This window comes from Temnothorax nylanderi, unplaced genomic scaffold (genome assembly GCF_030848795.1).
Source record: "Temnothorax nylanderi isolate EJ_2023f unplaced genomic scaffold, tnyl_v1.0 TNYL_tig0338_pilon, whole genome shotgun sequence".
Classification (NCBI taxonomy): domain Eukaryota; kingdom Metazoa; phylum Arthropoda; class Insecta; order Hymenoptera; family Formicidae; genus Temnothorax; species Temnothorax nylanderi.
The window spans coordinates 512-144,690 of NW_027249400.1; the positions used below are offsets into that span (position 1 = coordinate 512).

At 37.4% G+C, this 144,179-nt stretch overlaps 12 protein-coding genes, 4 long non-coding RNA genes and 1 pseudogene across 28 annotated transcripts in view; 9 read left to right on the forward strand and 8 right to left on the reverse strand.

The window, feature by feature from the left end:
- Positions 1–7,561: 7,561 nt before the first annotated feature.
- Positions 7,562–52,253, forward strand: LOC139781440 (bifunctional polynucleotide phosphatase/kinase-like). 2 transcript variants are annotated; one of them, XM_071720299.1, is made up of 6 exons: positions 7,562–7,713; positions 7,833–7,991; positions 49,798–50,081; positions 50,175–50,236; positions 50,327–50,460; positions 50,542–52,253. In XM_071720299.1, exons 3-5 carry the CDS (start codon positions 49,809–49,811, stop codon positions 50,328–50,330), a joined length of 339 nt encoding a protein of 112 aa, XP_071576400.1. In that variant the 5' UTR covers positions 7,562–7,713; positions 7,833–7,991; positions 49,798–49,808; the 3' UTR covers positions 50,331–50,460; positions 50,542–52,253. The 2 variants fall into 2 exon arrangements, with proteins under 2 accessions (XP_071576400.1, XP_071576401.1); XM_071720300.1 differs by lacking the exons at positions 7,562–7,713; positions 7,833–7,991 and adding an exon at positions 46,928–47,167.
- Positions 10,342–11,174, reverse strand: LOC139781454 (uncharacterized). The gene is made up of 2 exons (XM_071720310.1): positions 11,123–11,174; positions 10,342–11,044 (listed from the first exon to the last, which is right to left on the reverse strand). Exons 1-2 carry the CDS (start codon positions 11,172–11,174, stop codon positions 10,401–10,403), a joined length of 696 nt encoding a protein of 231 aa, XP_071576411.1. The 3' UTR covers positions 10,342–10,400.
- Positions 12,234–13,435, reverse strand: LOC139781441 (uncharacterized). Its single transcript, XM_071720301.1, has 2 exons — positions 13,342–13,435; positions 12,234–13,255 (listed from the first exon to the last, which is right to left on the reverse strand). Exons 1-2 carry the CDS (start codon positions 13,433–13,435, stop codon positions 12,234–12,236), a joined length of 1,116 nt encoding a protein of 371 aa, XP_071576402.1.
- LOC139781442 (sentrin-specific protease 1 pseudogene) lies at positions 20,140–20,751 on the forward strand (annotated as a pseudogene).
- On the reverse strand, positions 21,149–22,393 carry LOC139781453 (uncharacterized). Its single transcript, XM_071720309.1, has one exon. It carries the CDS (start codon positions 22,375–22,377, stop codon positions 21,151–21,153), a length of 1,227 nt encoding a protein of 408 aa, XP_071576410.1. The 5' UTR covers positions 22,378–22,393; the 3' UTR covers positions 21,149–21,150.
- On the reverse strand, positions 22,394–24,948 carry LOC139781443 (uncharacterized; the record flags this gene model as incomplete). Its single annotated transcript, XM_071720302.1, has 2 exons — positions 23,872–24,948; positions 22,394–23,788 (listed from the first exon to the last, which is right to left on the reverse strand). Coding segments are annotated over exons 1-2 (2,472 nt in total), but the record flags the coding sequence as incomplete, so codon positions are not given.
- On the reverse strand, positions 34,167–35,273 carry LOC139781450 (uncharacterized protein F21D5.5-like). The gene is made up of 4 exons (XM_071720306.1): positions 34,985–35,273; positions 34,830–34,891; positions 34,608–34,741; positions 34,167–34,527 (listed from the first exon to the last, which is right to left on the reverse strand). Exons 1-3 carry the CDS (start codon positions 35,255–35,257, stop codon positions 34,738–34,740), a joined length of 339 nt encoding a protein of 112 aa, XP_071576407.1. The 5' UTR covers positions 35,258–35,273; the 3' UTR covers positions 34,167–34,527; positions 34,608–34,737.
- On the forward strand, positions 38,055–43,114 carry LOC139781448 (uncharacterized). Of its 3 annotated transcripts, XR_011720538.1 has the most exons (7): positions 38,057–38,615; positions 38,744–38,882; positions 38,987–39,109; positions 39,381–39,595; positions 39,688–39,891; positions 40,017–40,174; positions 40,265–43,114. It is a non-coding gene; the product is annotated as an uncharacterized lncRNA (long non-coding RNA). The 3 variants fall into 3 exon arrangements; XR_011720539.1 differs by having other exon boundaries at positions 38,055–38,615; positions 38,744–39,109; positions 40,017–40,178; XR_011720537.1 differs by having other exon boundaries at positions 38,744–39,109.
- A 2,752-nt stretch (positions 52,254–55,005) lies between the features above and the next one.
- Positions 55,006–58,094, reverse strand: LOC139781439 (uncharacterized). The gene has a single exon (XM_071720297.1). The coding sequence runs from the start codon at positions 58,090–58,092 to the stop codon at positions 55,612–55,614; it is 2,481 nt and encodes an 826-aa protein (XP_071576398.1). The 5' UTR covers positions 58,093–58,094; the 3' UTR covers positions 55,006–55,611.
- Positions 58,095–62,037: 3,943 nt separating this feature from the next.
- On the forward strand, positions 62,038–62,613 carry LOC139781444 (uncharacterized). Its single transcript, XM_071720303.1, has one exon. The coding sequence runs from the start codon at positions 62,038–62,040 to the stop codon at positions 62,611–62,613; it is 576 nt and encodes a 191-aa protein (XP_071576404.1).
- A 9,312-nt stretch (positions 62,614–71,925) lies between these two features.
- On the reverse strand, positions 71,926–74,930 carry Tango9 (transport and golgi organization 9). 2 transcript variants are annotated; one of them, XM_071720296.1, is made up of 7 exons: positions 74,562–74,930; positions 74,251–74,398; positions 73,830–74,180; positions 73,003–73,087; positions 72,730–72,888; positions 72,492–72,562; positions 71,926–72,348 (listed from the first exon to the last, which is right to left on the reverse strand). In XM_071720296.1, exons 1-7 carry the CDS (start codon positions 74,636–74,638, stop codon positions 72,184–72,186), a joined length of 1,056 nt encoding a protein of 351 aa, XP_071576397.1. In that variant the 5' UTR covers positions 74,639–74,930; the 3' UTR covers positions 71,926–72,183. The 2 variants fall into 2 exon arrangements, with proteins under 2 accessions (XP_071576397.1, XP_071576396.1); XM_071720295.1 differs by having other exon boundaries at positions 72,492–72,646; positions 74,562–74,924.
- Positions 74,931–78,162: 3,232 nt separating this feature from the next.
- LOC139781447 (uncharacterized) lies at positions 78,163–79,422 on the forward strand. Its single transcript, XR_011720536.1, has 3 exons — positions 78,163–78,496; positions 78,576–78,708; positions 78,825–79,422. It is a non-coding gene; the product is annotated as an uncharacterized lncRNA (long non-coding RNA).
- A 483-nt stretch (positions 79,423–79,905) lies between these two features.
- Positions 79,906–82,777, forward strand: LOC139781446 (uncharacterized). 7 transcript variants are annotated; one of them, XR_011720532.1, is made up of 5 exons: positions 79,913–80,065; positions 80,195–80,316; positions 80,403–80,726; positions 80,850–81,017; positions 81,317–82,364. It is a non-coding gene; the product is annotated as an uncharacterized lncRNA (long non-coding RNA). The 7 variants fall into 7 exon arrangements; XR_011720535.1 differs by lacking the exon at positions 79,913–80,065 and having other exon boundaries at positions 80,072–80,316; positions 80,403–80,505; positions 80,622–80,726; XR_011720530.1 differs by having other exon boundaries at positions 79,906–80,065; positions 80,195–80,726.
- A 3,270-nt stretch (positions 82,778–86,047) lies between these two features.
- LOC139781445 (uncharacterized) lies at positions 86,048–87,425 on the forward strand. Its single transcript, XM_071720305.1, has one exon. It carries the CDS (start codon positions 86,195–86,197, stop codon positions 86,885–86,887), a length of 693 nt encoding a protein of 230 aa, XP_071576406.1. The 5' UTR covers positions 86,048–86,194; the 3' UTR covers positions 86,888–87,425.
- A 9,342-nt stretch (positions 87,426–96,767) lies between these two features.
- Positions 96,768–99,619, forward strand: LOC139781452 (uncharacterized). Of its 2 annotated transcripts, XR_011720541.1 has the most exons (3): positions 96,768–98,435; positions 98,790–98,975; positions 99,081–99,619. It is a non-coding gene; the product is annotated as an uncharacterized lncRNA (long non-coding RNA). The 2 variants fall into 2 exon arrangements; XR_011720540.1 differs by lacking the exon at positions 96,768–98,435 and having other exon boundaries at positions 98,514–98,975.
- Positions 99,620–118,681: 19,062 nt separating this feature from the next.
- On the reverse strand, positions 118,682–121,126 carry LOC139781451 (bifunctional polynucleotide phosphatase/kinase-like). The gene is made up of 4 exons (XM_071720307.1): positions 120,854–121,126; positions 120,699–120,760; positions 120,475–120,608; positions 118,682–120,393 (listed from the first exon to the last, which is right to left on the reverse strand). The coding sequence occupies exons 1-3, from the start codon at positions 121,124–121,126 to the stop codon at positions 120,605–120,607; spliced, it is 339 nt and encodes a 112-aa protein (XP_071576408.1). The 3' UTR covers positions 118,682–120,393; positions 120,475–120,604.
- A 4,249-nt stretch (positions 121,127–125,375) lies between these two features.
- Positions 125,376–144,179, forward strand: part of LOC139781434 (probable cytochrome P450 6a14) — a 72,381-nt gene continuing 53,577 nt past the window's right edge. Inside the window, exons 1-2 of one of the 2 annotated variants that reach the window (XM_071720290.1) lie at positions 125,376–125,480; positions 133,844–134,027. In XM_071720290.1, coding sequence (XP_071576391.1) covers positions 133,859–134,027 — 169 coding nt within the window. In that variant the 5' untranslated portion in view covers positions 125,376–125,480; positions 133,844–133,858. Of the gene's footprint in view, positions 125,481–133,544; positions 133,724–133,843; positions 134,028–144,179 lie in introns of those variants that run through there. The other variant, XM_071720289.1, reaches the window with a different exon arrangement.

Consider the following 144,179-nt stretch of genomic DNA (forward strand, 5'->3'; position numbering starts at 1 on the left):
ATAATTTACTCCGCGTAAACGAGGAATTATCGTAAGTTACTACAGAAGTAACGCTCGCGTAAACGTAGTATGTGACGCTAAGCATCTAAATAACTGTAAAGAATTTATTGTGAAAAATTTTATGTAGTGCACAAAAAATATTATTAGGCTACTAACAATAAGATCCAACTCGGACCGTAAATGGCATTTTATTCTATTTGATTATGCTGTCATTTCCTCGCCACCTTGCGGTATACAGCACGGCGCATTTTTTTTAAGTGGTATCCCCAGTAGGTCTAATCCACTCTCATAAATTTAATGTACCAATTGTTCGAATGCCTGCCTCCCTCGTCTTGTAACAAAGTTGACCCTTCGAGTAATGTTGCGCGTCGCGCGATACGCCAATTCTGGCGTGATGGTATTAAAGCTGCGCGAGAAGTGCTTTCTCGCATTTCAGCTTCTGTACCATCACGCCTGTGCTCGACTACGGCTTTAATGTGTCCCCACACGAAATAATCGAGCACATTAAGATCTGGCGATCGCGGCGGTCAAATGATTGGGCCACCTCACCCACCCATCTGTCCGGATAATGCGCGTTTAAAAATTCGCGTACCTGCCGAGAGAAAATGTGCAGGAGCTCCGTCATGCTGAAAAATGATTTCTCTTCTTGCATGGAGAGGAATATCTTCGATGGAGGCAGGCAACTCATTTTGAAGAAACTTCCTGTATATCTCTCCATTTAAACGGGGCGGTAGGAAGTAAGGACCGATCTAAAAATTGCCCAAAAAAAAAAGATTTTTAATCTGCGAAAGAATTCCTTAAATAATTTTAAATGGCTTCGATGACTAAAATTCAATATGAAGAAAGGGCAAGGAAAGCCGTAACGGGATGTTCGTGTTAAATTATTTTTAATAAACAAATATTTTTCCAACCATAGTAAACTGCGCGTCGACAAATCGTCAGACTTGAAACACAATTTTTGGTTGGTGCAGTAAAATTCCCTCCCACCTCCTTAATTAAATCGTTACGATTTAATTTTTGTTGCTAAGCATCTAAAAATTGTAAAGAGATTTAGTGGGAGAGAATTTTACTACGCCAACCAAAATTGTGTTTCAAGTTTGACGATTTGTCGGCGCGCAGTTACTATGGTTGGAAAAATATTTGTTTATTAAAAATAATTTAACACGAACATCCCGTTACGGCTTTTCTTACCTTATTCTTTATAATAAAATTCCTTAACTTATACTAAGTAAAACTACTTACGATTCGGTTCGCTATTATTCCCGCCCCTACATTAATCGCCCAGCGATATTGAAATGCGCGTTCTCGAACGACGTGCGGATTTTCCTCTGCCCAATACACATAATTACGTGTATTAAACACGCCATTCGGGGTGAACGTAGCTTCGTCCGACCATAAAATACAGTCGGGGAAAAAATCATTCCGCCGACTGCGCGAGAAATCCTGCATGTGTTTCGCTGACTGTTAATATTTTAACAAATGCTTGATGAGCAGCGTTGGCTTTCTTAGAAGCGTTGGAACAAATGAACTCAGGAACAAATGAAGCATTTGTTATCGCCGCGGTTTTCCTTCGATCTCGTCGCTCCACAACAGTAGGTGCCCAGCATTCGATCTGTGTGTCTTATAAAAATTATAAAGAAATGGCGGAATATACTGCAAGAGAATACACCGATATGATTATCGCGTACGGAATAGCCGGAGAAAACGCTGTTGGCGCGGCTCGTGTTTACGCGGAACGATTCCCCGGGCGTGAAAGATATCCCGACGACAAAGTAATTTCGAGGTGTGTACAACGCGCCAGAGAAACGGGAAGTGTCGTCTTAAATCGACGAAACGCTGGTGCACCGATGCAAATTCGTGTAAACGAAGAGGAAAGAATTCTGCAGGTGTTTGAAGAACACCCCAGGTACAGCGTACGCAAGGTGTCTCGGATGCTTGGTTTCTCGCGAGACATAGTGCACCGTGTTTTACGTCGAAACCGAAAGCATCCGTATCATCATCAGGGAGTACAGCAACTCTTTCCGAGAGATCAAGAACAGCGCATCTATTTTTGTGAAGGTATTTTTATTATCTTTATTTAATGTTTTTGCGTTATTTTTTATAAATATTAACAGTCAGCGAAACACATGCAGGATTTCTCGCGCAGTGTCGGCGGAATGATTTTTCCCCGACTGTATTTTATGGTCGGACGAAGCTACGTTCACCCCGAATGGCGTGTTTAATACACGTAATTATGTGTATTGGGCAGAGGAAAATCCGCACGTCGTTCGAGAACGCGCATTTCAATATCGCTGGGCGATTAATGTATGGGCGGGAATAATAGCGAACCGAATCGTAAGTAGTTTTACTTAGTATAAGTTAAGGATTTTATTATAAAGAATAGGTAAGAAAAGCCGTAACGGGATGTTCGTGTTAAATTATTTTTAATAAACAAATATTTTTCCAACCATAGTAAACTGCGCGCCGACAAATCGTCAAACTTGAAACACAATTTTGGTTGGCGTAGTAAAATTCTCTCCCACTAAATCTCTTTACAATTTTTAGATGCTTAGCATCAAAAATTAAATCGTAACGATTTAATTAAGGAGGTGGGAGGGAATTTTACTGCACCAACCAAAAATTGTGTTTCAAGTCTGACGATTTGTCGACGCGCAGTTTACTATGGTTGGAAAAATATTTGTTTATTAAAAATAATTTAACACGAACATCCCGTTACGGCTTTCCTTGCCCTATTCTTCATATTGAATTTTAGTCATCGAAGCCATTTAAAATTATTTAAGGAATTTTCTTTCGCAGATTTAAAAATCTTTTTTTTTTTTGGGCAATTTTTAGATCGGTCCTTACTTCCTACCGCCCCGTTTAAATGGAGAGATATACAGGAATTTTCTTCAAAATGAGTTGCCTGCTCTCCTCGAAGATATTCCTCTCCATGCAAGAAGAGAAATCATTTTTCAGCATGACGGAGCTCCTGCACATTTCTCTCGGCAGGTACGCGAATTTTTAAACGCGCATTATCCGGACAGATGGGTGGGTCGAGGTGGCCCAATCATTTGGCCGCCGCGATCGCCAGATCTTAATGTGCTCGATTATTTCGTGTGGGGACACATTAAAGCCGTAGTCGAGCACAGGCGTGATGGTACAGAAGCTGAAATGCGAGAAGCAATTCTCGCAGCTTTTAATACCATCACGCCAGAATTGGCGTATCGCGCGACGCGCAACATTACTCGAAGGGTCGAACTTTGTTTACAAGAACGAGGGAGGCACTTCGAACAATTGTTACATTAAATTTTATGAGAGTGGATTAGACCTACTGGGGATACCACTTAAAAAAAAATGCGCCGTGCTGTATACCGCAAGGTGGCGAGGAAATGACAGCATAATCAAATTAGAATAAAATGCCATTTACGGTCCGAGTTTGGATCTTATTGTTAGTAGCCTAATAATATTTTTTGTGCACTACATAAAATTTTTCACAATAAATTCTTTACAGTTATTTAGATGCTTAGCGTCACATACTACGTTTACGCGAGCGTTACTTCTGTAGTAACTTACGATAATTCACTCGTTTACCGCGGAGTAAATTATCGTAAGTTACTACAAACTCCCGTTTACGCGAAGGAATTATCGTAAGTTACTACAGAAGTAACGCTCGCGTAAACGTAATAATAGTTAAATCAAATCAATTTAATTACGGGGAGGGAGAGGATTTTACTACTCGATCTAACGGGAGCTGTGTTGCAAGTCTGCAGACAATTTAAATTGTTGGAGAAAAAATTATGTGTAATACACAAAAAATATTATTATTAGGCTACTAATTGCAAGATCCAAACTCGAACCGTAAATGGCGTTTTATTCTGACAGCATATTTTTTATTTTGTGCACGCGCGCGCGCGCGCGCGAGAGAGAGAGAGAGAGAGAGAGAGAGAGAGAGAGAGAGAGAGAGAGAGAGAGAGAGAGAGAGAGAGAGAGAGAATAATTTGACGCGGAGCTTTAGCGTTACGCGTTGGCGGCCAGCCAGCGGCAGCGCCCCTTCCACTGCTGGCTCGCGAGCGGCAGGGCCCCTCCCACCGCTTCGCCGCGCGGCTAGTAGGTGGGCGTGCGGGACGTCTCTTCTGGCCGCGCGGCTTCTACTCGCGTGGATTGGCCGATCTTTTTCAATTAATTTCTCAATAAGTATTGCGAATTTCGCAAAATGATAGATAACTTTTCCACTCGGTTTAACTCACTCTACCTGCATACAAGAGGTCCGGCGATTATTACACGACACCCTGTATATTCTCTCTTTGTAATTGGCGCAGTATTAAAAGATTTCACATATTTTTTTTAAATAGATACCACTTGTTATTTAAGTTTTTTTGAGGTAGATATCACTTGGATTGAATAAAGTAACAATTTTGTAATATAATAATTTTGTTAAGAAAAATTAAAGCTACTACCACCTAGGTTAGAATAGATTTTATTTATTTTTTAATTTAAAATTAATGTACTACCACTTGGTTTTTTTCGAGGTAACAACCACGCGTGTACTTGGCGCCTTTTTTTTACCTTTTTTGAAAAAGGTAATTTTGTACTGATATCATGCATTTTGTAGTGTTACGCATCCTCTTCTAACTAGTCTTATAAAGAGTATATCTTACAAACAGTATGTACAGATTGTAAAGCTAAAGGTGTTACAGACTATTATTTCTAAGAAAATAGATTTTTTTAAATAACATGTAGACATGATACAAATAAAACAAATTTATTCTTTATGTTTTTTTGTACTTTTAAGTGCTCTGCATTTAAAATAATTTACATTATTTTCATCCATTTGTATCATGTCTATTTGTTATTTTAAAAATTTTGGCAATTATACCGTTTAATAAAGCAAAGTTTCAGCTTTAAGAATCTGTTTTTTGAATTGCAATACGATAATTTTTAAGGAAGTTATGAGCAATCAAAGTTAAAATGTTTATTTCTTATTCAATCCACGATAAAAACTTTCAAAAGTAGAGATTTCAAGCTTTAAAATCCTTTTTTTAAATTTAAATTTTGTTCATTTTTAACAAAGTTACAGCTGCTTGAATTTTGCCTATTTTTAAAGATAAATTTAGTGTTCTTTTAAAATACCTGACACATTGAAGATAATGAAAGTGCTTCTAGCATGCTCGGATTTTAGATTTCGAATATGCAACAAAATCAATATGCAAGTATTTCTTCAGAAAAATGCATCAACATTGGTTAGCGCTTAAACGTTAAATTTTCTTTTCCTGCGTTAAAAACTAAAGCTACGATTTATTTAAACATTATTGGTGCAATAACTAGGTAAAACATCAATTTAAACATACATGTGTAGTTTAGACAGGATATAAATCCAGGTCAGAATTACAAATTTCTTGAATGTACCAGCATTTAATTATACAGTAAATAATATATTTATCAAGAGACACGGTAGTGTCTCGCGCCAAGTACACGCGGAGCGAGACCGACCGTGACTCTTTTACGCGACGCGACGAGTTGCGAGTACTCGAGATGTTGAGATCTCGATAACGAGTGAACGGATCAAGTTCTAAGTAGGCTTGATCGATAGCTTGGGGTCGAATTAGGGGGGGGGGGGGGTTTCTCTTATAATATTTCCGCTACGTGCTCTACAAGCGGAGATATAGCGACGCAAAGTCCAAATGTGAAAATTTATTTTTAAGATACTTCTACTTCTACGTCGACCGTCTCTCATGCCATGCCATCATTTCATTGGCTGGAGTCGCGTCACTTTCACTTTTTCGACACTGGCGGTGCTGCTAGTATCGCCAGTTTCGATGTATACGTGTGTGTACTGCGCGCAGTGCAGATAGTGCGTTTAGCGCGCTGTCACACAGTCAGTTAACCTATAACACGGTAGTGTCCCACGTCAAATACGCGCGGAGCGAGACCGATCGTGACTCTTTACGCGACGCGACGTTAATATTTTTTCTGATTCAAGGTAATTGTTTTATTTACATGTAATTATCCTATTATTATACAATGCGAAGCGAAACCGCACCGTGACTCTTTTACGCGACTAAGTGCATGTGACAGGAATTATAATAGTTTACGTTTACGTGAGTATTTACTTCTGTAGTAACTTATACGAACGATATCTCATCGTAGTTACTATAAAATCTCCCGTTTATGCGGAGGAATTATCGTATCGTTCGTAAGTTACTACAGAATTAAGTAACGTTCGCGTAAACGTAGTATAGGTTAGATTACCGATTTTTTACAAAATTTTACATAAAACGCGAGATTCACTTATGGGAGCTTTCCAGCAAGCGACACAAGTCGACACAGGTATCGTTTTGTCTTTGTTACTCATTGCCAAAAAAGAAAGATAGAACGACGTTTGTGTCGGCTTGTGTCACTTGCTGGAAAGCTCCCTATGTATGCAAGTTTAACGCCTATTGAGTTAATATGAAATAATTTTCCTAAATGTAATAAAAATAACACGATGTTATATATGTTGTTTGCCGTGAATATATATATATATATATATATATATATATATATATATATATGTGATTTCTGCCCAGTGCTCTGAATGTTATGTGATTTTCGCCCAGTGCTCTGAATGTCATCTAGTCATACATATCATGCTTTGATACAAGGAACGTGAAAAAGAGCAGGAAAAGAAAAGAACAAACAGAAGAAACAGATTCAAGCTTTGTCTTTTAATCTGGACGAAGACAATGCCGAAAAATCCCCGCAGTCAGAAAATGAGCAATCTGATGGCCTCGCGATTAAGAAGATTGTTTCGGGTTCGGCCGAGGAAGCCTCGGGACACGAAGGTTTGCCGGAGTTCGCCCTAACAAGGGCGCGAAGCGTGCTTCAGAGATCGGCGAGGAGTGTTGGCGAATTTATTGCAGTCGTTTCGTTGTTGGTATAATATTTAATTACAGCAGAGATACAGAGTTGTCCTTTATAGACACTGTGAGAGTCGTGATCTCACCGCGCGGAAGGCTGAGAGAGTCCCGTGCACAAACTCGCGGGGTCTCGCGGCGCGTGGCCCCGTTCGGAGACGAGCGCTTGATTCGACAGGTCGGTGAGGAGAATCACGTTCTCGCTCACTGAGGTCGTTCACTTCCCCGTTGAAGACGGCTGGTGGAGCGTATGACCTCCGTTTCGCGCGGCGATCGATCGAGGATGCTGGTCGCGGCGAACGGTTTGTCGATCTTTCGGCTCGAGTTCTGTGACAATTCTGTCTCTTCGCGGAGACAATCATTGTCAGTACAGGATTGCTTGGCGGGGACGCCGTGTGCGTTACAGAGGGGGACGAATCGTATCGATCCGTGATTGAACCGCGTTGCGGATTACATGAACGCGTGCGCATGACTCGCATGAGTTCGCATAAATTGAACGGGAGCGAAGAGTTATTGGGCGACGCTTCGTGGCAGGGCCGTTGGCTCAGATCGAGATCTCAGCCTCTGCGATCAGGGCCGTAGAGAGAGATACGGCACCCAACAACTCCTCTCTCGCGAACGGAATTTCGATTTCTATCCTCAACAAAGATTAAGAAAAATCCAGATGTAGATACAAGTTTATTGCCAGATAGGGAAAGAGAGAAGGAGGAAAATAAACTTAAGAAAGAATTGAGGCAAGAATGGGCTAGAAAGCAGAACGCGTTGAAGGAAGAAGAAATTGAGATCACATTCAGTTATTGGGATGGATCTGGCTATCGTCGGAGTGTTATAATGAAAAAAGGTGAATGTCTCAGTAATTTAGAGAATTTTTAAGTTATTAAAATACTCCAGTGTCACTTTTGGAGTAACATTGGCGTGATATATAATGTTCTACTGCATAAATTAAATTTTCACATACAGGTAATTCTATCTATCAGCTTCTTCAGAGATGTTTAGAAGTTCTGAAGCGTGAATTCAGCGAGCTTAAAACAGTAATGGCAGATCAGTTAATGTATGTCAAGAAGGATCTTTCTTATATTACCGCACCATTATACGTTTTACGATTTTATTGTAACTAAGGTAAAGATACTAAATGATAAAACTTATGAAGCAATATCACAATGTTGGCATGTTATTTTAATGTATGTAATATTGCAATTAGGCACGAGGAAAAAGCGAACCTTGTTCACATTTGACGTTCACGATGATATTCGTGTTATGCACGATGCTTCTGTCGAAACCGAGGAATCACATGCCGGAAAAATTGTACTTAGGTATTTATCATTAAAAGAATACTTTGTATAATTCTCTTTTATGTTATTTCTCATTAGATCATGGTACGAGAGGAACAAACACATTTTTCCAGCGAGTAGATGGGAACCTTTTGATCCAACGAAAAGTTTTGACAAGTATACAGTGTCGGATAAAAATAGGAAGAAAGATAAAATCTGATAAACTTAGATTCAACGAATTGTCCAATTTCGTTTAAAGGATTCAGATTCAAAGGACTGTAATTTAGTAGAGCTACATAATCGAGTAAATGAATTAAATATTATCACATAACTGAATGAATTAAAATCACAGTCCTTAAAAATACAATGTAGCTACAATATATATAAGTAGGTATAGAAGGCCGCTTCCACCCCGGGGGCAATGAGGGGGGGTGAGGGGAGGGGGAGTATCGGGTTACGCGGGGGGGGGGGTGAGGGGGAGGGGGAGTTGGCGGGGTATCGGGTTACACAAGGGTATCGGATTTCGCGGGGGTGAGGGGGAGGGGGAGTGGAGGGGTATCGGATTTCGCGGGGGTGAGGGGGAGGGGGGGTATCGGGTTACACAAGGGTATCGGATTACGAGGGGGTGAGGGGGAGGGGGGGTATCGGGTTACACAAGGGTATCGGATTACGAGGGGGTGAGGGGGAGGGGGGTGACCTTGGCATACCACAGGGATGACTCACCGGAATGACTCACCGGGGGATGACTCACCGGGATGACTCACCGGGGGATGACTCACCGGGATGACTCACCGGGGGATGACTCACCGGGATGACTCACCCGCGTTCGCGTTCGAGTTCGCGGTCGCGCCGCGGGTCCGCGCGGGTGGTCCGCGCCGCGCCGCGCGGGGGGGGGGTGTCCGCGCCGCGCCTTGGATCCGCGCGGGGAGGTCCGCGAGGGGGGTTCGGCGTCGCGCCGCGGGTCCGCGTAGGGTCTGCGTGACGGTCGCGTTAGCGATCTTACCTTTTAATTTTGGCGAGGAGGGGTCCCATGGCCGCGACCCTCTATTTGTCGCAACATAGCCAGTAAATCCTCCAGCGGATTCTGGGCACCAGGGCGGCGGTTAGCGGGAGGAGGAGGAGGAGGACCCGCGATATGCAGGACTCGATCCACGTCGAACAAAAGTTCATCAGCTAATCTATTGTCCTCCTCCGTCGGAACATACGCGCGACCCTGCGCGAGGGCCGCGGCGTAAAACTGTGCCCGCCCGCGTCCGAGGGCCGCGCGGTGATCCACGTAAACTTGCACCCGCCCGCGTCCGAGGGCCGCGCGGTGATCCACGTAAACTTGCACCCGCCCGCGTCCGATACCAAGTGGTCGGATAGGGTTCAGCAGCACCCGCCCGCGTCCTATGGCGGGTGGCTGACGCGGGGGTTCGGGAGCAGGCGAAGCAGCGAGCCACTCACCCTGATCCTGATCACTATCAGAGTCGTTTAATTCGTTATAATCACTCACTTTTACACGGCCTCGCACAATTTCTAGAGGAGGCATCACACACACAAACAAACAAACAAACAAACTAACAAATACTTAATATAATTATAAAAAAATGTATATAAATGAAACACGTTGCACGCTCACGTACGGCCACGACGAGACTGAATTCAATGACGCTTCAGACGGTTGTAGAACGGAGAAGTCGCCATAGAAAAATATAATGGCGGTATATAAAACTGATAGTCGCTTCCAGCGAAGTCTCGCGCTACAAAGGCGAGCGACGACGTCCGCTAGAATTTCGGCTGCTTGAATTTACAAACAAGTATCGCATATCATAATATAGAAGCAAGGCGCCGATGCTCCGGCCGACGTCGCATATACGACTCGAATATAAATGCGCGCGAAGAAATTATAGTATGATTTATACTTAAAAAACAATCTATCTACGCAGTACGTAAAAGACAAAGGAAGAAATGACGTCATCGGGACGATGATCGACTCGATAACGCGTCGAACCTGTCGGAACATGTTCGTCGTAAACAACATTTTTATGGGAAAAGGGGGTGTTATCGCGTAGACTAAACAATTTCGCGTTATTTTTTTACGACGCAGTACGCGAGACAAAGAAAGAAATGACGGATCGACGATGATCGACCGCATCAAAGCGATGATAAAAATTAAGGTAGGGATGGACATACATGCAAAGAAATTACATCGTTCATTTAAGTGTAAAAAAAGCCTGTTTATTTAACTCTTCTTTTACATGATATATCTTACGTACTAAAAAACTAAAGCTGCGAGCTCACAATCGATGAGCTGATTCGTATTGAACGCATCGCTAGCGTATATTACATTCGACGCTTCCTTGGGATCCGTCACGGTGGACGCGATATCGGAGAACTGCGCAAACTTTGCATCGACCGTCGCAAGTATTCTGACCAAACGATCGAATCTCGCCTCGATGCACCGATCGAGATCGAACATACGACGCAACGTCGATTCGGTCATCATTAAGCGTACGTTTGCAGATTCAAGACGTATGAGTTTGACGTTATTAACCGACGTACAAACTCTCACCGTTAGCGGTCCAACATTTATAAAACTATGGACATCTTTGTAGTCGTTGCGAAAGAAATTCTGAATGTTTCGCCGTTGCTCGTAGAGTGCCTTCCACGTTTCGAGAGACAACAGCAGTTCTTTTCCTCGATGATCTCCAACTGCGATCTCCACGTAGCTCGGTGGGCCCACGTTGATACCAATTTCGAGGAATTTATATCCCGTAGCTGTCAGCGCGTATCGTCTGCCGAGTATGCGTACCGCGCGACGTTCTCGCGAAATGCTGTATAAAAGAAATGAAATTAGTTTATTTTCGTAAGTAATACAATTTGTAAAGATATAAAAACTGGGAGAGGCTCTATTTTTTTCTTAAAAGAAACTTACCTATTACATCTGGCCTCATACGTTTGAGTTTCAACGTCGTGAATCGGCACGTAATAATTCACGGCATTCGCGCGTTTTGCACCGTTGTTGCTGTTGCTGCTGCTGCTGCTGCATCCTTCAAAGGAGAACATTTTCGCTCTCTAGGCTCTGAGAAGTTGACCGTCAGTACAAGCGATCGCGACAAGACTGATCGTGTAAAATTAATCTAGTATACGCAACAATTCCAAAAGTAATGATGTGGTGGGGGAAAGGGAGAGGGGGAATTAATGTTTATATATAGAACTGCGCAGTGGATTTTTTTTATTAGGAGAGGGGGAAGTAAAGCCTACTCTAACGGTGATGATGGGGAAGGGGGAGTAAGAAATAAAAACATTATAAAAAGTTATATATAATTTATTTTAAAAAAAAGATCGCAAGTTCTTATGGCGTCGCGCGCGACCACCAGTTAAATAGTTTTATTACATTTTGTAACGCGCAATTCTTTTCATGTTTTCCGCATCGCATAGTATTGGTGTCATCTAGTTTATTCAAAGATTCGATATCTTCGTAATGCGCATCCAGAGTCTCGACGATTAGGTTTTTTTGCGCATAATTCTCCAGCAGATCCACCAGCCATTCTCGTTTCTGACATCCCTTGACATACACGAGAGTCGGCATCTCGTCGTCGTCGTCATCGTCTTCTTTCTCATCATCGTCTTCTTCTTCTACACCAAGCACGGCCGATGTAATCAGGCGTTTCACCATGCTGTACGGCACGTTTCCGTCTTCCCATCGTAATCCATGGTGATTGCGAATCAACCAGGTAGCACACGATTTATCGGATTTTGTGAGGAGATTCCACGGCATGGGGTAATTAAAGATGTGATGCGACAGAACGCAGCCTTTTCTCAGCACAGCCACCTCCTTCACGACAAATTTCATCCCAACGAGGAATCCTTGCAGGTCCACGAATGTTGGTACGGACATGACGAGATTTCTTTATATATATCTCTCTCTCGTCAATGCGTCAATCGAGAGGAATGACGCGCAACTCTGCAAACCGTCTCGCGACACTCTGATTTATACTTTCCCCCTCCCTTACCCCTCTCAATAATTGTATTGAAGACTGATGGAAAGAGAGAGAGAGAGAGAGAGAGAGAGAGAAAATATTCACGTCGACGTTGCCGCGAACGCTCAGACTATTCTGCGCACCACGTTCGTCAACGGGTTGTACTCAATCACGCGGTCGTGTATGATGAGACAGTAAGCGGAGGTATTCGGCGGTACGTTCTCCATGCAATCGAATTCTATTCTGACATCCACGGTGGCGTTTTTGACGGATTCGTTTTGGCGAGAGCAATCGATGATCACAAACGGGCCGTTACGTAGAAAAGTCGAAACGGTGAGACTCGGCTCGAGATATTCGTATCCGTAGTAGCCCTTGCAGAAACGCGCGTACATATCGTACAGAATCGCCCATCTGTGTTTACCAAAATCCAAATTCAAGTCGTCATACGGATAAACTTCTGAGTTTAGATAGAGTTTTACGTTGGTCAAGTTGCAATCGTCGAATCGACTTGTGTCGGCGGACATGACGTTCTTCCGACCCGTCTGCAGAGCGAAGACGACGTATCGCGGTTTCTCGAGCTGAGTCGCGGTCTTAATGGCCCACGAGTGCTTGGTCGTGTTCTGCAACAGGGGATACTCGTACAGATCCCACGAACGGAAACCCATACTTAGATATCGTCCGTTTTCCAAGGTGCGCAACATCGACAGCTTGTTGATCTCGTTCAATACCACGTGAGGCATTCGCCATTGTATCTTATGTATTTTGATGGTGGGCTCCAACGCGAGACTTCCCACCAGGGAATTGTTGTCGTTGCGCGATCGTATCAAGATCAATTCGTGACGAGCATTGATCACCACGCGTTTGTAATCCTCGCAAAATCCCAGTAACGTGTTGAGCGGTACGCAGAAATTGAAATATCCATTCGGGTTATTCTGTGGCTCCCAGCCAGCGTTTCTCAGGATCACGCTTCTGTCGGACGATACCGTAACGTAGTTCTTGAGCGTGCTGGTTATTCCTACGTTTCTGCAGCGATCAATCTCCATACCGTCGAGCTCGTATCGAATCTCGTCGAACATGAATGCAACGCAATTAGTCCCCAGTACCACGTTATCGACTTGGCCGGCTGCTCTGGTCACCGCCAATGTTCCTTCGACGTAGAGAAAACTTTCGCACGGCAACGTATACAGATCCTGCTGTTGTATAGGTATTCGTATCTCGTCGCTATAGTCAAACGTTGGTTGGCGTACGGGTTGTACGTGTGAGTCTCGATCTTGACGATGCGATCGTCGAAGACCGGCTCGCCTCCGATGTTGAGAATTTCAGTCATCGTTCAGATGTTTCGCACCGCGAATCCCAGAGATTGTAAAAATTTAACGTTTAACGCGTTGAGCTTCTTTCTCGTCGCTTGTTTAACATCACCGAATGTCGACTTGACGATATCGTCGATCGGCGCAACCGTAAAGATATTATTGTTGTTATCTGTCGCGTGCTCCGAGTCGTTCAACACTAGCATCTCATATGTCGCGCGCACACTCACGCTCACGCACACGGCTGCCGCGTTATCGCTCTCGCCGTCGTACGTGCAATCTGACGGTGATCTCTTCTCCGCGAAAATCGAGCAATCGTCCGTCTTGATCAGCGACGCGAATCGTTAGATCAGTAACGCTCCGCGCGATGATCGGCAGGTAAATGATCTGCGCCGGCGTTTCCGATATCTTATATCCCGGTGGTACGCTCGGTGAAAACTCGTGTATCGTTTGAACGCGTTTGCCGTTGCTGTACGCACCCGCGGTCACGTTACACTCCACGCGGATAATGTTTACGTTGATAATATTAATCGGTGCGTCCGATTCATGCCACTGTCCCGGCTGCAATACACGCGTCGACGAGAATCCCAGTAGCGATCCGACGTTGTTCGGTTTGTTAAAGTTCACTCTGAACTCGATCTCGCTTTTCATCGTATTGTAATTTGCGCGGAGCACTATCGGGTACTCCGCGACCTCGTCTTCGTAGCCGTTCGCGCGAACGGTCTCCTCTCGCGCGATATTCGCGACCGACATACGATCGTCGTCGTCGTTGGAACGAACCACGCGTCGCGGACGTTTCCGTGAAATTTCACGTTTCAAAAACTCGTGTATGGCCCGTATCTTGTACGATCCCTCGGGAATCGTAATTTCCGTGTCATCCTCGTCGAAATAAAATTTATTATTCAAAGAATTCACGTTCGGAATCGTATGATAAGTCTCAAAACACGTTAGACCGAGCTCGTAGTCACCGTCGCTCAGATCCACGGCGGGAAAATAGTGCTCCGCGAGGATGCTGCTCTTCCCGGTCAGCGTGAACGTTATAGACATGTCGACGGGAGCTGTTCGACGAACACTGAGTCTCCGCAAGGCGCGTCGTCAGGTTTTAAATTAGCGTCGATCGTCGTCCATCGTCCGGAGAAATTGCAAGCACAATTGTCCACAGATGCTCTGATCGTATCGCTGATAAGACGTGTGATTGTACTCGATCTTCGTCACGCTCGGTCCGAAATATCGCACCAGTTTTTTCGGTGGCCGAAGATTGCCGAAACTGTCGAAATATACGACTCGATCTCCCCTCTTGGCGTACGCTACCCAATGGGTGCCGGGGCCAGCTGCATCGTCCAAATTCACGATACCGCTCTCGTTTCGACGTACGCCATCGACGATCGGTAACGAATCACGCATGAAAACACCTCTGAAGAACGGTACGCGCATTCGCCTTGCCAGTCGACTCAATTGTACGTTAGTCGTAATACCTGTGGGCATATTTAACGTCTTTTTGACGTTTTTTTTTCTTTCTAATCTTCAACGCTACTCCTCGCCCGCGTTTGTGCGGGCCGAGATACAGTCCTTGTCCATATTTGTATGGAGCGAGATAAAGTCCGCGACCTTCCATGGCGCGATTGTGACGTTGCGTCTCTTCCAGCTGACGCCGCGCGGCTTTGCTAGCGTTCATCGCCGTTGTAATTCCAGCCGCTCCGCCGGCCAGAGAACCGAGAACTCCCAACAACGGTAGAATCGGCAATACGCCACCTCGTTTCGCTGTCGGAAGTATCCGTTTCTTCGTCGACCTTTTCCTCGTTCGTGTTTTTCGTGTTTTCAAACCCATTCCGAGCTTCGTCTTAGCCTTCATAACCGCCCAGACGGCTGTAGCGGCAGCCCTCTCTCCGAGAGTCGAATCTCTCGCGATGACGCGTCCCAGCGCTCTCTCGGCGAGTATCTTGTCAGCCACGTGTCTCTCGGTGAGCTCTTTGCTACGCGAATAGTCTATGTCGTGCTCGCGACACGCCGCGTCCAATGGATTTACACCCGGATCACTTCTAGCCAATCGTTCTTGCAAACGAGTACCCGGACCGCAAAACTGGTAGCCGGGAATGTGCAATTCGAACGGAAGTGCACCAATCGCGCGATTAAACAGACCTCCACCTGTTTTTTTGTTTTCATTGACATTTGCCGCATTCGGCGCTAAAATCGCGAATGTTCAAAGGTCTCGACAGCAGGACGAACATCTGTGCGACTGAGCGATTCGCGGTACCGCGCATCTATAAATAGACGTTCAAACGAGAAAGTTCGATTCAGTCGTACAAAGTGTGAGAAAAAAAATGAGATTTGTGCGGCAACCGTGGGCGATTCGCGTGACGAATTGCGACGACAGATCACGACCGATGGAGGGCAACGCGGAGAAGCGCAGACACGGTACGATGCTGCCGACTACTATACGCGCGATCATTTGCGGTCCCTCGAATTGCGGTAAAACCAACGTTCTGATAAGTTTACTGGAAAGTCCGCACGGTGTACGTTTCGAGAATGTGTACGTGTACTCGAAATCGCTGCGACAACCGAAATACCGATATCTAGAGAATTTATTGACATCGATCGACGAAATCGGCTACTACACCTTCTCCAATAACAGTGACGTCATTCCACCGAGCGACGCGTGCCCAAACTCGATATTCGTCTTCGACGACGTGGCGTGCGATAAGCAAGACACTGTGAGAGAGTATTTCTCAATGGGCAGGCACTCGAGCGTCGACTGCTTTTATCTCTGTCAGACGTACGCGAGAATACCTAAACATCTGATACGCGACAACGCGAATCTGCTGATCCTATTCAAACAAGATGGTACTAATTTGAAACACGTGTACAACGATCACGTAAATACCGACATGTCGTACGATGAATTTTGCTCGTTGTGCCACGATTGTTGGCAATGCAAGTACGGATTCGTAGTGATAGATAAGGACAGCGCGCTTTCGAACGGCCGATACAGAAAAGGGTTTAACGTGTTCGCGATACCGCAAAAGCGGTCAGTCGTCGCCGATACGTCGTCGAAGGTGAAACGTTAGCGTTACAGAGAGAGAGATCGACGCTCTGCTTTGTTTTTTTTCCCCCGCGATGGCTGCGATCGACGGGAGCGAGACGATTCGTGAACGCGAGAAGATCGTTAAAGATATTGCGAAAACGAGTAATTCGATTCGTAAGAAACTTCGCACTTTGAAGACCGGTAAGATCGAGAAGGACATTGAGTTGGACACGCACTTTAAACCTCTCATCGGGCCGCTGAAAAAGATCGTCGACAACTCGAGCTTGACCGCGGTGAAGAAGGAGAAGCCGGAAAGCGTCGCTGGTGAGGAGGAGGAGGATGCTACACCGAAGATAAAGAGGGAACGATTAGACTCCTGGTCGGATCTCTCATCGTCGACACCGCGTAAATCTAATCAATCGAAACGCTCGATAGTACTACCAATAACCTCTACACCGATAACCACTACACCGACGCGAACCGTGCAACGTACAAGTCCCGAATTTCTCGAAAACGAGTATGTTTTCGAAACCACGGATGACTCGATCGGGACGACCGTTCAAAAGCAGTTGCAAACGTCGGAGGGGCGAGAATTGTTTATAGAAACGTTGGAAGATCGCTTCGGTCTACTGAGCCGAGTGTATATCTCGTCTGTTTTGGGCGCCGATCCAACGATAGACGACGTGTACGGCGTTTATCTCGACAAGAATGAAATGATGCTCGGTAATAAACGTTTTTACGTGGACAAAGCGGATAACATTCATATCGGCGACGTACGATACGCCGGTACACCCGGTATTTACGAGTTAATCTTCAAAAAAATACCCGATGATAAGCTCTACACGGAGGTCGATAGGCAAAAGTACAGAAGCATACTGTTGGCGACGAGTGCTCATAAATACAAGCACGAACCTCGCGAGCGAGTAAAGGGTAACAGGGGATACAAGTATCTATGGGTAATCTCACCGTTGATATCGATCGAATCCAAGAAGAAAAAATCCGGAAAGGGATTATCCATGCCTCGCGCGATGACGCTAACCGACAATAAGATCGACTACGTGCACTGGGACGATCCCAACGAGCTGGTGGTTCGTCTGCGATTGCTCGACGCTTCGCGTCAAGCTGGCAACAATGCCCACGACAACGAGATCATGTCGATCATCGAGGAACTTCGCGAAGCCGGGCTTATTATAAATTAAACGGCGCGACAGCGATCCGTTCAATCAGCGTCGAAATGCCGATCAACAAATTTGGATTGTTCCGCACAGCGGAGACGCGACAAACTCCATTTCGTACCATCGGTGGAGCGGATTAATGAGAAATTTCGTGCGCAATAACGCTCTGTGTCGCAGCGCCACGGACTTTGACGCAAGGTCGCGCAAGATTCGTCGCGTAGCGCAACCTGAGACTGTCGGTGACGCGGTTAACAAACTATACGTGGATCGGTGCGTTAAAAGTTTGACAGATCAACGAAAAGAGTCAGACGAGAAGCTTACCTCGTTCGAGAAGGACGTGCGAGCGTTACAGACTGCGGTAAACGCGCTTCGGCGTACGAACATTGTTAGATTGGAAACGGCTAATGAACGATGAAGAAACGGTTCAGCAGAAACGACTATCGAAAGGCGACGAGTGAAGAGAAGCAACGGTTAATTGACGACGGCGACGAACAGCAACGAACGATTCGAGAACGGTTGTCGGACGGCTGTCTAACGGTTCAAGAACGGTTGTTGGACGGTTATCGAACGATTCAAAAACAACTCAGAAACGATTACGAGCGATTCAGAAACAGCTGCGAACTACGCGGTGACAGGAAAGGCTACAAACGGCTAAAGAACGTCGACGACGACGACGACGACGATGAATGATAAACAACGGTTAACTGACGACGACGAACGACAACGAACGATTCAGGAACGGTTGTCGGACGGCCGTCAAACGGTTCAGGAACGGCTCGAAATCGTATCTGAGCGGTTCAGAAACAGCGACGAACGACGCAGAAACATAAACAGAAACGGCTACGTACAGTTAAAGAACGACGACGAACAACCAACGAAACGTTAACCGAACATGAGACCGTTAAAATCGACCGATGTGGATAAAAATATCGAAAAGCGACGGCTGGTGGACGAATTGCACGCACCGGCGAGAAGAAATTTTCCCCGCAGACACGTCATAGTGCGAGGATACGACGATCTGTGGCAGGCTGATATCGTCGAGATGCGTCCGTACTCGCGTTTCAACGGAGGCCACCACTACATACTCACCGTCATCGATGTGTTGAGCAAGTACGCGTGGGCCGTGCCGCTCAAGGGTAAAGGCGGCAGCGAGACAGCTGACGCTATCGCTGAGATAATTCGAGATAGCGGGAGGTGCCCTAGTAATCTACAAACCGACATGGGGAAGGAATTTTACAACACCGACGTGCAACGTCTCGTGAGAAAACACGGCATCAATCATTATTCCACGTATTCGGTGATGAAGGCATCGGTCGTCGAGCGATTCAATCGCACGTTAAAAAACAATATGTGGAAGATGTTTACGCTCAATGGAAATTACAAGTGGGTCGACGCCTTGCCGCGACTCGTGTCGGATTACAACGCGCGCAAGCATCGAACGATCGGCATGCGACCCGTCGACGTTACCCCCGCGATCGCCGAAAGACTCTTGGCTACAGGTGTACAGCGCGATAAAGATCGCGGGCCCGGCAAAGTTCAAAACGGGCGACTCGGTACGCGTCAGCAAATACAAGACGATTTTCGAGAAGGGTTACACGCCGAATTGGACCACCGAGGTGTTTAAGATCGTTAAAGTGCAGCATACCAATCCCGTAACCTATCTACTCGAGGACTATCGTGGAAAATCCGTCGCTGGAGCGTTCTACGAGTACGAGTTGCATCGCGCGACGTATCCTGACGTGTATCTCGTGGAGAAAGTACTGCGCAGGAAGGGTGACGAGGTTTACGTGAAATGGCTGGGATTCGATGGATCGCACAACTCTTGGATACACAAGAATAATGTTATTTAATTCGTACAGATTGTATTTTTTTAAAACATATGAAAAAATAAACTATGTAAAAAATATTAAATACAAAATATCCAATATATAAAAAATATGTAACGACGTATGCAACATATAAAATGTTTGAAATATATATAAAATGTTTGAAATACATATACGGTATCTTTATTAATATCCTTTCTAATATAATATGTTATCTACTATTGCGGGTTTCGTGTTCATCGTGGCGCTATAAACAAATATTTTTCTTGAAGAAGGGGGCTGTTATTGCGTATACGTATCTATTTCACACTATTTTTTTACGACGCAGTACGCGAGACAAAGGAAGAAATGCAAAACAAAGAAAAAAATGATCTTTCAAGATTCAGTTGGAGCGAGAGAGAGAGCAAAGGGTATATAACGAGGGATGCATCAAGCTACAGTAGTATGATTTGAGAGCTTAAACACCTCGGTGATACATCTGTGCATTGATTGAGACATTTAAAATCTGTGTACAGTGATCGAAACAGTTAAAATCTGTGCGGAGCGATCGAAACAGTTAACAATCTATGGTGCAGCAATTCATCTGTGCAACAGTTCATCTGGTAAATTTGCAAATTATTATTATTTAAAATTATTGGAATGTGATGTGGTATAATTTTTATGACATATTTTTTGTCAAAGGTTTTTGACAAAATCGCAGTATGGAGATGGTGGTGGAAGGCTTCGGTCTGAAGCTCACCCAAAAGGATCTTCACACGCTGGTCGATTTAAATTGGCTCAACGACGAAGTGATTAACTTTTATATGAATCTACTGATCGCCAGAGGTACATCTTCGAACAAATATCCGAAAGTACATGCGATGAACACGTTCTTTTACCCAAAACTTCTGTCGAGCGGTCACTCGTCTCTGAAGCGATGGACCAAGAAGGTGGACATCTTTGCGCAGGATCTCATTATTATCCCAATACATTTGAATGTGCACTGGTGTATGTCAATAGTAGATTTCCGCGATAAAACAATTGTTTATTACGACAGTATGGGCAGTGATAATCCGAAATGTCTGGCTGCGCTAAAACTATATTTACAAGATGAGAGTCTTGACAAAAAGAAACAACTTTATGATATGAGTGATTGGATATTTTATTCCGCCAAGAATATTCCGCAACAGACGAACGGCAGCGATTGTGGTGTATTCTCTTGCATGTTCGCCGAATACGTCTGTGCAAGCAGGAAGATAACGTTCACGCACGATGACATGCCGTACTTTAGGAACAAAATGTTTAGGGAAGTAATAAATGGAAATATTATATAAAAAAATTTTTTATTGAATAAATGTTTATAATATAAAATATAAAAATATATGTGATTAATATTGTATAAAAATTTTTTTATTGAATAAATGTTTTATAATATAAAATATAAAATATATACGTGATTAATATTCCTTCCATTATACATATACGTACATACATATATACATACATACATTCATACTAGTACATTACATTACATTACATTACATTACATTACATTACATTACATTACATTACATTACATTACATTACATATTATATTACGTTACATACATATATTCATATGTATATACGTACATACATTTTATTACATATATTGCATACATTACATACATACATACATACATACATACATATATACATATTATACATACATATATACATACATACATGAATCTTCACTGTTCCTTATCATATAAAGGTATGCGATAATGTCCCCAAGGCAATGTATCTGTCGAATCCGGCACGATATATCGCTTATCGTCGTAAGGACTCAGAGCGATTTTCGTCTCACTGATAGTGTACACTTCGTGCATTTTCGATCGTATGCACGACTGCGGTCGAGTCATTTCGATCTCATCGTTCAGACACCGCGTGTAGTCGTCGAACGTAATGGTGCGCGCGATAACGTTGCTTTTGACACCTTTAGCTTTTTTACAATCTTTTTTGCCATCGACTCGCAAGGCATACATTTTCGCCCTAAGTCCAACGAATTCGGTCATGATCGCGCCGTTGTTTTCGTCCTTCATCAGGCCCGGCACTTTTTTATTCACGAGAGGTATACCGTAAGCGTTATCTACCGCGTAATCACTCGTGTCGAACCTGGCTATATCACGTTTCATCGTCTCGTACGCGTCGTCGCACTCGATATGATAAATCAAACTGTCCGTGTCGGTATACATGATTCTACACGAGTCGCGGTACAGGGGAGACATGTACTCGTGGTGAAATTCGTATAGGCATACCTTCGACAAGTCGAGGATGCACATGCCGACGTAGATCGGTTTGTCGAATTTCACCTCGAGTTTGCGCATTTCGACGGCTACCAGATTTTCCGAAAACACGCTCCTGCTGTGGAAATTCGGTCGCGCGATCATTGCCTCCGCGCCGTATCGTCCGTCCCACTTCGTCAGTAACTTTACATCGACGTGATTGCGTACATTCTCCATCGTTTTCCCGAAAACTGCGTTATTCATTAATTTATATAAATTTTTTTCGAACTCATTTTTGGCCTGTGTTCTAAATTCTGTATTGAGTTCGATGTAAGCGCGGAGCCACGCAGATTGAACGAATTGTAATACGCGATGTATTTTTGTGACGCGAAGACCGTGGCGCGTGCACTGCTGTAGATTGCGATAATGAATAACGTAACGCTCCTTATCGTTCACCGTGGCGAGAAGTTTGTCCTGCCGTTTGCCGGGCGGTTTATCGCGCGTTGGACAGAACGGTAGGTCAGTGTGCGCGTTGTGTTTATCCTGCGGATACTCTAGGTCGACCTCGAGAATATAGCCCGTAGGCGAATCCAAAGCGATCGCGTTATAGTCGAAATTCGACGTCTTCGACCCATCGAAACTCCGCGTAGGGCAATGGTTGACACATCGCCCAGCCGTACAAATTGTTGACATCGAAGTACATTAGATACGATGACGGTTTCGATGAATTGTACGACTGCATGTACTTATTGTTGGCCTGCGCGTATCTGCCGGAACATTGACTCAGGCCGCCGCGAATACCACGTTCGATAAACATAACCATGTCAATGTCGGTCAGCAGTTCGAAATTGACACACGTATGTTTCAACATGGCATCCCACGTAAAGCCTGGTAAAGTGTAGTAGTACGCGGGATCGAGTCCGTAACTCGCGACGCAGCTGTCGCGGAAATTTTCAAACACGTCGGCCAACAGCAAGACATCGGTTTTCAGGTATAGATCGCTGTATTCGCCCAGGGTTTGAACGGAGAATCGCTGCCATACGTTCGCGGCGTGCGAGTAATCGCTCTCGGATACGGTTTCACCGGTCAAGGAACTGTAAAATGAATCGCGCGGCGGTAAACACGTATCCTCCAGCTTTTTGACGCTGTCCACGTATTCGTATGGAAAGACACCTTTTCGCGTCAATAATTTGAAATCGTCGTCGGATAACGCGGAAAATTTGGAACGTATAATTTTTAATTTATCCTTGTCGAGGAAGGATGCCAATTTTGCGAGACTCGCGCTCAGAAATTTATACGAGTCGATAAATCTTAATTTTATGTCGCTGCGCGAATCTGATCTTTCCGCTGTGTCTTTCACATGCTTCGTGAATGAGATGTACTTTTCCTTTGTTATAGGCAGTACATCGATCGAGCCTTCGAACGCGGCAGCTATCTCCTTGATAATAAAGTGTGCGTCATAGCCCGACAGATTGTGGAATATTACTGGGATGAAGTGAGAATCCTTATAATTCAGATTGCACGTCGAGTGTGCCGGACCTCTGTAACGCCCGGTCAGGTGGCAATGATCGCGTTCACGATTATCATCCGGCGCGAACGGTTTTTCACATATGTGACATTGCGTCGCGCTGCGAAATGTCTCCCACTCCTCTCGCGTTAGGTCTACCATGCATACATTGTCTGACAAGATATTCTTTACGCGATGCGCCAATCCTTTGAGTTCCTCGACGAACCACGCGACGCAGTCATTATCGCGACGAAATCGATACCCTGATAACGTTTTGTCGTACGAGCACTGTATGTAGTATGCTATACTACATACCCGATGATGTTGATAGACGTATGACGCGTGTTCCGTCTCCGGTTGTGTCTTCTGCAGCACGCACTCCAGATCGGCATATACCACGAAGGGAAGTCGCTCTTTCCTGCTGTGGTTCTTGAAGCTCAGCCACTTGTTGTCCTCGCTCGGCAGTCGGATTGCGCATTTGTTTACCTCTCGGCAGTCCACAGTGTGAGACTGCAACTTGTCGCTCGAACTAAAATAGTGAAGACATCTGCAAAAAAGAAACACAAATATTATAAATTTTTTTATATACAAAATATTCTATATATTATTTAAAAAAGTATAGACACTTACCGATCACAAATGTACTTTGTGTGTCTATGTTTGTTAATTTGTGAGCTCACGAGGCGGGATAGATGCTTAATCCACGCAAAATGTCCAACATTGTTGTCTCGTGGATCCTGCACGTACAGCAGATTCACATGTTTATCACTCGTGCGGTCGGTAAGCCGTATTGGAAGAACGGTTGACGTCTTCTGTCCCTCGATGGTATAGACATTGACGGATATATTGTTGAGCCGTTCAAACTTTTTAATTTGACTCAACGTCATTGGAAACTCAATGTCTCGTACATTCAATACCGTTGAATAATGCGGGTATGATGATTCCCGTTCTGAATGTCTTTCGGCTGGATGCAAGGCGGCTACCACTGACCATGCAAAACACGCATTGTCCATAGACAGTACATTGATTACCGCATTCTTCGTTTTAATGTCTTGAGGCAATTTCAAGTGACACCCCGCGCGCAAAGGATTGTATCTGTTGACGTTCACCGTCAAATTGAGGATTCGCGTCAACGCCCACCCACTGTCGCGTTCCTGGAACTCCTCGAGTTTCGCTAATGTGGGCTCGATAACGTGCCGCTCGTACCACTCGCGCAAGTGCGATGTACGACAGAGTTCTTTGTTATTTGTATTAAAACTCTTATTGGCACGTTTATCGCCCGCCACAAACTCTCCGTTGAACAAGGTGTTCACTTTGACACAGTTATGTTTTTTTATAATGTCTCGCACTCGCTTGCACACTACGCTGCAGGCGTCTTCCAAAAACTGCCGCGGTTCTACATGGTCTGTATTAATTACCGCACCGGTCATTATCCGCGATTCGAACGCGGCGTCGATTTCTCGCCATACGAGTTCTGTCGCGCGCGTGTCGCCACTGTTACCGGCATTCGCATAATCACCACCGCTACGGATAAATTGTCTTTCCAATCGCGTCTTCGCACCCTCGAGTCGCGCGATTCTGGCAACTAACTTTTGCCTCTGCCCGATTGAGAGCCGCGGACGTTTGGCACGACAACCTTCTTCGAGCTGCTCGACGAATTCCGTGCATTGCAGCGCCCATGTAAAATATTCACCCAAGGTAGCGACTTGGTCGGACAGCTCCAATAGATCGCGTTCGGTTTGCTCGAATTGATCCATGTTTGATCTATTTCGCACAAACTCAGTTCAAACTCGCTATCATCATTATTGTTCTTTCTCTTCGAGTTGTTCGCTCGAATCTTCATTCATTTCGCGCAATGCAGCTCGTGCTTGTAGAGTATTCAAGCGATAGTATTCCGACCATACGGCGTAATCACCTTCACTGTTCCTAGGTACTTCGAATTTAACTCTATCCCACCGATTCCAAAGTTTATCGCAAAACGCCTCTTCGTCTTCAGCGCTCATGTAACGGAATCTCTTTGGAATTTTCATCGCAACTCCACTCATATACCGTTCCGATCTATTACCAAAAGCTATTATTGTTCGTATCCACAGTTCTTCCCGCACACATGGATTTCCGATCGCCCTTCGCAGAGAGTACGTCGTCAGATTCCAGCGAGCGTCCTCCTTCATCTCCTGACTCCAGCGATTCCGCTCCCCCGCCATTTCACCATATAAGTTCGGTGATGGAGTCGCTCTGTTTTGCAGCGAGTCATCGGAATCGGAATCGGACGCATACATAGTCATTTTATTCATTATTTCTTCCATTTCAATTGTCCCCGTTTACAATGTAAACTTGATCCATGTTTGATCTATTTCACACAAATATAAGCACCGTTTCTTCTTGTTCACTGTTATTAAAAAATGTTCACGTCGCGAAAAAGCTAATGTTTTTATTTTCGCTGACATTCGCCGCAATCCTTAATCATTGGAGCGGGACCGTCGATGTGCGTTTCCTGCCACGGTTGATTCCAATGTTCGTCACAGCGACGATAGGTCTGAACCTCCAAATCCACCTTTATGTGCTCCGGAAGTTTGTCCCACACGTAGTGGATGTGATCGCCGCACATTTGCAACAGAACGGCTTTCGGCACGAATTGCAGCTGTTCGGCGCTAAAATCGCGAATGTCCGACGGTCTCGACAGCAGGACGAACATCTTTGCGACTGAGCGATAAAAGAATCTCTTTTACAGAGCACTTGCACATGATAATGTTCAACCATAAGTTTTTTAATCGCAATTACTTTGAATATGCCTAAGCATATTTTATTCGCCTATGTGCAGTAAAAGGAAACTCAGTAAAAATAGTTGAGAATCATAAAGTGTGGGATATGTTAATCATATATATCAGGCCATAGGGGCTTTCAAAGAATAAATGTTACATTCTCATATTACAAAACAAATTTATTACCGCTATTGCATATGTCTGATTCACATATATGCAACTAAAAGGAAACTTAATAGAAAAATTATAAATCATAAATATGATATATTAAATCTTGTATATCAGGCCATAAGGGCTTTCAGAAAGTAAGTAATACATATCTATATTGCAGAGTAAGTCTAATTACTGCTATTGTATATATCTAAACGTATTCCATCCACATATATGCAGTCAAAGAAGATTTAGTAAAAAATAGTTGAAAGTCATAAGATATGACATATAAGTCATGTATGTTATGCCATAAGGGCTTTCAGAAGATAAATATAACATTTACATGTTACAAACAAGTTCATTTATTGCTGTTGCATATGCCTAAACATATTTATCCACACATGTGTAGTCAAAAGAGACTTGATAGAAGCGGTTTTCAATTACAATAGTGATATGTAGATCATGCATATAAGGCCATATGGGCTCACATAGTAGTTATTACGTATTTATGTAATAAAATGAAATTATATACTGCGGTTATGCGTGCCTGAGCCTGTATAATTTTCATATGTACAATCTGAAGAGGAGTCAAATATATAGCAGCCTATAATCAGTAACGACTGCTCCTACGGGCCAGTCTCAGAGAGATATTAATTGTATATCATTACACAACATTGCATCACTTACCAGAAATTGGTTCAACACTATGGTCTCACAAAAGCGATGTAGAACCTGTTTCATGTAAAAAAAATAGTGTCGACTGGCCAGCGTAACAGATTATATAAATGCAAGGCATAACCTCAAAGGAGATATGTAAGTTATATGTCATATCCATATCCATCATTAGAAGTATGCATAATACAAAATCATGCAATTAGACACAAGTTTATTTATTTGCAACGTACATAAAGTAACATTACAAGATAATACAGTAAGACGAAAGTTAATAACACTGAACAATATGACAAAGGCAATATTTGAGAGCGGAAAGAAACTCGCAAAGCATATTAACTTCGAGTAATAATACTATCGATTCGCTAATATATATACAATTCCATGTGGATCGCAGATCAATTAATAGTTAATATCAGTTAACGACATGCGACTGTCAAATAAGAACACACTTGTGGTTTGGTCCACAAGTGAGACTATATGATATAATATAATCCAACGACGGTTCAGATTACAGTCCATAATTTCAATGACAATTAGAAACGCAAATCATTAAATCGCATAAATCCGTAATAGCGCAAAACTAAGATGATGTCAACGCGAGAAAGTATCCCGGCACATAACCTATGTGCACTATGTATTATCTCCAGAGATCCGGGGTGTACTTATCCAAACCACACACCCGGGAAGCACAATTAATACGCTAATCCAAAGCGTTTGCACAAAAATAACAACGTTATCATTAGAATTACTATCGCAAAAATCGTAAGCGCAATTACGGCGCGTGACACGGTGTCTCCGGCGACATCCTAAGGTATATGTTCATATGGACCACGATCGCACCGGGAGGTCCGTACGACGAGGACGGCGCACGAGTACTCATAGTCATATTTGCGTTCAAAGCACAGCCAATATTAACGTTTTAGCACGTAATACGAATTATATTACGGCCATATATATTCTCCACTAGCCGTTTGGACCGCGATCCCGATTATTAGCGACCATAAAACTCCGTTATCACATGAAGCCGATCCACCTCGATCTTTCCAGTATTGCCGTATGACGGATCGTACAGAAAACGAAAAGTTAGACGTTCATATCACACACGAGAACAGTCAAACTCACCAGAAATCATTGTAAAAGTATAAAAACGTCCTGCTTGTATTGTAATAACGTCCATGTATTCTTATATATAAGCCCATCAGATTCATATCAAGACCATCGTAAATTTGCCGTGTGCGATATGCGTGCGTGGTATTCTCCCAGAATGAATGTAGATTTCTGTCAATAATTATGAGAGATCAATAATAATATAATCTAAAATTACAATGAGTAATTATTAAATTAATTATAATAAAATTATAGAATAGTCTTTCGAAAGACTTCGAGGAAATTGTCTTTCGAAAGATTTCTCAATTTACGCCGACGCGGACGTGGAAGTCCATCAAGCTTCCGCGTCAATCGAACTATTGCAATATGCATAGGAATGTGCGACAACGCAGTTCGGCAATCGCGGAACCGCGGGATCACAGCGAGATTGCGAATGCGCTCGGTCACTGACCGACCTCATTCGGGGGGCCGTCGAACCCGGCGGAAAAGCGCTGACAGGACATAAGTCAAAATAATATAAGGGACCGCCGAAGAAGTCGGGACGGAGAGTAGTACAACCGACACTCTGCCCGTGCCCGTTCCCGTAAGCCGTGTCGCGTAGCCAAAGTATACATTATAACGAAGTACGGACGAGTAGTAGTAAGTGCAGAAGGCAAAGCCAAGTGTAAACTAGTAAATGTAAAGAGGCGTTGAAATAAAGCTCCAACGTAAGGTAAAACGAAGTGAAGTTAATTTAACGACGCCTACTCTCCGTTCCACCTGCGAACCCGAACCCTTCCTAGTCTGCCCGCCTGTGCCTGCCGAGTTCCAACTCGTAAGGTCAAGAGATCCCAGAAATAATAAACGTTTTGCCGTAAGCCGTCACCAACCGGCGACGCGGCATAACATAATTTTGGTGGCAGCGGTGGGATTGACCGGAGCACCAGGACAACTAGGAAAGATAAATATCTAACAGCAAGCCTGCCTAAGGTACGCAAATAAAGTCTATCAGTCAACACTAAGTACGACTAACGAGGAAGAATCCTGAAAAAAAAATAAGTACGGTGTAACGTCTGTGGAGTAATCAAGAACCAGATCGACCGGCGGAAATAACCAAGATACAGAGCGACCAAGGTATCAACCACGGTACTGAGCCAAAAGGAATCGATCAAGGCACCTTCTAGGACACCAAAGGGCGAAAAAAAAATAAAAGGCCAACACTCAAGGCCAAGTGCAAACATCCAGAGGACCGGCAGGACGCGCCAATCGGGAACGTCAACCGATCCGGATCCAACGCAGAAGCAGCGGACAACGCCAAAGCAGCGGACAACGCCAAAGCAGCGGACGACGCCGACACAACGAACAACGCAGAAGCAGCAGCCACGTTCGACAACCAGCATCCTACTTCATGCCAGGGCCAGCCGCAAACAACGGAGCCTGCAAGCGACTATGCGAGCTGTACTCAGTGATGTGATACCGGCCCGGTTTTTCGCGCATGCGCCCCCCTCCACTACGCACACAGAGTGACGCTCGGTCTATCGGTGTGTCGGCAGCGCTCGGCAGTGCCGAGCGAGAGGGAGAATATTACTCCCTCCTTGTCGCTCTCACTTAGCTCGCGCGATCGACGATGTTTTTACGCTGGAAATGCTTCCTCGGTATCTCGGCGTGAATCTGAGTTGCCGTTGCACAATAATCAAAGAACGATCTTTGGAATAATGTAGAGATGTAAAAATAATTAATAAACAAAAAAAATTGTAGTAAAAAATTATGTTGATCCCTCTTGCAGAAATTTTCATGCTTTGACCTATACGATCCTATTATTTTGACAATTCCTTTCCGAAAAAAATTCCGTAAAAGAGAAAACACGTATTTTTTTGTTTGGCCTACAATTAATATTTCCGAGTGTAATATTTGTAAGAAATTGCATTTGTCGGTAACTGTTACTTTTAAGTTAATTAATATCTTGCAAATATTTAATTTTATATATACGTATGGGGTATTTTCGTTAACAAATATATTTATATAAAAACTATATTTTATATATTTATTTATGTCGAATAACCTGATATATATGTATATATAAAATTAAATATTTGCAAGATATTAATTAACTTAAAAGTAACAGTTACCGACAAATGCAATTACTAGACTCTAGTAAGTACCCACATATAAAAATAAGTGAATGTGTTAACAAATAACGATCATTATAAATTCAAATCAAAACTTAAGCAACGATTTTTTCTGCAAGCACCTTACATTGTAAACTAAACAGTCTTGGTAACTCTTAACACACAGTTATCGTTATACCTATTGTCTATGAATTACAAAAACAACTTTAAAATTTTATCAGTCTCCAAAATTCAATCAGTTTCAAAATTTCAACTTTGGGCGCGAAATTATCAAACTCAATCATTTCACTTTACAACCTTAAAATATATAGAAAAGAAACGTGTGTTTCTAAAATCATTTTGCAATCTAATTTTATAGTGTTTTAGCCTATCAAATGCGTCAAATTTAATTATGTAATGTAAATATTATATTCGTACAAAATTACCTTTTTTAAAAAAAAGGTAAAAAAAGGCGCCAAGTACACGCATAGTAGTGTATATGTATTATGTTGTTACCTCGAAAAAAACAAAGTGGTAGTATAATACCTCCAAATAGCTTTACCCTGTACATACTGTTTATAAAATGCGTAATACTACAAAAAGGCGTGATATCCGTACAAAATTACCTTTCTTAAAAAAAAGGTAAAGAAAGGCGCCAAGTACACGTATAGTAGTGTATATGTTGTTACCTCGAAAAAAAAGAAAGTGGTAGTATTATACCTCGAAAAAACCTAAGTAACAAGTGGTAGACGTACTCTTTGTATCTCGAAAAATCTCGAAAAAATCTAAGCAGTAGTATCTTTATTTCCAAAAAATTATAACCCAAGTGATACACATCACAAAATTATGTTACCTTATCAAAGAAGAGTTGCGTTTCAAGTGATCTATTACAATTACAAAAAAGAAATAATATCTCTTTAAATTACAGCGCCAATTACAGAGAGAACATATATATTGCCTCAAAAAATAATTGTTGCACTACTTTGAAAAATCTTTACATGGTGTCAATTAGAAAAAGAATGTATGATAACAATTTTATAAGATTAAAAAATTTTATTTAAATTTAACAAGGGAGTACAAGATATTTAAATACAAAGTTTACATGTGTATTTTTTAGTGGTCACAAAGAATTACAGAGGAACAGTACAAAATAAAAATATTTTATTAAAATATTTAATCCAACGAGGGAATACAAGGTATTTAAATACAAAGTTTATATATGTATTTTTCAATAGAATAAAAGATTTAATCACAAAGAATTACAGAGATAGTACAAAATAAAAATATTTTATTAAAATACATAAATTTTTCTTGTAAAAAAACTTGGCGCTGCTAGACCTGGAAATTTTAAATAAATAAATAAACTTATCCTATACTTAATTATAAGCCGCATTATTCGCCGTCGTCACGCACACCCATATCACTCGCTCGCACATACATACGCACCACGCTGATAATCATTTTGTTACTCCCGTCGCATTCTTCTATGAATTATTTTTATTTATTGTTATCCTTATTTATTTAAAATTTCGAGGTCTAGCAACGCCAAGTTTTTTTACAAGAAAAATTTATGTATTTTAATAAAATATTTTTATTTTGTACTATCTCTGTAATTCTTTGTGATTAAATCTTTTATTCTATTGAAAAATACATATATAAACTTTGTATTTAAATACCTTGTATTCCCTCGTTGGATTAAATATTTTAATAAAATATTTTTATTTTGTACTGTTCCTCTGTAATTCTTTGTGACCACTAAAAAATACACATGTAAACTTTGTATTTAAATATCTTGTACTCCCTTGTTAAATTTAAATAAAATTTTTTAATCTTATAAAATTGTTATCATACATTCTTTTTCTAATTGACACCATGTAAAGATTTTTCAAAGTAGTGCAACAATTATTTTTTGAGGCAATATATATGTTCTCTCTGTAATTGGCGCTGTAATTTAAAGAGATATTACTTCTTTTTTGTAATTGTAATAGATCACTTGAAACGCAACTCTTCTTTGATAAGGTAACATAATTTTGTGATGTGTATCACTTGGGTTATAATTTTTTGGAAATAAAGATACTACTGCTTAGATTTTTTCGAGATTTTTCGAGATACAAAGAGTACGTCTACCACTTGTTACTTAGGTTTTTTTCGAGGTATAATACTACCACTTTCTTTTTTTTCGAGGTAACAACATATACACTACTATACGTGTACTTGGCGCCTTTCTTTACCTTTTTTTTAAGAAAGGTAATTTTGTACGGATATCACGCCTTTTTGTAGTATTACGCATTTTATAAACAGTATGTACAGGGTAAAGCTATTTGGAGGTATTATACTACCACTTTGTTTTTTCGAGGTAACAACATAATACATATACACTACTATGCGTGTACTTGGCGCCTTTTTTTACCTTTTTTTTAAAAAAGGTAATTATGTACGAATATCACGCCTTTTTGTAGTGTTACGCATCTTAATCTTATAAACAATATATCTTATAATCTTATAAACAGTATGTACAAGGTGTGAAGCTAAAGGTGTTACGGACTATTATTTCTAAAGAAAACAACAATTTAATATTTTGCTTAGTTTTTTAAAAATAATAATCTGTAACGTTTTTAGTTGTACACCTTGTTAATGCTATACATATGTATACCACAGAAAAAAATTACTACTTAAAAATAAAAATGTAATGTGTCTGAAGTTGTTAATAATAGTTAAAACGTTTGACACACACACACACACACACACACACACACACACACACACACACACACACACACACGCGCGCGCGCGCGCCTTAGGGTAGCAGAAGAGAGAACAAGAGAAAAGTATCTTCGCGAACAATGGAGCTAGTCTCATGACGATGAGTCAAGTATGTACAAGAGCGAGATCGCAATGACCGATATGCAAGTGGATTAACCTAGTCGCGAAACGTTCACCCGTTATACTGTTGAAGAACCGACCGCATAACATTCCGTCTTTTTCTAATCCCGCTGTGAATCGATTTTCCAGCTAACGTATATCTTATGTCTTCGCAAAGCGTAACTTTTAAATCCTTTAGGGAGATCAATCACTTCAAGACGACACATTTTTTTTAGAGTGATTGAAGAGAAAGACAGAGAGCTTGTAAATGTCGCAAATAACGTCTTGGACGAGTATAGTAGCGTATACGTCAAGTCGGGAGGCGAATAGAAGTTAAGCAATGGAGAAAAAAAAGACAGACCAAGATATGCGAGTTAATTCAGTTATGATATATTTTTATATATTTTACAGAAGACGTATAAAAGATGTAAGAGGACTTGCGGTAAAAATTCATGCAAGTCTTAATAACTTCAAGGATTAAACTGACGAATATACAAAAGCTACTAAATGTACTCAAAGCTACTTAATGATTAATACAATGCTAAATGAAGTGTTGTACAAAATTTGAATAGAGTCAAAGATTGCGGTCAGCTACATATATACACGAAAATTATTATATACACGAAAATGAATTACGAATGATTATTACGTAACGATGTTCATTGCGCTATATTTTCGCTTTAGTTAAAAAATTATAATAAATTATAATAAATTGAGTTAATCGCAGCGCGCGACAAAGTTATGTACGTGAGCACTGTGAGCGAGTTAATGATTGTAACCTTACTTGTATACATTTCCTAGAAAAATATTTCTATATTATGTTTAACAACAATATTAAATATTAACATTTCATAACTGCCTAAACGTTTCCAGTTGAGCGCAATTGCACGAGTTACGAATCATTTATAGACTCTTTTTCTCAGTTAACTAGTTTCTACTGCATTGAAATGTTGCATAGAAAAAAAATGTATTAGCATATCGCGCTAAGAATCATAGATATCTAAGTAAACAATTAATCAAATATATACAGTATATATGCGTACATCTGGATTAATCCGAAAGCTTAGTCTCCATCTTTTGAAACATAAAATAATTTTATGCCACAACAGTGAAATGCGGAATATTAAATAAAATACGCCATTTAACAATAACTTCTAAGGTAACAAGTTTAATCTACGGTGACCTAAATTTAAACGTGAAAAGAAATTAAATTATTTCAATGAGTTCTCGAATCGTCCCCAATCAGAAATAGACATGAGTCACGTAAAAACGAATTTCCTAATTCGTCTGAGTTATTCGATACAATGTTCTAGTTTAAATGTGACACTACTCTGTAAAATGTTAAGTTTTATTGTTTTCTCTACTCTACGATCAATATAACAATCTTTATAAATTTCTTTCTAAATAAAAATATTCTACACAATCGGAAAACTATTTTACAACATGAGTAAAGAACGAAGTCAAAAAGCGAAATAATCAATTTTGACGCGATTAAAGGGGATCATCAATAGCGATTGTATTAAACTCTAGTCCATACTGACTAAGAATCGCGGATTATGCGTGAAAATTGTAGAGTTTCTTGACAACTCTTATGTACAGATGGATTCAAGTGTTTCTGGCTTCATTCATCTGGTCCCATGCCTACTTGTTCAGCATGTCCGTTCATTACCAGTTCTTCAGTAAGGGAAATTAGCTTTAAAAATCAATTAATTTCAATTAATTTGCGCATCTGCAAAGAGATTCTCGAAAGATTGGATAATAATAACTACTTACCTCATAATTTTGTATCATAAAATAAATATTTGCATAAATATTAGTTTGAATGCGACCTTCAATCTGAGTTTGGGCAGCAACTCCCTTTGAGGAACAATTTTGTACCACATTGTAAGCTTCTGTCGACCATTTACCTGCAAAAGAGTAACATCAAAGTATAATTACATATCCAAAGATAAATAATTTTGAGTGTAGAGATGTATATATCTAAAATCTGCTTACACGTAGGAGTTGATAATAATCTCGTTGATTGAAATGTGGCTTGGATCAGTCAACTCGCGAAACTGTAATATAATAATAAATCGATTAGAATTTTCGGAAACATTACTTCATACGATTCTTTCACACGATGACGGTTAATGTTAATTTCCGATTACCTTATTATTACGTTTCGCGTGTTCTATACTTGTCGTCATGACGAAACATCTGACCGAGACATTGCGCTTCTTGGCTATCTCAATATCTCTCTTTCTCGAAGCTGGATCAGGATTGGTATTGTCTATAACTATACTTTTTCCTTGATTCAAGTATTGTTGGACTGCAGCAATGCACTTCTGCCAGCTGCCTAAAGTGTCTTTGTTGACGTATCCGTATTCCTTCAGATAATTCTTTGCAAAATGCGATTTTCCGGAGTCTGGACTGCCGACCATAAGGTACCACCTGTTAATGGATATCTATAAGCACGAGGAAAGAGCGGGCCTCTGTTCACATTTGACGTTCACGATGATATTCGTGTTATGCACGGTGCTTCTGTCGAAACCGACACGGAGAAAAAGTTACGGTTGCTACAACAGAATAATAATGTTAATTTCTCGCCCATCCATACAAAAGGGTTATGGAAACCATGGTACTCTGGAAGTGACCTATATGGTTGCCCTAACCTTAGGTGAGGGTAGCTACTATATGGATGTTGCAACCATAATATATGGATGTTACAACCATAATGATTATGTGTAGGTACTAATGCTAAATATAAAAAAATTATTTATTTCGAAATTTTATTACTATTTTTCAACTAAATTTGTTTCTTAAGATGCAGTCTATGATTATAAATATTTTCTCGTATTTGAAAAAATACACTTACCTTGGTGGGATTCGAACTCGGGACCTCTGGATCGTGAGCCAACTGCCTTACGTGGTAGACTACTTCTTAATTTAATGTAAGTGTTATATATAGTCTACATATGTCATAATCAGCGCAAATATATAATTTTTCAAAAATCATCTTAAGAAACGAATTCAGTTTAAAAAGAGTAATAAAATTTTAAATTGGATATATGATATAATATTTCTTAATGTCGGGTGAATGTCAGAAACCAGTGTCGGCTCATTACGAAATTTTGTGTTCGTAAATATATTTATGAAAAAAGTATATTTATAAAGTTAAACATCCTTATCAAATCCTTATCAAATCTACTTTATTCTATGCAGAAATTCTTTTGCGCGCGCAATGGAACTAAACTCTCAATCAGTGATTCAGTGCTGTACCGTGCAGCTATATCTTATGGATCTCTCAACCATAATATTTGTGCTGCAGACCACATAAGAGAGATAGCAATAATCCTTTGGTTGAGGCAACCATATACGAGGGTATTGTAACCGAATGTCACGTATCGTAAGAACTACGGTTATTAAAACTGTATAAATGAGTATATCTTAACAGCTACATTCAATGTAATATCAATTTAACTTGAATTCACATACATTTCTTTTTCAATCATAGAGAATGTTGTTGTAACAACCGTAGCAATTTTCTCCGTGGAGGAATCACATGCCGGAAAAATTTAACTTAGGTATTTATCATTAAAAGAATACTTTGTATAATTCTCTTTTATGTTATTTCTCATTAGATCATGGTACGAGAGGAACAAACACATTTTTCTAGCGAGTAGATGGGAACCTTTTGATCCAACGAAAAGTTATGACAAGTATACAGTGTCGGATAAAAATAGGAAGAAAGATAAAATCTGATAAACTTAGATTCAACGAATTGTCCAATTTCGTTTAAAGGATTCAGATTCAAAGGACTGTAATTTAGTAGAGCTACATAATCGAGTAAATGAATTAAATATTATCACATAACTGAATGAATTTGAATCTGAATCGCCAAATTTTATACTTAATATTTCAACATATATTTTTGCTTCTCTCTTTCTGTATGCATTTCTCTGTTTATGTATATGTGCATGCGTGCGTGCGTCGTGTACATGCACATGTATATAAGAATACACATATACACGCACACACGTGGCGTCTCCCGCGACTGCTCTTTTAAAATATGCAATTAATAAATTATAGCGTAAATAAAAGAGTATTTTTCATTATAAAATTTGTCTTTAATTCACTTCTTTTTCATTAATGTTCTACTTCCATTTCTAAAAAAGGCATGTTAAATCAATATTCGAATTTATCGAAATTTATTAATTGTTGTCGCTTTTCCGCGATGCCGATTGGTTCTCAGGCTACGCTTACTTCGTGAGCGGCTGTCATTGTATATTTTGACAGTTATGTGTATAAAAGAGTTAATAGTACACGGAGAAAAAGTTACGGTTACTACAACAGAATAATAATGTTAATTTTCGCCCATCCATACAAAAGGGTTATGGAAACCATAGTACTCTGGAAGTGACCTATTGGTTGCCCTAACCTTAGTGAGGGTAGCTACTATATGGATGTTGCAACCATAATATATGGATGTTACAACCATAATGATTATGTGTAGGTACTAATGCTAAATATAAAAAAATTATTTATTTCGAAATTTTATTACTATTTTTTAACTAAATTTGTTTCTTAAGATGCAGTCTATGATTATAAATATTTTCTCGTATTTGAAAAAATACATTTACCTTGGTGGGATTCGAACTCGGGACCTCTGGATCGTGAGCCAACTGCCTTACGTGGTAGACTACTTCTTAATTTAATGTAAGTGTTATATATAGTCTACATATGTCATAATCAGCGCAAATATATAATTTTTCAAAATCATCTTAAGAAACAAATTAAGTTTAAAAAGAGTAATAAAATTTTGAATTGGATATATGATATAATATTTCTTAATGTCGGGTGAATGTCAGAAACCAGTGTCGGCTCATTACGAAATTTTGTGTTCGTAAATATATTTATGAAAAAAGTATATTTATAAAGTTAAAACATCCTTATCAAATCCTTATCAAATCCATTTTATTCTATGCAGAAATTCTTTTGCGCGCGCAATGGAATTAAACTCTCAATCAGAGATTCAGTGCAGCTATATCTTATGGATCTCTCAACCATAATATTTGTGCTGCAGACCACATAAGAGAGATAGCAATAATCCTTTGGTTGAGGCAACCATATACGAGGGTATTGTAACCGAATGTCACGTATCGTAAGAACTACGGTTATGAAAACTGTATAAATGAGCATATCTTAACAGCTACATTCAATGTAATATCAAGAGACACGGCAGTGTCTCGCGCCAAGTATACGCGGAGCGAGACCGACCGTGACTCTTTTACGCGACGCGACGGGTTGCGAGTATACGAGATGTTGAGATCTCGATAACGAGTAAACGGATCAAGTTCTAAGTAGGCTTGATCGATAGCTTGGGGTCGAATTAGGGGGGGGTTTCTGTTATAATATTCCGCTACGTGCCCTACGAGCGGAGATATTGCGACGCAAAGTCCAAATGTTGAAAATTTTATTTTAAGATACTTTCTTCTACGTCGACCGCTCTCATCTCAATATAACATATATATAACAGAAAAATGTCACTTTCACTTTTTCGACACTGGCGGCTAACGGCGTTAGTATCGCAGCGCAGTGCAGTGCAGTGCAGACAGTGCGTTTAGCGCGCTGTCAGTCAGTTCATCAATTATATCGCAGCGCAGTGCAGTACAGTGCAGACAGTGCGTTTAGCGCGCTGTCAGTCAGTTCATCAGTTAACCTATCTCGTCGAGAGACACGGTAGTACGCGCGGAGCGAGACCGACCGTGACTCTTTACGCGACGCGACGATTAATTCAAGGTAATTGTTTTATTATGTAATTATCTCCTATTCTATATATTACTGTTACTTATTTTACTGTTTACTACGTTTACGCGAGTGTTTACATACAGGTTAACCTATACTATATTATTATATATTGACGGCAGGGAACTGATACTGAGATCAATCAATCAAGGAGTTGACGGCAGGGAGCAGGGAGCTGATACTGAGATCAAGGAGCCTGTTCACACGAGGCGCGATTGCGGCCGCACGTTAACGTTTGCACGAGCCGCACGCTGTCGCGAGGTAAGGTGCGACAACGCGCGCATACGCGCGTACGCGAAACGGTAGTAACACCGTAATCGTGCCGGCGATATACTGAATTTGAATTGCTTCGTGCTTATCTGGAGATTTCGTATCCCTACATCGTGTTACCACCGCTGCCGGAAAAGAAGGTTCTCTACGCTTGGCAGAAAGTGACGACTGACACGTTCGATCCCGACTTCGTTGATCGCAGAAGAGCTGGACTCGAGGTACGTTTCCGATTTGCAATTATAACAGTATCGTGCGATGAATGTTGTACTAACCTCAAAGTCGGAGCATCCTTGCTCACCGCTACGGGATCGACGTAAAGTTTTAGCGGATTTTAATCTTCCGAATTAGCGTCGGAACAATATTAGTCTTCCATTATCTATCTATTGCCTCACAACTTTTCGATTTTAATATTCTGTAGCTGTATAGTTATTTGTACACAATCGTGATATTAATATACATCAGATTGTTCATGTTTTTGTGCTGTTACAGTTCTATGATTTAGAGGAACTGTTTCGTAACGGTGGCCCCGTGCCAGATACAAATTACATATTCCTGGGAGATTTTGTCGATCGGGGCTAGCTTAGAAACGTTTACTCGTCTGCTCACACTTAAAGCTAAATGGTCCGACAGGATCCGACAGGATAACGTTACTACGCGGTAATCACGAAACTAGACAAATCACGCACGTTTATTTGGATTTTACGGTAAGTGCGCAACGATACTTTCTTTTCTGGGCTTTTTTTATTTGTGTATAATAAAGCTTTGATTTCATTGGTTTCTTCATTTTCTGTTCTAGATGAATGCCAAAACAAGTACGGCAATGCTAATGCGTGGAAGTACTGTTGTAGGGTATAACTCCACTTTTGATTACGCTCGAATAAAATTCTGTTTTAGTTAATTGATGAACAGGTTCTTTGTGTACACGGTGGATTGTCTCCAGCTATTAGAACACTAGATCAAATTAGAACGATTGAAAGAAATCAAGAGATTCCACACAAAGGTATTAATTGTATAAAGTGATATGTCATTGCAAAAGTTACATAATAATTAAAAGTTACATGACTGGATATTTACTGTTATTGTACAATAATAATAAAATATCGTTGCTTAATTGCCATATTACAGGTGCTTTCTGTGATTTGGTCTGGTCCGATCCAGAAGATGTAGAAACATGGACAGTAAGTCCGCGTGGTGCAGGCTGGCTGTTTGGCAGCAAAGTGACTTACATGTTCATGGAAGTGAATGATCTTAAACTCATCTGTAGGGCGCACCAATTAGTTCAGGTAGGTATGTCTTTGCTCAAATATTTCTGTCGCAGATTTTTTTAAATATCTCGGAAGTATGTATTGATGACGCATATTTTTATCATGCAGGTTATAGGTACATGTTTAATGACAAACTCGTCACAGTGTGGTCGGTCCCAAATTATTGTTATTGATGTGGTAACATAGCTAGTATCATGCAGTTCACGACAGTGGATCAGAGATCACCAGTGCTGTTCCAGGCAGTGCCTGATTCCGAGAGAGTAATCCCACCTCTAATGCCCACTCCGTACTTTTTGTGATCTATCTTAAGTGGCTCATCTGTACGAATGCGGAAGAGAAATGTCTGTGTCTAGACTCTACGGAATCACATGATTTGATTGGCCGGATCCAGGCTGGTACCATGACGGACCCACACATTCATGAGAATATATCATTGATTATATACATATTACTTTAGAAAATTTTGATTCCCTTAAAAGAAATTATTTGATGCGTTCTACGATCAAAGTACGATACTTAGAGAGGACTGAATTGTCGTGTGATTGATCTTATTCAGGGAATGTTCTTTAGATTTTTTAAGAACTTTATCAGGTTTTACATGTTGTAAAGTTAATTACATGTTGTAAAGCTAACTTTTATATATCTACATAGTATCTGCCATTGCATCAGCCTGATTTTTGTAGCTCGAGAAAAAAAAAAGAAAACGATATTTTGCATCAGAGCAAATGTGAACATCCTGTGGTATAGACGCTTTTGCTGTCTACTATGTACATTCTGTAGAGCATTCATATCTCAGAGCAGCATTCTGGACTTTAATGTTCAAAAGACTAAGAGCTTTTAAATAATTTATGAGCGCGAATAACGCAAATAGTCCAGTGCTGTGTGTGAATATAAAAAGAAAAGAAAAGAAAAGAAATATCACGTTTAAACATTCCGGCAAAAAGTACACTCTCTGAGTACAGTAAATGCTTCTCTGACATTACAATCGTTGTGCGTAGAATTCAGATTTATTAAAGCGTGAGCATATATAGTACTGTTAAGGTCTTCCTGAACATATAAATGATCTGTTGCTGGTTTAGGTACTGTGTGTGCTGCGTACCGTTCTTTTTTCTTCTAAATGCGCAATCGGTGTTCTTAGCAAGAATCGTAAATTCGGCTCTTTTTCGCCGAAGTACAAATAGCGTGTAGCAGTAGCCAAAGTTTTCCTGCTTAGGTAAGGAAATCCGATAGCGGGATCGTTATAGCATCTGTAGAGAGTTGTCTTATTATTTTTATGCACATGGCATTTTTTACGCTTAATTTTAAGAAATTCCGAGCTCAAATATTGTCTTTAAACTACCTTGACACACATTAATGTTCTTTTCAAGAAAGATATCCACCGTTCGTTCGTCACACACACTTCTCTCTTCTATATATATATATATATATACATATATGCCAAATCGCTGACGTATTCAATAATCGTAATTAGCTAATTGTCATAAGTTCATTAATGTAGGGAGCAACTTGAAAAGAAAAAAAACCGAGACCCTTAGCAATGTGCCTCTAAATTAATAAGCGTTTGTGTAATATAATGATACGATATTGATATGACATAATTAATGGAAATGCACCGGCCATTGCGTATCATAAGCCTGAATTCTGACCATCGATTTTTGCTAGCTCACGATAATTCCTAAGCGATCACAGACCCGACAAATATGGCATTGACATTGTGGCACAGGCTGTCAAGTTGAGACTACTCTATTTTGAATTTTGTGATATAGACCGAAGGAGGCGTGTGCAATGGTCATGTCGATGTTTATAACGACTCTCCTTGTCGCACCATTCGAAGAGGTGTTTTGCGAAGACCCGTTATTCCAAGAAATGTAATAAACTTTTGAACAGTGCCTTCAGAACTATAACACGACGGTCTACTAGAAGTATAAATGCTTTCTTATTCTATTTCATAAGCCTTCCGCTATTGTTTTGGAACGAGCCTTTGCTTTTTCGCGAAACTTTTCTACGATATTTACGTTTTACGATTTTACTACCTTTTAGGTCTACTCTTACAATTTTACATCACGCGCGCGCGGTATATTCTCTATTTGTACTACATATTATAACGTACAATTACAATTGCGCGATACTTTACGCGAGTAATGTATTACATAAGGTAGAGAGGAGCGCATCTAGAACGAATTGGGACACGGAGCTTGCGTTACAAACTCGACTCGCTACATTTGCAGCCTCCGAGTCGTGAAACGGTTTTGCAACGACGGGAACGCCCTACGTGCGGTACGGACCCTGGTGGAAATCTTCTCATGGGTAGGCAAAAAGGGTAGGCAAAATTATAATTCTTTATATTTTAATTAGTAACTTCACTATCAATTTATTTTGTAATTACGCATTATAAAGATATTAATTACAAAACAGACACATTAAAATAAACTACAGCGATAAACAATATTACACATTGATCTTTCATTACTCTGGTGGAAATCTTCTCATAAGTAGGCAAAAAAGGGAAGATACTCATGGGGAGAATTGGGACTTTTTTGCCTACCCATGAGAAGATTTCCACCAGGGGATATCATTAGAAATCCTTAAAAAAAAGAAAAGAAGTATTAGCCTCTGTATCTATTGGGGTGTTCGCGGCGTTTCGTTTACCGGAATGCCTCTGTCTGTGATCGCTTTAATCTTATCGAAGTGTCCAAGCGCTTGCGGCGACTCGATATTAATAATCGGTAAGCTCGCGAGAGAGAGAACAAATAAAGACAATTTGCAAGATAAAAATAAATAACGAAGACTAATTTAGCTTAATGTGCTCCGTGCGGGAGCTTGAACACTGCGCATAATCCTTAAAGATCTCACAGGTAGACACCATTTTAAAACGATCATCATGTACCTTGAAAGTATAGACTTTGTTATGTTAATGTAATGAAGAACGTCTGTAATAAAAATGCGCAAAAAATCGCACTTGATCGCATTGTCAATAATAGAGAAGAACACGATCGCATAGTGCAGACCAAACGCTTTGGACCAAACGCTATGGTACATGAGCATATTTACAGTTCGAAGACCTAAGAGGCAGAGCCGCGGGGATACGACGACAAGAAGAAAGATGTCGTCAGCTAACTACCATTGGGGTAGACGAGGCAGAAGACCGAGACAGTAACATAATTATTTTTAAGCCGTATTTTTAAGCAGTAATATAACCCGTCAGTATTATATATTCGTACCTCTGACCATACACATATGAACACACACATACAAAGTGAATATGTGAATATGCTACGTTTCTTATACATACATGAAAACATAATTGCTAAATAAACATTTAATAAAACTATTATATTGTTATTTACTTCATACTTACCAAATCAAGTTTTATTTAATATGTATAATCTATTGTAACTGTAAATAAATTTATTATTTACTGTATAATTAAATGCTGGTACATTCAAGAAATTTGTAATTCTGACCTGGATTTATATCCTGTCTAAACTACACATGTATGTTTAAATTGATGTTTTACCTAGTTATTGCACCAATAATGTTTTAAATAAATCGTAGCTTTAGTTTTTAACGCAGGAAAAGAAAATTTAACGTTTAAGCGCTAACCAATGTTGATGCATTTTTCTGAAGAAATACTTACATATTGATTTGTTGCATATTCGAAATCTAAAATCCGAGCATGCTAGAAGCACTTTCATTATCTTCAATGTGTCAGGTATTTAAAAGAACACTAAATTTATCTTTAAAAATAGGCAAAATTCAAGCAGCTGTAACTTTGTTAAAAACGAATAAAATTTAAATTTAAAAAAAGGATTTTAAAGCTTGAAATCTCTACTTTTGAAAGTTTTTATCGTGGATTGAATAAGAAATGAGCATTTTGACTTTGATTGCTCATAACTTCCTTAAAAATCATCGTATTGCAATTCAAAAAACAGATTCTTAAAGCTGAAACTTTGCTTTATTGAACGGTATAATTGCCAAATTTTTTAAAATAACAAATAGACATGATACAAATGGATGAAAATAATGTAAATTATTTTTAAATGCAGAGTACTTAAAAGTACAAAAAAACATAAAGAATAAATTTGTTTTATTTGTATCATGTCTACATGTTATTTAAAAAAATCTATTTTCTTAGAAATAATAGTCTGTAACACCTTTAGCTTTACAATCTGTACATACTGTTTGTAAGATATATTCTTTATAAGACTAGTTAGAAGAGGATGCGTAACACTACAAAATGCATGATATCAGTACAAAATTACCTTTTTCAAAAAAGGTAAAAAAAGGGCGCCAAGTACACGCGTGGTTGTTACCTCGGAAAAAAACCAAGTGGTAGTATCATTAATTTTATCTCACAAAATTGTCTCACACAAATTGTCTCACAAAATTGTCTGACAAAATTGTCTCACAAAATTATTAAATTACAAAATTGTTACTTTATTCAATCCAAGTGATATCTATCTTAACAAAATTATTAAAAACAGAAGTCGTTTTGTTCGACCCAACTGGCCTAATAATTATTGTAATATATTTAAACTCACAACGTTTCGAAAAATTATCTCACAAAATTGTCTCACAAAAATTGTCTCACAAATTATTAAATTACAAAATTGTTACTTTATTCAATCCAAGTGATATCTATCTCGAAAAACCTAAATAACAAGTAGTATCTATTTAAAAAAAATATGTGAAATCTTTTAATACTGCGCCAATTACAAAGAGAGAATATATATATATATATATATATATATATATATATACCTTATGACAAAATTATTATTATATCACGAAATTGCGTTACCAAACTCAATCCAAGTGATATATATATTTCAAAAAAATATATAAAATCTTTAAATTACGCCAACTACAAAGAGAATGTATATATTGCTTTGAAAAATAATTGTAGTGCAACTACTCTTAAAAAATAAAACAAAATTGTGTTACCTAACTCAACCCAAGTGGTATGTATCTTTGTATTCCTGAGGATCTTTCTATCAACCCAAGTGGTAGTAGTTTTAATTCTCCTTGATAAAATTATAATATTACAAAGAATCATTTAATCATTTTAATCACAAAGAATTAAAGAGGTAACATTATAAAATAAAAATATTTAATTAAAATAAAATAAAAAAATTTTTCTTGTAAAAAACTTGGCGCTGCTTTTTTAAAGTCTATCCAGACAAATTTGCATCGCGCATAAACATAAGCGTAAGAAATTGATTGGTTCAGATATATGTGCAAAAGGAAATAGACCAATCTATCTCTTTATGCATATGCTTATGCACCTATGCAAGTTTGTCTGGTTTAACCTTAAAAAAGCAGCGCCAAGTTTTTTACAAGAAAAATTTTTTTATTTTATTTTAATTAAATATTTTTATTTTATAATGTTACCTCTTTAATTCTTTGTGATTAAAATGATTAAATGATTCTTTGTAATATTATAATTTTATCAAGGAGAATTAAAACTACTACCACTTGGGTTGATAGAAAGATCCTCAGGAATACAAAGATACATACCACTTGGGTTGAGTTAGGTAACACAATTTTGTTTTATTTTTTAAGAGTAGTTGCACTACAATTATTTTTCAAAGCAATATATACATTCTCTTTGTAGTTGGCGTAATTTAAAGATTTTATATATTTTTTTGAAATATATATATCACTTGGATTGAGTTTGGTAACGCAATTTCGTGATATAATAATAATTTTGTCATAAGGTATATATATATATATATATATATATATATATATATTCTCTCTTTGTAATTGGCGCAGTATTAAAAGATTTCACATATTTTTTTTTAAATAGATACTACTTGTTATTTAGGTTTTTTCGAGATAGATATCACTTGGATTGAATAAAGTAACAATTTTGTAATTTAATAATTTTGTGAGACAATTTTTGTGAGACAATTTTGTGAGATAATTTTTCGAAACGTTGTGAGTTTAAATATATTACAATAATTATTAGGCCAGTTGGGTCGAACAAAAACGACTTCTGTTTTTAATAATTTTGTTAAGATAGATATCACTTGGATTGAATAAAGTAACAATTTTGTAATTTAATAATTTTGTGAGACAATTTTTGTCAGACAATTTTGTGAGACAATTTGTGTGAGACAATTTTGTGAGATAAAATTAATGATACTACCACTTGGTTTTTTTCCGAGGTAACAACCACGCGTGTACTTGGCGCCCTTTTTTTACCTTTTTTTGAAAAAGGTAATTTTGTACTGATTTCGATTTACGCCCACTGCTCGTCGAAGGCTGCGGTTCTGTTTGTGTGGCATTTTTTTTTATTTTATCTTTTCTCACCGCAAGAACTGCCTTCTTGAGTTGCTCCTTGTCGACGGGAATCGACGGCGTCCTCGCGCCGATTCCTCGACGCGCCGACGACGACACGTCGTCGGAATCGCTCCGTCAGGACCCAGGGATTCTGTGATTTACGTCGCTTTGTACGGAGCAACGACGACGACGACGACGGCCACGACCACCACCACCACGACGACGACGATGACCACCACCGACACCACCACCACTACAACGGCGGCGACAATGACGCCGAGACGATGCGGCGAACGCTGGACGATGCGGTCGCACGCGCGACTGTCACTGACACAACGACCAACAACGACGATTTACCGCGGCCGGGAGTCGGGACGATCTACCACGCGCGCGGCATGTCAACTCTCGCGCGGAAATCACGGGATCTCAGAGCCGTGCCGTGCCTCGCCGTACCTCGCCGACGTGCCGTGAGCGCGAGCGATCTCGAAAACAACGGTCCGCCATCTTTTCGGTCGGCCAAAACACCCGTTTTGCGACGATACGTGCGTACCATTTCCCTCCTATACAAACTGACGCACGTGCAAGGGAAGACAGAATCACGCTTGAGGGAAACCTAACCTGAAATCGCCGTGAGCCGAAGTCGTGCGCCCGGCGCGCCACAGTAACGAGACTGACGGATAAACCCCGGGTGCTTACTGACGGATAAGCCCCAAGCACAAGTTTCAGGTTTGATCGCCCACGAAATATTAGACATCAACGATAATGAAAAAACTACACTGGATTCGTGTTCAGCATGCATTACTCTTTATAATCACGTACTTTGAGATTTGGAGAGCAAATATTATTGCAGATATTACAAAATTTCCACGCGCAGAAAATTTCACTTTCACCTTCCAAAAACACGTTTGCCCTCGTAAAAATCATAACACGGCAGATAACCTGCCAAAACTCCGTTGGTCACATGGGTACCATAAGCAGCGTTTACAATGTTAATAGCGAGTTCGCACAATATACAGGTTCCGAGATATTTGATTTGACGGTTCAACCCCGGCGACGGTTAGGCCCCGGTCTCCCCTACTTTGTATAATTCTCTTTTATGTTATTTCTCATTAGATCATGGTACGAGAGGAACAAACACATTTTTCCAGCGAGTAGATGGGAACTTTTTGATCCAACGAAAAGTTTTGACAAGTATACAGTGTCGGATAAAAATAGGAAGAAAGATAAAATCTGATAAACTTAGATTCAACGAATTGTCCAATTTCGTTTAAAGGATTCAGATTCAAAGGACTGTAATTTAGTAGAGCTACATAATCGAGTAAATGAATTAAATATTATCACATAACTGAATAAATTAAAATCACAGTCCTTAAATATACAATGTAGCTACAATATATATATATATATATATATATTATATATATATATATATATATATATATATATATGTATATATATAGTAGCTACATTGTATATATATTGTAATATATGTATATACTAGCTGGTTACCCGGGCTTCGCCCCGGAGGACATATGTAATAAAACACGCAAATAGTCTCTCTCTCTCTCTCTCTCCTCTCTCTCTCTCTCTCTCTCTCTCTCTCTCTCTCTCTCTCTCTCTCTCTCTCTCTTCTCTCCCTCTCTCTCCTCTCTCTCTCTCTCCTCTCTCTCTCTCTCTCTCTCTCCCTCTCTCTCTCCTCTCCCTCTCTCTCCCTCTCCCTCTCCCTCTCTCTCTCTCCCTCTCCTCTCTCTCTCCTCTCTCCTCTCTCTCTCTCTCTCCTCTCTCTCTCTCTCTCTCTCTCTCTCTCTCTCTCTCCTCTCTCTCTCTCTCTCTCTCTCTCTCTCTCTCTCTCTCTCTCTCTCTCTCTCTCTCTCTCTCTCTCTCTCTCTCTCTCTCTCTCTCTCTCTCTCTCTCTCTCTCTCTCTCTCTCTCTCTCTCTCTCTCTCTCTCTCTCTCTCTCTCTCTCTCTCTCTCTCTCTCTCTCCCTCCCTCTCTCTCTCTCTCTCTCCCTCTCCTCTCTCTCTCTCTCTCTCTCTCTCTCTCTCTCTCTCTCTCTCTCCCTCCCTCTACTCCTACTTCATGTATAATTCTTTGAAATTCAATCAATTATTTCCCAAAAAATTGGAAAAATTATAAAAACCGGTTTCCAGAAAATCGGTAACAAAAAACTATACACATAGTGGCACTCCCCGGAAAATTCTACCCCTATTTCATATACTTTTGGTAAAAATTTGATCTATAATTCTTTGAGATTCGGTCAATTATTTCTCAAAAAATTAGAAAAATTAAAAAAACCGGTTTCCAGGAAATCGGTAACGAAAAACTATACACTCTATAACACTCCCCAGAAAATTCTACCCCTATTTCATATACTTTTGGTAAAAATTCGGTCGAATAGTTCAAGAGTGTATAAAGGACATACATACATACATACATACATACATACATTCATTTTTATATATATACGCACTCCCCGGAAAATTCTACCCCTACTTCATATATTTTTAGTAAAAATTCGGTCCACTAACGAATGTGATTCGGTCAATTTCCCAAAAAATTGGAAAAATTACAAAAATCGGTTTCCAGAAAATCGGTAGCGAAAAACTATACACTTTATGGCACTCCCCGGGAAATTCTACCCCTGTTTCATATATAATTCTTTGAAATTTGGTCGATTATTTCCCGAATTCGGTAGATTATTTCCCGAAAAATTAAAAAAATTAAAAAAATCGATTTCCAGAAAATCGGTAATGAAAAATTAACCACGACATTTTCATCCCCGGGAAATTCTACCCCTATTTCATGTACCTGTGGTAAAAATTTGGTCCACTAACGAATGAGTAGTTCGCGTACATACATACAGACAAACAGACGGACGTGACTTATATATATAGATATTGTAATATATTACAATCTGTTGTATAATGAATCAATTGTACAATGAAACAAAGTTATTTATCTGGTTATAATATTTACAATCCTTTGAATCTGAATCCTTTAAACGAATTTGGACAATTCGTTGAATCTAAGTTTATCAGATTTTATCTTTCTTCCTATTTTTATCCGACACTGTATACTTGTCGTAACTTTTCGTTGGATCAAAAGGTTCCCATCTACTCGCTGGAAAAATGTGCTCGTTCCTCTTGTACCATGATCTAATGAGAAAAAATAAAAAAATAACATAAAAGAGAATTATACAAAGTATTCTTTTAATGATAAATACCTAAGTAAAACTTTTCCGGCATGTGATTCCTCGATTTCGACAGAAGCATCGTGCATAACACGAATATCATCGTGAACGTCAAATGTGAACAGAGGCCCGCTCTTTCCTCGTGCTTATAGACATCCATTAACAGGTGGTACACTTATGGTCGGCAGTCCAGACTCCGGAAAATCGCATTTTGCAAAGAATTATCTGAAGGAATACGGATACGTCAACAGAGACACCTTAGGCAGCTGGCAGAAGTGCATTGCCGCAGTCCAACAATACTTGAATCAAAGAAAAAGTATAGGTATAGACAATACCAATCCCGATCCAGCTTCGAGAAAGAGATACATTGAGGTAGCCAAGAAGCGCAATGTCTCGGTCAGATGTTTCGTCATGACGACAAGTATAGAACACGCGAAACATAATAATAAGGTAATCGGAAATTAACATTAACCGTCATCGTGTGAAAGAATCGTATGAAGTGATGTATCCGAAAATTCTAATCGATTTATTATTATATTACAGTTTCGCGAGTTGACTGATCCAAGCCACATTCCAATCAACGAGATTATTATCAACTCCTACGTGTAAGTAGATTTTAGATATATATATCTCTACTCAAAATTATTTGTCTTTGGATATGTATGTAATTATACTTTGATGTTACTCCTTTGCAGGTAAATGGTCGACAGAAGCTTACAATGTGGTACAAAATTGTTCCTCAAAGGGAGTTGCTGCCCAAACTCAGATTGAAGGTCGCATTTAAACTAATATTTATGCAAATATTTATTTTATGATACAAAATTATGAGGTAAGTAGTTATTATTATTTAATCTTCGAGAATCTCTTTGCAGATGCGCAAATTAATTGAAATTAATTGATTTTTTTAAAGCTAATTTCCCTTACTGAAGAACTGGTAATGAACGGACATGCTGAACAAGTAGCATGGGACCAGATGGATGAAGCCAGAAACACTTGAATCCATCTGTACATAAGAGTTGTCAAGAAACTCTACAATTTTCACGCATAATCCGCGATTCTTAGTCAGTATGGACTAGAGTTTAATACAATCGCCATTGATGATCCCCTTTAATCGCGTCAAAATTGATTATTTCGCTTTTTGACTTCGTTCTTTACTCATGTTGTAAAATAGTTTTCCGATTGTGTAGAACATTTTTATTTAGAAAGAAAGAAATTTATAAAGATTGCTATATTGATCGTAGAGTAGAGAAAACAATAAAACTTAACATTTTACAAAGTAGTGTCACATTTAAACTAGAACATTGTATCGAATAACTCAGACGAATTAGGAAATTCGTTTCTACATGACTTATATCTATTTCTGATTGGGGACGATTCGAGAACTCATTGAAATAATTTAATTTCTTTTCACGTTTAAATTTAGGTCACCGTAGATTAAACTTGTTACCTTAGAAGTTATTGTTAAATGGCGCATTTTATTTAATATTCCGCACTTCACTGTTGTGGCATAAAATTATTTTATGTTTCAAAAGATGGAGACTAAGCTTTCGGATTAATCCAGATGTACGCATATATAGGGGAGACCGGGGCTAAGCCGACAACGGGGCAAACTTGACACTAGGCTTTTTGCCAATTTAAATCTATCGTAGAAACTTGCCTTTCCTACTGTAAATGCGTCTTTATGTGCCAGTATTATCAACGGAATTTGGTAACATTCTGAGTTATAGTGTAATTTTTAACGCGACATAAGCGTTTTTGATAGTGAAAAGTAATTTTTCTGATCTCTCGAAAATGGTCTACTCTTTCATCGAGCTTTCTGGCAAAACTAAGCGACGTACAGCAAAATTTCCTTAAGCAATTTTGTACCGGAAGAAACGTTCTTTAAATGTGTACCATTAAATTTGCTTGAAAATTTTAATTAATTGTTGAAAATTGCCTTTGAAAAAATTGTGCCGAGTTAGCCCCGGTCTTCCCTACTGTATATATTTAATTAATTGTTTACTTAGATATCGATGATTCTTGCGCGATATGCTAATACATTTTTTTCTATGCAAGATTTCAATGCAGCAGAAACTAGTTAACTGACAAAAAGAGTCTATAATAGTCTATACTATAAATGATTCGTAACTCGTGCAATTGCACTCAACTGGAAACGTTTGGCAGTTATGAAATGTTAATATTTAATATTGTTTTTAAACATAATATAGAAATATTTTTCTCGGAAATGTATACAAGTAAGGTTACAATCATTAAATCGCTCACAGTGCTCACGTACATAACTTTGTCGCGCGCTGCGATTAACTCAATTTATTATAATTTATTATAATTTTTTAACAAAGCGAAAATATAGCGATAATATGGCGCAATGAACATCGTTACGTAATAATCATTCGTAATTCATTTTCGTGTATATAATATGTAGCTGACCGCAATCTTTGACTCTATTCAAATTTTGTACAACACTTCATTTACTTTGAGTACATTTAGTAGGTTTTGTATATTCGTCAGTTTAATCCTTGAAGTTATTAAGACTTGCATCAATTTTTACCGCAAGTCCTCTTACATCTTTTATACGCCTTCTGTAAAATATATAAAAATATATCATAACTGAATTAACTCGCATATCTTGGTCTGTCTTTTTTTTCTCCATTGTTTAACTTCTATTCGCCTCCCGACTTGACGTACGTATACGCTACTATACTCGTCCAAGACGTTATTCGCGACATTTACAAGCTCTCTGTCTTTCTCTTCAATCGCTCTAAAAAAAATGTGTCGTCTTGAAGTGATTGATCCCCCTAAAGGATTTAAAAGTTACGCTTTGCGAAGACATAAGATATACGTTAGCTGGAAAATCGATTCACAGCGGGATTAGAAAAAGACGGAATGTTATGCGGTCGGTTCTTCAACAGTATAACGGGTGAACGTTTCGCGACTAGGTTAATCCACTTGCATATCGGTCATTGCGATCTCGCTCTTGTACTTGACTCATCGTCATGAGACTAGCTCCATTGTTCGCGAAGATACTTTTCTCTTGTTCTCTTTTCGGCTACCCTAAGGCGCATGTGGAACCAGAAATCCATACGGGGCATAAAGAAAAAAAGAAGAAAAAGGCGCATGCGTGTGTGTGTGTGTGTGTGTGTGTGTGTGTGTGTGTCAAACGTTTTACCTATTATTAACAACTTCAGACACATTACATTTTTATTTTTAATATACTAGACACTACAGACGCGCGCTTCGCGCGCGCTATTTTGCTTTAGCATTATGCTATTACTATATTACACTATTAATTCCTTGATACACACAACTGTCAAAATATACAATGACAGCTGTAAATGAAGTAAGCGCAGCAAGAGAACCAATCGGCATCGCGGAAAAGCGACAACAATAAACTTCACATCTCCTTTTTAGAAGAGGACATATGTATAGCATTAACATTAATCATGCTATATTGCGATTATGTTTTATGTTGAAATTGAAAAATATATACAAGGTGTAAGTACTACTAATGGACCAAAGAACAAAAATTGAAATTGTTCCGCCAAAAATATTTAAAAAATATATTTTAATAAATATATGCAATTAATTTATGCTCTATTTTTTAGATTTCATCTTTTCCCTCACTTTAAAAAACTAAAATTTTTAAACTAAACTTTTTTAGTGAGAAATTTAATGAGAATTATTATGAGGAATTTTGCAATAATCATATTTGATTTCTCATAACAGTTCTCATTCCATTATTTATGGAGTTTTCAATTGTGATCTCAATAAAATTTTTTCAGTAGAGTATACAGTTCTTCTTTGACTTCACCGTACAGGAACGCAGTTCTAATGTCGAATTGACGTATTTTCAACTGTTGAGTTGCAGCAACTCACTAAGTACCGTCCGTACCGTGTCATATCGAGCTACTGGTGAAAATAGCTAATCATAATCCACGCCCGACTTCTGCGAACAGCCTCTGACAACTAGGCGTGCTTTTGCTTTATCTACAGTACCGTCTGCTTTCATCTTCATTCGGAAGACCCAACGATTGAAAGTGTTGTGTAGTCAGTTTGCCTGATTTCGATGCTGCGATGAAAACATTTGCAGGTCCGTCACATCCTTCACTCGTATAACTACTATTTATATTTTGTTTACTTACGATAATTATGTGCAATTTTTGATAATAATCTTTCGTAAGTTAAGAAATGGAAAAACACGTTCTATCAAGCGAAATAATCTTAACTTCTGTATACAAAATAAAAACAAAACCAAATAAATGACAAAGAAAAATCAATATTTTATATAAATAAAGTTAATAATTTATCGCAAATTAAATTCAACGAATTGAAATGAAACAAAATTAACCATTTAATTGTGTAGATCAAATTGACAAAAGAACCCCTGAAACTGAAATATTTCATAAAACACACACACTCGCACACACGCAGACACAGGTGAATAAATTTAGAAATTTTTAGTTGGCGCTAAAATTGTTACAATATTGTTTAAAGAATTATAAGTACATTCAGAATAAAAGTATCTTTATTTTACAATTTTATAATATTAAATAACGCAACAGATATTTTTTTATATAAGAAATGCAAAAATAAATAAATTTTTGGAAAAATTATTCGTTGCGGTTAAATATACATAGGTGTTCTTATTATAAAACTTTTCACATATGTAGAGGGAGTAAAAAGATAAATTTATAAATTTTTTGTTGCTGCCCAAAAACGGTTCTAAAGGGTGAAACCACCCTTTATATGTAGAGCGGCTTTTTGCTTTTCTCGATATATTTCGGAAAGTATTCGAGATATCAAAAAATGTTTCAAATAAAAGTTTTATGGTAAAAACATCTCTATTTAATCACATTAATAAAATTTAAAAAAAAAAATTTTTCTAATTTTTAATCAAAATGTTTAAAAAATTATTTTAAAAAAATATTATTAATGTTGTTGAATAGAGGAGATTTTGCTATAAAACTTTTATAAGAAACATTTTTTGATATCTCAAATATTTTTCGAGATATATCGAGAAAAGTAAAAACCGCTCTACATATGAGGAGTGGTTTCACCCCTTAAAACCGTTTTTGAGCAGCTACAAAAAATATCTAAATTCATCTTTTTACTCTTCCTACATATGTGGAAAGTTTTATTAAAATCTGAATTTTCGAGTTCGCGAGGTTTCCTTGTAAGTATTTCTTGAATATCTGAAAAATATTAAACAAATAAAAAAAGTATTTCAGACAAAAGTTATTCAAATTAATTAGTAGAAAAGTTTTTTAAAATACTGTTGTTAAAATACTTGTGTATACATGCAAGCTCCAAGGAGATGTATACACTAGAGTCCTATATTATAAGAGAAGCGCCAACTTTACTCCCACCACACCCGCCATCTTGTTCCCAACTCGTCCTCCTGTAGCTCCTGTTTGTTATGGCTAGGTTATGGCGGCTCTGCGTTGAAATTGGAGTAACGCTTACATAGGCTGTGTTTTCTTTTAATAATGTTGCGTCTTTTTGTTTTTATTGTAATGCGAACTTTGAAAACGGTAAAGTGTATGTGTGAAGTAAAATAAATTTATGGTCAACACTCCTGTGTAATTATTTAAATCAGCAAATCAGTCCTGGAATTTTTGGTTTAGGAAAGGAGCAGGAGAAAATCATAATATTTTTCTTCAGTCAATTTATAGAGTGTATTGCTTACATATCACAGTAGAATAATACTTAGCACAGCATAAATATATAGTATACAGCCAATAGAAATCAAACTTTGTACTAGAGTAAAGTATACCTTTCAACTAAAAACATCCAACTATAAGAAAATACATAAATACATTTGAATGAGACACAAAAACAAGTAAAAAAAAAGTTCAACATGTGTTCAGCCATACAGATATACATAAAAATAACTTATAAAATAAAAAATAACTTATAAAATAAAAAATAACTTATAAAATAAAAATAACTTATTTATTGCAGTGTGGCAGGCAGAGGAGCCAACTTATTGCACAGCCACATGCATGGCCATTGTCTTACTGCTGAAACAATACTCTTTAACTATAGCAGCTCGATCAGCATTCTCCTTCAAAGTGCACATTTCCAAACGCATAGTGTAGAATCGATACAGAATTTTCTTTGTGATATCATGGCATGAGGGAATGTTGGTGCCCTCCCACACATACTGCAGTTGTTCAGCCATAAATTTGGCTATATCATAATTTTCTACATTAATGAGGAGATTTCTTGTTTCTCTAAATGATACTTCAGCCTTCATTATAGCACAGAATAATTCGTCAGATACAGAATACAGGGCATTTTCAGTGTACTTCCGGAGCTCAACAACATGACCATAAGGATGGCAACCATCACCCTCCCATGGGACAGACTGAAAGTATGCATCACAAACCGTCATATTCATTTTTTTAATGCTGTGAATGACCGTGCCAGCCACATCGTATATAACAGGCCATTCCCACTCATCAATAAGATGCATGCGTTCATCAGACAGCAGAGGGACGTGAATACTTGAAACCTCTATGAGCCCATTGACTTCCTGGGTAGAGAGTTTTGTAGCAGCCATTTTTTTGGAGAAAGCCAAGAAATCTTTCCTCACTCGCTCTTCCTCTTCCTCTGACAAATCAAAGTCATAGTTAGAATTTTTTATTTGCTGACACAGTTGAGTAAGAGTTATAACCTTAAGATTATCTTTTAAGTTCAGGGCATTTGGAGTTGGGAGGCGGAATCTCAAAAGCGAGAAGAGATTCTCAAGGCAATCTTGAGTAAATCTCCAAGTCAAAAGGAAAATGTAGCCCCGTTTCTGTAAGAAGTAATCTTGAAGCAGAAGTATTGCTGTACTTGCCATCACAACAGCAGCTTGGACGGGCTTCCATCTACCCAACTCACCGACTTTCATGTGTTGAAACACATATGCAGTTCTCCTGATGTGATCTAAAGCTGCCTGGTATGCCTCATGGTTCCTTAAGTTAAGGGCCAACTTCTTTCCACGGTTTGTCATTAAATCAAACCAACGGTTGACCAACCCGACCCAATATGCTGTTGTCCTGTAAGTTTCCTCTTCTTTATGTAAAGAAAGAAGAGTAAGACCAACTTCAGTCCGTCTGCAGAACACTGCTCTGCTCGTACTTGTCTTCATTTTGACAAAATTGTTGGTACAGTGAAGGTTCTTTTCTTTCAGTCTGAAGGCAATTTTGAGCTCAAACTTCTTCTCGTGGTCCATTAAATCATCAAGGTGAGCAATGTTTACTTTATCCGTTACAAGATTCTCACTATTAACAATGTCCAGGGGGAGTGAGATAACATTGTTGGCGTTCAGCATAGTGGCAATATTCTTGAAGGCATGAACTGGGTCAGGCATGAATATCAGCTCATCTCCAGACCTCTCAGGATGTGATATGCTGACTTTGACCTCGCTCCTGGTACACTTTATACCAAATGCCTTCCACATACCTCTATTGTCGGAACCCATATCACTTATAACACAGCAAACCCTCAGCCCAATACCTTCTGCCTTCTTCAGAATTTGCAGAACTATTGATTGCATAGCTTTTCCTGTTGCATTTTCCACCTCAAGCAATTCTTCATCTACTTTACGTGTAAAGTAATATGCAACTGGAAATTTCCAGCGGAGGGAACAACCTGCAAGCATGAACACTAATGCTTTTCTAGCAAGCCCAGAATGGGTAGGAAAAGTGCATTTGCCAATTATTTTCTTCAGTCTTGTATCATACACCTCACCTTCTTTAATTGCAATTTCATCCATAACTAGTATACAGTTCTTGTCAGGGTCTGGCATACATGGGACTTCACACTGCATCATGTCAAATACCTCATCTATAATACCACTATCAAATCTGCAGTTCTTAACTTCATTTTGCAAGGAGCGTATAGATGGGAATATCGGATAAGCTTTAACAAAGTCACTGTATGCACGAGTCCCCATTTTCATCTTATAGATTAAACCTTCACGAACAGATGCTGAGCTCCACTTTATACCTCGAGTACTTCTTCCAGTTAAACCCCTTATCTGATCCTTGCGCAACCTAGTCTGAAGAGCAATGTGACTATTTATATTCTTCTCTTGGCATCTTTTGAGATCCCTGTTTGCAATCTTTTGAAGTTTTTTCATATTCAAGTATCTAATATACAGCTTAGAGTTGGCTGCCTGCAGAAGATTCAATTTTTGCTGCAACTTCTGAAAGGCTTCTTCTTTGCTGCGGATATTCTCTTTCAGCATTTCTATGTCACTTGCAGCATCAGGTTTGTCATGAACACCATTCAGAGTCTTTCCAGCATCACAACCAACGTTTGCATCGCTTGCAAAGCTAGACACACTCGGACTCTCACAAGGAAAAAGAGATTCTGATTCCACAATTTCACATGGCGCAGCAGGAGGAGGCGAGTTTCCACCACTATTCACAGCCAATGTATGATCACAGCATTCATTGCTATTTGTAAGGGACATATCCCCACAACTCGCTGCACTCTCGTCATTACCTACACCAGAGTCACCACATATCATAGGAGTGGTATCCGATGGATCAGCTAAGGAACCCATAGATTCATCCATATCAACAATACTGACATTTCCGATATCTTGGAAAGTTTTATGTCTGAAACCAGAATATGGGTGGTCACCTCGTCCTATCCTCTGCTTAGAGTCACACAAAGGAGTGGAGGAGTAGAGGTGGTCCGAATGTGAAGCCTGATGCTTAGAAGGTCTGCGGGAGGTTTTATTCGGAATACTGTTCTCGTAGAAAGAAGTTGGGACAGCCGAGATGTGCAACTTCCGCGAACCGTCCACCCTTGGCACCTCCCACTAGTCCCCGTCAAAGTGAGTCTGTACATCAGAAATGCATAAGCCATATAAGACGTCTGAAAAAGGGCGATAATAGTTAATATCCTTAAATGTCCACCCACCTCACACAGAGAACTCTTTGAGTGTGGGTTCCAATTGGGATTTCATAAAACGCGGCGTATAACTTCGATCAATATTTCTCTTCGGTCTTTCTCCTTGGGGATAGAGAAGAGGGTGATTCCTTGCCCATCCCGACTTTTGCAGTTTGAGGCACAACAACGACGTACCATCTGCAGAATTCAGACACGTATATATATATTCATGAACTGCAGTGGCAAAGATATTTTGGAAAATTAACATTACGTTTAACCACTAATCGATTTTTTTCAATTTCAAACGTTAATGCAAAACACTTGATACAGTATATTAACTAAAGGATAGAAGAAATAAATCTTATGTTATTTGTCAGGTTTTCTCACAAATGTAGGAAACACTTTAATACTCACTTTTCTTGTAGAATTATTCTGTCCGATTCTGTCATATCGCTCACTTAACACCGCAAATCTCCCGCCAGACCACAGTTTGAATCTCATGCTTAGGGACGACATGGCGGATCCCGTCGACCAATCAGAAAAGGCGGCACAGATCGCGCTTCTCTCTATATATAGGACTCTAGTATACACAAATTCTACTATTCGTATATGTATAATGAAGTTTATTATTGTCACTTTCTCGCGATGCCGATTGGTTCTCTTGATGCGCTTAGAATTCGTGAGCGGCTATTATCGCATATTTTAACAGAATTGTGTTTATCAAGGGGTTAATACTGTAATGTAATAGTAATAATATTAATGCTAAATAGCGCGCGCTTCCCATACAGCACAAAAAGTTTTTTAAATATTTTTAAAATATTTTTTAGGAAGATTAAAATAATTTAAAATAATTTACAAAAATATTTTTAGAATGTTTCTATGTCCGTCAGATCATGTGAGAAAAATATTTTCAAAAATATTTTTAAAAGATTGCAAATAAATATATTCAATAATATTTGTAAAATCTTTTAGAAATATTGTTTTAAAAAATAAAATATGTTCATAATAATTTTAAAAATGCTTTAAAAATGACATAAATATGAGTCATTTAAAGGTATGTATATGCCGTTATGCTTTTGTGAATTAAGAATTTTAGAAAAACAAAAAAAAGAAAATACATTTATTATATAAGGTAAAAGTACCAATGACGGACCTTTACCTGGCCATTGACGGACATTTTATTTTTTATTAAGCTATATACATAAAGAAAAAGAAATATTTTTACTGATTTATGTTATTTGGTTATGCAGTGTCTTATATAAAAAATTATGCCACTAAACATTTTGTTTAAAATATTTAAAAAATTGTTTGAAATATCGTAGTCAAATGCACCGTGAGTCTTCAGAGATTCCTTAAGATATGGCTAAGGAATGTGTGATACCTGTTAAGATGATAATAATAATAATATTAGATATTTCTGCATAAATAAAGTTTCTATATAATCTTAAGAATATTTATAATGAATAAAAAATAAAAAATTGCTCATTTAAATTGTTTTTTCAATAAAAATTTACATGGCTATGAATCGGTAACGTGATAATCTTGCCTGCCCGAAAACTAGCCGGCTGTCCAGTTATTGGGCGAACTGTCATCTCAAGTGCTTACTTGTGTGTCCTAGCAAGGTCGGTAAATGGCGCGTCGGTAGCGACCCTACATAAGGTCTTCCGACGGCCGCCATTTTGGATCCAGTGACTGTGTATTAGTGCACGTCGTACAATAGTTGTTACTGTGTGCGTACCCATACAGCACAAAATGTTTTCAAAAAATATTTCTAAATATTTCTATAAAAATATTGCGAGAAACATTTTAAAATGGTTTTAGGAATATTTTAAAATGGTTTAAAAACCTTTTGTGGTAACATTTTTAAGAATATTTTGAGAATCTTTTAAAAATATTTTTAAAAACGTTCTTTTTTATCACCCAGATAAAATTTTCTTAAATATTTGAAATGTATTTTTAAAATATTAATTAGAATCTACATATTTATTGTATCATAATCTTGTTTCAAAATATTTAAAAAATATTTTTATTTCTTATTGGTTTTATAATCTTTTTTCAAATATTTTCAAAAATATTTTTGAAATATGAAATATTCTTAATTAAATATGTATGTCGCTTATGTCAAAATAAAGAGATAAAGCTGAAATTTACAGAGATTGTGCACTTATATATCCCAAAAACCTGTGTTAAATTTGCGATCGATTGTCCGACCCGTTTCTGAGATATTTACTTTAAAAGTTACAGAAATTGTGTATATATATGTGGCAGCCGTTGTCAGCTACCAGGAAGTCGCGGAAAGTACAGAACGTTGTACGACGCGGCGACAGGTTAAAAAGATCGAGACATCCTGTCAAATTGCAATTACTTCGATTTGTTTGACAGGACTTCGTGTATCCTAGCAACCGGGTTTTGCAAAAAGTCGCCCATAGATGGATGTCGTAACTCGTACTTCAAATTCAGCTGTGATAAAATATAAAGGCGACCGATTTCGAGGAAAATCGGCGATTCGGCGAATTGTCCTGGCGTTACATATACAGGGTCAAAACGCCTCGTCTTTTTGATAAAAAAGATCCTCCTCGTTCCTACGAGGAAGGGATCTGCAAGAGGCGCAAGACTCGCCTACTTCCTCTTGACCAAATCTTCGCGGTCAAGAGGAAGGTGGTTGCGCCAGCCGCAGCCCGAGGCGCAAGACGCCCTGTGGAAGGCGCTAAGTCGCTTCCTCTTGGTGCCAGTCGCCAGGATACCGGCGCAGGACGCCTGGCTCACGGTTTCAAGCCGTCTTCAGCCGGCGCAAGGCGCCCTGCTCCCGGCGCAAGTCGCTCAGTCGCTCCGTCGACTCCTAGCGCTAGTCGCTCGATAGAAAAGTCCTTGCCGTCTCTAAGCGCTAGTCGCTCTCCGTCTCCCTGCGCTAGTCGCTCGTCCCTCGGCTTAACGCCGATTTCCGGCGCCGGCCGCCCTTCCGGCTCTTCGCCAATTCTCGGCGCAAGTCGCCCAACTCCCGTGGCATCAACAACACCAAAGAGGAAACGGCCTTTTGAGATTGGGACGTCGACGCCGGACTCAGAAGGATCTTCACCAAAGAATCCATGGGTTCTTCCATCCTTGATCTCTCCGCCTTCGTTGTCGCCTATCAGAAGGACCACTGAAGGGACGCAGACGATTCGACTGGAGTTTCCGGATTCCTCGACTCAGACGGTTCATCAGGAGAAACAGGATTCCTCAACGCAGACGGAATCTTCTGAATTCTTACGAGCAGATAAGAGGGAAGCAGCGACGCAGACTAAACGACGAGGAGGACGAGAACAACGACGAGGACGAGGACGACGAGGAAGAATATTGTAAAGCAAGAAATTTTATCAAGAAAATGTTGTAATGTTCTGAAATTGTTTGACTAAAAATGTTTAATGAATAAAATGTTCTAAAAAAAAACAACAACAACAAAAAAATATCTTAGCGATTATTCAATCAGACGACGTTTCGTCTAAATTGGTGACCCCGACGTGATCACTAAGATACAGAAATGGATGGTGACGGCAGAGTTGTAATCAATGGTGAGAACCAAGTTGGAAGAGTGTCGGTCAGAATACCGCCTTTCTGGAATGATGAGCCGGAGCTATGGTTCGCCCAGCTTGAAGGGCAGTTCGTCCTCAGTGGCATAACCGCCGATACAACGAAGTACTCCTGCGCCATTGCGCAGCTGGATTCCCGACAAATCAAGGAAATCAAGGATATTATAACACAGCCTCCTGAGGAGAACAAGTATGAAGCGGTCAAGAGGGCATTGATCCAGAGGTTGACAGTCTCACAAGAGCAGCGAACGCGTCAACTTCTAGAATTAGAAGAGATTGGAGACCGGAAGCCGTCACAATTTCTTCGACATCTTCGAACTCTTGCCGGAAGCAATGTTCCAGATTCACTGCTACGAACTCTCTGGCTTGGAAGGCTCCCAACACAAATGCAAATGGTCCTTGCAACCCGAATCGATGACCCGCTTAACGATGTGGCAGAACAAGCCGATCGTATACACGAAATGACGAGCAAAGCTGTAATAGCTGCTACATCAACTGCTGGACCCAAAAAGACAACCCTAGAATAGCAGATCTTGGCTTTAACCAAGCAAGTTGAATCGCTCTCGACTCGACTCTCAAGAGAAAGATCGAAGAAGAAGTTCGATGCGAAAAGAGATCGAAGTCGTAGCCGAAGCAAAAGTCAGTCAAAAGGAAAGGACTATGATGAGAAAAATTGCTTTTATCATAATCGATTGGGCGACAAGGCCAAGAAATGCACACAACCGTGTGCCTACAAATCGGAAAAAGAGCAGGGCAGTCACTGATGGCGGCCAGTGAAACCGCCCAGAAGCCCCGCCGCCTCTTCGTAACTTGCCAGGTAACCAAGAGACGTTTTTTAATAGACACTGGGTCTGATGTGAGCGCATTTCCAAGATCGATGGTCGCAGGACTTGTCAAACCTTCAAATTATGAATTGTTCGCAGCAAATGGTTCGACAATTACAACATACGGATGGGTCACTCTACAGCCAGAGTTCGGATTACGACGTGCATTTCCTTGGAGGTTCGTGATTGCCAACGTCTCTCAACCAATCATTGGAGCAGACTTCCTGGCTCATTATCATTTGCTGCCGGACTTGCAGAAGAAAATTCTGCTGGATGGCAAAACACAAATCCATGCAAAAGGATCAGCTGGCTCAGAAGCAATCGAATCTTTGAAAGTACTAGCCGTCGAGAATAAATACCATAAAATTCTGGCAGAATTCCCAGGTCTCATCAGAGCAACTCCCGGTGCTCGTGTTGCGAAACATTTAACAGAGCACTATATTAAAACAACTCCAGGACCACCAGTAACTTGCCGACCGCGAAGATTAGCTCCTGATAAACTCAAGGCTGCAAAAGCTGAGTTCAATCTCCTGCTTCAGGAGGGCATAATTCGAGTCTCGAAAAGCAGCTGGTCTTCGCCTCTTCATATGGTCCCCAAAAAGGGGGGGTGCATGGAGACCTTGCGGGGATTATAGAGGAGTAAATTTTCGAACAGAGCCAGATAAATTCCCGATTCCACACATTGAAGATTTTTCGCAAAACCTGCACGGAAAAAGAATCTTTTCAAAACTGGATTTGGTAAGGGCTTATAATCAGATCCCTGTTCATCCTAACAATATTCCGAAGACGGCTATTACAACTCCCTTCGGGCTCTTTGAATATTTATTCATGCCTTTCGGCCTTCGAAATGCAGCTCAAACCTTTCAACGCTTCATGTATGAGATTCTGAAAGATTTCGATTTTTGCTACGTCTACATTGACGACATTTTGATAGCATCCAGAGATGAAAAGGAGCATGAAGAGCATTTACGCAAGCTGTTCAAAAGACTGGAAGAGTATGGCATTCTTCTGAGCCCGGCCAAATGCGTTTTTGGAGTAGACAAAATACTTTTTCTCGGATACGAAGTTTCAGAAAAAGGAACTCAACCTCCACCGGAAAGGATTGAAGCAATCAAGAATTTTCCGAGGCCTGAGAATGTTCAACAGCTTCGGCAGTTCTTAGGAACTCTGAATTTTTACAGAAGATTCATTCCAGAAGCCGCCAAGGATCAGGCTTTATTGAACAGTCTGCTTGGTGGACCAAAGACTAAAAAGAAAGCACCAATTACCTGGAACTCAGAGCTTGAAGAAGCTTTCTTCAGATGCAAGGAAAGTCTTTCTCGAGCAACTTTGCTGGCACATCCAAAGCCTGAAGCAGAGTTGGCACTCACGACAGACGCATCTGATATTGCCATCGGTGCAGTAATCCAGCAACGTTACGGAGACGACTGGCAACCGTTGGCCTTCTTCAGCAAGAAACTGAATCCAGCTCAACAAAAATATAGTCCTTACGACCGAGAACTTCTGGCGATTTATTTGGCCATCAAACATTATCGTCATTTGCTTGAAGGAAAAGTATTTACAGTTTACACTGATCATAAACCGTTAATTTACGCTTTCCAGCAAGTTGCAGAACACAGCTCTCCAAGGCAAGCGCGGCATCTCCAATATATCGGGCAGTTTACCACCGATATTCAGCATATCTCTGGTAAAGAGAATGTTGTGGCTGACGCTTTATCGAGAGTGGAAGAGATTCAAACTGCAATCAACCTGGAGGATTTAGCAAGAGCTCAAGAAGAGGATACCGAGGTACAGGATCTCCTGAAAGGGAACTCTTCGCTCAAGCTAGAGAAAGTTCCAATTCCTGGAACAAATACTACTATGTATTGCGACACTTCTACGCCTTTTACTCGTCCTTTTGTGACAAAGAAGTTCAGAAAGCAAGTTTTTCAGTCTCTTCACAGTTTGTCACATCCAGGGACCAGAGCAACAGCAAAGCTGATTGCACAGCGATATGTTTGGCCTCAAATTAAAGCGGATTGCCATAAATGGACAAGAACCTGTATTGCTTGCCAGAAGTCGAAAGTCCAGAGGCACAATCGATCACCGATCGGTGAATTTCGTGGACCATCCAGGCGATTTGAGCATATTCATATAGATCTTGTAGGATCATTACCAGTTTCTCAAGGTTTCAGGTACTGTCTCACAATGATCGATCGATTCACCAGATGGCCAGAAGCAATACCGGTGGCGGATATTTCAGCTGAAACGATTGCTGGAAGTCTTTTCACACATTGGATAGCAAGGTTTGGTACTCCAGCTCGAGTTACTACAGATCAAGGGAGGCAATTTGAAGCCGACTTGTTCCGACAACTCACTAGACTGACAGGCACCACGCATATTCACACGACGGCCTATCATCCTGCAGCAAATGGTATGGTTGAACGATTACATCGTCAGATCAAGACGGCCATTAAGTGTCATGCAACGGAAGCCTGGACCGAAGTACTTCCTGTCATCATGATGGGCATTCGAGCGGCGTTCAAAGAAGATCTTTTCGCAACTCCTGCAGAACTCGTCTATGGAGAAACTATTAGACTACCCGGAGAATTTCTTCAAGAATCTTCTCAGACGTGCGATACTAGTGATTTCCTAAAAAAACTTAGGCAGACGATGAGAAATTTGCGGCCACAGCCAGTCAAGAGGCATGGGTTGCCTGCAATATTTCAGCATAAAAGCCTGGAGGATTCAAAATATGTATTTCTCAGGCATGATGCACCAACACGAGCCCTTCAACCCACCTTTGATGGCCCTTACGAAGTCGTCAGCAAAAATGAAAAGGTTTACAAGTTACGGATCAACGAAAAGATCGTCCACGTATCGGTTGACCGGCTTAAACCTGCCTATATTTTGACGGAACAAGAAGATTCTGAAAAGCCTCATGAAACGCATGAACATGAGCAGAAAGCTCCAGCATCTCCTGAAGTCAGAACTCGTAGTGGCAGAATGTCTCGAAAAACTGTTCGCTTCGCAGTAACTTAAAAACAACGAAGGGGGTAATGTGGCAGCCGTTGTCAGCTACCAGGAAGTCGCGGAAAGTACAGAACGTTGTACGACGCGGCGACAGGTTAAAAAGATCGAGACATCCTGTCAAATTGCAATTACTTCGATTTGTTTGACAGGACTTCGTGTATCCTAGCAACCGGGTTTTGCAAAAAGTCGCCCATAGATGGATGTCGTAACTCGTACTTCAAATTCAGCTGTGATGAAATATAAAGGCGACCGATTTCGAGGAAAATCGGCGATTCGGCGAATTGTCCTGGCGTTACATATACAGGGTCAAAACGCCTCGTCTTTTTGATAAAAAAGATCCTCCTCGTTCCTACGAGGAAGGGATCTGCAAGAGGCGCAAGACTCGCCCACTTCCTCTTGACCAAATCTTCGCGGTCAAGAGGAAGGTGGTTGCGCCAGCCGCAGCCCGAGGCGCAAGACGCCCTGTGGAAGGCGCTAAGTCGCTTCCTCTTGGTGCCAGTCGCCAGGATACCGGCGCAGGACGCCTGGCTCACGGTTTCAAGCCGTCTTCAGCCGGCGCAAGGCGCCCTGCTCCCGGCGCAAGTCGCTCAGTCGCTCCGTCGACTCTTAGCGCTAGTCGCTCGATAGGAAAGTCCTTGCCGTCTCTTAGCGCTAGTCGCTCTCCGTCTCCCTGCGCTAGTCGCTCGTCCCTCGGCTTAACGCCGATTTCCGGCGCCGGCCGCCCTTCCGGCTCTTCGCCAATTCTCGGCGCAAGTCGTCCAACTCCCGTGGCATCAACAACATCAAAGAGGAAACGGCCTTTTGAGATTGGGACGTCGACGCCGGACTCAGAAGGATCTTCACCAAAGAATCCATGGGTTCTTCCATCCTTGATCTCTCCGCCTTCGTTGTCGCCTATCAGAAGGACCACTGAAGGGACGCAGACGATTCGACTGGAGTTTCCGGATTCCTCGACTCAGACGGTTCATCAGGAGAAACAGGATTCCTCAACGCAGACGGAATCTTCTGAATTCTTACGAGCAGATAAGAGGGAAGCAGCGACGCAGACTAAACGACGAGGAGGACGAGAACAACGACGAGGACGAGGACGACGAGGAAGAATATTGTAAAGCAAGAAATTTTATCAAGAAAATGTTGTAATGTTCTGAAATTGTTTGACTAAAAATGTTTAATGAATAAAATGTTCTAAAAAAAAAAACAACAACAAAAAAAAAATATCTTAGCGATTATTCAATCAGACGACGTTTCGTCTAAATATATATATATATATATATATATATATACTTCCCATGTAAATATCCCAGGTAGCACACATGGTCTTATTGACGTCAATTTAAGGTCATATTTCGTCCACGATGTCATATGTCCTTTATATGACGTGTATTTGGCGTCCTATTGTGGATATGAAAGTATGACGTCATGAAAAGGACATGAATTAGACGTCATTTTAAGACCAAATTTGGTACACGACAATTTTATTTTTATTTTTTGAGTTTTTCTTAATTAAAACAGACCCATACAACATAGAAGCTTGCAAGACATTGCAGGAACGTTACAAGTTGCAATGTAATGTTGTAAAGACAATTGCAACATTTCGTTGAAATATTAGAACAACATTGCAGAAATATTATAAGAATAATTGAAAATATAGTACTATAACTTACTCCGTGAACATATATGCACACACATACATAAAGAATATATTTTTTTTAGATTTATGTTTCTTTAAATTTAATTCCTAATTATTTTTCAACTTTGATTTAATTCATTAAATAAATTCTTTATTTTGTCAGGTAGCGTCTTTAAACGTTATCATGCATGTTGTTAACGTTGTTATATTAATATTATATTATGTTAAATATACGAATTTCATATTAATAATTATTGTACATTAATTGTAATTGCGTTATTATTTTTAATATTTACCGGTTATTATCATTACACGATTTTTGAACACTATAAAGAAATGTTATATAGAAGTATAAGCAACAAGGAAGCGTCAGAATCAAAGGATCACCACTAGTCCGTTCGATCATCGATGTCAAGCGACGTTAGGTGCGGTACTGACTCGGATGGGTGACCGCGCGGCTGTATGCACACACGACATATATATAATAAATGTATTTTTTTTCTAAAATTTTTAATTCACAACAGCATAACGGCATATACATACCTTTAAATGACTCATATTTATGTCATTTTTAAAGCATTTTTAAAATTATTATGAACATATTTTATTTTTTAAAACAATATTTCTAAAAGACTTTACAAATATTATTAAATATATTTATTTGCAATCTTTTAAAAATATTTTTGAAAATATTTTTCTGACATGATCTGACGGACATAGAAACATAGAAACATAGAAACATTCTAAAAATATTTTTGTAAATTATTTTAAATTATTTTAATCTTCCTAAAAATTATTTTAAAAATATTTAAAAAACATTTTGTGCTGTATGGGTAGTTCGCCATTCGCGGACCTTGGATCAGCTGAGCGTTGTGGTCGCCATTTTGGATCCAAACAGCTCGAAGTGCGGCGGAAGACCTTATGTAGCGTCGCTACCGACGCGCCATTTACCGACCTTGTGTCCTAGTACCTAGCCGCAACACGCGTTCGAGTTTTTGTGCTTTGTTTTTAAGTTTTCTGTACGAAATTTGTAAGTATATTTATTTGTGAACATTACTTATAATGATAGTACACTAAATTGTATATTTTTTTTGTTTTATGCATTTCTTTCGTTCATTTTTATTGACTTGTAGTATACATAACCTCAAATTGTAAGTTATTTGCCTGTCTGCCTTTGGAACCAAGAAAAAATAACTTTCATCTGACAAATACTCTTGACAGATGGATGTCTAGTAGGTTTAACTTTTGTAAATGTTCTTTCACTTCTCTGAACTAATTCTTTAAAACATCTTAATTCTGTTGCTGATGCTCAATTTATTGTCAAATTTTGAGCGATTCTTGGAGACATATCTGGATGTCTACGACAAAAACTTTCCCTACCAGTGTCTGCCTGGTTTGTTATCCTTGAAAGGAGACGCAGTGAAACCTCTTTGGCTGCAATAGAAAATCCAGTCAACTTCTTCAGTGTGTGCAGAAACTTATCACTGAGTCTTCTTTAAAGGATAATAAAGGAGACATCCAGATGTGACTCCAAGAATCGCTAAAAATTTGACAATGAATTGAGCATCAGCAACAGAAGATATTTTAAAGAATTAATTCAGAGAAGTAAAAGAACATTTACAAAAGTTAAACCTACTGGACATCCATCTATCAAAAGTATTTGTTAGATGAAATTTCTTTTTTCTTAGTTTCAAAGGCAGACAGTATTGGCTTATAAAGGATCAAAGTTTTTATATATAAAATTGTAGGTACATGATGATGAGAAAGAAAGCATAACTATTTTGTTTACAGTAAATGCTAAAGGTACTATATTACCACCTATGTTACCACTATAATTATGATCTTTTTCTGATAAAAGGACATCAGCAACTATTACAAATAGTCTGTTAAAATGTGTTGTATTAAACTTTTAAAGTTTTAAGTGAGTTAAATCTAATTATTAAATTAGTAGTAAAAATAAATTATTTATTAGATTGTAAAATCATTTTTTAATTAATAATAAGTAAATTTATTTATTTAAAACATTAATAATAAAAATAAATTATTTATTAGACTGTAAAAACTTTTTTTAAGACTTTATATTTTCTAACCTCTTAAGCATTTCTTTATCTAATATTTTTATATTTTTAACTTTTCTAATGTTTTTTTATTAACTTATATATTATTTTCTTCTTGCTTTTGCTCTGCAAAATAAAATTCCTTTCATTAAAATTATTTTAATACACTTAAAAAGTCATGGCCAGTTACTAGGACCTCATAATTTGGACGCTGGGACAATCGCATTTTGGCTGGTCATGTATTGGTACATCGATGTCTACTACATTTTTATTTAATTTAAATAAAATACCGCAAAAAATATCACTTTTTTTACTCGTTTAAGCAGAAAATAGTTATAACTTCCTAAATAAAAAAGTTTTTTTTAGCATAAAATTAATTTTATGTATTAGATTTAAGATTTATTTTCTTCGTATCCTTAAGTGGCCAGTTATTGGTACTTTTACCTTATATGTCGTGTATGCATACAGCCGCGCGGTCACCTATCCGAGTCAGTACCGCACCTAACGTCGCTTGACATCGATTATCGAACAGACTAGTGGTGATCCTTTGATTCTGACGCTTCCTTGTTGCTTATACTCCTATATAACATATCTTTATAGTGTTCAAAAATCGTGTAATGATAATAACCGGTAAATATTAAAAATAATAACGCAATTACAATTAATGTACAATAATTATTAATATGAAATTCGTATATTTAACATAATATAATATTAATATAATGACGTTAACAACATGCATGATAACGCCTAAAGACGCTACCTGACAAAATAAAGAATTTATTTAATGAATTGAATCAAAGTTGAAAAATAATTAGGAATTAAATTTAAAGAAACATAAATCTAAAAAAAATCTATTCTTTATGTATGTGTGTGCATATATGTTCACGGAGTAAGTTATAGTACTATATTTTCAATTATTCTTATAATATTTCTGCAATGTTGTTCTAATATTTCAACGAAATGTTGCAATTGTCTTTACAATATTACATTGCAACTTGTAACGTTCCTGCAATGTCTTGCAAGCTTCTATGCTGTATGGGTCTGTTTTAATTAAGAAAAACTCAAAAAATGAAAATAAAATTGTCGTGTACCAAATTTGGTCTTAAAATGACGTCTAATTCATGTCCTTTTCACGACGTCATACTTTCATATCCACGATAGGACGCCAAATACACGTCATATAAAGGACATATGACGTCGTGGACGAAATATGACCTTAAATTGACGTCAATAAGACCATGTGTAATACCTGGGATATTTACATGGGAAGTATATATATATATACAATTTCTGTAACTTTTAAAGTAAATATCTCAGAAACAGAATTTAACACAGGTTTTTGGGATATATAAGTGCACAATCTCTGTAAATTTCAGCTTTATCCCTTTATTTTGACATAAGCGACATACATCTTTAATTAAGAATATTTCATAATATTTCAAAAATATTTTTGAAAATATTTGAAAAAAGATTATAAAACCAATAAGAAATAAAAATATTTTTTAAATATTTTGAAACAAGATTATGATACAATAAATATGAAAATCCGAATTAATATTTTAAAAATACATTTCAAATATTTAAGAAAATTTTAGCTGGGTGATAAAAAAGAACGTTTTTAAAAATATTTTTAAAAGATTCTTAAAATATTCTTAAAAATGTTACCACAAAAGGTTTTTAAACCATTTTAAAATATTCCTAAAACCATTTTAAAATGTTTCTCGCAATATTTTTATAGAAATATTTAGAAATATTTTTTGAAAATATTTTGTGCTGTATGGGTTGTGGTGTCTTGTCTTCGGTGACTTCGGCCTTATTGAGCCTAAAGTAAACCTCGCACCCAAAATCTAGGTGACCCACCTAACGGCCCTCTTAAAACCCTACAACTTTTATTTGTAACACTTTTTACCAAAATGCCATGTTTTCTAATTATTACGGTGTGAAAATTAAAGTGGGACACCCTATAGGTATTGTATATGTGTGTTTGGAAGGAGGTATGTGGGAGTGTGTGTGTCAAGAATCTACATATATTGCACATATATAAACATTTAATACTCTTCCGAAGTGTAAGGAAACCTTTCTTGTATCATTAGTCGGATACTAAGGCCAATAACTTCAGCCAATTCGACCAAGAGCCATTTTCCACTGATTTAGTGCGGGGTTCAAAAGAAAAGAGCTCTATATGTGCATGAACTCACATGCTTCCTTCCACGCAGCATATACATATGTATAGTATATCATTTAAATTTTAAATTGCTCTAGTTTCAATTAAAATTATATATTTACTACTTGTATCAAAGATAAATCTAACTCTGTACTTCTCTCATTTTTATTTACATCTTAACAAAAGACGAAAATACAGATGTATAATAATTTTATATATGTTCGTTCTTAATAATAAGACAGATATAAGTAACAAATCGCGCGCGATTACTTTAGATCGTAAGACTATAAATCTTAGTTTGTAAAGTCTTTATCTTAGTCTTTTTGTTGATATAATAATAATTATCTGTAAAAAACAATTAACATTAGCAATAATTACAATTTAATATACTAAAATTATATAGATATTTATGTTGTTTCTTGCACGTCATCTGCAGCAGTATTAATAATATGATCTTCATTTTCAGGTAATGTATGGCGTCCCAAATGACATCGATATTTTCGAATTAATTGCGGAATAACAATATTATTGTAACATGCCATACCGATTAAAAGAATTACAAAACCAATAAGCTGTAATAAAAAATTCTAGGATGTTTCTTGTTATATATATTATATATATATATATATATATATATATATATATATATATATATTAGTAGTATTAATATACATATTAATACTATTAATAATTATACTTCTCTTTCTAATCATACCTGCATATAATGAAAAACTTGCCATTGAAACCCTAAAGAAAAGACCCATATCACAATTGTTCGAACACTATCTAAAATCATTCTCGTTGTAGCACTCATTTCCTTAGTAACGCTAATACCGGCAAAATTAAAAAAAGCAATACTAAATGCAATACCTGCAATTCCAAATGATAGTTTGTGATAAAAACAGGAAATTGATAATCACAAAGGAAATTGAAAAGAAAAATGATAGACTGACCGATAACTGCTATCAATAATTTGCTATTGCTTCTTATTTGGATAAGAGCTTCTACAGTGGCTTCAAGTGTACCACGTGAATTATCCGCAAAAGGTGGTGGTGCAGTAATGTAATTGAGAGGGATTATAGCGATAGAAATACCAATAAATCCGAAGATGCCTATAAAAATATTGTAATAAAATAAAAATAATAAATAAATATTTTTTTTAGATAGAGTTCAAATATTAATATTAATAAATCTTACATATCGAGAAAAATACAAACTGTTCTAACCTTCCCATCCAATTGCTTGTAGCGCAGGAATATCCTGTTGTCCCACATACTTTTCCTCGACAACCATTTGAACAGCTGTTATTACCTTATATATTTAAATTTGGAAATTATTTTATTAGAGTGAACATATTTATTAGTGCATGCTCAGATATTTCACACTACCCAGATAGCCAAGCGTGATAGAGCATATTGAGCAAACTAATGCATTGCATGTGTTTTCATATATTTGCTGTAAATTTGCTGACATCAAAATAGAACACGTTACAAATATAGCTACATGACTGCTTATACATGCAATCAGTTGACGCAATTTCAAGAGCAAACGGTCCGCAATATTGGTACGTTATGTTGTCTGCAACATGTCAGCAACATGACAGCAATGAATGATTCATCGTTCCATCTTGAGCATCATGATGCAAACGTGACGGCAACAACACATATATAATGATTTCCATCCGTTATTGTGTGTATGTCGTCAAGCTATGAAGTTTTTTAATTGTATCTCGTTGCTAACGAAGTGTTGACAATATGAAATTGTCACAAATCCCTCACAAATTGATGCTGTCACGTTGCAATCAGTTTGCTGTTAATAGAAATATAATTCATATGAGTTCAACCCGACAAGCATAATGCTGTCTCACCTTGTCCCGAGTTTGTCAAAATTAGTTGCATTAACGACAAGCTGCTTGTTGGCAACATGGCAGCAAACTCACAGCATTTGGCTATCTGGGTATGTAAGTATAATTAAATCATAATTATAATTACTAAATTTTATATGTTAGATTTATATAATAGTGATAAATTAATAATAATAATAAAAAATGTACCTGAGCAAATATAATAAGTAAGTCTCCAGTGATTACAGAATTTGCACTAATATCACTGTTTTCCATTGTTAATATATCACTAACGCCAACAAATGCTAAACCTGTTATAACAAAACCAATGCCTATCCATTCTCTTACTCCCAATTTTCTATTAAGAAACCCAATAGAAAGCATTCCTGTAAAAATAATTACTGATCCGCGCAACATTTGGAAGCTACTTGCGTAAGTCATGTTCAGACCAATATACATTATGGATGTTGCAAACATATCACATAATGCAGGTACTAGTAAAATGAAAGGATTAAAAACCCTTGTACCCTTAATGAGTACATTATTATCTACGGAGCCGTCCTGTGAACAAATTAATATAGTATATAATACAATTTAATTTATTCAGAGAACAAAAATCATGAATACTTACGCCTCGCCGATTATAATAATAATAGAAGATTTTAAACGCTAAAAAACAAAGAGCTTCTCCAAAAAACATAAATAACGATTGCATAAAGGGATGATTGAAATGTCTGAGCTGTTCATCTTCACCAAGTACAACTTGTCGATCTGCATATCTAAATAAATTTAAAGTCAAATTCTAACATCAGTAAAACTTGATTATTGATTGATTGATTTTTCTTCTGTACTGTGATTTTATTCTTTATGCTATATATATACGTATATATATACGTATACATGTATATATATAATTAATTTTCGTACTTATAAAATACTTACTTAACTGATAAAGTATTAAACGAGCCTGTAACTATTTGAAGTATAGCTAAAGTACGTTGATAGTTTGACCACGCCATTGTTTATAACAAGTGATAGCAGATAATAATGCAATCACTAAATGAGTACTTTCTGCTTACATATATACATACATACATAAAACTATAAAATATATACTATATTGAGATAACTCAATTCGACAGACTCCGTACATCAGAGAAACATTTGTTCTTTATAACTAAACTTTTAGCACTTCTCATCTTTTCTCTTTTTTCTTCAACATCTAATTATATACCATTGTGTACCGATTTCATTTTAAGTGCAGAAAGTATAGCATGATACAACCATAAAAACAGACAGAAGAGACGTGCTAACTTAAATTAATATTACACACAAACATCACGTCACAGTATAAGTAGAGTCCTAGATTAGTAGAGAACAGGGCCTACAAACTCCCATGTATTTCGCATGACCAGCGTTAGTGGCGCCCTCTGACACGGGACACCCTACGTTAGGAACTGAAACGTGTAACTGCACATATCGACACATACCGTGTACATTTAAAATGATTATTCTTAGGTAAAAAAAGCGCAATGGTTAAAAATAATATTGTATATTTATATAATAAAAATACATAATCGATACAAATATCGTTGAATTCCACTTGAATATAAATTTGCATGCAAATGTGTCTTGCAAGCGAGTCATTATTACGTTTAAATCGCTATTAAATCATTATAAATTAGATACCTGCCAACGATTATACGTGGTTACAAAAGAAAAGACATGGTAGCCTTTACTAATAAAATGCTACAAAATAAAAAAAATTATATTAAGCGTTATACTACTAACTTCTTAAGCAACGTCAATAATTAAAAACAAAAAAAAGTTTTCTAATGATTGTCCATTAGAAATAAACATAAAAACACCGCTGTTCTCTAATAAACTTTACATAAAATTAAAAGTAAAAAACGTAAATTAAAAGTTAAAAAAAAAGAAGGGAGAGGTAGAAAATCACAGCTGAGCGTGAGCGGTTTCTTGCTTCAAAATCGGTCTGGGGCGTTTCTCATCGTTCCCGTCGAAAGGGATAAAGCAGGTTGCTGTGCCGAAGTGCTATCCCTTTGTGTTATTTCCATATTTCCAATTAATTATAGCGAATTTGGGCGCTTGCACTAGTGCACACTGACTGTGCACTAAGGCTTGTTCTTATTGTTAGTTAATTCTTATATTTACAGATCATCTTAAATACTTTTTGAAATACTTCTTAGCCAGTAAAATGATCTGTACAGCATCCATACAGTATGTTTTATTGGCTAAAAAGTTTTTAAACATGTATTTAAGCGACCTTTAATATAAGAACAGATATTATAAACAAGCTTTAGTGTGCACTAGTACAAACGTCCGAATTCACTATAAATCTTTTGCAGTAAATGCTCCCAGGAGATTCAGCCCATAATTTATCGGTCTGCAAAATAAATGACAATGAATAATTAGTACATATACAGTGTTAGCAGTGCAAAGTTTATCTCATAGAGAAAGATACTTACGAAAATGTCGTCTTCATATTCCACATCAGATTTTCTATTTAATCTTTTTATTAAATTTATTGCTCATTCTTCTTGCTTCGTTGAACATAAAATTTGTTTCCTCTTGCATTTATGCCCTTCCGTTTAAAATTTTATTAATAATTGTGCATTATTTAATTATAAATTCTTGTACTATTTCCTCTAAGGCCTGCTGCAGAGTGGGACAATGTATCGTCTTCATAATAGATTTATCTTCGTGAAAGATTTGTATTAGTTTTTACTTTATTTTGCATGTATAGCAGATGTAGGGAAATTCTATTTCTGCAAGTTCTACTTTCTTCTTAATTTCTTCCAAAATCCTGTTACTTTTTACACATTCTGCGCATTCAAAACATTCCATTGCTACTGTATTTCTTATTATATTTCTCAAAATTTTTTGCGCATCCACGTATATTTCAGTGCTCGTTGTTTCTGGTATCGCAGGTTCAGAATATTCCACGTCTGTATTGTCTTCTTCGTTTAGAGACGCTAGGTCACCCAGCGTGAAACATTTTTAATAAGGCTAATGATGTACCTTCGTCACTCTCCTCACAATTGGAAGATAGGGATTTCTTAGAGGTCAAATTTGTGCATAGTAGCGTTTTAAAAGATGCACTGAATTGATGCGGCGAAGGATTGTTATTCCTATGACCGTGGTCTCTAACTCGGCTGAAAAAATTTTCCACGATGTCCTGATTAATATATTTTAAATTCAGTGCTGGTAATCCACACTGTTGTAATGTTTTCCACAAATAGATACTGCCTTGGATCGTCCATATCCAATTTTTTAGACATTTTGGTTTATTTCTTCGTAAAGGCCTGTGACTTTCTTGTTCAACGTATTCCATTTTACGAAGTTTTTGTACTGCTTCTTGCCAAAATTGTACGTGTGCACTTGTCGCATTCATTCTGTAACTCTTAACGACAGTTACTACGTTTACGCGAGCGTTACTTTTGTAGTAACTTACGATAATTCCTTCGCGTAAACGGGATTTTCCTTCGCGTAAACGGGATTTTGTAGTAACTTGCGATAATTTACTCCGCGTAAACGAGTGATATATCGTAAGTTACTATAGAAGTAACGCTCGCGTAAACGTAGTAAGTGTCATTAATTGTTATGATGTCGTTGCACAGGTATATTATATGGAAAAAAACTGCGCAACGTCGTTCAAACGAAACTGTCGTTAAGGAGTTAGAGAGTCCCCGCGCTGTGCTCTTCTATGCTTTTCTATTGCGTGACGTTACCGACATGGCGGTAGGTAATATCAACGTAGTTCCCATTTTCCGGAGGTCCCATCGCAGAGAGCGCCACTAACGCTGGTCATTATTCTTCCATAAGAGTTTGTAGGCCCTGGTAGAGAAACGCGAACTTGTTTCTCCTTCTGATTGGTCGGTTATAGACCAATAGACAGCAGGGCGTACTATCGCAAGATGGCGGCGGCGGCAAAGATGGAATCACAGACTTCTATATTGTTCCTACTTCTGATTGGTTGGTTACAGCCCGTCATGTTAGGCCCGCATTATACAACTGTTGACAGTGTTGACTAAAGTTTATAAATGCATATTATTATTTCTTGTGACCACGGTAAGTAGAAATATATTTTCTGTGTTGTTAAATAACTGCAGAGGACTTTACTGACATTGTGAGTTGCTTATTTGTGCCCTGCACACATATATCCAGCCTAATTTTCATCCGTGTCGGATTCTCATTATAATTCGTTTGATCTATTTCAGATGAGGCACTGTTCAGTTAGTGGCTGTAATGTAATACTAAAATCCTGAAGAGGTTTATCGCAATTTGACTGAAAATGTATGGATTGAAAGCAAGAAAAAAACGTACTGAAATGAACTTTAAACGTGTTTATAACAGTAAAGGTGCAGTCACATGAACTGATATTTTCCGCGTAACGCGTATCGCGTAACCAATCAGAAGCGCGAATATGCGTAACCGAAAATGCGAAACGCTTCTAATTGGTTACGCGGTTACGCGAAAGGCGCGGGTCCAATGAAGTAAACCTAACCCTAACCGTAAGACCGTAACCGTAAGGCTGAAATCCCATGGTGCGGAATGGAAGTGCGGAATAGAGAATGCGTCATAGACACAGCCAATCAGAGCTATGCCGCAGTGTTTACGATTTTTCCTGCATGCGTTCGTGGCGTAGTTGCGTTAAAGATTTGCGTCATAGAGCCATAACCTTAGTATTTAATCTGTGTATTTGAGTGCCTAACCTAAATAATCATACTTGGACTAAACTAAAAAAAAAATCTGTGTATTTGAAGTTAAACCAGTTAATTTTTTTTATATTTGATAAAGTAAGTGGAAGTATTCTTAATAAAATGGATGAATGTGAGTCTAATCAAATACGTGATAATGTAAGTAAAAATGTAAGTGAAATTATTCACATATTATTTTAACATATTAAGATGTAGATTAAGCAATTATTTTTTGTAGTATTATCACTGCTTTTACTGCAATTTTTGGCTGCCGAAAGAAAATTTTAATTACATGACCCATTCATGTTTCGCGCACGTGGATTTGAAAAATGAAAGTTTATATGTAGATAAAAAAAATCGTTTATTAAAAGGTTAGTTTTATGTTTTGCTAAATACAATTTGATCGAAATTTGATACTACATTATTATATATGCATACATAACAAATATCATAAATATATGTTATACAATTTGTTTTTAAATTGTAGGTAAATTAAACTGTGCTGAAAATCCTTCAGAGACAATGCCTGAGGAGGAGGAATTACTACAAGAATCTGAAGTACATCATAATGATGTTGATGTAGATGAAGATGACCAAATGGAAGATAGTTACGATGATCCACTAGAAAAGAAAACATGTCGAGGCAAGCAAGACAGGCGTTGGCTCGAAGCTGATGAAATTTTAATTACTGCAGTTCAGATGAGACTTTGTTTGTGGAATCACACAATAGATGTAAAAAAGAGAACTACATTAAAAGTTCGTGATGCATGGTGTGACGTTTTGAAAGAACTAAAAGATAAGTAAAAAATAAACATTAAAATTTTTTTGTTATTGAAAACTTATCTATACATTTCATGAATAAGAAATATATTTTCAGATTATAAATTCACTGTAGAAGATGTGAAAAAGCGTTGGAGAAACCTACGAGACTCTTTCAATAAAGCAAAGAAGAAGAAAAATACATACTTACGTAGTGGTTCAGCAGCACCTACAACAAGTGATGATAGTACTTTTCGACATTATGATAACATGTTGTTTTTAATTGATAAAACGCTGCTGAATTGAATAAATAGGCCTGACCCACATTCTTCTTTTGGATTTCTCTTTTGACAATGTTGTATACAGTAATAATAATTTCGCTAAAGCTAATCTTATTTTTTCCTTTCGATAACGGAGCATTGGAGTTCTCATGTATACTCTCATTAAAACTTTAATAGACTCTTCAACCATCATTATTTTTTTTTCCATATTCACACAAAACAGTTTTAGCAAAAAACGTCAACAATACTGTACGGCATGTATGATCGAGACCAACAGTACTGTGCCGAGACTGCATCACGCATTCCGCATTCCGCAAGTCTTTGACCGGCCTGTTCACATGGTGCAGAAAAATGACCAAAAATGCGTCAATGCAGTTCAAAAATTTAAAAATATTGTTTTCAACTTTTTCATTTTCAATATAAAATTTCATTTAATGTTATATTAATAATTATTATTGCTATTACAAAGATTATTTTTTATAAAAACGTTTGAATTATTTTAATAATATGTTTATTATATCAATTATTTTCATTCCAGATGCGTCATTGCTCGTCTATGACGCCCCATGTGCACAGGGCGGGAGACATTTGCAGAATGCGTTGATGCGGCATAGCTCTGATTGGCTGTGTCTATGACGCATTCTCTATTCCGCACTTCCATTCCGCACCATGGGATTTCAGCCTTAAGGTGCCATTTCACGTTGACGCTCGACGCTCATTTTCAGCGAGCAAAAACCTTTAAATATAATATATTTTATTTATATACATATATAAATTTACTTATATAATATAAATAAGTAAAAAATATTATTTCTAGGGTCACGTGGTTTCGCTTTGACGCTAGCGTCAAGAAATAAAGCTGAATTTATTCAACATCCAGCGTTGACGCTGAATCGTCGTTGATCGTCTCAGTACAATCAAAAATAGGCTTCGAAATACGTAAAATATTAATTATTTTCAAGTAATATCTTCAAGTAATAATATTTTACGAATATATATATAAATAAAAAATATTATTTCTAAAGATTTTTGCTCACTGAAGATGAGCGTCGAGCCGATCGAGCGTCAACGTGAAAAGGCACCTTTAGAGTTGGTTTATTTGAACTTTTACCACGGTAACAAAGAGAGGTTAGATTCAGAGTTACATTTAGAACGGGTCTGAGGTTATATATTTATAACTTAGTATAAATATTTATAATAAATAACAATAATGGACTTGACGGACCAACGTTTAATTGAATTAGTGGAGAAATGTTCCCATTTATACAATAAAAGCAGTCTCGATTACAAAGACAAAATAAAATCACAAAATTCGTGGTGTAGCATTGCAGAAGCGTTGAATGCAACAGGTATGTACATGTATGCATTATCAGTTCTATTTATTTATTTAGTTCTATAGTAATACAACAGTTTATTGTGTACTATAATTGTGTATTGTGTACTATAATTTAATCATACATATTATTATGCAGCTGCTGACTGCGGACACCGGACTGGGGCCAATTGCGAGAACGTTTTATTCGTGAGAGACGATCTTTAAAAGCAGGGCTTCCATCCGGCTCAGGATCCTCAAAACAGTCAACTCCTAGTAATCTGTATAAAGCTCTGCAATTCTTAGAACCTCATGTTCAAAGTAGAAGGTATGTAATTTATATAAATATTATCCATTCAAGTATGTTCACTAAATTTATTATATTATGTATTTATATTTAGCCTTTTTATACACTGTGTCCTTGCAGTGCAGTTTGCTGAAAATTGACTTCGTATAGTAAAAATATTTAACAAAAACATACAGATGCGAATAGAAGTTTTTATCTGCATTTGTACGTTTCTTAATTAAAGATAGTCGACTATGCTATCAGGACATGATGTATTAAATATTATACACACCACATACAATAAATACGCATGTAAAAAAAGTATTTTCCAATTATTTCAGGACACGTGGGAATGTTTTGAAAAGAAGCTTGTCACCATCTGAAGAATCTACTACATGGAATACGCTAGAGACCGACGATCCAGATGTGATGAAATATCTGAAAATTGTAGAGAATAACAAAAGCAAGCATGAAACACAAGTGAGAAATGAGCTCAAAGAATCAGATTTGTTGAAAGTAAAAATGGAATATCGGATGAAAATAATGTCAATTTACTGAATGTTAAGACTTCAGCTGTCAATAAAACATATACAGACATCCCAGCAAACGAAAAAAGATTGAAAAGAATTAAAACGGGATTGCCAGGAATTCAATTAAGGACTTTCCGAATTCCATTTTGTCCAAAAAAGGGATTGAAATAGTTTCAATATCATGGAATTTCTTATTTTGGAAAAAATTTGTCTTTTTTGAATCCCATCCAATTTCGACACAAAAACGTAACGAAATGAATACCACTGAATGCCAGGTTAGGGATTGGAAAGTTTCGTCATGAATTCCATTGATTCCGTTAACGAAATGAATACCATTGAATGCCAAACTAGGAATTAAAAATTTCCGTATTGAATTCCATTGAATTCCGTCTATTCTGACAATAAAATGAATACCATTGAATGCTAGGATAGGGATTGAAAAGTGTCCGTGTTGAACTCCATTGAATTCCGACTATTCCGACAATGAAATAAATACCATTGAATCCCAAATTTGGAAATCAATATGTATATATCGAATTCCATTGATTTCCGGCGATATTTACAACAGAACAAATTCCATTTTATTCCAAATTAAGATTGAAAAACGAGTATAATACGTTAAATTCCTAATTTTATCCCATCGTTATTTGAGTCTATAATATATATTGAATATGTCATTCCCTATCACTTACAAAATTGAAAGTCATTCTTATGAATTAATTGTAATTTTAAAAGTTCCGTATTAGTTTAATTTTTGGTAACTTTGGGATAAACAGACTAATGTAAAACATTAAATTTTTTAAATATTCAACAGTCGGTATTGTTACATTAAAATAAAACGTTTTATTTACAAAAATCATATTAGACAATTTTTATTGCAAATATATATACAATTAAGTTGACAATAAAATAAATTATATTATTTTTCGTTTTTCAGCGTACAGCGTGAGCTCGATGAGGAGAATTGTATTCTAATCTACCCTCTCCCAGATAGCACAGAGATTCGAAAAAGAATTCTTTTTTATGTCACTAATTCTGAATTCTTTTTTAGATGCAAAAAGAATTCTTCTTAGAAAAAGAATCCTTTTTGCATCTAAAAAAGAATTCAGAATTGGTAACATACAAAAGAATTCTTTTTCGATTCTTTGTGCTATCTGGATACTCCGAGTAACAAGCACATAAAGTCATATAAGACATAGTGTTTTTTAAAATAATATTAAGTATTATAATACGCATTCTTACAATAAATTACATTATCAATTTTACATAAAATTATCGATTAAAGATAATTTTTAAAAGTAAAAGGTTTTAATTAATCAGCCTCGAATACATTAGGCATTGAACAAACATACATTTGTTCTCCAATGTCTACTAGAACCATCTTTGAAGCAACCTCGACTATCGACACTAAAAATTGATTACTTGTTGTTAGCGATCTTATCTTCCACATATGTGGTATCTCACAGGGAGAAAATTGCTACGGTTGTTACAACAACATTCTCTATGATTGAAAAAGAAATGTATGTGAATTCAAGTTAAATTGATATTACATTGAATGTAGCTGTTAAGATATGCTCATTTATACAGTTTTCATAACCGTAGTTCTTACGATACGTGACATTCGGTTACAATACCCTCGTATATGGTTGCCTCAACCAAAGAATTATTGCTATCTCTCTTATGTGGTCTGCAGCACAAATATTATGGTTGAGAGATCCATAAGATATAGCTGCACGGTACAGCACTGAATCACTGCATGATTGAGAGGTTAGTTCCATTGCGCGCGCAAAAGAATTTCTGCATAGAATAAAGTGGATTTGATAAGGATGTTTTAACTTTATAAATATACTTTTTTCATAAATATATTTACGAACACAAAATTTCGTAATGAGCCGACACTGGTTTCTGACATTCACCCGACATTAAGAAATATTATATTATATATCCAATTCAAAATTTTATTACTCTTTTTAAACTGAATTTGTTTCTTAAGATGATTTTTGAAAAATTATATATTTGCGCTGGTTATCCCATATGTAGACTATATATAACACTTACATTAAATTAAGTAGTCCACCACGTAAGACAGTTGGCTCAGGATCCAGAGGTCCTGAGTTTGAATCCCACCAAGGTAAGTGTTTTTTTCAAATACGAGAAAATATTTATAATCATAGACTGCATCTTAAGAAACAAATTTAGTTAAAAAATAGTAATAAAATTTCGAAATAAATAATTTTTTTTATTTCTCCAAGAATTTTGGATTCCATGGGATTGGACCATCTCATTTCGAATCCCATCTAATTTCATCTAATTCCGCCAAAAAAGGGATTCAAAGGTATATTAAAAAATTTTAATATCTTTTAATCCTTTTGCGTTTGCTGGGATTGTAAATGACCTTTTTCTTCTTTTTCCGCAATAACTGCAGAATTATCGCAACTAAATTAATAGCCACAAAAGCTGTTTTTCTAACACGGTAAATATCCATTATAGCGAAATTTCTACACTTTGTAAAAGTTAACACAGAGGTTAGAATCGACTCAAACACGAATTCGCGTTATGGGTTTACGGTTCTTTATGTTACGTTTCGTTACGATTATGGGCTGTCATTGTAGACGATAGGAGGCGATTTCTTACGGTTACGGTCTTACGGTTACGATTAGGCTTACCGGATCTCCATTGGACCCGCGCCTTAAGGATGTATATCGCTTAAGTCAAAATAGAGGGATGAAGGTGAAATTTACAGAGATTGTGCAATTATATATCCCAAAAACCTGTGTTAAATTTGCGATCGATTGTCTGACCCGTTTAAAAGTTATTAACTTTTTAATTTCGTATGAATTCTTATGGAGATTGACAGATTATCAAATATATGCATTCAGAATATAAAGAAAAAATAGAGAACAATTCTTGAAAAAATTACGGTGTATAGAGGATACATTGGCACAGATTCTCAATAAATTTCACGATGATTCACTGACTAGTTTCTGAGAAAAGAAATAAAAACTGCAGCACTCTCACAGATCTTGAAGTTCGACCCTAAAAACACGGCAACGTCACACTGCAAGCTCGGTAACTATATATGTTTTTCACATTTTTGCTGCCGGTTTCCGATATTTTCAGCCGATGTTTATTTACGGCCTCTGATGTCTCATTTGCCTTTATATCTTAAAAGTGGGTTTTTATTACATTTCAACATTTTTTGACTTCACTACTAACCTCCCTTTTCTCAGCATGTCAATGATATAAAGGGTACTACCGGTCGGGCGTTCAAAGCAGCCAACAGTTAAAAATAATATTAACAGTGAGGTGTTGCCACGTCTTCTTGTGTTGTTCGCTCGATATTTTTTCTTTTTATTTTTGTATTTAACGTATTTATTTACCTTTTATAATAATATTTTATACTATTGCGTGATATTTTTGATCATATTTAACCGTTACTTTTTGTCTTTATCCAGATTATATATGTATGATTTTTGTTTCTAGCAGTTGGATTCAGGCAAGATTCCCAGCCAAAAGTTTTGAACCTCTTTTAAGAATATTTACAAATACGCTGCCAGTAATTATAAAAAATGGTTAAAATCACTCAAATCAGTAATATTAATGTCCTTGTTATGATATGCAATTATAGTCAACCGTTAAAGTATGCATACAACCGATATATATTAGATTTCTCAGATTATTATGCTTTTTGCTGGGAAGGTATACGTAATACATCCTTAACGCGGAAAATACATGCCATGTGACTTTAGCCTAAGTCACCTTAGCCACTTTAGCCTGGAGTCACATGGCATGTATTTTCCGCGTAACGCGTAACCGCATAACCAATTAGAAGCGTTTCGCATTTTAGGTTACGCATATTCGCGCTTCTGATTGGTTACGCGATACGTTACGCGGAAAATATCAGTCCATGTGCTGCGGCCAGGTTTTCTATCGTTCGCTGATTCGGTCTCTTACCTGTGCAAAATTTATGACTGACTGTTTATTTTATGATCTCACAATACATACATATTATACAGGGTTTACCAAAAGTATGGCAACCCCTAAATATTTCGAAAACTATGCATTTTAGAAAAAAATGTTTCAGACAAAAGTTGTAGGGTTTCAAGTAACGCATTAAATAGTAATATTAATTTGACTACAAATAACTTTGTTAATGCCAGGTAAAAATAATTTTAAAATTTTTAAATGGAAACCTCTATTTCTGATTGCATATTCTTATCGCTTACCTCGAGAGCTTTTCAAACACTATAATAAAGTATATTTTTATTAATAATCAAGAGAAGTTAGACCGAGGTGGCCAATCCTTTCTTCCCTCATTTTGGTTCCTTCTTCGGTCTTCCTATCCTATGGGGAAAGGGGGAGTGGGAGAGGGTCAGCGCGAGGAGAGGGAGAGAGAAAAGGCGATTGGGTCATTGGAGACTCCCATTGGACCCTTTTAGGAAGAGTCCAATGGGATCCTCCAATGGCCTAATCGCCCTCTCCTCCCCCACCCTCGCGCTGACCCTCTCCCACTGGATCGACACTCCGAGAGGGTATAAAACGCAAGCGCCAAGATGTTCAGTGTTCTTTTCTCGCGCATAATCACGTCGGTAGGGTGATAGCGCCCTAGAGCGCTCTCTGCTTCTGCCGAGGACTTTTGTCTTTTTAATTTGCAAATTAATAAATTAAAAATTAAACGTTTGGCTAAAAATGGCTAACGAATTATCGGAGCGTGAAAGAATCACTATCCTAATGATGCGCGGATGGGGTGTTAATGAACGATCGTTCACTGATGTCGTTCGATTATTTAATAACACGTATCCGAATCGTCAAATTAGTAAATCCACTGTTTTGAAAACTGTACGACGTTTTCAAGAAACTGGTAGTGTAAAAAGTCGCTTTAGATCTGACAGGCCATCGTCTGCAACTAATAACGACAAACAACTTGATGTTCTGCAGACTTTTATTGAAAATCCCCATACGTCTGTTAATAGAGCAGCTCAAGCTCACGACATTGCTCCCATGTCCGTACACAGAATTTTAAGAAAAAATAAATTACATCCATACAAACTGCAATACGTTCAAGAATTGCAAGACGGAGGTGATGAGCGTCGTATATGCTTCTGTGCAAGAATGATGGACCTAATAGATGCCTCGCCCAACTTTCCTTATCAAATTGTTTTCACAGACGAGGCAACCTTTACATTGACGGGAGAGGTTAATAATCAAAATTTTCGTCTCTGGTCAGATGAAAATCCGAATTGGGTGCGGGAAAGTCATACACCATACCCACAAAAAATAAATGTATGGTGCGGCATGATAGATGCTTATGTGATAGGGCCATTTTTTTTTAGGAAAACCTCAATGCTCATAGGTATGAGAGATTACTTGCAGATGAAATAATTCCAGCCATACAAAATATTTTTCCACATAACTTTGAGCAAATATGGTTTCAGCATGACGGAGCTCCGCCTCATTTTGGTGCAGGGCCACGTCGAATTTTAAATGAAGTTTTCCCGCAAAGGTGGATAGGAAGAAGAAACCAAAATGAGGGTGGGGAAAGTTGGCCACCTAGGTCACCAGATCTAACTCCTCTTGATTATTACTTTTGGGGCTATCTGAAGAGTAAGGTTTACAAAACAAAACCTCAAAATATCCAAGAATTGAGGCAGCGAAAGAGGGATGAAGCAGCCTTGATACCTGCAGAATCAAATCGTAGAGCTGTTTCTGCGTTCTATCAAAGATTGGCATACTGTCAAGAAGTCAATGGAAACCACTTTCAGAATTTACTCTAAAACACTCAAACACACAAAAAAATGTAAATCAAGGTTGTAAAATTTGTAATTTAGGAAAATGTAAATAATAATTACTTTTTTTACTTTTTTAATTGTAATAAAATTCGAGTTTAATTACAATTTCAAAATGTATTTGTAATTGAACGACTTTAATTACAATTCCGAAAAACATTTGTACTTAAACTCAATTTAAATTAAAATTATGTAAAATAATTAGTAATTAAGAACTTCAATCACAAAAGTATTGTTATTTACAACTCTGCTAGTGTAAATCCGACCGTGCAACCTCCCCGCGGTACATCTTGGGTAACGCTGATGCCGGCGGTATCGTAGCTTTCAAGCTCCATAACTTGAAAAATACTTAATAAAAATATACTTTATTATATTTTTTTTGAAAAGCTCTCGAGGTAAGCTATAAGAATATGCAATCAAAAATAGAGGTTTTCATTTAAAAATTTTAAAGTTATTTTTACTTGGCATTAACAAAGTTATTTGTAGTCAGACTAATATTACTATTTAATGCGTTACTTGAAGCCCTACAACTTTTGTCTGACAACATTTTTTTAAATGCGTAGTTTTCGAAATATTTAGGGGTTGCCATACTTTTGGTAAACCCGGTATATAATATATAAAATATATCTTTATATAAAATATATATAATATTATATACCAATGCTCATATACAGAGTACTATATTATTTGTGTTATACTCTCTGGCAGGGTATTTATTTTTACACAATTTAAGACGATAAACTGTTACCACTAACGTAAATTTACATAAAATAAAGAATATATTGTGAAAATAATAATTTATGGAGGGCTCCGGTTGCCTACAAAACGATTGCCTCTACAGCTTCGTTTGCACACACCGTATTGCACACAATCCCGATTGCATACATTCCCATTTGCACACAGAGCGATTGCCTACAGACATTATTGCACACATGTCGCTTTGTTTACACGATCATATTGCACACAGCGCATTGCACACACGACCGTATTGCACACAGCGCATTGCACACACGACCGTATTGCACACACGACCGTATATTGCACACACAACCGTATTGCACACACGGCCGTATTACATACAGCGCATTGCACACACGTCCGTATTGCACACACGGCCGTATTGCATACACGGGAGAGCGTCCCGTTTGACCAGGTTGCGATTAATCATAGCCACTCACAGCCCCCGGTGCCTGGAGTTTTTCCACTGGATCAGCTAATTAGAAATTTTTACGGATAGCCGGATCGAGCAACGCGATCGAAACCTTGCAAAAGTGCGCGAATTTGAAACGTATGTATAGTTATAATGCATATCACTTAGCTGGACACTGCATTTCTTTATTTATTAAGTAATGCTGGATTAAATAATTTATTAAATGTTTTTTATTGTGAGTACATAATCGATCCCTAGAATTGACTGCGGTAACTTCCGAATAGCCCCTACCTCCAAATTTAATGAAACTTGCAGCAATTGTAGAGCATTAAAGGACACGCCCACACCATAAAGGTCACCCTCAAGGTCACCCTCCTGAGTGACCTTCAGAAGGTTTCAGCCCGCGCTCGTTATTCATTCAGAAGTTATTAACAAAAAAAATTTGAGAAATGTAGCAGTTATTTTGAGTATTAAAAGGGATAAATGACTAATATATATGTCGAAATAGTACATGCATGAACAATGAAAATACGATGCAACTTATCTTGTTTAATACCACTTCTACTTAAACGAGCTCGTAAAGCACGCCACGAACCCATGTGACAACTCGTCTCGCGTAAAAAGTGTATGCGTGGAGGCAGTAGGTTCCGCCCCCCTGCGGGGGGCTCCACTATTGTTCCTTGGACTATAAGGAAATAGACCCGTTTCTTTATGCATATGGTTATGCACCTTTGCAAGTTTGTCTGGATAGACCTTAAGTAGCAATTAAGGCCGGTATTCCTAGTCTTCAAGATTGTCTTAAGTAATGTCTTAAGACGCTAATACGGCTTTGTGATTGGTTCATGCCATCTTAAGATTGAATTTAATACGGTCCTAAATAACTATGAATACCGGCCTAAGTGTGATTGGTTGGATCCAAAGGTAAGAGCCAATCACATTCAATTGCTACTTAGCGGCTCAATGAGCGGGTGCACTTCTGGATGCACCCATTGTTTGCGTTCAGCAGAGATTAGGGATGTTCTTTTTAACCGAACTTCTTACAGAGTAACAGACAGATAGGTGTTTCAAAATGCATATTTTAGTTCATAATCTGCGCTTTTAGCCCAGTCAAAATAGGAAATTTGACAGAAATAATTCCAAAAGTTTTAAAACTTGGTAACGATGTTCGTTTAAGCTTACTAATAAACGCCTAAAAAGTCCTGATAAATTGAAGGTGAGCGTTTGTCGCCATCTTGAAAAATAGGTGCACTTTTTTGGTTTTTGCATATATTTTTTGCAAATAAAAACGTGTTGCAGACAAAAGTTGTTCAAATTAATTGGTAGAAAAAGATGGTACAATAAAAAACAGGAGTTTTCATGTACAATATAGAAAGTGTTGTTTGAAGTTCACTAACTACTCACGCAATATTCGCAGCCCATTTTCTCGAAAACTATTATAGTTATGAAAAAATTGAATAACTTTTTTTGTATAGACAATTTAATAAGTTTTATTTTTATAATAACTGTTTTTTCAATGAAGTCAATATTTTACGAGATATATGCAAAAAACCGAAAAAGTGCACCTATTTTTCAAGATGGCGGCGAACGCTCACCTTCAATTTATCAGGACTTTTTAGGCGTTTATTAGTAAGCTTAAACGAAGAACTCTACCGAGTTTTAAAACTTTGGAATTATTTATGTCAAATGCTTAAATTGGACCTATTTTGACTGGGCTATTTTGGAATTACTCAATCTCATTACTAGCAATTATACAGTTCCGTTTATTAAGATGAGAAAGCGCGTGAATTCTTACCGACACCAGCGTCGAGCGATTTTCCATTTTCAATAAACGCTTGTATTTCTGTAAATACAGATAGAAAGGTTGACCGAGTAACTCTAATAGCGCAAATTATAAATGAAAAAGAACTTTTTGAAACACCTTCCTATTCCTCGCGGTTGCCGAGATATAAGCGTTTAATGGAAATAGAAAAATGGCTCGGCGCCCGTTTCGCTACGAATTTGCGCGCTTTCTCGTCTCAATAAACAAAACTGTATAATTGTTAATAATGAGATCAAATAATTCCACTACTAGGGCAGAATACGAAATAAATAATGCGTTTTGAAACATTTTTCTATCTCTTCCGGTTGCCGAGATATTTGCGGTAAACAGTAAAAAAAAATATCTGGCGTCGACACATGGCATCGACCTTGGGGCGGAACGTTTTTGTCAACACAGCTGTTCTCTATCCGAGATTATTATCGCGGTGAGCGGGAATCGCGGCGTCAACGGCACCGACTTTGTAAATATTTCAGTGTTTCTACAATCACCTAATTTTTAAAAAGTCATTGCAATTTTAACGATTGGCCAGCTTCAAAAATACCGTCGTTTACGCAGTCATTGCCACCTCGCTAACATGAGATGTATTGTTGATAATGTTGCAAGTTGCATAACTGTAGTCACGCTAATATTTCCGTCGTTCTCGAACGATGGTCAATGAGATATAAGCGTTTAATAAAAAACGAAAAATCGCTCATCAAGCGTTTTGTTATTAATTAGTGCGCTTTCTCGCCTTAATAATCAGAAATGTATAATTAGGAGCAATAAAATCGATCAATTCCAACAGCGTAGAATACGACCTAAAAATTTCAACACTTCGCGATAATAATCTCGGACAGAGAACAGCTGTGTTGACAAAAACGTCCCGCCGCAAGGTCAATGCCATGTGTCTCGACGCCAGATATTTTAAAAGCGCAGATTATGAACTAAACTATGCATTTTGAAACACCTATCTATCTGTTAAGCGGGAAGCACACACTTCTGCATAACGCATAATGCGTAAGCATAAGAAAATTGATTGATCTATTTTCTTATGCGTTATGCAGAAGTGTGTGCTCCCCGCTTTAAGGCTGATTTATAGAGGCCGTAACCGTTGATTTAAGCCGTAATCTTTAAGAACTTGACCAATCACAGTTGAATGTGAGAAGAACAATCTACTGTAATTGGCCAATTTCTTAAAGATTACGGCTTAAATCAACGGTTACGGTCTCTATAAATCAGCCTTTACTCTGTCAGAAGTTCGATTAAAAAGAACAGGCCTAATCTCTGCTGAACGCAACCAATGGATGCATCCAGGAGTGCACCCGCTCATTGAGCCGCTAAGTAGCAATTGAATGTGATTGGCTCTTACCTTTGGATCCAACCAATCACACTTAATTGCTACTTAAGGTCTATCCAGACAAACTTGCATAGGTGCATAACCATATGCATAAAGAAACGGATTGGTCTATTTCCTTATGCACATGCATATGGACCAATCAATTCTCTTATGCTTATATTTATGCGCTATGCAAGTTTGTCTGAATTGACCTTTAAGCGGGGAGCACACACTTCTGCATAACGCATAATGCGTAAGCATAAGAAAATTGATTGATCTATTTTCTTATGCGTTATGCAGAAGTGTGTGCTCCCCGCTTTAAGGCTGATTTATAGAGGCCGTAACCGTTGATTTAAGCCGTAATCTTTAAGAACTTGACCAATCACAGTTGAATGTGAGAAGAACAATCTACTGTAATTGGCCAATTTCTTAAAGATTACGGCTTAAATCAACGGTTACGGTCTCTATAAATCAGCCTTTACTCTGTCAGAAGTTCGATTAAAAAGAACAGGCCTAATCTCTGCTGAACGCAACCAATGGATGCATCCAGGAGTGCACCCGCTCATTGAGCCGCTAAGTAGCAATTGAATGTGATTGGCTCTTACCTTTGGATCCAACCAATCACACTTAATTGCTACTTAAGGTCTATCCAGACAAACTTGCATAGGTGCATAACCATATGCATAAAGAAACGGATTGGTTTATTTTCTTATGCACATGCATATGGACCAATCAATTCTCTTATGCTTATATTTATGCGCTATGCAAGTTTGTCTGAATTGACCTTTAAGCGGGGAGCACACACTTCTGCACAACGCATAATGCGTAAGCATAAGAAAATTGATTGGTCTATTTCCTTATGCACATGTGTATGGACCAATCAATTTTCTTATGCTTACGCATTATGCGTTGTGCAGAAGTGTGTGCTCCCCGCTTTAGCGGCTCAGTGAGCGGTCGTGCTTGTGGATACTCCCATTGGCTACGTTCGTATGTGACGTATTTGCGCATGCGCACTAAGCCCCGTCGACATGCCATTATTTGAATAAGTGAGAAAAAGTGCCAAGGCTATTTGTCATTAAAGGTCTGTTTTTTATTGCTACACTGCTGAAATAGTGCAATAAGTTAGAGTGGGACAAGTATATTTCGTTTCACCCTAACTTACTGAACTAGTGTGCTCTAGTTCGGCAGTGCAGCAATAAGAAACAGACCTTATAGGATTATGTTCTTACTGTGTTCATTGTCGGTTATTTTGCTAGTGTTGTTTTAAAAAGACATACGGATTAATAGTATCACATATTGGTGTCGAATTGATAATCAAAATGTATAAACTAATAGATGCGAGTGGATACTATAGTGTCTATAATAAAAGCCAGATGAAGAAAAGATGCATTCCGAAATCATGCATTATCGCAACTAACAGTAAGTAAAAGGATGATAAAAATTAAATCCATAATCTTTAAAATAAAGAAAACACATTTGAATTCTCGTAATATATCTATTTACATAAATCGTTTCTGTGTAATAAATGTGCAGAATATTATAATTTTAAATGGATAATTATTAACAATTTTTTCTTTATGTCATTTAGAAAGCAAACCTAGCTTGCAACAGATTGCAGACAATTTAAACAAGAAAATGCCTAAAGTAAGGTTAACAACTTCATCAACATCAGGTATTATAATATACATTAAATTAATATATAAAAGTGTTATGTTAAAACCCCTTTTTACTTAAAATTATATTTATGTTTATATATAAAGCTATTTTTACTTTATCATAGATCTTGTTTTACAGATTCATCACTAGCTGTTGATTCCAATGCAACGTTGAATATTGGGACACTAAATACGACATCTGAAATCAAAGAAGGCACTTGCGTTTTGTCAAGCAATAACTGTGAACAGTGGAATACAAACCAAAAGTCTGATTCTAACTTGACGCTTTGTGATAATGTAAATGATAGAGATAATATTAAAGGTTCTACGTGTTTGACTAAAGATGCTCTTTCTATCGATGGAAATCCTAATACATTAGTCGATAATAGCAACAACGTGATGAGTGGTAAGTCTATGATATAATACATATATATACTTAATTATAACACATTATGCAACTAACATTCGATATGCAATCTTTTTACGTACCTTGCATAACAATAACATTTATAGCTTTTGCGACATAAGTTACTCGTAATAAAAATTGCTTTACTTTATTTTTATAAATTTTGTTTTACAGATTCATCGCTAGCTGCCAATTCCAATGATACGTCAAATGTAAATGTAGAAAATATTTTGACATCGATATTAGGTGAGCCCTCTGATGTAACACAGAGTGCTCAATGTTGTGATGAATTAAACTCTAGTTTTACACATAGAAATGCAAATGTCATTGATACATTTAGAAATCCTAAAAAATCTCCCAAGATCTTATCAATACAAAATGTTACTAATAAAGTTAAATTAATTTCACCGCTTCCAATGCGTACAGAGAAGACTGATAATATTATCAACAACAATATACAACTAAATAATACGTTTAATGTCACTAATAACAATAATGTTTCTTTAAATGCAAACAAGACTTACGTCAGTGATGATATTTCAAATGGTACATTCGTTCCGCTTGCGGAATCTACATTCGTAAAGAATCAGTCAACATCAGAGTGTGAAATCGACAATAATAATACTGACAATGAGTCAAATATCTCTATTACATCTATGAATAATTCCGATGATAGTTTTCATGTATCAGATTGTTCTAAGCTTGAAGACACAGATGAAGATGAAAATGAAAATACTCGTGAACATATGACTAGTACAAATAAGAATAAAACTGTGAACAGCACATTAAATTTGACAGCATCACGCTCATCTAAAGTAGTTGTATGCGATGATAGAAATATGTATGTGGAAACTTCTGACGGTTCTAAATTGAAATTAAATATGTGCCTATATTGTAAAAAATTTCAATCGCAACTTGCAAGGCACTTAGAATCTGTACATAAAACTGAAGAAGAGGTGAAAAAGTTTCGTTTTTTACCTAAAGGTAAGTTGTATGTTACATACAAAATCGCCAACAATACTTAGGTAGAATATTCTAAATGTTAATCGAAAATTTTATTATAAAAATGTCGAAGAAAATAATTCATCATAACTTTCCCAATTTTAATACTTTATATCTGTAAAATTATGCTTTAAAGTGAAATTATATTCAAGTTAACTACCTGAATTTTGCAAAAAAATAAAATTTTGTTACATATTCCGCTAATTTAATTCACGAAGTCCTTTTTTCAATCGTTTATAACTCGGAAAGTATTAACGTCCCGTCTTTTTTATATTAAAATTTCCGTATCTAACTTAAAAATATACTATTAAAGTATTGTTTGCAAGATTTTGCACACCAATAGTGTTGCATTCACCTAACTCAAAGTATTATATCAAGTATAATTTTCATGAATTAATATTTAATTGGAAATGTTCTTCGCATTAAATTAGATCAAGTTTTGTTATAAAGCAGACTTATATTACCTATTTGTGTGGGTTGGTTTCTAATTCAAAATATAATTCAAGTTTAAAACACGTTTCAAGTTGACTATTAATTTATGAATTTATGAATAATTATGAAAATTGGATTTGATCTGTTCTGGCTTGGTTTAACTCTCTGATGCCCGATTTCACCAACGTCGTTTAACTTGAACCTTAGTTCAATTTACTCTTTGTCTGTTTCTAAGGGAAACTGTTAGAAAGAGACAAAGAGTGAATTGAACTAAGGTTCAAGTTAAACGACGTTGGTGAAATAGGGCATAAAAGGTCAAAAATATTACTTGATAAATATATTGAGATGACTCTGACTATATAAAAGTGTACTTTCTTCACCAACTATTATAATATCAAATCTATTCCAAAATTTTCCAGGATTGGAAAAATTTTAACAGGACGAAAATTATTAGGGGAGACGGGGGCTAACTCGACACCGGGGCAAACTTGACACTAGGCTTTTTGCCAATTTAAATCTATCGTAGAAACTTGCCTTTTCTACTGTAAATGCGTCTTTATGTGTCAGTATTATCAACGGAATTTGGTAACACTCTGAGTTATAGTGTAATTTTTAACGCGACATAAGCGTTTTTGATAGTAAAAAGTAATTTTTCTGATCTCTCGAAAATGGTCTACTCTTTCATCGAGCTTTCGGGCAAAACTAAGCAACGTACAACAAAATTTCCTTAAGCAAAACCTGAAGGAACGCTCTTTAAATGTGTACCATTAAATTTGCTTGAAAATTTTAATTAATTGTTGAAAATTGCCTTTGAAAAAATTGTGTCGAGTTAGCCCCGGTCTCCCCTACTTGATAAATATATTGAGATAAATCTGACTAAAAGTGTACTTTCTTCACCAATTATTATAATATCAAATCTATTCCAAAATTTTCCAGGATTGGAAAAATTGTAACCGGACGAAAAAATAAATTTAAAAAACGGTAATTAAGACAAAATAACCAAAAATAAATATTTTACAAATAATAAATAATAAATAATAAATAATAAATAATAAATAATAAATAATAAATAATAAATAATAATAATAATAAATAATAAATAATAAATAATAAATAATAAATAATAAATAATAAATAATAAATAATAAATAATAAATAATAAATAATAAATAATAAATAATAAATAATAAATAATAAATAATAAATAATAAATAATAAATAATAAATAATAAATAATAAATTATAAATTATAAGTTATAAATTATAAATTATAAATAAATTTGAAAATATTAATTAAATTAAAAATAAATATTTTACATGAATATTTTACATGAAAAAATATCGAGATAAAATGCAAAATAATTCGCTCATTTTTTTTAATGATCTTATCAGAGGATTTTTATACATAAAACAATGCACGGAAACCCATTTATGTCAAATTATATGTATAGTTTTATTTTAAACAATGGAGTCTACAAATCTGAAAAAGTATAAAAAATTTTGCTAAGCATAGTATTTGATCAAGCAATCTCCTTTTGATTAACTTTTTGGCTTACATTAACAAAAACAAAAAAGTTGTTTTAAATAGAAACTCTAGTGATTCACTATGTATTATATGTAAAGTTTTTATTATTTACTCTTAAGTTAATTGTAATTTATCATAGATTTTGTACTCATTATTTCAGGTAACCCAGAGCGAAAGAAGATTATTGGTTTAATTAGACGAAAAGGAAATTTCATCTATAATACAGATTCTAACATAAACAAAGGAGATTTAATTGTATGTCGGCGTCCAGGAAAACATTTGAATAGACAAGCAACCGATTTTATTCCTTGTGCCAAGTGCAGAGGTGTATTTTCTAAAAATAATATAAGACATCATTTTGCGACATGTAAATAACGGAAAAGGGAAGGGGATTATCCTCAAAGAAATGTAAAAATATTGGGACGTACTGTGGCTTGTCGTATACATCACAGTGCGAATACTCCATTAAGAAGATTAGTATTCCCAGTAATGAGGGAAGACAGTGTAACTCAGATTATTAGATATGATGAGCTGCTGATTGCTTACGGTAATAAAATGTGTCACAAGTATCGTCTCCAACATCAGCACGATATGATCAGAGCGCGACTGAGATTACTTGGACGATTTCTTATTGTTTTGAGGGATATCGATAACGGTGTCGTAGATTTCACTTCAATATATAATCCAACAATATACGAACAATGCATCAAAGCTGTCAATATACTCGCACAATTTGATGAAACGACTTGGACATATAAGATACCATCTATTGCATCATCTTTGGGAACACTTGTGAAACAAGTTGGGCAAATTTTAAGAAGCATGTGCATTAAGAAACAAGAATTTGACAAACAAACTGTGGTAGAAAATTTTTTGAAATTATTTGAAGAGGATTATCCTGTCAGTGTAAATAAAATTGTATCTGAAACTCAAGGGCATCGAAAGAGGCAAAAAAATATTGTCTTGCCATCTATAAATGGTATTCAGATATTCAATGCTTATCTTAAAACTGAACGCACGAAAGCTTTACAATTTTTACAAACAAATTGTTTCTCGATGACAGCATGGCGTACGTTAGCTGAAACAACATTAGTATCTATTATGATATTTAATAGAAGACGTGCTGGTGAGTTAGAGCGTGTTTTAATTGAAAATTTGGAAAATTGTGCGACAATTTCAAAAGAAGAAGCACCTGAATTATATAAATCTTTATCCAAATATGTACGAATAACAATACGCGGTAAACTAGGAAGAACGGTTCCTGTGTTACTTCATGAAGAAATGTTAAAATCTATGCAAATGATTATTAAGTGTCGTAAAGATGCTGGTGTTCCCGAAAATAATCCTTATGTCTTTGGTATACATACAATCGACAAAAAAAGACACAAATATTTAAGAGCATGCGTACTAATGCGAAAATATTCTATAATTTCTGGAGCAAAAATGCCAACTTCGTTACGAGGCACAACGTTGCGGAAACATATTGCTACAATATGCGTTTCATTAGATATATCTGAACATGAAGTGAATGATCTAGCGGATTTCATGGGTCATCACGAAAAGATACACAAATCGCATTATAGACAATCGCTTATAACAAAAGATTTGGCTATAACACGTTTCCTCAAATATGCACAAAGAGAAGATACAACAGATGAAAGCGATGAGGATAAGAATAAAGATGAGGATGATCCGACCAGTGATAGTGATACAGATTCAGGTTTAAATACTCCTGACACTTCACTATCATTAAGGACAAAGACAAGACAATCTAAACAGCTGCCTAGCAAAGGAAAAGATATAAAAAATTATATAAATACTAATACAGAGAAAAAAGAAGGTACGTTTGGAATAATTTCTATATCAAATACACGTATTGCTTTTTGTTAACAGTTCTTACGACAAATATACAAGGCGACTTTAGATAAATACTGTTTAAAATAATTACTAAATGATAGATATTATAATGTAAGAAAAAGGAAACTTCTATTATTGTTTTTTATGTAGATTAATTGCAATTATGTAAAAGAAAAATATTTTTTTCAATTTTTCACGGTTATTTTGTGTTTTTTAAAATAGTATTTTTTTTTATTCTTCCTCTTATCACGTAGTAATTAATCTCAACTGACATTCATCTAGAAAGACATTCTACATAAACATATACTAATAAATGTGAATTTTGTCATTGTTTCAGTAAGCCGTTTGGCTTCTAAGAGGAAAATTAGTCGCAAGAGTGAAAATGTGATCGAATCAGATGATGAATGTAGTACAGAATCAGATTTAAATATTTCTAATATTTTATCATCAAAAAAGGCAAAGAAATCTAAACAGGTGTCTAGCGGAAAGAATAACGTAAACAATACAAGAAAGAAAAAGAAAAGTCAGTTTAAATAATTTGTTTAAAATTAAATATACATGTTGTTTTTTATTAAATAACATTTAATAATAAATGTACTAGATTAACGAAATTTTATTATTATTTTAGCATCTCCTTTTGGTCCTTCAAGAAAAAGTGCTCACAAGATCAGATGGACGAATGATGAAAGCTCGCCAGTTTTATCTTCATTCCAAACTTATCTTCATTCCACAGATAATAAAACAAAATTGCCATCTTTCCGTAAAATTAACGAATTAAAAGTTAAATATCCTGTATTGAAGGGCCGTTCAAATGCTCAGATAAAAATTTGGTTATATAACCAAAAACAAAAAATAAAAAAACAAAAAGAAAAAACAAAAAAAACAAACAATCACATAAGTTCTTGAAATTATAATGTAAGAAAAAGGAAACTTCTATTATTGGTTTTTATGTAGATTAATCGCAATTAAAGGAAAAAAAATATTTTCTTCAATTTTTCAAGGTTATTTTGCGTTTTTTAATATAGTATTTTCTTTTTAAATTCTTTCTCTTATCACGTAATAATTAATCTCAACCGGCATTTATCTAGAAACACATTCGTCTACATAAACATATACAAATAAATGTGAATTTTGTCATTATTCAGTAAACCGAAATTATTATTAAAATGTGTCTTGTCGTTTAACCCTCCAGCTGCATTCGTTTTTTTTTACCTTGACAGTGCATACGTTGGTCTGTCTCGTCCGACGTTATTTTCCCTACCTTAAAGTGTTTTAAAAAATAAATAAATAAAGGTGTTTTAAAAAATCTGAAAAAATTCAAAAAACATCTGTCAACATTGTAGTTGACGGTTTTAGATTGATATCTTCAAAAAATTTTTTAGTTGAATTATTTAGGGGGGTCAAAATAGTACTTAGGTAGAAAAATTGTTGATAAATGAATTTACGTAGAACTACGTCTTTCTCCGCGTTGGGTAGGGGGTAATCCCGGAGCACAGATGCAACGAAAACATGTCACACTTTGAACGTTTATATTGTTGCGTGCATGTCCAAGCCGCTCGGTATACTTTTCTGACACCGAGCTGAAGCGTGCAACGGAAAACTTTCCGTTAAGATGCGAAACGCCTGTCCTTAGCAACGAGCCTGATTTATTGATTTTATTGATTTAATGAAACAGCTGATAAGATTTGTTCTTGAGCTGCTGGACCGAACGGACGTGTGTCCACGCTCTTCTGTATCGCGACGTTGCAATAAAGATTGAGATTGTTCTTTTATAATCGCAGTGTTTCCTTATTTCCGCGAGCGTCGGGAGTGCGACCGAGTGAGTGTAAAGTGTGAGAACGAGCGACGCGGGGAGCGCAACATTTTGGGGGCTCGTCCGGGATCGAAGGGACGAGCTGCGCTTGTAAGACGAGATGGCCTCGACCGCTCCCACGAGGAAACGACTCCGGACAGCGACTCCACGATCGGACGCTCCGGAGATGACGGCGGAAGTGGTGACACTGCAGGCGGTGATGCGGGAGATCCACGAGATGCGCGTGGAGCGCACACAGAGGGAAGCCGAGTTCGCGGCAATAATCCAGCAGCGCGATGACCAGCTTCGTCAAATCGAGGAGAGGATTGCAGAGCTAAGTCCCTCCAGTCATTTTATTTCGGGTGAAAACGCGAGCGGCGCGATGAGAGTGACGGGCGCGGGTGTTGACGCGTCCGGAGATAGAATTTCTTGCGGAATAAAATTAAAGCCCGATACGTACGACGGGACGGCGCCGTTACGCGAGTTTCTTTCGCAATTCACGCTCATTGCCGTTGCGAACAAATGGAGCGAGGCAGAAAAAGCGGTCGTTTTGGCATCAAGTTTGCGGGGGAAAGCGCGTTCATTACTCGATTCATTCGCCGACGGGATCGAATCCCTCTCTTACGCGGAATTAAAGGCGAAGTTAGAGCTGCGTTTCGGTGAAGGTGAACTCGCTCAGAACTATTATCTACAGTTCACAAATCGGAAACAGCGCCCGGGCGAGGATTTCGCAGCATTGGGCGCGGATTTAGAGAGACTTTCGCAGAAGGCGTATCCAGAATGCTCTCATGAGGTTCGCGATAAAATTGCGAGCTCTCAATTTGTCGCCGCGTTGTCCGACGGTTTTGTGAAGCGCACCTTTCAAGTGGAAGGAGTTACGTCGCTTAGAATAGCGATCGAGCGTTCGAAGACGCTCAGATTTATTAACCAAAATTGTTTTTCGGGAAAAAAAGACGCTACGCCGGGAGATTCTCATTCCGGCCAGAAAGAAGTTCCGGAAACCAAGACATTATTAAAGGGACAAAAGGGAAATGAGCGCCGGAAAACAAAGGAGTGTTGGGGATGTGGAGCAACTGGTCACTTCCGTTCAGAGTGTCCCGCGCAGAAGCAGGAAAACTAACTTCTGTCGGGTTGATCGGGGCTGGCTCGACAGGCGAGGCCCGGGCCCCGGTTTATGCACGCGCCAGAACTAATGTTGTACGCCGTCTCGGAGGCGTGGGCGCGGACCCGCGCGGACGTTGTTGTGTTAATGGAATTTTAAATAATAAATTTTGTATTTGTAGAATAGATACGGGCTCGGATGTGTCGGTTTTAAATTCGAGATTGGCGGAAAATTTGAAGCAAGTTCCTCTTGATTTCTGTAATCTCAGATATCCTACCGGTGAGAGGGTGCCGGTAATTTCTCGCGTATTAGCCACGATTTCTTTGGGCAAATTTAATTTTGAGATGCCTTTTTATGTGGCGGATATTAACGACGAATGTATTCTCGGTGTTGATTTTCTTGAGAAAGCGGAAATTCTCGATAAATTTCTAGAGGACGCTCTCGGTTTGACGAAGAGTGTGGAGGTTGAGCACGGACTAATTTGTTCTCGAATTGAGGACTGTCCTGCTCTTCTTCCGATATTCGAGCAAGGATCCTCACATTTAGATCCTTTACAGAAACTTGTCTTTTCTGATTTCTTGAAAGAATTTTATCATGTCTTCTCTGAAAATATTATTGCCGGGAATTGTGATGTATTATGTCATACCATAGAATTGTGTGATTCTCGCCCTATTAAACAGGTACCTCGCCGAATTCCCCTTCATCTACAAACGGAAGTAAATAAAATTTTGGAAGAGATGAAAGACCAAAAAGTAATTGAGGAATCAAGCAGCCCTTGAGTTTCTCCGGTTGTTCTAGTTAAAAAGAAGGATGGCTCTATACGGTTTTGTGTGGATTATCGAAAAGTAAATGCCATAACAAGGAAAGATTCCTTCCCTCTTCCAAGGATTGACAATATTTTGGATTGTTTAGCGGGGAATTCGTGGTTTTGTACTCTTGATTTAAAGAGTGGATATTGGCAGGTAAGATTAGATCCTAAGGATCGAGAAAAGACTGCTTTTTCTTGCGGAAATGGTTTGTGGCAATTTACGGTTATGCCTTTCGGTCTTTGCAACGCCCCTGCTACTTTTGAACGACTTATGGAAAAAAGTTTTGAAAGGATTAATTTCTAAGATTTGTTTTGTATATCTAGATGATGTCATTGTTTTTGGGAAGAGTTTTGAAGAAATGATGAGTAATTTAAAAGAAGTCTTTCTTCGCTTACAAAACGCTAATTTAAAAGTCAATCCTAAGAAGTGTGTATTTCTAAAAAGAGAAGTAAAGTACCTTGGACATGTAATATCTGCAAAGGGTGTTGCAACAGACCCAGAAAAGATTTCTTCTGTTAAACATTGGCCGCTTCCGAAAACACGGAAGCATGTGCGAAGTTTTCTTGGTTTTTGCTCGTATTATAGGAGATTTGTCAAAGGTTTTTCTATTTTGGCTAAACCTTTGTACAAATTGACGGAAGAGAATAATAAATTTGTCTGGTCTTCCGAATGCCAAGAGGCATTCGAGAATTTGAATTGTGTTTTGACTTCTCCTCCTATTTTAGCTTTTCCTTCAGGTGAAGGACAGTTTATTTTGGATACCGATGCCTCAAATCATGGTATCGGGGCGGTGCTTTCTCAGTTTCAGGGAAAAGAAGAAAAAGTGATCGCTTATTTTAGCCGAGTGCTAAACAAATCCGAACGAAATTATTGCGTCACCCGACGTGAGTTATTGGCAGTGATAGACTCGGTGAAATCGTTTCATCATTATTTATATGGAAGGAAGTTTCTGGTGAGAACGGATCATGTTTCTTTACGATGGTTGATGTCTTTCCGGAATCTAGAAGGGCAATTGGCCAGATGGTTGGAGCGTTTGCAGCAGTACGATTTTGACGTCTGTTATCGGAGCGGAAAAGCTCATGGTAATGCGGATGGATTGTCTAGGCGTCCGTGTTTGGAGACGACCTGTCGTTACTGTGCAAAGATAGAGCTCAACGAGGGATCGAAAGAAGAAACTTGTGGACGAATAGTCTTCGCTGAGGAGAATCCTCAGGAATGGCGTTCCGCTCAGCTTCAAGATCCGGTTGTTTCAAAAATTATTCAAGCCAAAGAAGTTGGTAGACGACCTGATTGGCAGGAGGTTTCTCCTGGAGAGCCTTCTTTAAAAATCTATTGGACTCATTGGGAGATGTTGACAATAGTTGATGGCGTTCTGTATAAGAAATGGCTATTCCCAAATTTGCAAAAGAATATTCTTCAGATTGTCGCGCCTAAACAAAGGATTCAAGAAATTCTGAACGAGGCCCATAATTCACCTTCTGGGGGACATTTTGGTATTAATAAAACGTTACAGAAAATTCGAAAACGCTTTTATTGGGCCACTTGTAAAAAGGATGTAGAAAGATGGTGCGCTACCTGCAAGATTTGCGTTGCTAGGAAAGGCTTTATTGGTAAGGGAAAATCTTCCTTACAAATCTACAATGTAGGAGCTCCTTTTGAAAGGATACAAGTGGATATTTTAGGTCCCTTGCCTACTTCTTCAGACGGAAATAAATATCTGCTGGTGGTAGTCGACAGCTTTACTAGATGGCCAGAAGCTATGCCTCTTAAAAATAAAAGAGCCAGTACAGTGGCAAGATCTCTGGTAGATCAGGTATTTTCTCGGCATGGAGTTCCTTTGGAGTTGCATACGGACCAAGGAAGAAACTTTGAGTCCCGGCTTTTCCAAGAAATGACCTCCCTAATGGGGATTAGAAAAACTCGTACGACCCCTCTTCATCCACAATCAGATGGGCAGGTCGAGCGTCAGCATCGTACTATTTTAGATTATTTGGCAAAGTTCATTTGTGGAAGTCAAAAGGATTGGGATCGATGGATTCCTTTGTATTTACTAGCTTTTCGTTCTTCAAAACACGAAACCACTGGAGTAACTCCAGCAGAGATGTATCTAGGACAGGATTTACGTTTACCTTTAGATCTTCTTAGAGGAAGTCCACCTTCGTTAATAAGGGAGGAAGATGGAGAGGTAGAATATATATCCAATTTAAGGAACAGATTGGATCTCATCCATCAGTTTGCTAGACATCATCTACAAATTAGATCCAAAAACGTTAAGTCCTGGTATGATCGACGATCTAGACGAGTGCTTTTCGAACCAGGACAAAAAGTCTGGTTCTATAATCCTCAACGTATTACGGGAAAGGCCCCGAAATTACAGAGTCCTTGGGTAGGACCATGGATGATAATTAAAAAACTTAGTGATGTCGTGTATTGTATCCAGGAGTCTCCTCGTCGTAAAAATAAAATTGTCCATGCAGATCGCTTGGCTCCTTTTCAGGAAAGGGAATAATTTTCCGATTTCGTATTAGTGATAGTCTGATCCGACATGAGTCTGAGCCCGTACTTTAATTATTTTTAGGAAAATACTAATTCGTTTTTGTTCAATTTTTCTGCGTTTTTAAATGTTTTTGTTACAGATATTAACATCTTACGGATAAGGCATGACAGCAGGGGAATGACAGTCTTCTCCTGGGAAACCTTTCTGGACTGCCTCTCTCACGGTTTTTGACCGTGGTTTTCCCGTGAGACTAAGGGCGAATGCCGAGGCAGGGGACAGAGAGCTCTTAGAGCGATGGGTCCACGGAAGTTTCCCCCTCTGATCCCGAAGAAAGAAGACCCAAGCGCGCAAAGCTCAAGAGGGAAGAGGAGCACCGGCGGCAGGAGTCAGGGGTCAGGCAGGATCTTCGTCGTAGAGTCTGGCCAGCTATATGAGTAGAGGCTTGAAGAATCCTGAAGTGGAGGCTAGAATGGACGGGGCCCGGTAACTCGTTGCAGCAGCACGAGGAGGGCAGGAAACCGTCCAGACAGAAGTCTCCCGAGGACTTGCAGCAAGCTGTCTCCCTGATTGTCGGGACGACAATCTGTAGAAGGGGGGCAGTGTTGCGTGCATGTCCAAGCCGCCCGGTATACTTTTCTGACACCGAGCTGAAGCGTGTAACGGAAAACTTTCCGTTAAGATGCGAAACGCCTGTCCTTAGCAACGAGCCTGATTTATTGATTTTATTGATTTAATGAAACAGCTGATAAGATTTGTTCTTGAGCTGCTGGACCGAACGGACGTGTGTCCACGCTCTTCTGTATCGCGACGTTGCAATAAAGATTGAGATTGTTCTTTTATAATCGCAGTGTTTCCTTATTTCCGCGAGCGTCGGGAGTGCGACCGAGTGAGTGTAAAGTGTGAGAACGAGCGACGCGGGGAGCGCAACAATATCTTCGAAACTAATAACCGTAGAGTAATAAATAAGGCGTCATTGCTGTATACTTCAATTTGTTTCACTAAATAATGATAAAAATAATAGTTTAAAATTGATAACATTGTGTATATACATTTATATATAAAATTATATGAGCTAAGTTATAGATTTCCAGTGTTGCCGTCGTATAGAAGTAAATTTCATGAATGTAGTCATAACTGCCTTTATATTACAATAAGTTTAACAGCAAATGGTAGATTGGTAGTTTTGACGACAAAGTAATAAATATACTGTTACTGATATTAAACTCTTCAATGTTAATCACTAAAAGTTATATTTTGTTATAAAACAACGAAAATAATGATATCCGAATAATAATGTTAAATATATATATAATTATATTAGCGAAATCAGATTTCCAGTATTTTAGTGGTATATAGGTAGATTTCGCGACACTGTCGTTAAAGATACCGTAATACCGCAATATTCTTGACGACGGTCGTGAGAACTACCAACTGTCGCCAAAACTGCCGGATTATTTAAGAATATGTCGTAGAAACTGCCCCAGGACATATATATATATATATATATATATAGAAATAAACAAAAAATTTTATGACATATAATATTCTGTTTTCTAATTAACATTTTCTTATTAATCGTATTATATTTTTTTACAGAGAATTGCTATGAAGAGAACAAAAATGCGCAGAAACAACATACTACTTCAATGAAATTGCGAGAATTACATGTGGTTTTACACAAGATAGATGAACCATTAAAAAAACGTTACAGAAGTAACAGAATTTAAATTCCATCAGGTAATGCTATTGTTGCTTAGCACTTCGTAATACTTTATACTCAGACATAACAGTTAACAAGTAATAAGTATATTACAGCAAGTTTTCATACATGTTTATGGACAATATCCTTAACGTTCTTTCCTCTTTTCCTTACAGATGATTCATTCATATATGAGGCGCCAGGAGATGATTATAGATATTTGTATGAGGATAACAACAATACTCATAAAGAAGACCTTCTATTTCATTATTATTAACTAGGATTTCCAAAATCTTAACGTGTCAGGAGCAAAACCTTCCGAAGAAAACTGCACGGTGTATCTTACTAATGAATGAACACGTTTTCGTACCATGTGGTCATCTTGCTTGTTGCATTGAATGCATTGAAAAATTAGAAAGAAATCGATGTCCGATTTGCAATACTACTTATGAAAACTCTTCGAGTTAGAAGACTATAAGAATTGTCTTTGAGTCAAGCAATATTTTTTTGTTTACAAACACTGCTGTCTACTAATTTTAGAACAGTAGAATTTTAGAATAGAACAGAAAACGCTTTATTATTTTTATTTACTCTGTTTTAAAAATAAATTGACTCATATTTCTCACATTATTTAGAATGTATCTTAAATATCTGTATGTGCAATATTGCTTTGATTGCATCTGAAATATCCACTTATAATTCGAATTTCACAGGCAAAGTTATGCACTATGAAGTGCCGATATATAATAACTCTACAAAATTGTGTAATGCATACAGATATTTTTTATCCTAAACAAAAAATGGAAACAGATAAAGATACCAAAGCCAAATGTTAATGTTATATGTAACTTATTGCTATAATCATGCATGGTTTTCGTTGAAATTAATTGTTTTCTAAATTTAGCTATAAATCAGTTATAACAAGACATTTTGAACTTTTTATGATTTGTTGTAATAATTAATATCTATCTTTCAAAATGCCTGATTATAGAAACTATAGTTCCTAATTAAACTTAATCATAATTAGTGTACGTAAGTTCTCTGTTACCAAACATGGGCATTTTATTTTATATACCAAAGATTTATAATAAGAAAAATATTTTGATAACTATTTTTTTTAATATTGTTACATATAGTACAATACCCTGCGATTACATGCGATTTTCTTTTATAACGTTTTATCGGAAAGATAACACTGCATATTATAATACTTTGTATTTAATTTAAAATGTTTAGTATAAGTATTGTTATACCGCTATATTGCGCTGAAGGCAGGTATAAAATAAAAATTGCGAATTTATGATACCGAAGATATTATATGCGATTTTCTTTAGTAACGTTTTATCGGAAAGATAACACTGTGTATTACAATTCTTCGTATTTCATTACAAATGTTTAGTATAAGTATTATTATACTGCTATATTGCGCAGAAGGCAGATATAAAATAAAAATTGGGCAAATTGCGGATTTATGATACACAAGATATTGTGATAACTATTTCTTTTAATATTGTTACGTATAGTACAAAGCGCTGTGATTATATGCGATTTTCTTTTGTAACGTTTTATCGGAGACAACACTATATATTATAATTCTTTGTATTTGATTTAAAATATATAAGTACAAGTATTGTTATACCGCTATTGCGCAGGAGGCAGGTATAAAATAAAAAATTGCGGAAATTGTCACAAATATACATACGTTTTATTAAACATAAATAGAGTTTGTAACTTTTATTTCCGTACATAAATCTTAATGTGTGTTATGTAATTTTTTATCCTTTTCTATTCTTATCCTTACCCATATACTATGAATCACTTCTGATCCCAAAGAACATTGCCAACATGTAAAAATAGTGAAAACTTGCAATTTTTAACCCGAGTATTCTCAATCACAACGATATGTCGCGCATTTTCGTGTCCAAATGCACAGGTCGCGTATTCTCGTGTCCAACTGCACAAACCGCGCATTTTCGTGTCCAAGTGAACAGGTCGCGCATTCTCGTGTCCAAGTGAACAAGTCGCGTATTCTCGTGTCCAATTGCACAGGCCGCGAATTTTCGTGTCCAAGTGAACAGGTCGCGCATTTTCGTGTCCAAGTGAACAAGCCGCGCATTTTCGTGTCCAAGTGAACAGATCGCGCATTTCGGTGTCCAAGTGAACAGGCCACGCATTTTCGTGTCCAAGTGAACAGATCGCGCATTTTCGTGTCTAACTGCACAGGCCGCGCATTTTCGTGTCCAAGTGAACAGGCCGCGCATTTTCGTGTCCAAGTGAACAGATCGCGCATTTCGGTGTCCAAGTGAACAGGCCGCGCATTTTCGTGTCCAAGTGAACAGGTCGCCCATTTTCGTGTCCAAGTGAACAGATCGCGCATTTCGGTGTCCAAGTGAACAGGCCACGCATTTTCGTGTCCAAGTGAACAGATCGCGCATTTTCGTGTCCAACTGCACAGGCCGCGCATTTTCGTGTCCAAGTGAACAGGCCGCGCATTTTCGTGTCCAAGTGAACAGATCGCGCATTTCGGTGTCCAAGTGAACAGGCCGCGCATTTTCGTGTCCAAGTGAACAGGTCGCCCATTTTCGTGTCCAAGTGAACAGATCGTGTATTTTCGTGTCCAAGTGAACAGGTCGCGAATTCTCGTGTCCAACTGCACAAGCCGCGCATTTTCGTGTGCAAGTGAACAGGTCGCGCATTCTTGTGTCCAAGTGAACAGGCCGCGCATTTTCGTGTCCAAGTGAACAGGTCGCCCATTTTCGTGTCCAAGTGAACAGATCGTGTATTTTCGTGTCCAAATGAACAGATCGCGAATTCTCGTGTCCAACTGCACAGGCCGCGCATTTTCGTGTGCAAGTGAACAGGTCGCGCATTCTCGTGTCCAAGTGAACAGGCCGCGCATTTTCGTGTGCAAGTGAACAGGTCGCGCATTCTCGTGTCCAAGTGAACAGGCCGCGCATTTTCGTGTCCAAGTGAACAGATCGCGCATTTCGGTGTCCAAATGAACAGGCCGCGCATTTTCGTGTCCAAGTGAACAGATCGCGCATTTCGGTGTCCAAGTGAACAGGCCGCGAATTCTCGTGTCCAACTGCACAAGCCGCGCATTTTCGTGTGCAAGTGAACAAGTCGCGCATTCTTGTGTCCAAGTGAACAGGCCGCGCATTTTCGTGTGCAAGTGAACAGGTCGCGCATTCTCGTGTCCAAGTGAACAGGCCGCGCATTTTCGTGTCCAAGTGAACAGATCGCGCATTTCGGTGTCCAAGTGAACAGATCGTGTATTTTCGTGTCCAAGTGAACAGATCGCGAATTCTCGTGTCCAACTGCACAGGCCGCGCATTTTCGTGTGGAAGTGAACAGGTCGCGCATTCTCGTGTCCAAGTGAACAGGCCGCGCATTTTCGTGTGCAAGTGAACAGGTCGCGCATTCTCGTGTCCAAGTGAACAGGCCGCGCATTTTCGTGTCCAAGTGAACAGGTCACGAATTTTCGTGTCCAACTGCACAGGCCGCGCATTTTCGTGTGCAAGTGAACAGATCGCGCATTTTCGTGTCCAAGTGAACAGGTCGCGCATTCTCGTGTCCAAGTGAACAGGCCGCGCATTTTCGTGTCCAAGTGAATCGTGTTCAAATAAACCGTGTCCAAATGAACGGTGTCCAAACGAACCGTGTTCAAATAACCCGTGTCCAAACGAACAGTGTCCAATTCACCGTGTCCAAATGAGTCGTGTCCAAATGAACCGTGTCCAAATGAACTGTGTCCAAATGAACCGTGTCCAAATGAACGGTATCCAAATGAACCGTGTCCATATAAACGGTGTCCATTTGATCGTGTCCAAATGACCGTGTCCAAATAAACCGTGTCCAAGTGCAGGCCACTCCCGCCGTACCACCCTCAGGCGAGCCCCGTCGAGAGGGTTAACAGGGTTCTCAAAACGATAATTACTGCCTTCTTGGGACGAGACCATCGTGAATGGGACCAACATATTCATGAATTTCGTTTCGCGTATAATTCCGCGTATCACACGTCGCTACAAGCGACACCGGCGTTTTTAAATTTCGGGAGGGAACCACAGCCGGTCAATGTATTCCGCGGCCGAAACGAGGCGGCCGAAGTGGAACTCGCGGACCCGGAAAAGTGGGGCGAAAGGATGGCGCGAATCCGACTACTGCGGGAATGGATCGTGGAGAACTTGGAGGCCGCGAGACAAAAGCAAACGCGGTATTATAATTTGCGTAAACGGGATCGGCAGTTTGCGGTGGGCGAACAGGTGTTAAAAAGACAGCACGTTTTATCGTCCGCCGCGCAACACGTTTCTGCGAAATTGGCCACGAAATTCCATGGCCCTTTTACCGTTTACAGGATTCTGTCGCCAGTCGTGTATGAACTCGCCGATTCGTTAGGCAACTCGGTAGGAAAAATCCACGTTAAGGATTTAAAACCTTATCACGGTTAAGTTCGCGCCCCATTGGCTCTTTCTTTTAGTTATTTTGAGACTCACGCTTGACGAAGGCCACGGGCTGTAAATAACATATTATTTAGTAAGTTTGAGTAAGATGAAGAGCCTTAAACCCTTGAACCCACTCCCGAGACCTCCGTTCATTTGTTAGTTTCCGAATCGGGTAGGAGAAACCCCCATCGCCGTTAGTACAATCGTCGTATCCGATATTAAGCGTTGCCGCGTAAGCCCGATAATACGTAGTAGAGCCACGATCGAAATAAAGTTGCGCTCCCGTTCTGGGGTCGACGCGTCATTTCGCGTTGGTGTTGGTGTGCTCGCCGCAAGCGGCGTAGCAAACTTAGCCACGGTGCAAGCCGGCGTACCGGGCTACTAAGGGGTGCATCCCCGTTGTCGTCGACGCGTCCTAGAAATAGAAGGGCGGTCGACTCCGACGAAAAATCGTCGACGCGTCCTAGGAATAGAAGGGCGGTCGACACTTAGCGTGGTTAAATCGTCGACGCGTCCTAGGAATAGAAGGGCGGTCGACATTTAACGTGGGTTTTTAGGCGGTCGGCACCAAGCGCGAGGCAACTAATCGTCGTAGGCCATCGTAAAAGTCCGACTTGCGTAGTGTCGGTACACGAAGGGAAACGGTCGAAAACTTGCGTTCCGAACTACGATTCCGAGGTTCTTGCGACGCGTGGGGAGGGGACTTAAATAGCGATTAATATTTTCGAATTTTGTGTTGTTTTATTGTGCCGTCACATTCTGTGTTTGTCCGATTAATCTGGAGCCCTTCGCTGGAGATCTCGATCGCACGAGCGCGCTCACGGTAGCCCCGGGGAGGCGAGTGACTAAAGTGGAGGCAACCGAGCCCGGTATGCTCCCTCTTGGGGTGGGGTGTTGTGACGTTGCAGTTTTGCTGCATAGTTGCAGCGCCCCGCCGCCGTCACAAGGCGCGGGTTTCGCGACCTTTTTCACGCCCGAGGACGGTTCAACGAATCGATGCGAGATCTCCAGGGGCATATTATAATTGCGTTACGAATTACTGATCCCTTTTATTTTATTTTGTATCATTTGCGTGGCGCCTCACCGAGCCGAAGACCGGAGTTTTCTGAGGGGAGGCAGAGGACGCGAAAGCGGAGTCGACGGGAAGGATAACGGCGAGAGATCGGACGACGGAAAGCGGATCGAAGCGACCCGCGGGCCGCCGAGAGCGACGGAGCGCAGGAAAACACGCGCGCGGCGCGTGACACAGCGGCGGGCGGACCCCTAATGGCAGGGTCCCGGGACGCCGGGGCTAACATCAGCTCGCCTGCCCTCCTCACACTGCTGACCGGATTCCGTGATGGATGGCCACCATTCCCGAACCGAAAAGGAGGAACGCGGAGGCAGACACGTCCCGTCCGCCGCCGGGAAGAATCCCGGAAAAATTTGCCGCGCGAGCGGAGGGCCGTTTAGCGCCCTGCGGAAAGCCGTAATTCACGGCCCTACGCACGAATCCGCCGCGAGCCTGCGAGCTCACCCCTCATTGGTCCGCGCTCCAACGTCGCGGGGCCGCGTACGCCCGGGGTGGGGTGCGCTATCGATTCCGCCATCGAGCGAAATTTCGGGAGCATTCGTGGATCGTCCTCGCAAACCGACGCACGTCACAATCAAGTCGCGAGATTCTGTTCGCGTTAAGTCGCACCCAGAAGCTGAGTACGACGTCCGGCTCCCTTTACGACCCTTGGGACGACGGCGAGGACCCTCGGGAGAGAATCTGCCTACGGTGAGGTTGCCCCGGTAACGTTTGATGTAAAGCCACGACACCGCTCCCCGGGTCGCGCTCTCGCTCGGGAAAATTCGCGATAATTAGCGTATTCGCCGACAAGGCGTATTTAGCGAGCGATAGCGAGAGCGAGGGGCACCGGAATGGTCTCGTGGCCGTGGGATCGCGATCGAAATCTACGAACCTCTGGAGATCGCGGTAGGCGCGTCGATGACGACGTTCGATATCGCGAATACGCCATTTCTCGCGCCCTTCGCGTTCACGACCGCGTGTCTCGTTATGCGTAGGATTTCGCCCGGTCGAATCTTAGATTCTGCACGCGTAATTAATGGCGTCAGAGGGATATTCGCGTTGGTTTGATTGCGTTACTCACGATTCGCGTTCGGACATTTGGAGTATCCTCGCGATTTCGGCTGCGTTGAGATATTATTCGCGGTAGGATGTGGATCGCCTTAAGATACCATTCGCGTCAACCTAATGTTGTGTCTCGTTATTACTCGCGGTAATTCCGTAATCTTTCTCGCTTTAATTCGAGTATTTCGCGTTATGCCGAGTGTCTCGGCGCATTATTTTTCGCGTTGGACGATTGCTGACGATCGCGGGTGTTGCGTTCGATCAGAATCACTTGCGTATTCTCCGTTTCGTGCGTTAGGATAAATCGGTCATTTCGCGTTAGTTATAGCATTGGTCGCGGTAATTCCGTCTATTTTCTCGCGTTAGTTTAGTATTTCGCGTTACGTCAAGCGCCCCGGCGCCTTATTCTTCGCGTGAGGATACCCCTGGCGATATCACATGTTGCGTTCGTTCCTTCTTGCGTTGGGACGTTACTCGCGTCGCGTTTGTGCGTTAGTTTAAGATTATTCTTTGCGTTAGTTTAAGATTACTCTTTGCGTTAGTTTAAGATTATTCCCTGCGTTAGATTGAGATTATTACTTGCGTTAGAGTAAGATTCTTATGGCGACAGAATCCCGGCACGGGTTTGGGAACTTGCGTTCACGCGCTCCAAGCGTGGCGCATTATCATTTCGCGGTATTTCGCGCTATTATTTCGCGTTTATTTCCGTTATGTCGTAGTCAGTCGTAATTTGTACCGATATTCTATGTTATTTGTCCGCGAACTTTTCTACTATTATTAGCTGTGAAATTATATGATCTCGATGATTTTGTAAGTTTAGTTTTCATCACACGTTCTCTTGCTGCGCCTTCCGCGCGTTCACTGAGTTAACGTAATTTTCCGTTTATTTCTGGCGTCCGCGTTATCATATTTTATATTCGAAATTTGACGCCCGCGTTATCTACCACCTGCTATTTGCTTTTGTTTTGAAAGCCACATTGGCACTTACTGTTCCATCCAGAAATTTCTACCGAATAAATGTTATCTTTTATCTGTTAACCGCTTGAGTTCGTGATCTTGATTATTTTGCGTCACCCCGCCGAATACCGCGCTGCCCTTCATCAACCCCGCCCTGCTATTAAATCGAGCTAGCCATTCCCTCGCACACCGACTCATTTCGTTTTGCGTCTCGTTTTTGGTTTCTCGCGATTTCGCGGACGCGAATTTACGCGTCTGGCGCCCAACATTAGAATCTTTTCGTGGAGTGTCGGAGGTGCGAGAGAATCACCGGGGAGGCCTACCATCCTGCTCTCCTTTCCCCTTTTGATCCGGCACACGTCCCGGACCGCTCCGGGAGTGAAAAAGTCGTGACAATATATATATAACGAAAAAAAAGAAAGTGGTAGTATTATACTTCGAAAAAACCTAAGTAACAAGTGGTAGACGTACTTTATGTATCTCGAAAAATCTCGAAAAAATCTAAGCAGTAGTATCTTTATTTCCAAAAAATTATAACCCAAGTGATACACATCACAAAATTATGTTACCTTATCAAAGAAGAGTCGCGCTTCAAGTGATCTATTACAATTACAAAAAAGAAATGATATCTCTTTAAATTACAGCGCCAATTACAAAGAGAATATATATATTGCCTCAAAAAATAATTGTTGCACTACTTTGAAAAATCTTTACATGGTGTCAATTAGAAAAAGAATGTATGATAACAATTTTATAAGATTAAAAAATTTTATTTAAATTTAACAAGGGAATACAAGATATTTAAATACAAAGTTTACATGTGTATTTTCTAGTTGTCACAAAGAATTACAGAGGAACAGTACAAAATAAAAATATTTTATTAAAATATTTAATCCAACGAGGGAATACAAGGTATTTAAATACAAAGTTTATATATGTATTTTTCAATAGAATAAAAGATTTAATCACAAAGAATTACAGAGGTAACAGTACAAAATAAAAATATTTTATTAAAATATTTCTTGTACATAAATTTTTCTTGTAAAAAAACTTGGCGCTGCTAGACCTCGAAATTTTAAATAAATAAGGACAACAATAAATAAAAATAATTTAGAGAAGAATGCTACGGGAGTAACAAAATGATTATCAGCGTGGTGTGTATGTGCGAGCGAGTGATATGGGTGTGCGTGACGACGGCGAATAATGCGGCTTATAATTAAGTATAGGATAAGTTTATTTATTTATTTAAAATTTCGAGGTCTAGCAGCGCCAAGTTTTTTTACAAGAAAAATTTATGTACAAGAAATATTTTAATAAAATATTTTTATTTTATTAAAATATTTTTATTTTGTACTGTTCCTCTGTAATTCTTTGTGACAACTAGAAAATACACATGTAAACTTTGTATTTAAATATCTTGTATTCCCTTGTTAAATTTAAATAAAATCTTTTAATCTTATAAAATTGTTATCATACATTCTTTTTCTAATTGACACCATGTAAAGATTTTTCAAAGTAGTGCAACAATTATTTTTTGAGGCAATATATATATTCTCTTTGTAATTGGCGCTGTAATTTAAAGAAATATCATTTTTTTTTGTAATTGTAATAGATCACTTGAAGCGCGACTCTTCTTTGATAAGGTAACATAATTTTGTGATGTGTATCACTTGGGTTATAATTTTTTGGAAATAAAGATACTACTGCTTAGATTTTTTCGAGATTTTTCGAGATACATAGAGTACGTCTACCACTTGTTACTTAGGTTTTTTTGAAGTATAATACTACCACTTTCTTTTTTTTCGAGGTAACAACATATACACTATTATACGTGTACTTGGCGCCTTTCTTTACCTTTTTTTAAAGAAAGGTAGTTTTGTACGGATATCACGCCTTTTTGTAGTATTACGCATTTTATAAACAGTATGTACAGGGTAAAGCTATTTGGAGGAATAATACTACCACTTTGTTTTTTTCGAGGTAACAACATAATACATATACACTACTATGCGTGTACTTGGTGCCTTTTTTTACCTTTTTTTAAAATAGGTAATTTTGTACGGATATCACGCCTTTTTGTAGTGTTACGCATCTTAATCTTATAAACAGTATGTACAAGCTAAAGGTGTTACGGACTATTATTTCTAAAGAAAACAACAATTTAATATTTTGCTTAGTTTTTTAAAAATAATAATCTGTAACCCTTTTAGTTGTAGGGGAGACCGGGGCCTAACCGTCAGTTTTTTTTCGGTGCCGATTTTTAACAAGAAAATAAATAATTTTAGTTAAAAGTGGTATACCACTGTAAAGAGTGAACCTTTAGCTACAAAATTTATATAGGAAATTTTTATCTACGTCGCTTTGTTTAACCGGTATAGAGCAAAAACGACAACGGTGGAAAAATTGAAATCTCAAAAATGCCGGGGTTTAACCGTCACCCCCCCGGGGTTTATCCGTCACACTGCATTTTCAATACATATACATACATCTAATCCTAAAAAATGATAGGATACATTTTAATAATTGTTTTTTAAGAGAAAAATATAAAAATTTATTAAAAAATAATTGTTTTACCTATTCCATAAAACATTTTAGGCACGTGAATACAGATCCTGACAAGCGCACGCATGTGTTGTGTGCCCTACGCTCGCACGCAATGCACTGTTTCCCATATGCTCTGTTTATTGTCAACTTCTTTGAGCACACGCAGCACGTATTATCCAAGTCTTCGTCAGAATCCGATCGCTGCTGCTTCCTTGATTTCGATTTACGCCCACTGCTCGTCGAAGGCTGCGGTTCTGTTTGTGTGGCATTTTTTTTATTTTATATTTTCTCACCGCAAGAACTGCCTTCTTGAGTTGCTCCTTGTCGACGGGAATCGACGGCGTCCTCGCGCCGATTCCTCGACGCGCCGACGACGACACGTCGTCGGAATCGCTCCGTCAGAACCCAGGGATTCTGTGATTTACGTCGCTTTGTACGGAGCAACGACGACGACGACGACGGCCACGACCACCACCACCACGACGACGACGATGACCACCACCGACACCACCCCCACTACAACGGCGGCGACAATGACGCCGAGACGATGCGGCGAACGCTGGACGATGCGGTCGCACGCGCGACTGTCACTGACACAACGACCAACAACGACGATTTACCGCGGCCGGGAGTCGGGACGATCTACCACGCGCGCGGCATGTCAACTCTCGCGCGGAAATCACGGGATCTCAGAGCCGTGCTGTGCCTCGCCGTACCTCGCCGACGTGCCGTGAGCGCGAGCGATCTCGAAAACAACGGTCCGCCATCTTTTCGGTCGGCCAAAACACCCGTTTTGCGACGATACGTGCGTACCATTTCCCTCCTATACAAACTGACGCACGTGCAAGGGAAGACAGAATCACGCTCGAGGGAAACCTAACCTGAAATCGCCGTGAGCCGAAGTCGTGCGCCCGGCGCGCCACAGTGACGAGACTGACGGATAAACCCCGGGTACTTACTGACGGATAAGCCCCAAGCACAAGTTTCAGGTTTGATCGCCCACGAAATATTAGACATCAACGATAATGAAAAAACTACACTGGATTCGTGTTCAGCATGCATTACTCTTTATAATCACGTACTTTGAGATTTGGAGAGCAAATATTATTGCAGATATTACAAAATTTCCACGCGCAGAAAATTTTACTTTCACCTTCCGAAAACACGTTTGCCCTCGTAAAAATCATAACACGGCAGATAACCTGCCAAAACTCCGTTGGTCACATGGGTACCATAAGCAGCGTTTACAATGTTAATAGCGAGTTCGCACAATATACAGGTTACGAGATATTTGATTTGACGGTTCAACCCCGGCGACGGTTAGGCCCCGGTCTCCCCTACACCTTGTATATATTTTTCAATTTCAACATAAAACATAATCGCAATATAGCATGATTAATGTTAATGCTATACATATGTCCTCTTCTAAAAAGGAGATGTGAAGTTTATTGTTGTCGCTTTTCCGCGATGCCGATTGGTTCTCTTGCTGCGCTTACTTCATTTACAGCTGTCATTGTATATTTTGACAGTTGTGTGTATCAAGGAATTAATAGTGTAATATAGTAATAGCATAATGCTAAAGCTAAATAGCGCGCGCGAAGCGCGCGTCTGTAGTGTCTAGTATATTAAAAATAAAAATGTAATGTGTCTGAAGTTGTTAATAATAGGTAAAACGTTTGACACACACACACACACACACACACACACACACACACACACACACACACACACACACACACACACACACACACACACACACACACACACACACACGCATGCGCCTTTTTTCTTCTTTCTTTCTTTATGCCCCGTATGGATTTCTGGTTCCACATGCGCCTTAGGGTAGCCGAAAAGAGAACAAGAGAAAAGTATCTTCGCGAACAATGGAGCTAGTCTCATGACGATGAGTCAAGTACAAGAGCGAGATCGCAATGACCGATATGCAAGTGGATTAACCTAGTCGCGAAACGTTCACCCGTTATACTGTTGAAGAACCGACCGCATAACATTCCGTCTTTTTCTAATCCCGCTGTGAATCGATTTTCCAGCTAACGTATATCTTATGTCTTCGCAAAGCGTAACTTTTAAATCCTTTAGGGGGATCAATCACTTCAAGACGACACATTTTTTTTTAGAGCGATTGAAGAGAAAGACAGAGAGCTTGTAAATGTCGCGAATAACGTCTTGGACGAGTATAGTAGCGTATACGTACGTCAAGTCGGGAGGCGAATAGAAGTTAAACAATGGAGAAAAAAAAGACAGACCAAGATATGCGAGTTAATTCAGTTATGATATATTTTTATATATTTTACAGAAGGCGTATAAAAGATGTAAGAGGACTTGCGGTAAAAATTGATGCAAGTCTTAATAACTTCAAGGATTAAACTGACGAATATACAAAACCTACTAAATGTACTCAAAGTAAATGAAGTGTTGTACAAAATTTGAATAGAGTCAAAGATTGCGGTCAGCTACATATTATATACACGAAAATGAATTACGAATGATTATTACGTAACGATGTTCATTGCGCCATATTATCGCTATATTTTCGCTTTGTTAAAAAATTATAATAAATTATAATAAATTGAGTTAATCGCAGCGCGCGACAAAGTTATGTACGTGAGCACTGTGAGCGATTTAATGATTGTAACCTTACTTGTATACATTTCCGAGAAAAATATTTCTATATTATGTTTAACAACAATATTAAATATTAACATTTCATAACTGCCAAACGTTTCCAGTTGAGTGCAATTGCACGAGTTACGAATCATTTATAGTATAGACTATTATAGACTCTTTTTGTCAGTTAACTAGTTTCTGCTGCATTGAAATCTTGCATAGAAAAAAATGTATTAGCATATCGCGCAAGAATCATCGATATCTAAGTAAACAATTAATTAAATATATACAGTAGGGAAGACCGGGGCTAACTCGGCACAATTTTTTCAAAGGCAATTTTCAACAATTAATTAAAATTTTCAAGCAAATTTAATGGTACACATTTAAAGAGCGTTTCTTCAGGTACAAAATTGCTTAAGGAAATTTTGCTGTACGTCGCTTAGTTTTGCCCGAAAGCTCGATGAAAGAGTAGACCATTTTCGAGAGATCAGAAAAATTACTTTTCACTATCAAAAACGCTTATGTCGCGTTAAAAATTACACTATAACTCAGAATGTTACCAAATTCCGTTGATAATACTGGCACATAAAGACGCATTTACAGTAGGAAAGGCAAGTTTCTACGATAGATTTAAATTGGCAAAAAGCCTAGTGTCAAGTTTGCCCCGTTGTCGGCTTAGCCCCGGTCTCCCCTATATATGCGTACATCTGGATTAATCCGAAAGCTTAGTCTCCATCTTTTGAAACATAAAATAATTTTATGCCACAACAGTGAAGTGCGGAATATTAAATAAAATGCGCCATTTGACAATAACTTCTAAGGTAACAAGTTTAATCTACGGTGACCTAAATTTAAACGTGAAAAGAAATTAAATTATTTCAATGAGTTCTCGAATCGCCCCCAATCAGAAATAGATATAAGTCATGTAGAAACGAATTTCCTAATTCGTCTGAGTTATTCGATACAATGTTCTAGTTTAAATGTGACACTACTTTGTAAAATGTTAAGTTTTATTGTTTTCTCTACTCTACGATCAATATAGCAATCTTTATAAATTTCTTTCTTTCTAAATAAAAATGTTCTACACAATCAGAAAACTATTTTACAACATGAGTAAAGAACGAAGTCAAAAAGCGAAATAATCAATTTTGACGCGATTAAAGGGGATCATCAATGGCGATTGTATTAAACTCTAGTCCATACTGACTAAGAATCGCGGATTATGCGTGAAAATTGTAGAGTTTCTTGACAACTCTTATGTACAGATGGATTCAAGTGTTTCTGGCTTCATCCATCTGGTCCCATGCTACTTGTTCAGCATGTCCGTTCATTACCAGTTCTTCAGTAAGGGAAATTAGCTTTAAAAAAATCAATTAATTTCAATTAATTTGCGCATCTGCAAAGAGATTCTCGAAGATTAAATAATAATAACTACTTACCTCATAATTTTGTATCATAAAATAAATATTTGCATAAATATTAGTTTAAATGCGACCTTCAATCTGAGTTTGGGCAGCAACTCCCTTTGAGGAACAATTTTGTACCACATTGTAAGCTTCTGTCGACCATTTACCTGCAAAGGAGTAACATCAAAGTATAATTACATACATATCCAAAGACAAATAATTTTGAGTAGAGATGTATATATCTAAAATCTACTTACACGTAGGAGTTGATAATAATCTCGTTGATTGGAATGTGGCTTGGATCAGTCAACTCGCGAAACTGTAATATAATAATAAATCGATTAGAATTTTCGGATACATCACTTCATACGATTCTTTCACACGATGACGGTTAATGTTAATTTCCGATTACCTTATTATTATGTTTCGCGTGTTCTATACTTGTCGTCATGACGAAACATCTGACCGAGACATTGCGCTTCTTGGCTACCTCAATGTATCTCTTTCTCGAAGCTGGATCGGGATTGGTATTGTCTATACCTATACTTTTTCTTTGATTCAAGTATTGTTGGACTGCGGCAATGCACTTCTGCCAGCTGCCTAAAGTGTCTCTGTTGACGTATCCGTATTCCTTCAGATAATTCTTTGCAAAATGCGATTTTCCGGAGTCTGGACTGCCGACCATAAGTGTACCACCTGTTAATGGATATCTATAAGCACGAGGAAAGAGCGGGCCTCTGTTCACATTTGACGTTCACGATGATATTCGTGTTATGCACGATGCTTCTGTCAAAATCGAGGAATCACATGCCGGAAAAGTTTTACTTAGGTATTTATCATTAAAAGAATACTTTGTATAATTCTCTTTTATGTTATTTTTTTATTTTTTCTCATTAGATCATGGTACAAGAGGAACGAGCACATTTTTCCAGCGAGTAGATGGGAACCTTTTGATCCAACGAAAAGTTACGACAAGTATACAGTGTCGGATAAAAATAGGAAGAAAGATAAAATCTGATAAACTTAGATTCAACGAATTGTCCAAATTCGTTTAAAGGATTCAGATTCAAAGGATTGTAAATATTATAACCAGATAAATAACTTTGTTTCATCGTACAATTGATTCATTATACAACAGATTGTAATATCCCGAGAAAAAATGATTAGATATAATCACATATGATTATATAAAATCGACATTAGATATAATTAGATATAAAAAATGGCCCGATATAATTGTATATAATTACATATAACCACATACAATTATATATAACCATATATGGTTATATAATTATATGTGGTTATATATAATTATATACAATTATATACAACTAGCTGATTACCCGGGCTTCGCCCCGGAGAACATATGTAATAAAACACACAAATAGTCTCTCTCTCTCTCTCTCTCTCTCTCTCTCTCTCTCTCTCTCTCTCTCTCTCTCTCTCTCTCTCTCTCTCTCTCTCTCTCTCTCTCTCTCTCTCTCTCTCTCTCTCTCTCTCTCTCTCTCTCTCCCTCCCTCCCTCCCTCCCTCCCTCCCTCCCTCCCCCCCTCTCCTCTCTCTCTCTCCTCCTCCTCTCTCTCTCTCTCTCTCTCTCTCTCTCTCTCTCTCTCTCTCTCTCTCTCCTCTCTCTCTCTCTCTCTCCTCTCTCTCCCTCTCTCTTTCCCTCTCTCTCTCCCTCTCTCTCCCTCTCTCTCTCCCTCTCCCTCTCCCTCTTCCCTCTCTCTCTCCCTCTCTCTCCCTCTCTCCCTCTCTCTCTCTCTCTCTCTCTCTCTCTCTCCCTATCCTCTCTCTCTCTCTCTCTCTTCTCCTCTCTCTCTCTCTCAAAACCGTGCCATGAGAGTCATACTGCAATGCTCGCGATATACAAAGGTAGAATTGATGCTGCAAACTCTAAGTTTATGAATGTAAGACAGAGGCTAATGTACAATGTATGTATTTTTTATTTTTAAGATAGTAAGAAGCATAATGCCAAAACATTTAAGTAATAGAATAGAAATAGTAGGAGATGTGAGTGGACGGCAAACGAGGCAGGCTGAGAATATTAGAATTCAATATCGCAGGACGAGAAGCGCACAGAAAAGTCTATTTTATGAAGGTTTGAATATGTATAACGCCCTACCGATAGAAATTAAACAATGCGAAAGAATTGAACCATTCAAACGTAGGTTAAGAGAATATATTGTACCTCATGTAGAGGAATTAATTTAAGGATATTTTATGTAAAAAATAGCCGAGAAGGCTAATAAAGCTCAATCAATCAATCAATCTCTCTCTCTCTCTCCCTCCCTATCCCTCTCTCTCTCTCTCCCTCTCTCTCTCCCTCTCTCTCCCTCTCTCTCCCTCTCTCTCTCCCTCTCTCCCTCTCCCTCTCCCTCTCCCTCTCTCTCTCTCCCTCTCTCTCTTCCTCTCTCTCTCCCTCTCTCTCTCTCCCTCTCTCTCTCTCCCTCTCTCTCTCTCTCCCTCTCTCTCTCTCCCTCTCTCTCTCCCTCTCTCTCTCTCCCTCTCTCTCTCTCCCTCTCTCTCTCTCCCTCTCTCTCTCCCTCTACCCCTACTTCATGTATAATTCTTTGAAATTCAATCAATTATTTCCCAAAAAATTGGAAAAATTATAAAAACCGGTTTCCAAAAAGATCAATAACAAAAATAGTACACTTTATAGCACTTCCCGGGAAATTCTACCCCTACTTCATATACAATTCTTTAAGATTCGGTCAATTAATTCCCGAAAAATTGAAAAAATTTTGGTACCGGCTTCCAAAAAGATCGGTAACGAAAAATTATACACTTTATAGCACTCCCCGGAAAATTCTACCCCTGTTTAATCTATAATTCTTTGAGATTCGGTCAATTATTTCCCGAAAAATTAGAAGAATTGGAAAAACCGGTTTCCAGAAAATCGGTAACAAAAAACTATACACATAGTGGCACTCCCCGGAAAATTCTACCCCTATTTCATATACTTTTGGTAGAAATTTGATCTATAATTCTTTGAGATTCGGTCAATTATTTCTCAAAAAATTAGAAAAATTAAAAAAACCGGTTTCCAGGAAATCGGTAACGAAAAACTATACACTCTATAACACTCCCCGGAAAATTCTACCCCTATTTCATATACTTTTGGTAGAAATTTGATCTATAATTCTTTGAGATTCGGTCAATTATTTCTCAAAAAATTAGAAAAATTAAAAAAACCGGTTTCCAGGAAATCGGTAACGAAAAACTATACACTCTATAACACTCCCCGGGAAATTCTACCCCTATTTCATATACTTTTGGTAAAAATTCGGTCGAATAGTTCAAGAGTGTATAAAGGACATACATACATACATACATACATACATACATACATACATTCATTTATATATATATAGATTATATCGGGCCATTTTTTATATCTAATTATATCTAATGTCGATTTTATATAATCATATGTGATTATATCTAATCATTTTTTCTCGGGCTGTTACCTCTTTAATTCTTTGTGATTAAAATGATTTTTTGTAATATTATAATTTTGTTAAGGAGAATTAAGAAGCTACTACCGCTTGGGTTGGAATAAGAAGACCCTTAAATGGGAACACAAAAATATGTACCACTTGGATTTTATTTTTTAAAAGTAGTTGCACAACAATTATTTTTTAAAGCAATATATATATTCTCTTTGCAATTAACGCAATTTAAAGATTTCACATATTTTTTTGAAATACGTATCACTAGGGTTGAGTCAGGTAACGCAATTTTGTGATATATTAATTTTGTTAAGGAGAAATAAAGCTACTACCACTTAGGTTGGATTTTTGGATTTACAACATTGCGCGTGTACTTGGCGCCTTTTTTTACTTTTTTTACTATAAACGCCCTCGTCCTAAATCTGGACAATTGTACATAACTCTTAATTTTCTTCTGTTTTTCCGTGACATTCATTATTTACGTTAAAACAATTAAACGTAAATATATGTATACACGACGGTCCCTTCTTCTTCGGCCTCTAAATTAAGTGGCACCCGATCCTTCACAGGATTCGATATGGCTAACGTCAAAATTGAATAATGATAATACAAAAGAATGATGCAACACTAATTTACTAGTGTCATACAAACACGACGGTTTCGTCTAAAAAGAAAATTTCGATCATATTTGATGATCATATAAAAGATCCGAGATGATCATCGATCATATTTGTACACACTAATTGTGTTTAAACAGACATTTGGACACAATTATATGTTTTTATTATCTTATTATATTCTGAGATTTAGCCAAGTTTTTTGCATTAAATATTTTTTTATTTTAATTAAATATTATATATTATATATTTAAATATCTTCTATTATTTTGGTGGGTTTAAAAATGTATAATTTTTTAAAACGTTTATTATCATATCCTTTTTTCAATTCCTCTTTTTATTTGATGCAATTTTCTGATCTTAACATTTTTTTGAAATATATTTTTAACATTTTTAAATTATGAAATGTTCTTAACTTCTTATGGAAATCAACACTATTTATGTTGCGCAATACACAACTATTTTATATAGATATATACACAAGGCGTTCTCGCGTGTACTTGTCGCAAGACATTACCGTGTCTCTTGATAACTGACGTGCATACATTGACCGAAGAATATCGTGTAAGAACATAATTACATTTTGTATTTACACGCTATATCTAACTTTCCTCTACTTATACCATGTTCAATCAAAACTAGTAATAACAAGTAAAAACAGTATATACAAGTGGCAAGTCATCGTCAAATCCTTTATTAACTTACATAATAAAATAGAAAAATCTGTGTACTTATCTCTTATTAATTCTGTCACATGCAACAACATAAACATAACTTTACTATTTTGCATTAGAACTAGCTATTACAGACGGTTTTTTCGTATATAAGCATATTCGCAATCATAATATCTTCCACAGAACATTGACGAATCCTTCGTGTACTTTACAGTGATATAGTTACGATTGTGATACATATAGTGAACAAAGATTATTTTCAATAGACGTACGCTTTGTTTAATAATAATAAAGGTAATATCAATTATAGATTAAATTTACAGCATTTATATTTCTTATTAAATTATTAAATTGTTTAACGTATATTATATTATTACAGCTAGAAAACATTATCATCTAAAATCTCAGACTATGTGCTTGTGCATATTATTTCAATAAAGCAGTTAAACTTTTACAGTTTTTTTACGAGTTTTATTGAAACGATATTGAAAAGATATTAATCGTAAGGTTTTTTTTAGATTTAACGTTAGGTATATAGAGAGTGTAATTAAAATAAGGAAACAAACTTTGGGGGCGAGCTCTTCAAACCAAAACATGTAAAAAAAGTTTATATTAACATATATCCGCAAACCTACTGTTACTGGACTACAGCTCAAACAAATGTTTATTAATGGAAAATGAAAAAGTAATATTTATTATTATTTAATATTATTTATTTTCAATTTTGCTTCCTCATAGAGGAAACTTTGTTTTCATAAACTTCGTATATGGACCTTTAAGGGGTTAGGCCACCCCTGAGACCAAAAAATCATGCCCTACTTAATGTTTATTTTTTAGAAAAACAAAACAACGGAGAGAAAAAATGCATTGATTGCAGAGTAAAAAAATTATAAACAATCAATTTTAATAAAAAGTGTAAGCAATCTTGTCCTGTTTGCGCAGCCTCTCTCGCGGGTTGGGTACAAACGGTAGTAGGGACAGCGGCTATAATTTTCGCCCCCCTGCAGCAAACAAAATTTTTTTATTAATAACAACTTAATAGTTTCCGGTCTACGTAGGGATTTGCTAAAATTTTGATTTGTTAATAAATGGCAAAAAAAAAAAAGTCATTTTTTTACTTATGTTTTCAGTTACTTTTATTGTTATATTTAAACTGATTATTATTATTTCGCAAAACGCCTACGTAGGCCGGAAAAGGATCAATTGACAAACATTTCAGTATAAATAGCATTGAAATCGGTTGTGAATTGGAGAAGATAACTTGCATACCGTTTTAAAAAAAGCTGTTCCGAGAAAAACGCGTTTAAAGTTTTTGAACGCATTTTTCCATGTTTAAAATAAAATTTTCGATTCATACCATTAATCTGCGATGCCGGGACCATAAAGTCGACCTTCGAAGTTCTCTTGGGCACAAAAGAGTACAGCTGCACGGGACCAATCACGGCCCAACGGAATTGACTTCGGCCGCTCGGACATGCATTGCAGCGGTTGCTAAAAACGGCTTAAAAAGTGCTTTCCCGTTTGAACTTCATCATAATTTTGTACTTTCCATAATTCTGAGACAATAGGGAATCATTTAAGCGAAAAAAAATTTTTCGATTTTTTAAAAATCCAGAGGTGGCCTAACCCCTTAATCGTATATAAAGCTAGGTCTAATCAACCAAATTTTAAAGAATTATATATGAAATAGGGGTAGAAAAGACCAAAGAAAAAATTGTTTTTTTAGTTCTTGCTGCCAATGTGTTCAGAATGTTCTAAAACGTCGGAAAATCGTAATTTTAAAAAGTGTCCGTATGTGTGTATGTATGTATGCATGTGTGTGTGCCAAATTTACCAAAATTTCTATAACTCAAGAACTGATTAACCAAATCTTAAAGAATTATATATGAAATAGGGCTAGAAAATACTGAAGAATATAATAGAATTAATAAAAATTGCTAATAATAAAGGGGTTACCGATTTCTATCTAAAAAAATCTACATGATTACTCTAATTTCCGCAAATTTTGAGATATCGAGCTTAATTTTTTTTTATGGATAGATCATATCATCATTAAAGGTAGGTTGGTGTTAAATTTGGCAATAATCGGTGAAGGGGTTACCGATTTTTGCATAAAAAGTGTACAAGTTATACATGCAATCTTATATATAAAGTATCAAGTTATACATGCAATCTTATATATAAAGTATCATTAAAGGAAGGTTGTTTTGAATTTGGTGAAAGGGTTACCGATTTTTGTCTAAAAAATGTATAGGGTAGACCGAGGCGAATCGGATTACTAATTAGCACGATAAAACAGCTCGTTTGAAACAAAACACTAACGAAACTGTCTTAAAACTTATATTGTTCCGATTCGCCTCGGTCTACCTTAAGTTATTTGATGGATAGAATATTATTAAAGGAAGATTGTTATTGAATTTGGCGAGGATCGGTGAAGGGATTATCGATTTCTGCTTAAAAAGTGTATAAGATGTACATGTAATTTTATAGAGTATCATTAAAATAAGGTTGTTTTAAATTTTGCGAGGATCGGTGAAGAAGTTACCGATTTTTGCTTAAAAAGTTACATGAAGGTTATACATGCAATTTTATATAGAGTATCATTAGAAGAAGGTTGGTATTGAATTTGGCGATAATCGGTAAAAGTGTTCTTTCACGGAGAAAATTGCTACGGTTGTTACAACAACATTCTCTATAATTGAAAAAGAAATGTATGTGAATTCAAGTTAAATTGATATTACATTGAATGTAGCTGTTAAGATATGCTCATTTATACAGTTTTAATAACCGTAGTTCTTACGATACGTGACATTCGGTTACAATACCCTCGTATATGGTTGCCTCAACCAAAGAATTATTGCTATCTCTCTTATGTGGTCTGCAGCACAAATATTATGGTTGAGAGATCCATAAGATATAGCTGCACGGTACAGCACTGAATCACTGCATGATTGAGAGTTTAGTTCCATTGCGCGCGCAAAAGAATTTCTGCATAGAATAAAGTGGATTTGATAAGGATGTTTTAACTTTATAAATATACTTTTTTCATAAATATATTTACGAACACATTTCGTAATGAGCCGACACTGGTTTCTGACATTCACCCGACATTAAGAAATATTACATCATATATCCAATTCAAAATTTTATTACTCTTTTTAAACTGAATTTGTTTCTTAAGATGATTTTTGAAAAATTATATATTTGCGCTGGTTATGACATATGTAGACTATATATAACACTCACATTAAATTAAGAAGTAGTCTACCACGTAAGGCAGTTGGCTCACGATCCAGAGGTCCCGAGTTCGAATTCCACCAAGGTAAGTGTTTTTTTCAAATACGAGAAAATATTTATAATCATAGACTGCATCTTAAGAAACAAATTTAGTTAAAAAATAGTAATAAAATTTCGAAATAAATAATTTTTTTTGTCGGGTGAATATTTGTTCATTATGGTTGTAACATCCATATATTATGGTTGCAACATCCATATAGTAGCTACCCTCACTAAGGTTAGGGCAACCATATAGGTCACTTCCAGAGTACTATGGTTTCCATAACCCTTTTGTATGGATGGGCGAAAATTAACATTATTATTCTGTTGTAGCAACCGTAACTTTTTCTCCGTGTTCTTTATAAAATTTTGAATTTTTTGATAAATGTTCGTGGTTGCTCTAACTTTTGAATTGCTCGCTGTATGTACTTTTCCATCCAAATTAGAAAAAAATTGATAAAGTGTCCTTGTCACATTGTACACTGTGCACATGTAAGAAATCGTGCAAATGAAGTGAATTGGTACTCATATATACACATGGGTGCATTTTTATCTTACCATTATACAAATTTGGAAATATCGGATTAAAATTCAATTCAAATAAGGAGCATCGAGCCGTAACAAGGTGTAAGTGTTAATATATTGAATAAAGTTGCAATTACAGACGTTTCGGTTCACATCGAACCATCCTCAGTGTCTAATTAACGCAATTAGTTACATAATAAAAATTAGCGCTCGCATATATTAAATTTAAACAAATAATAAACCGCAGAAGACGACTTTCGTAGGATTGTAGTACGCATGGCTGTAATTAAATTAAAAATTCGTTACGGCGTGTTGTAAACAATGGTTATAATGTAATACGTACAATTTAATGTTCTGTGGTGAGAAACCTTGTGGGGTCGGCATCGTCGATAGCTTGGATGGTGTGTATCTTTTGTGCAAAAATGACAAACAACTCGGTGGCTCACGAACGAAACCGTATATATAGCAGTGGCAGGGGATGGAAGGGGAAAGGGAAGATGGTAGTGGGAGCCAAAACCTAAGGAGGGAACAGGTTCAGAACCGAGAGATATCCCTCAGGAAGAGACTCTGTGTCATTTTGTTTATTTAACGGAGATGACTGTCGTTTTATATGTATCATTTCTGACGTGAGTCTCTTCCTGAGTGACGGCTCAATGTCCAAAATTTCAACCCTCTCCCAGTCAAACTCGTGGTCAGTCTGCAGCCGGTGAGCCGAAATGACTGAAGGGGAACAAGAGTTTCTGTTAATATCCATTTTATGTTCCTTAACTCTGGTTTTTAACTGCCTTTTGGTCTGCCCCACATAAGATACTTCACAATCTTTGCATGATATTTTATAAACGACATTACTGTGAGAAAGCTTGTCCAGATTGTCCTTACCCGTCTTAATGAATCTTTTTAAGGGATGTGCGACCGTAAAGGCAATCTAAACATTTTTGACTACCTTTTTGAATTTTTCAGACGTAGATTTGACGTAGGGGACGGTGAAATATCTGACATTATTTGACTCACACGATAGATCAACTCTTCTCTTTTTCAAAATAAACTGTGTTACTCTACTTTTTATAGACGAAAAAATAAACGGTAAAGGATAGCCATTATCTAAGAGTAACCGAATGATTAAGTTGAAATTTTTCTCGTGAAATTGTGGATGTGAAATCGTCAGAATCTTATCCACTAGCCCGAAAATGACGCCCTTTTTATGGGATATTGGATGGTGTGAATGGAAATTCAGGTATCTTCCTGAAAAAGTAGGCTTATGGTACCAGTCAAAGGTGAATCTTCCGTCTCTCACCATCTCTCTCGGATTAAATTTTTGAAAATATAGTATCATTAAAAAAAGGTTGTTATTTATAACTTTGGTTAAATATTAATCTTTCGCGCGGGCGAAAAACCTAGAGAGATAGATAGATAGAGAGAAAGAGAGAGAGAGAGAGAGAGAGAGAGAAAATTTTTTTCATTGTTCATCCAATCTACGTTCGCTCAATTATATATGTATATATATATATATATATATATGTATATATATATATACTTCGATAATTCTTCAACAAAGCATTTTCAGCAAAAATGTTTCAGACAAAAGTTGTACGGTTTCGAGGGGCACATAAGATGGTGTTATTAGTTTGACCTCGGATAGGCGTTTGAAAATCACGTGAAGGTCACCTTCAATTTCTTAAATGGAAACCCCTATTTTTCAATGCATATTCTTGTAGCTAATCTCGAGTGCTTTTCAAAACACTATAATAAAGTATTTTTTCATTAAGAACTTTTGGAATTATAGGCTTGAAAGTTCTAGTATTTTGACATAAAATACAAAATATCTTGTAAAACATTAAGTTTTCGGTAATGTTACTTTAATACTTTTATGCACAGAATAATGAGACAAATCAATTAGTATAAAAAAAAGACATAGTTCCTTTAAGAAAAAATATGTAATTTGCAACATGCATCTGCATACTTTTTCTTAAAAGCAACTATGTCTTTTTCTCTTCAAACGTTAAGTGAGGGAGAAAAAGGCTAGATGATAGACCTTTAAATGAAATTATGAAAATAATAGAAAATAACACTCTATTTAATCGTGTGGATGTATTATTTATTACTAGTTTACAATGGGTTGAACCAATCTTTACCCAGGACGTTCAAATTGTTCGAGGAAGGCAAGCCGGCAACCATTGGCACTGTATTTATTATGACAGTGTAAAACTTTATATATATGATAGTTTGTATTTTGAAACACACTCTTATGACAATTTAACAATCTTTGAACGCAATTATATTAAGAAAAGATACCCTAAACTAACACGGAATAATATAATATTTGAAAGAGTAACAAAATAGCCGGACCTAGCATCTTGTGGTATATTTGCAGCAGCATTTGCAGTATCAATAGCATTGGGAGAAAATCCGTCAAATAAAAAATATTCCATAGATATGCCAAAAATGCATAGACATTGTCTGAGAATCATAGAAGAAAAAATATTATTACCCTTCCCGGAAGAATAAAAACAACGACAATTACATAATGACAATATTTATATTGCATATTCACACTGCATATTCACACTGTAAATACCATTGAAATTAACAATGAAAAAAATTAGCCACAATAATGTCTGCAGGACAGAAAATAAAATCTAAAAACACAGGCAATTATATAAAAATTAAATAATACCGGAATTAAATTAGACCCAAACAAAAAAAAAGTTGCCAATCCGTAATTCCAAATATATAATTAAAGCAAAGAGACAAAAAATAATAAAAAAAGACGGAGAAATAAATATCTAGATCTACATAAAAATAATGAAAAACAAGCATTGAAATAACATTGAAATCATGGTAAATAAAAGAATAGAAAACAAAAAAAATAATTTGTTGCACGAAGAAATGAGTAAAGTTAAAATGCATTCTGCGCAGAGCGCAGTGATTACTGTAAAAATGCATTCTGCGCAGGGCACAGTGATTACTGCAAAAATGCATTCTGCGCAGGGCGCAGTAGTATTGTGAAAATGCATTCTGCGCGGAGCGCAGTAAAATTGTGAAAATGCAATCTGCGCTAGGGGCAGTGATTATAATGAAAATGCATTCTGCGCGGAACGCAGTAAAATTGTGAAAATGCAATCTGCGCTAGGTGCAGTAATTATTATGAAAATGCATTTTGCGCGGAGCGTAGTAATTATTATGAAAATGCATTCTGCGTTAAACGCAGTATATAATAAAATGTATCTATTATACTCAGCTTAAGTAACAAACAGAAATCAACAAAAAATATGCTCAGTTCAACAACCTGCATTATACGCTTAGCGAAGTAAATTTTATCATAATAAAAAATACGCTAATTAAATAGATATCGAAAGTTAACACGGAAATTTATTATTTTACAAAACGGAAAGTAGTAGTGTGTCCTACAATATGCACATATAAGGAATCGTGCAAATTAAGTGAATATATACTAAATTACTGGGGATTTGATATTATGGGATTGATAATTATGAGGTTGGGGGCCGGGGGAGGTTTTTAGCCAGTGAATAAGTCCGGCATAACCCTAGGGACCGGCCCTGGGGTATGCGTAAGCATTTTCCTCCTTCAACGGAAAACAAAAAAAAACAGTACCTTAAAATTTGCGAAAGTTAGAACTTCGACCACCATATTAAATGCACAATTTTTTTTCTTTTTTTTAAATATTACATATTTACATATTTACATATTTACATATTTACATATTTAAAAAAAGTCCTCTAACAAAAAACAAAAAGAAATGGCCCAATATCTCAAAATTTGCGGAAATTAGAAAACAAACAGGCATTTATACTGTGGAAAAATTAAAACTTTCTTAAAATAAAAAACAATGTATAAATTTTTATTAAAATGAGAGTAAATAAAAGGATTGTACTACCTTACTTGAGTGAAAGATACAACGCGATACAAAATTAGAAAAAATAATTTAAAAGTGTGCAAATTAAAAAGTTGCACATTACTTCCGTGGAAGAATTAACTAACCGATTGAACAAAATGGAAATAAGAAAATATCCGCAATTAATAGGGATCATTTTAGTAAAAACATTAATTATTTAATTGATTTTTGTAATAGTATAACAGATATTAGTATAACAGATATTAGTATAACAGATATTAGTATAACAGATATTAGTATAACAGATATTAGTCGCAAAAAGCTTATCACAATAAAAAAAAGTGTGCAAGTAGAAACTTGCACAATGCTTCCTCATAGTTTTTAAGTGTGCAAGTAAAAACTTGTACATTGTTTTAGTTTTTAAATGGGCAAGTAGAAACTTGTACATTACTTCCTTACAATTTTTAAGTATGCAAATTATAAATTTGCACATTGCTTAATCAACATTTTATTTCGCTTATAAAGCTTTCTCTTATGAGGAAGCCTGTTTTTTTATGCATAATTATTAGTAGATATTTATTAATTTAGCTTTCTCATAGAGGAAGCTTTATGAGCGAAATAAAATTTTAAAAGATTACATAGCATTTGTACAAGAAAATAGTCACAGATTAAATAAATAGATAAGTTAGACAAGGACTGATAAGCAATCGCTCTGATTATAAATAGTGAATTGCATTTATAAACATTTTGAGCTGTATCTCAGTAACAGTGGGTTTGCGGATATGTGTTAATGTGAACTTTTTTTCATGTTTTGGTGTGGGGAGCTCGCCCCCGAAGTTGTCCCCTTATTTTAGTTACACCCTGTATATCTTGCGCAAGCAAAGTGAGCGTTTTGAATAGTACAAATATTAAAAACAAATAGTAGAGAATTAAAAGTAGTTAAATACTATTGTAAATATAGCCGTAATATTTTACGAAAAAATTGATTATTGTTATGTTTCAGACAAAAATATCAGCAATGCTGTTTATAGAATTAATCGGGGTTTTGACCATTGCTCTGAGTGTTGTATATATTTATTACAAGTATGTTCTATTCAATTTTTGGCGCAAGAAGGGTATCTTTTATGTTGAGCCCGTTGTGCCAGCTGGTAACTTGACAGATTTCGTGACTGGAAAATTGTCAGTAGGCAAGTATTTTTATGTGATAGTAAATGCATTTACTTATATATACAACTTTTCTCACTTTCTCTCTCTCTCTCTCTCTCTCTCTCTCTCTCTCTCTCTCTCTCTCTCTCTCTCTCTCTCTCTCTCTCTCTCTCTCTCTTCTCTCTCTCTCTCTCTCTCTCTCTCTCGCTCAGATTTCTTTCAGATGTCTCTCAGATCTTTCTCAGATCCTAGTAATAATTGCAAAATCAGAATTAGAAACAAAATTACATTTCAAACAGAAATGTAATTAAATAAAAATGGAATTTATTTGCTTTGCTTATTTAATTGTTGGATTAGAATCTAGTTATTTTCTTCGATACTCACAATTATTTTATTTATTTCATGATATAAAATCATACAGTACAAAAAAGTTGCAAGAACATTGCAGAAATACTTTATTGCAAGATTGCAACATTATAAATGCGTTGCAAAAATTATATTAATTCCACAATATTATTGTGCAGTAACGGTAAAATGTCTGCCTCTAGAAAGATTACAGTGTAATATCGTATAATAACAATATTGCGGGGCAATATATTTATAATAATGCAATATATATATTTTGTCTTTCGATTTTATAAATTTGCTTCAATTACTTTGATTTAGTGATAACTATTGTTATAATTACTGATTTAAAACGTCGTGTAAACTATGATGGCTAGTTTATGTTTATAATATTATATACAGGATGAATTTTATTTCGTGTGCCAATTATATCCGCTAATTATCTCAGAAAGTATTGGAAAAATGTTTCAGATAAAAGTTGGAGCGTTCAGAGGGGGCCAATAAAAGATCTTATTAGATTTTGAGTCCGGGGCCCGTATTGGGCCCTACTCCAATAGAATCGTTTATTGGCCTCTCCTCCAACTTTTATCTGAAACATTTTTCCAATAAACCAATACTTTCTGAGATAATTGGCATACGAAATAAAACTCACCCTGTACATATAATATCAATTATTATAACACCGGCGTAAACTAGCGTTTATATGACATTTTATATACATATAAGTCAGTAGTTAAAACTACAACGTTAAATAATAAGAGCATGAAAAGTTAAAAAAATAAGAACAATAGAATGCAGTGCAAGCGTGCTAAATAAAAAAAATCTATGCAAACATATGTTTGGAATTATTTCATTTTTGGATAATAATGTCTTATACAATTGCTATTGTAAATAGATAAGATAAATTTGTTTGAATATGTGTATTCATGTTTTGATTAAGTATATTACACATACAATAACAAGATTACGATTTCTTTGGCCCGTTGATTTGACGGTTTCTGGTAGTATTTTTTTACGTTAAAAAAAATTATATAAATCTTATAGGGCTAACTGGTCTAGTTTTTTAGATATACAGTGTTAAAGTTAAAAATAAATAATATAAATTTTTAAATACTACTTCGATTGTATGTGTATAGACAGTATATATGTAGGCGGGGGTGGGTGGGCGTGGACCTCGATTCGTATGGAAAGTTGAAAACCCGAACCGTATATGATAGACATTGTTACGCCCTATAAACAAGCCAAGGTGGAGTGGAATGGACCTCGCCCCAATGTCTTGCGTTGTTTACATTTTTTGAATGTGAACTTTTGTGTGATAATGTATTGGGTAAATATTTACCCTTGTGACCCTCCTCAATGATCTTCTTCACACATATTGTAAAGAGCACTCTTCTGAGTAGCACTTTCAGAAGCTTTTAGCCGTCGCTCGTTGTTTATTAAAAAGTTATAAACAAATATAACTGAAAAATATAACAGTTTGTGTCAATACTAAGGGAAGTAATTTGGTAATATGTATGTAAGACAGTACACATGTAGGCGGGGAGGGGCTACCGCTCCTTCCCTGCAGGCAGGAATGAGTGGGGGTGGATCTCATTACACCTGGAAAGTTGAAAATCCAAACCGTACAATGATAGACCTCGTTTCGCCCTATATAAGCAGAGGTAGGGTGAGGTGGAATGGATCTCGCTTTGCGTGAAAAGTACAATGCTGTCTAGAGAACCATCCACGCGAAGCGAGGTTCACCCTGCCCCACCCCTGCTTATAGGGCGAAACGAGGTCTATCATTGTACGGTTTGGGGTTTCAACTTTCCAGGCGAAATGAGGTCCACCCCCACCACCTCCGCCTACATGTGTACTGTATATACACACACATATCAACAAATTACTTCTCTTAGTATTGACACAAGTTATTATATTTCTTAAACTTTTTTGTTTATAACTTTTTAATAAACGAGAGAAACCTTCGCGGTAAATATTTACCGTGTACTGCTTAGGATCATATGTACTGGCTAATGTAAACTTGCGTTGTTTACGTTTTTAAAACAAACACAGAAATTTTATTGCTCTTAGTAGGTGTTTGGTTTTCGAACGTAGTTAGTCACATTGTGTACATAATTTCACATTATGTATATCGACATTCATCCTCGTTCCAGAGGATTCCAGAGGATTCACCCAAAATTTTTTTTGTTTGTAATTATTAGTTACTTTAGTATCTATTGGTCGAAAAATTTTTTTACTACTTTTCCCAGGTTTCTCGCCAAAAATGCCTTCAAAAATTACTAAAATTTAGAGGACAAAGTTATCGTAATCATCCCCATATAATGCACATACATATTATAATTTATATTTTATAATATGTATATTACTCATTTCTTTCTTCTTGATCATTATAAATCATTATAAATATTTATCCCTGTTTTAAAATGGTTTCTCTATATTGAAAATTGCATATGAAAATTAATGTCACTGTGTGTTAAATATAAAACAAATTCAAACTTATTGGGTGTACAACTTAGTTCGGTCCGTTTTCAAAAGATGGCTCTAGGTGCTATAAATGGTTGACGGCGACAGCTGATTTTTGCTGTATCGTGAAGTGTCAACATCTGTCAACCAAATATTGTTTACAAGCCTTTGAGTTTTGCACAACAAGTTTAAATTTTACTGCGTTGAAAATGTCGAGTTTCGTTCCAAATAAGCACCATTTGCGGGAAGTTTTGATTTCCTCTTTCAATTGGAAGAAAAGTGCAGCTGAAGCGCATCGAATGCTTGTGGAAGTGTATGGTGAATCTGCACCATCGGATAAATCTTGCAGAGAATGGTTTCGACGATTTAAAAGTGGTGATTTTAGTGTTGAAGACAAAGAGCGTTCGGGTCAACCGAAAAAGTTTGAAGATGAAGAATTAAAAACATTACTCGATCAAGATTCGTGTCAAACGCAAGAAGAGCTCGCAAAAACATTGAAAGTTACTCAACAAGCTATTTCGAAACGACTCAAAGCCGCGGGATACATCCAAAAGCAAGGAAATTGGGTCCCATATGAATTGAAACCAAGAGATATCGAACGACGATTTTGCATGTCCGAAATGTTGCTTGAACGGTACAAAAAAAAGTCTTTTCTGCATCGAATCATTACCGGGGACGAAAAATGGATTCACTACGACAACCCGAAACCCAAAAAATCGTATGTAAAGCCCGGCCAACCGGGAACATCAACGCCGAAGCCGAATATCCATGGTGCCAAGGTAATGCTCTGTATTTGGTGGGATCAGAAGGGTGTGATCCACTATGAGCTGCTAAAACCTGGTCAAACCATCACGGGAGACTTCTGCAGGCAACAATTGATCCGTTTAAAGCGAGCTATAGCCGAAAAACGTCCAGAATATGTGACCAGATACAAATCCATAATCTTTCACCATGACAACGCTCGGCCTCATGTTGCTGTTCCGGTTAAAAACTATTTGGAAAATATCGGATGGGAAGTTCTGGCTCACCCGCCTTATAGCCCAGACCTTGCCCCTTCCGACTACCATTTGTTTCGATCGATGCAGAACGCTTTGACTGGAATACGCTTCACTTCAGAACAGGGTATCAAAAATTGGCTCGATTCATTCTTGGCTTCAAAAGATGAACGCTTCTTCCGCGACGGAATCCATGAATTGCCAGAAAGATGGGAAAAAGTAGTGGCTAGCGATGGACAGTACTTTGAATAAGGTATTAATTCATTTTATCGTTCAAATAAATGCGTTTTTCAAGCAAAAAAACGGACCGAATTAAGTTGTACACCCAATATATTAAAATTTTTTTTCTTATTGTAGATAATTTCCAAATTATATATTTATCCACTAAACCCACAAAAGTATCCCGCAAATAAAATTGAAATTGATTAATTGTATTAGTTTTTATTAAGGTGGTTCATGCATTTAAGTCATATGTACTTAGCCCGGAAAATGTGATATGAAATGAAAGGTTAACGTTCCTCGAGTGTGTCTGTAAAATTTCAGATTTTTTAACCGATTGGTTCCGGAGATATATGTCCGTAAACTTTGCCAATTTAACGCGGTGGGGGGACCCCTTATCCGAAAAACGAGGCTAAAGCGCTTATGCTGCAAAAATTGCAATACTTCAAAAATAGATGAACGAACCAAAAACTGACGAAACGATGCAATAAACATTTTGCAAGATACTGACGAAAGCCCGAGTTCATTGACCGAACCATATAATAATAAAACGTAATTTTCGATTGACTAAATCGACAACACGGAACTGATGGCTGGGCTCGAGCGGCACTAGCGGCAGCTTGGCAACGTCGCACGTGTCAGCTGATGAGTATAGCGCACGGAGAAATAGATTCTATCAATTTTTCGTTTCGTCTCGAAACGTCCCTTACGTCGAGGCTGCTCGCTCCAGCTCATATTTCACACTTGTATCGCTTGTACGTACAGGTTATGTAGATCGCGACGACGAAGACTGCTGACTCAGCTGACCGCAACGTTGCCGCGCTGCTGTTGTACATATATTCACAGGGCTCACAACTCTAGTAAAAGATGTGACTTTCGTCTCAATATTTTATTACGTAGAGGTCGTATAGCATTAAAGATGTCATAAATAATAAATCTAATTATATGCTAATTTTTACGGACAAAAATCACACTTATTTATCACTAATAAGAATAGTTGCCTATTTGACTTGCAAGTACTGCATGAACCACCTTAAGGAGGTTGGTTGACGTCCCGCTGCGGAGCAGGCGGCGCGGCAGAGGGAAAACAAAACATATAGGTTAGATTTTCGTCGCGTGAAATAAACGAATTTTAGCAAATAAATATGTGGAATGCATTCAATTGCTGTTTCTTAAGGTTTAAAAAGAGTTGTTTGTATAATTGAAACCCAAATACGTTATTATCCACTTTGAAATGTGGCAATAATAAATGTGGTCCTGTTTTATTTTTACAATTTCTTGATAACTATGTAGATAAATCATTTCAGTCTTCGAAAAAGTCCTTCCTAAATATGTAAAAAAATTTGCACCTATTTTCATTAAATTCTTATTTTTAATATACTTTCGAGAGTTACATTACAAGTTAGGTAATATTTTTGCTATGTCGCCCGTGTATAAGAGAGAGACAAGAGTATAACTTCCATAATTAATTACTCGACAACCATGCAGACAATTATCTTCAACTTTGGCATGGACGACAGATTCTCGTAGACGATTATCCTCCATAAATGTCAACTAATTCTTATCATATCGATTTAAACAGCCAATCTCCTTAAGAATTTTTTTACTTTTGAGAGTAAAATATTAGATTTTTGAAATAAATACAATGTTAAAAATGATTTTGTATTGTACTTTGGTAAAATTTCCATAATTTAGGAAATTTCTCGTATTATTCACTTGAAATAAGTTTCACTTTTAGAAGTAAATTTTTTTTTAAAATACAAAATGTTGGAAAAAGGAAGTACCAAATTTTAGAAGTATGTAGTACTTATGAACACAAACTGAAAAGTCTTAATAAATATTACTCCAAAAACCATTTATTTCCGAGTTATAAAGTATTCGATATATTTTCTGTTCGTTTCATGAATATGTATTGTATAACGTAGTTGCACGCGACAGCTCATCTTTCACGAGCTTCTAAGGTTGACGAATAATGAACATTGTCGAACTTTTGGAAAATATTCTTCTTCTATGTAGACAACAAATGTGGTTCATGCACGATAGTACCCCTGCGCATTTCCTCATGATTGTTAGACATTTGTTCAATTATCGTAAGTTACTACAGAAGTAACACTCGCGTAAACGTAGTAACATACACACACACACACACACACACACACACGCACACACACACACACACACACACACACACACACACTATCTGTCACGTACTACGTTTACGCGAGCGTTTTACTTCTGTAGTAACTTATACGATAATTCCTCCACGTAAACGGGGGTTCTGTAGTAACTTATGATAATTCATCCCGTGTAAACGAGTGAATTATCGTAAGTTACTACAGAAGTAACTTACAATAAATCACTCGTTTACGCGAAGTAAATTATCGTAAGTTACTACAAAATCCCGTTTACGCGAAGAAAAATCCTGTTTACGCGAAGGAATTATTGTAAGTTACTACAGAAGTAAAGCTCGCGTAAACGTAGTAACAGTTTGATAACTTTTACAAGACAGCATATACGTACGTGTACGATTTTGTGGATACACCTTCCTTCTTAAAGATCTCCTCGGCATCAGCTCTCTACGGTCAATACTAATATATATTTCACTATCTATAACAACGCGGCGACGGTCACGACTATCACACACTTATCCTTTTCTAGGTTATAACTGACTTACGTTTACGCAAGCGTTACTTCTGTAGTAACTTACGATAATTCACTCGTTTACACGGAATGAATTATCGTATAAGTTATTACAAAACCCCGTTTACGCGAAGGAATTATCGTAAGTTACTACAGGAGTAACGCTCGCGTAAACAATAGTATGACAGCGCGTTGAACCGGCTGAATGAACGCACTATCTGCACTGAGCGCAGAACGTACACGTACGTACAAACTGTCACGCACTGCGACAGTGCACGAGTGCACTGCAGTGCGTGCGGTCTGCACGAGCATCACTGCCCTCTCATGTCAAAAATAGGAAAGGTACAGACGTCATTTTTGTCCGACGACGACGACGTTTCTTAATTGTAAAATTTAACATTTCAGACTTTGCGTCACAATATCTCAGCTCGTAGGGCACGTAGCGAAAAAATAAAAACTTTTATTTATAAATCCATCCCAAGCTATCAATCAAGCCTACTTAGAACTTGATCCGTTCACTCGTTATTGAGATCTCAACATCTCGAATACTCGCAACTCGTCGCGTCGCGTAAATGAGTCACGGTCGGTCTCGCTCCGCGCGTACTTGGCGCGAGACACTACCGTGTCTCTTGATATTAAAAAATAAAAATTAGAGACGCAGTACACGCATTGATCGCACAAGTTATTTTATTGCAATATAATATTCGATTAAACCGCACATGTTTTAAAAGTACGGTAAGAGATTCAGGATAAGAAATTCAACCACCGCCCTTGTCTGTTACGCATATCTGAAATATACACCAGTTCGAACTGCTCGTGTGACACATTCACGTAAATAATCACAACACCACTCAACATATAGTGCGGACTTCGAGTAACAACTCAGTGAAACGCAAAATTTTATATGGCGTCAGGTTCAAAAGAAAAAAATTAGGAGGCATTACTTTCGTACCGATCCTCGTAGTATTTGGAAATTTTTTGTAGTTTTGTTAAAAAAGGTCCTTGTTAAAATTTTTGTGTAAAATAAAATCAACATACATGTGTAGATTTAACATATGCCTGCTATGTTAATTAAACTTAACAGATTTAAAATGTAAAATTATTAAAATAATTTATAAAATACGTTAAAGTAACACAATTTGGACGTATTTATTAAATGTGTTAAAATTTACAGAAGTGTTGATTTTACTCTATAACAGAAGTGGAAATAAAAATTTACAGAAAAAGAGTGTTGATTTTATCTTACAATCTTAACTTTAATATAAAAGTTATGTTAATTGTACACATAATTAACTTCAAATTACGATCAGAATTACATTTCCTTTCTGTTGAAATATTTTAACATAGTATCGGTGTTACCATTTAATACATCCATATTATGTTAAATTAACACAAAAATTTGAGTGGACCGTTTGGGACATGTGATTTATGTTATATTTAACACAAATTTTCCAACAGTGTTAATGTAGTAAGAGGATCTATGGTGTTCTATATAAAATAGAGGAGATGTAGGTAAAATAACTCCCTCAAGCAATAAATTGAGCTTACTTAAAAAAAAAACCATATTTGGATTCAAAATATTGTGAGGAATGTTCAGTAACATTAGTGTTAATTAAAAGTATTCAATAAGCAGCCCTTAAAGTTTCAAAGTCAATAACAGACGAAAAATTGTAGGTATGTGTGTGCATTTTGATCGTTTTACTTACACTGATAAAAATCAGTGCGAATTTACTAAGAAAATTTTTTTTTATTTTTTGGCGGCGGAAGTTAAAGCTACCACAGACATTTCTAAAAAAATTATGGACCTTTGATCGCGTATAAAGCTGAGTCAACCAAATCTTAAAGAATTATATATGAAATAAGAGTAGAAAAGACTAAAGAATATAATAGAATTAGAAATAACCTGATATCTCAAAATTTGCGGAAATTAGAGCAGCCACGGACATTTCTCAAAAAATTCAAAATTTTATAAAGAAAGAACCCCTTTACCGATCACCGCCAAATTCAATACCAACTTTCCTTTAATAATACTCTACATTTAAAAAAAAATTGAGCTCGATATCTCAAAATTTGCGGAAGTTAGAGCAACGGACATTTCTCAAAAAATTCAAAATTTTATAAAATATAAACCCTTTTACCGATCTCTCTCATCGCCAAATTCAATACCAACCTTCCTTTAATGATACTCTACATTAAAAAAAAAATTAAGTCCGATATCTTACAATTTGCAGAAGTTAGAGCAACCACGGACATGAAATCCGTACACACACATACACACAATACACACACACACACATACACACGCGCCCGCGCGCGCGCGATTATTTTTAACGCAATTTTTCGACGTTTTAGAACACTCTGAACATATTAGCATCAAAAACTCAAAAAACAATTTTTTCTTTGGTTTTTTCTACCCCTATTTTATACATAATTCTTTTAAATTTAGTTGATTAGACCCAACTTTATACGCGATCAAAGATTCATATACGAAGTTTACAAAAACAAAGCTTCCTCTATGAAGAAGCAAAACTATAGGATTCCAATGTAAATAACCAAAGTAATATATACGTAAAGCAATGACAACGCAGAGACACTAACTAACCCTACATTGAAAATATTTAACGATTATAATATTACACATTATATTGAGATGAAATAAAACACAGATACAAACAAACTCTACATTATGAGCTTATAATATTCAAACCATGTGACTCACACTGACCAATCACAAACATGTATGCCGCATATATCTATGCCGCATCTCTTATTATATTATAGGTCTCTAATTATAAGAGCGATTTATAAGAACGAGTTATAAAAGCGATAACGTTTGAAAAGTTGGTCTAGGTAAATCTTACCCATATTTCGGTTCCAGGCTTTAGGGTTTATTTCAAGACGTTTTTTAAAAACATTTTTAAGATTTTACCAAAAGACGTCTTAAAAGTATCTTCAAGACTTCTTAAAAAGACGTTTGAAAGTAGTCTTTTACATTTTTTGAAGCATATTTACGTTATCGATTGTAACATTTATCAATTAAAATATGTGACATGGTCTATTTAAATATAATATATATTCTAGATATAACATATATTCTAGATATAAAATTTTGTTTTTTTGTTGTTAATGTTATCCAAATTAAAATTTAAAAAAAGTATAGAAGTTCCAATAGTATACAATCTAAAATTGGTCATAATATCTTTTAATAATTTATTTTATTTGCAACATTCCGTGAAGTTTTTGTATTATTCATATTTATAACAACAATTACTACTGCATAAGTAACGTGCTATAAAAAATTAATGGCTAATGCATCAACCTTCAATTAACGTTGTGTAGAATGACCTCGAATGACTCAATTTTCAAAATATCGAATTTTTATAAAATATATTTTATACAAATAAATATTCTAAATTTATATTTTACCATTTAATTTAGCATGAAGTATTTATGCTAAATATAATATCTATTATGTTTTTTCAGTGTTTCTGAAATACTGTAAAATCCACTTTTAAAAAAGGCGTGTTAACT

What these genes read in the sequence shown, in the direction of transcription:
- LOC139781454 (XM_071720310.1), bottom strand. Translation starts at nt 11,174, where the DNA reads ATGCAGCAGCAGCAGCAGCAACAGCAACAACGGTGCAAAACGCGCGAA. An exon ending in GTGCAAAACGCGCGAATGCC is followed by an intron (nt 11,045 to 11,122) that starts GTGAATTATTAC and finishes GTTTCTTTTAAG; the next exon opens with AAAAAAATAGAGCCTCTCCC.
- LOC139781439 (XM_071720297.1), bottom strand. Translation starts at nt 58,092, where the DNA reads ATGTCCCTTACAAATAGCAATGAATGCTGTGATCATACATTGGCTGTG.
- LOC139781440 (XM_071720299.1), top strand. Translation starts at nt 49,809, where the DNA reads ATGGTCGGCAGTCCAGACTCCGGAAAATCGCATTTTGCAAAGAATTAT. An exon ending in ACGCGAAACATAATAATAAG is followed by an intron (nt 50,082 to 50,174) that starts GTAATCGGAAAT and finishes ATTATATTACAG; the next exon opens with TTTCGCGAGTTGACTGATCC.
- LOC139781441 (XM_071720301.1), bottom strand. Translation starts at nt 13,435, where the DNA reads ATGACTGAAATTCTCAACATCGGAGGCGAGCCGGTCTTCGACGATCGC. An exon ending in CAACCCGTACGCCAACCAAC is followed by an intron (nt 13,256 to 13,341) that starts GTTTGACTATAG and finishes TCTACGTCGAAG; the next exon opens with GAACATTGGCGGTGACCAGA.
- LOC139781451 (XM_071720307.1), bottom strand. Translation starts at nt 121,126, where the DNA reads ATGGTCGGCAGTCCAGACTCCGGAAAATCGCATTTTGCAAAGAATTAT. An exon ending in ACGCGAAACATAATAATAAG is followed by an intron (nt 120,761 to 120,853) that starts GTAATCGGAAAT and finishes ATTATATTACAG; the next exon opens with TTTCGCGAGTTGACTGATCC.
- LOC139781445 (XM_071720305.1), top strand. Translation starts at nt 86,195, where the DNA reads ATGGCTAACGAATTATCGGAGCGTGAAAGAATCACTATCCTAATGATG.
- LOC139781444 (XM_071720303.1), top strand. Translation starts at nt 62,038, where the DNA reads ATGGATGGTGACGGCAGAGTTGTAATCAATGGTGAGAACCAAGTTGGA.
- LOC139781450 (XM_071720306.1), bottom strand. Translation starts at nt 35,257, where the DNA reads ATGGTCGGCAGTCCAGACTCCGGAAAATCGCATTTTGCAAAGAATTAT. An exon ending in ACGCGAAACGTAATAATAAG is followed by an intron (nt 34,892 to 34,984) that starts GTAATCGGAAAT and finishes ATTATATTACAG; the next exon opens with TTTCGCGAGTTGACTGATCC.
- LOC139781453 (XM_071720309.1), bottom strand. Translation starts at nt 22,377, where the DNA reads ATGTCAACAATTTGTACGGCTGGGCGATGTGTCAACCATTGCCCTACG.
- Tango9 (XM_071720295.1), bottom strand. Translation starts at nt 74,638, where the DNA reads ATGGCGTGGTCAAACTATCAACGTACTTTAGCTATACTTCAAATAGTT. An exon ending in TACTTATTATATTTGCTCAG is followed by an intron (nt 73,088 to 73,829) that starts GTACATTTTTTA and finishes TAAATATATAAG; the next exon opens with GTAATAACAGCTGTTCAAAT. An exon ending in AAGTTTTTCATTATATGCAG is followed by an intron (nt 72,349 to 72,491) that starts GTATGATTAGAA and finishes TTTTTATTACAG; the next exon opens with CTTATTGGTTTTGTAATTCT.